The sequence below is a fragment of the Fundulus heteroclitus genome, unplaced genomic scaffold, assembly GCF_011125445.2.
Source record: "Fundulus heteroclitus isolate FHET01 unplaced genomic scaffold, MU-UCD_Fhet_4.1 scaffold_28, whole genome shotgun sequence".
Classification (NCBI taxonomy): Eukaryota; Metazoa; Chordata; class Actinopteri; order Cyprinodontiformes; family Fundulidae; genus Fundulus; species Fundulus heteroclitus.
The window spans coordinates 4,248,852-4,374,731 of NW_023396689.1; the positions used below are offsets into that span (position 1 = coordinate 4,248,852).

General features: G+C 42.2%; 6 protein-coding genes and 2 long non-coding RNA genes across 21 annotated transcripts; 6 read left to right on the top strand and 2 right to left on the bottom strand.

Annotated features, from left to right (window-relative positions):
• The first annotated feature begins 270 nt into the window (after positions 1 to 270).
• On the top strand, positions 271 to 4,733 carry ndufc1 (NADH:ubiquinone oxidoreductase subunit C1). Its single transcript, XM_012855754.3, has 4 exons — positions 271 to 411; positions 3,138 to 3,241; positions 4,445 to 4,520; positions 4,630 to 4,733. Exons 1-3 carry the CDS (start codon positions 366 to 368, stop codon positions 4,502 to 4,504), a joined length of 210 nt encoding a protein of 69 aa, XP_012711208.1. The 5' UTR covers positions 271 to 365; the 3' UTR covers positions 4,505 to 4,520; positions 4,630 to 4,733.
• Positions 4,734 to 8,482: 3,749 nt separating this feature from the next.
• On the top strand, positions 8,483 to 10,086 carry LOC118559390 (putative nuclease HARBI1). Its single transcript, XM_036130105.1, has 4 exons — positions 8,483 to 9,065; positions 9,177 to 9,289; positions 9,371 to 9,482; positions 9,583 to 10,086. The coding sequence occupies exons 1-4, from the start codon at positions 8,915 to 8,917 to the stop codon at positions 9,957 to 9,959; spliced, it is 753 nt and encodes a 250-aa protein (XP_035985998.1). The 5' UTR covers positions 8,483 to 8,914; the 3' UTR covers positions 9,960 to 10,086.
• Positions 10,087 to 15,357: 5,271 nt separating this feature from the next.
• Positions 15,358 to 32,208, top strand: si:ch211-235e9.8 (uncharacterized protein LOC100002196 homolog). 5 transcript variants are annotated; one of them, XM_036130096.1, is made up of 9 exons: positions 15,358 to 15,593; positions 17,535 to 17,635; positions 17,750 to 17,855; positions 19,764 to 19,781; positions 26,532 to 26,780; positions 28,747 to 29,780; positions 29,859 to 30,086; positions 30,661 to 30,707; positions 30,897 to 32,208. In XM_036130096.1, exons 1-8 carry the CDS (start codon positions 15,518 to 15,520, stop codon positions 30,694 to 30,696), a joined length of 1,848 nt encoding a protein of 615 aa, XP_035985989.1. In that variant the 5' UTR covers positions 15,358 to 15,517; the 3' UTR covers positions 30,697 to 30,707; positions 30,897 to 32,208. The 5 variants fall into 5 exon arrangements, with proteins under 5 accessions (XP_035985989.1, XP_021168090.2, XP_021168091.2 ...); XM_021312415.2 differs by having other exon boundaries at positions 28,747 to 30,086; XM_021312416.2 differs by having other exon boundaries at positions 28,747 to 30,086; positions 30,902 to 32,208.
• A 7,948-nt stretch (positions 32,209 to 40,156) lies between these two features.
• On the top strand, positions 40,157 to 51,387 carry elf2a (E74-like factor 2a (ets domain transcription factor)). The gene is made up of 9 exons (XM_012855747.3): positions 40,157 to 40,505; positions 41,709 to 41,792; positions 44,468 to 44,714; positions 45,090 to 45,197; positions 46,228 to 46,344; positions 48,602 to 48,685; positions 48,765 to 48,957; positions 49,213 to 49,473; positions 49,944 to 51,387. The coding sequence occupies exons 2-9, from the start codon at positions 41,718 to 41,720 to the stop codon at positions 50,497 to 50,499; spliced, it is 1,641 nt and encodes a 546-aa protein (XP_012711201.2). The 5' UTR covers positions 40,157 to 40,505; positions 41,709 to 41,717; the 3' UTR covers positions 50,500 to 51,387.
• Positions 51,388 to 55,753: 4,366 nt separating this feature from the next.
• Positions 55,754 to 68,614, bottom strand: nocta (nocturnin a). 7 transcript variants are annotated; one of them, XM_021312421.1, is made up of 4 exons: positions 63,812 to 63,926; positions 63,391 to 63,614; positions 56,946 to 57,212; positions 55,754 to 56,870 (listed from the first exon to the last, which is right to left on the bottom strand). In XM_021312421.1, exons 2-4 carry the CDS (start codon positions 63,569 to 63,571, stop codon positions 56,008 to 56,010), a joined length of 1,311 nt encoding a protein of 436 aa, XP_021168096.1. In that variant the 5' UTR covers positions 63,572 to 63,614; positions 63,812 to 63,926; the 3' UTR covers positions 55,754 to 56,007. The 7 variants fall into 7 exon arrangements, with proteins under 7 accessions (XP_021168096.1, XP_021168099.1, XP_021168098.1 ...); XM_021312424.2 differs by lacking the exons at positions 63,391 to 63,614; positions 63,812 to 63,926 and adding an exon at positions 68,515 to 68,614; XM_021312423.1 differs by lacking the exon at positions 63,391 to 63,614 and having other exon boundaries at positions 63,812 to 63,930.
• A 23,042-nt stretch (positions 68,615 to 91,656) lies between these two features.
• On the top strand, positions 91,657 to 94,042 carry LOC118559380. The gene is made up of 2 exons (XR_004928808.1): positions 91,657 to 91,698; positions 93,158 to 94,042. It is a non-coding gene; the product is annotated as an uncharacterized LOC118559380 (long non-coding RNA).
• A 182-nt stretch (positions 94,043 to 94,224) lies between these two features.
• On the bottom strand, positions 94,225 to 97,038 carry LOC118559379. Its single transcript, XR_004928807.1, has 3 exons — positions 96,997 to 97,038; positions 94,966 to 95,326; positions 94,225 to 94,873 (listed from the first exon to the last, which is right to left on the bottom strand). It is a non-coding gene; the product is annotated as an uncharacterized LOC118559379 (long non-coding RNA).
• A 15,911-nt stretch (positions 97,039 to 112,949) lies between these two features.
• Positions 112,950 to 120,833, top strand: LOC118559378. 4 transcript variants are annotated; one of them, XM_036130067.1, is made up of 12 exons: positions 112,950 to 113,292; positions 114,039 to 114,056; positions 114,170 to 114,300; positions 114,420 to 114,540; positions 115,349 to 115,515; positions 116,383 to 116,536; positions 116,636 to 116,719; positions 117,231 to 117,401; positions 118,318 to 118,380; positions 119,014 to 119,076; positions 120,414 to 120,479; positions 120,569 to 120,833. In XM_036130067.1, the coding sequence occupies exons 1-12, from the start codon at positions 113,169 to 113,171 to the stop codon at positions 120,730 to 120,732; spliced, it is 1,326 nt and encodes a 441-aa protein (XP_035985960.1). In that variant the 5' UTR covers positions 112,950 to 113,168; the 3' UTR covers positions 120,733 to 120,833. The 4 variants fall into 4 exon arrangements, with proteins under 4 accessions (XP_035985960.1, XP_035985959.1, XP_035985961.1 ...); XM_036130066.1 differs by lacking the exon at positions 112,950 to 113,292 and having other exon boundaries at positions 113,391 to 114,056; XM_036130068.1 differs by lacking the exon at positions 112,950 to 113,292 and having other exon boundaries at positions 113,391 to 114,056; positions 115,349 to 115,434.
• Positions 120,834 to 125,880: the final 5,047 nt, after the last annotated feature.

A 125,880-nucleotide genomic window follows, 5' to 3' on the forward strand; every position in this document is an offset into this window, starting at 1 on the left:
TTTCCCTACTCTTAAAGATGAACTCTGCCTTTTCAAAAGACCTCTTGGAAAGATGCAAAAAAAAAAATAAGGCAAAAAAATAAAATAAAAATTGTACAGGATAATAGGAGAAAATGTTTGAAAAATGTAGATTCATTGTTCTTAAATGTTTTTTTAAGATTTTTTGATAAGAGCTTCAGTCGTTGTGCTTGTCAATGTTCGATATGTTCAATAAAAATACAAAAACAATCAAACATAAACATAAGAAAAATAAGTTGTTCGACTTTTTGGTGCTCTGCGGGTCAGTCCTTCCTCTCCGTCCAGACCGTGTAATCAAACACAGAAAGACTGAGACCATCAGCACCTAGGCAGCTGTTTCTGCTAAAATGACTCTCAGTCGCCTGTTTTCCCGGGCTGTCCACATTAACAGAGGTGAGTGGGTGAAAACGTGAATATTTAACAACGGGGGTTTAATGTGGCTCATAGGAACTAAAACTCCGCGTTTGTTTGGAAGCCTGACCTTAGCTTAGCATTAGCATTAGCACATCATTGCCTTATGGGGGATTTCTGTCCTTTTCACCGTAAAGATGAAGGTTTGGTGGTGACTTCGGTGCATGTGGTGTAGCTTGGTGAACCCCTGGATCACGAAGAGCATGTTCTGCTGTTTCAGTGGAACAATGACAGTGGTTTTATTTAAACACTAGATAGCAGAGGCAGTCATGCTGCTGGCTTAGGACCAGATGATTTGAGCTACAGCATCTGGCTCTGTTGTTATCAGTGAAGTGGAACTGGACAGATTATAATGGAAAGGAGCTTTTAAGAAGACTTGTTTGGAGCTATAGAAACAAACTGAATTGAAATGAAATCTAAAACTTATCTTATAAAATAAGCAATTAATTGGCAATATCAGCTTTTTGATATTTAACAGTGGAAGCAGAAGCAAAATACAAGAGGTACAAAAATAAATTAACTAATATATTGAGGTCTTGTAAGAGGGAATACTACAATAAATTGCTGGAAGGAAATAAAAACAATATTAAAGGTATATGGACTATCTTAAACAGCATTGTGAGAAAGGAGTCAAAGGGAATAAAATTACCGGAATATTTTACTGAAAAGGACAAAATTATAAAGGATATGACTGACGTTGCAAATGGTTTTAATAGGTTCTTTGTCAATGTTGGACCTGAGCTTGCGTCAAAAATATCAGAGACAAATACATCTGTCTGCGAAGACATGGGGGAAAGGAACCCATACACAATCTTTCTGGGTGCAGTGACTGAGACTGATGTTAGAGAAATAATACAAAACTGCAAAAATAAAACCTCTGCTGACTGGATGGAAATAGATATGAAGACTGTTAAGATTGTTATGGAAGAAATTATTAAACCACTAACCTACATTTGTAACCTGTCCTTTCAAACAGGTACATTTCCAGACAAAATGAAAATAGCCAAAGTTATTCCACTGTTCAAAACCGGAAACAGACACCATTTTACAAACTATAGGCCAGTTTCTTTACTCCCTCAATTTTCCAAAATAATTGAAAAACTATTTACCACTAAACTAGATATCTTTATGGAAAAACACAACATATACACTGACAATCAATATGGATTTAGGTCAAACAGATCAACATCCCATGCACTACTACAACTCATGGAGGAAATCACAGATTGCTTTGACGATAAAAAACTGGCAGTTGGGGTTTTTATTGATTTAAAAAAGGCTTTTGATACCATTGACCACAACATATTGCTGACTAAACTAGAAAGGTATGGGATAAGGGGAGTTGGGTTGGATTGGATAAGAAGCTACTTAGGAAATAGACAGCAATTTGTTCAAATAGGGGAACATAAATCAGAGCTCTTGGAAATTACACGTGGAGTACCACAGGGTTCAGTGCTGGGCCCTAAACTATTTATCATTTATATAAATGACATCTGTAAAGTTTCAAGGGCACTGTCATTGATTTTATTTGCAGATGACACAAATGTATTTTGTTCGGGCGAAAGTTTACCGCAGATCTTGGAGCTAATTACAACATAAATGAATAAATTTAAAATTTGGTTTGACAAAAATAAATTATCTCTTAATTTGGACAAAACAAAGTTTATTATATTTGGAAGAAAGAATTCTGAGATTAATGGAAACATTTCAATTGATAATAAAGAAATCAAAAAAGTGAAAGAAATAAAGTTTCTTGGTGTGATTTTAGACCACAAGATCTGCTGGAAACCACATGTAAGCTATGTGAAAAATAAGCTTGCTAAATGCTGTGCTATTCTTAGTAAGGCGAGTCATATATTGAACCCAAAATCACTAAAAATGCTTTATTTTTCATTGTTTTTGCCATATTTGATTTACTGTGTTGAAGTTTGGGGCAACATCTATAAGAGCACATTACAATCCTTATGTACACTACAAAAAAGAGCAATAAGAATAATATGCAAAGTAGGATTTAGAGAGCACACCAATCGATTATTTTTAAAGCTATATACATTAAAATTCACAGACCTGGTAAAATTTAAGACAGCGCAAGTAATGTATAAAGTAAAAAACAAACTCGTGGCTAAAAATATAAATGAATTGTTTCAAGAACGAGATAAAAAAATATAACTTTAGAGGAGATGCAGTATTCAGAACGAAGACGGTACGAACAACGATGAAAAGAATGACTATATCAAGTAGTGGAGTGAAGTTATGGAATAGTTTACAGCCGTGTTTAAAGCAGAGTGTGAACATAAATTTGTTTAAGAGAAGGTACAAAAAATTACTTTTGGATAAATATGTAGACGAGGAAAGATAAAAAACAGGTAGATTAATATGGAAGAGTGAATGTAACTAGTTAAATGAGCAACTTAGGTCACTTGAATCACTAGGGATGGGAAACTTAAAAGTTTATACTTCGTCCCATTCCTTTTCGAACAATTTATTATGGTTTATGTATTCATTGTGTTGTGTTGTATTTACACATTTTATATTGTTTTGTTGTTCGAATAAACTGAACTGAACTGAACTGAACTGAACCTGCTTCCACCAGCACATCAAAATGGAGTGTTTTTAAATCAACTCCTTGTTCAAGGCAGCGTCAACGATTACTTCTGTTTACTACTGTTTAATGGGAGCGTTTATTGTCCGAGTGTGTTTTCTTTCAGCTGGTTCCAGATCAGCTTTCACCAGCTCCAAGCCGGACACAGCCAACCCCAACTGGCTGCGAGTGGGTCTTGCATTTGGAACTTCAGCTCTCCTTTGGGGCCTGGTGAGCAGATCTGTTCCTGCGCTAGGGCTGTGTTCCCACTGCAGAACTTGATACTCAAATCTGATTTTTTTTTTTTTTTTTTTTTTTTGTCTGTCTGTATCTGACTCCAGTCTGAACTGTTTTTAGTTTCAAACTGACCCGCCTGTGCAGGAGAACAATAAGTTAACGTCCAGCAAACATGAAAGAAATAGGTTTACTGGTTTAAAGCGTCCCAACGGAAGATACTTATTGCTTCAGTGGGTGCTGAGGGAGAAACGCTTGGATAAAAACAGAGTGAAACTCGGCGGCGGCCGGGTGGTTAGGAAACAGGGCGGTTGCATCCTGGAGAGGTTGCTAGGTTCCTGGTTTGACTCTTTGTGTCCCTGAGCAAGACCCTTCGCCCCAGAACGCTCCCCGGGTGCTGCACATTGGCAGGCCACTGCTCCCTGAGGGATGGGTTAGATGCAGAGGATCAATTTCATTGGAATGGATGTGGAATGGATGTTGCAGTGACAGTAAAGATGATTATTTTGGGTAAACAGAGGTGTGTTCGGATGCAGAGGCGGAGTCCGGAAATTAATGTCGATGTCAATTTTTAGTATAATAAATGTCAGCATTCTCCACAAGGCAGGGCACTTGTTGCGATTGAAATCCATATTGGTTGTTCCCACTGGAGACACATTCCAAAAGACCAGATACTAGTTGGATTCAGGGCCGCATACGGAAGTGGCTCTAATCTGACCTGAAAAAAATCACATATGGGCCAGATCTGAGCAGTCCCACTGGTTCTGAAAGGCCTCACCTGCTCACTGGACCCCAGAGAAATCTGATTTGGACCACATTTGCCTGCAGTGGGAACAACGTCTATGAGACGCTAAGCTTGTGGTCCAAGCTTAGGCTGTTCATTGAGACAGGTTTTAGTTATACACAGAAAACCCTGGATGACAGACAAACGACTGTCATCATGAACACAGGTGGGCTTAATGCAGAGGAAAATATCTCACAACTTCCTGGATGCATTATAAATGTTAAATGTGTTCTTTAATGATTACCTCCACTGGTCCACAGTACTCACTGCATGCATACAAAAAAGAGAGGAAAGAATAATACCATTTGTTCATGGAAGGGAGGGAAGGGAGTATATAGTGAAGACGAGTGTTGCTCGGGGACCGTTACCCAGCTGGTCATGTGACTGACATCAAGCTTTGTGTCTTCCATCCGCAGCTTTTCAAACAGCACAGCACGGATGTCCACGAGTACAAAGTGAGGAATGGCCTTCAATGACCTAAACCGATGGCAGGTGAGTATCTGCTGGTGTGAAGGTGGGGGTGTTGATGTGACTTTATTCTAGTGGGAGGATCTGGACGCGTTGAGGTGAACCATGATGTGTTTTTGCCCGTCTCTTACAGGAGGCGACTGGGTCCTCTCTGCTGGACACACCTGCTTCTACTTGTCTCCTGCATTCGTCTGCCTGAACTGTGTAAAATAAAATAAATGTCACGTTAACTGTTGAGTCCTGCCTACCTTGTGTTGGTACAGAACACTTAATGAGGGAAAGGTTCTTCGCAGAAATCACAAACAAAAACATCAACAATGCTGGCGCTTTTATTCACCACAGTTGACTCGCAACCCTTTCTAGTATTGTTCCGCCGGTGCGCCACTCCACCAGGCCCTGCAATGAATTTGCAACTTCTTTGCAGAGAAAATAAAAAAAAATCAGAGGTTTAATCTGCACATCTGTAAAGTAACAAAACAGCCGGCCTTTGCCAGTGGTTTGCAGGTATCTCAAAGACCTTAATTCCACAATTATGACAGCTTCAGTTCCTCTGAGAAGGCTGTCTACAGGGTTCAGATGGGTGTTTATGGGAAGATCTGATCATTCTAGGATAGCATTGTTAAGGTCAGACACTGATGTTGGATGCGAAGACCTGGCTCTCTCTCCATGCTAATTTATCCCAAAAGTGTGTAATGAGGTCAGGGTCAGGACTCTGTGCAGGCCAGTCATGTTCCTCCTCAGCAGACTCACTCTCATGAATTTATGGAACTTGATTTCTTCACTGGAGCACAGACATGTTGAAACAGGAAGGGGCCAATCTCAAAATGTTCCCACACAGGTGTGGGCAATAAATTATCAAAAAGGTTTTGGAATGGTGAAATACAACGTTTTCCCTGGCAGTACCCTGGCAACAACCAACCCATAATGGTCCACTGGATTGCCAGAGAGGCAGAATGTCACTGCAGAGAACACTTCTCTGCTGATTTTGTTTTGGGATGACATTGTCTTACACCACTACATCTAACACATGATGAACAGTGACCTACACAATTATTCATTTAGGTGAGATATGGTATTCTTGGAATACATTTTTTTTTTATTGTGAAGCTAACAACAAATTGGACAAAATAGAAAACTTCAGTGTGCATAACTGTTCCCCCACCTGAAGTCAGTACTTTGCAGAGTCAGCTTTTCCAGCAATTCCAGCTGCAAGTGTCTGGGTCAGTCTCTGAGCTCACCACATCTGGCCTCTGGGACCTCTGCCCATTCCTCAAGGCTAAACCACTCCAGCTCCTTCATGTTGGATGGTTTTTAACTTGGGAATCGTGATCTTCAAGAGTAACCATAGATTCTCAATTGGATTGAGGTCTGGACTTTGACTAGGCCCTTCCAACATAATTAGGTGTTTCTCCTTAAACCACTCGAGTGTTGCTATAGCAGTCTGCTTCAGGTCATTGTCCTGCTGAAAGACGAACCTCTGTCCCAGTCTCAGAACACAGGCAGAATGACACAGGTTCTTCCCCAGAATATCCCTGTACTGGCAGAAACAGAAAAACACAGCCTCAGTCATTGACACAGTTGTCAACGGCTTGAGTCCAAACCTGTACACCGTTACGTCATTCCCCTACACCCATTTCCTGTCTGGCAACTGAAATAAAGATTAGAGCCACAAAAATCCCATTATCTGGTACAAATCCATTGTTCCCTCGACTCAGACCACTTTGCCATACCCTGTTGCTAAAAAGCATCCCCACAGCATGATGCTGCCACCACCATGTTTCACTGTGGGATGGTGTTCTTGAGGTGATGGGTTGGCGACTATGCTGGCCTCGACAAGCACTTGGCTGATATCTATTAATAACTAATCAGATAAATTAGACTGCCTCGGGGGAAACAAAATAGTCACATGAATAAAATCACCCACACATAAAACTGGTGAACATGACAGCCACAATTCCTCTCCGGTTAGTCTCTTGAGCACTAAAAAAAGCTTTGATGCCACGGACAGCCTAGATCCAGTTCACCACTTAACTATGAAGATTGGGTTACTATGACCTCCTCTCTAAACTAAAAAAAGAAAAGAGACAATGTCCCTAAGACAATTGAAACAGTTGAAACCACTGAAACTACACACAAAAAATATGTTTGGTTAGCCCAACACCAAGAAATGACTTTACCACCTGACAGATAAAGCCTGTCAATATGCTCTCCTTCATCTGTGTGGTCACTATGTGCTGTCGTCCGTAAAGTTACACAGTCAAAAAAATGAACAGCAATATTTTGGGTCATTTACCCTGTCATAAGAGAAAAAAGGAGCCTTTTTCCAGGTCATATTTTCAAGATGTCAGTTATACAATTATAAATTTCACAGTTCCAAACTAAATAATTAATTAGCAGACCAAATATTTAGTTTACAAACTAAATGTTTAGAGTGCTAATTAATTATTTAGTTAGCAAGCTAAATATTTATTTTCCAAACTAAATGTTTAATTTCCAAATTAGATTTTTATTTTTCAAATTAAATGTTTAAGCTCACAAGGCTGACAGGGTTGGAAAGTAACAGCGCACTCCCCTGCCTCTGCTTCTACTACTCTTAACGGCAACCAGCCTGTGGCCAACTCCTCAGCAAGGAAAGTCGCTATTGGCTGTCCTAAAAAGTCGCTAGAAGTTATTAGATGATGTCATCACATAATTTGCATATTATTCATGTATTTGTGATCCAGGCAGTAGGAAAGAGAAGCTTTTGACAAAACAAAGTCATTAAAAACATGTTTGGAACAACAAATGAATCTTATGAAGTAAGTTGTGAATTTTTATACAATCCCTGAATCGACACTGTACACTTCAAATTTGACCAAAATGACAGTTATCAGAGGCACACAGTGAAAGAGACAAATAAGTGAAGCTGTGTGTGAGTCAAATTCAGGGAATTATTTCAGTGCAACAGTTTCAGAGAAAAATTGACCAGATTAAAAGTTATATACATCCTATTTATATCCCGCTTTGTAATCCATGGCAGAATCACCGGCTGGTTTAGCACCAGCGTTATACTTTTGCAATGGGAAAATGAAGCAGAGTGGGTCTCCTCCCTGCTCTCTTTGCTCTGACTGCAGGCAGGGCTTTAAGGATGAGGCAGCTGCCTGTTAACCTTGTTGAGCCAGATGAATTTCCTTCCGCTTAGCTCCGCCTAGCTTCACTCACATCCCCCCGGCGATGTGCCGGGGGGATTTACCCCCCCTCTGTTTGTGACGTCCCCCCCCCTCTGGTCATTCATGTTTTATCCCTGGGGGGGATACATTCTCTCTTCCCCCCACCCCATGCTCACTGTATTTTCACCCAAGCAAACTCTCTCTCCTTCGCCGCTGCAGCCGTGTTGCTTTTTTTTTTTTTTTTTAAATACATGTTCAAATTCTGCATATGCTTGCATAAGCACATCCAGTTCTGCTGGTGAGAAATATGCACACCTTTTTTTGTCTGACGCTGTTGCCATGGTGACTCGTAATATCTGCGCTCCATTGATAATGGCTTTTTATAGTTGTGGTGCACACGCTTAACTCAGAGTCAGTCAACTCAGAGTTGATTGAACTAACTCATTTCAGCTGTTCTGAAACCCAAAACTCAGAGTTTCCCATCTCAGGCTAAGTCAACTCAGAGTTCAAGTTTTAACTCAGAGTTGGTTGAACCTCCTTATTGAAACAGGCCCCTGGAGTCACTAAACAGTTGCTAAACAGTTCTCTTTTAGGGTATTAAGCTCCTGCCCAGTTGCAAGCAAAGTGTAAGACTGGAATGACCAGGGGCCTGTTTCAGAAAGGAGGTTAAGTGAAAACTCTGAGTATGTTAACCCTGAAATGAGGGAAACTCTGGGTTTTTTGTTTCAGAAAGAGAGGTAAGTTAAACCTGAGAAAGCAGAGTAAGTCAAGCCCGTTTCTGAAAGAGAGGTAACTTATACTCAGAGTCAGTTACCATGGCAATTTACTCTGTGAACCTAACCTGGTCGGGAGCAGGTTTTCTTCAGAAAACCCAGAGTTTATTTTGCTCTCCTCCCCTTTTTTAAAGAGGAAGTGGAGCACACCTAAACACCACATTGATTCTTTGGGGACATATTCATTGCGCACATTTCAGTCACGCAGAGCGCATCAAAGGGAAAAAAATGGCATGTCCTTTTATGGATGATCCTGTTGACGAAGAAGCTGTATTACTTCGTAGGGAGTTACATTTACGTCGGGAAAGGATTTTGAGGCCCAGAGTGGAATTTTTGTCATATCCCTATCCATTTTTATTTGAGCGTTACCGTTTTTCTTTACAGTCAATAAGATACATCCATAATCTCATCCATCCTTACATCAGAAACATCAACCATCGTGGCCGTGCTCTTACATCCGAGCAGATTCTTTGCGTTGCCTTACGTTTCTTTGCGAATGGAAGTTTTTGAACATATTAGTAAGGCTACTGTTTGCAGAGCGGTAAGGAAAGTGTGCCTCGCTCTTAAGCGCTTTCTGAGAATTTTTGTATTGTTTCCTGGGCACAAACCAGTGAGAGTCATCAAAGAGGAGTTTCACAGGATTGCAGGTCAGTGGTGTATAAATCAGTTTAAATGAGGCTAACCTGATAAATTACATTCAGTTAAGAATATCTTGCTGCGACCCCTGGAAGTGACCTAACAATTGGAATTCCCTTTAGGATTTCCGAATGTGGTTGGATGCATTGATGGCACACATATTCCGATCATTGCACCTTCTGAAAATGAAGCGGACTATGTGAACAGGAGATCCATCCACAGTATTAATGTGCAGGTACACTGACAGCCTACTGTTTCTAATGGTCAAAGACTACAACACAATACTGTAACATCTCTCATTCTTTGCACTGTCAAGATCATATGTGATGCTGCACATATAATTACAAATGTGGAGGCCAAGTGGCCTGGCTCTGTTCATGACTCAAGAATCTATCGGGAGTCAACCCTGAGCAACAGACTGGAAAGGGGTAAGTAAATGTATATCCTATACACATATTTCAATGTATGCACTAAACACTTACAGGGGAATTTCTATGCAGCTCTAAAGCAATGTGAACTTTCTTACAGGAGAGATTGATGGCTTTCTGCTGGAAGATAGGGGTTACCCATGCCGACCAAATCTTATGGCCCCTTACCCAGAACCTGAACCAGGCCCACAGCAGCGCTTCAATGTGGCACACTGCAGGACGAGAGCCCGGGTGGAGATGACCATAGGCCTGTTGAAAGCACGTTTCCAGTGCCTACGTCACCTCAGGGTAACCCCTGAAAGGGCCTGCGATATTATTGTGGCATGTCTTGTTCTCCATAATATTGCCATAATTAGAGGGGAGCAACACCCTGCCCTACAGTTACAAGGCCCTGAGGAAGACCCCATCAACCCTGCAGATTTCCGGGATGGAAGGGTAGTCCGGGATATGATATGCCGCAATGTCTTCTCAGATTAATACACATGATATCCACCACCACAAAAAAAAAAAAAATGAATAAACACAAAATCACAGCAATTTATGGTGTTCTTTATTTCATACAAATGCAACCACAAAATAAAATTAATAAACAAAATCACAGCAATTTATACGGTGTTCTTCATTTGCTAAAAAAAAAAAAGAAAAAGAAAAAAAAAACATTTAAAAATAGTTTCAATACTTCCTAGAATTCACCTGTGACCATACACTCACCTCTAGCTTTAGTTTCAGAATGTCGATTTCCAGATCTGCCTTTTGGATCTGGCGGTCCAAGTATACAAGTTCTTTGCTGTTTTTTTCTATCTTTTTAATAAGAAGAAGTCTGTATAACTCCTTAACTGGCAACTGAAAATACATTAGATTAGAGTTACATCATGAATGTAGTCTAAAATTCAGAATGAAACTGTGGCATTTACTGTAAATCACTGAACTGTGTCCATCTGTGCACCAGAAGTTGATGGACCTTCCTCCTGCTGTTCTTCCACACTCTGGGGGGTAGAGATAAGAATGACCATTTATAGATATAAACTTGGATTCTATAGGCTACTCCACATATAAATGTGAATGTGTAGATTGTTTGATGTGTAGACATATAATATTAAAATTACCTCTGTAGGCCTGTCTGTGGCAGCAGAAACGGTTTCTTCATCCCCATCATCCTGTGAAGATGAGCATTTCATAGAGTACACTTTATAATACCATTTGTCATAATTGATGGTGTATGGAGTAGGCTACTGACAACTGTATGGGGTACTGTTGGGACAGGAGGCTCCAAGAGGCAGATATTACCATCCAAATCTGTTGGGACCAACAAAAAAACCCAATCCAAAGTAATATAAATGGAAATATCACATTTAGTCTATATAAAAAAACTAACACTGTAGGTAGACCTCTTACATTTTATGAAGGCACTTAAATCTTCTGGAGTGACTGGCTCTGATGAAGTCCCCCCAGGAAGTCCCTCAGCCATCGGCCTTCCAGCATTTAGGCTCAGGGCCATCTCTTCTGCATTTGTCAGGGGTGGTGGTGCAGGTCCTCCCCCTGTTTTATGAGCCTCTGCCTTCTTTCTGTTGGCTGAGTAGAAGTCAAATGAGAATGAACATTTAGACCTATTTCAAAAATGCTGCTGCACTGCTAGACACTGAATGCCATTTAGTCATTTAATATGTCAAATTTTTGTAAAGCCAGGTAGCTACTCTACTCCAATGATGTGCTCAAGGCTTACCTGCTTGAAGTATGTTTTTATATTTCATTTTCAGCTGCTGCCATGTTCTTTTGATGCCTGCAGGATTGCACCTATCCATGAAAATCAAATTAGGTTTAATAAAATACTGTTCTTCCAGTTTCACCTCTGATATTATAACAGTTGGGCAAGTTACTCTAAAATAGTTCTTAATTGCTAACTACAAATGTTATCTTCAACAAGTCTAATTAGATTAATGTAATAATTACTGTCTCTAGAAAGTATTGGTCTACTTACTAATTTGTTTTACTTACTTATTAATTACTTTCTAAATCCCAAATCAACCTCAACCACTTGAACAATACAAGGAGAGACAAGAAACTGCACTTCTAATGCTTTCAAATAAACAATATTCAATTGCATGAATTAATCTTAAATTGACCAAAGTGTGTAACTAGAGGGAGAAAGTTAAATTAAAAATATACCTTTTAAAATTTGATATTAAATCCACTATTATTTTATAGTCTTTAATTTAATTACAGTATTTAGATGACTTAGTAACTTAATTCATTACACCCAACACTGTATAAAAGTAATTAAAATGTAAACTTACGCATTGACTCGAGCAGCTATTTTCACCCAAGTTAACTCTCTCCTTCGCTGCTGCAGCCGTGTTGCTTTTTTTTTTTTAAATACATGTTCAAATTCTGCATATGCTTGCATAAGCACATCCAGTTCTGCTGGTGAGAAATATGCAGACCTTTTTTTGTCTGACGCTGTTGCCATGTTGACTCGTAATATCTGTGCTCCATTGATAATGGCTTTTTATAGTTGTGGTGCACGCGCTTTACTCAGAGTCAGTCAAATCAGAGTTGATTGAACTAACTCATTTCAGCTGTTCTGAAACCCAAAACTCAGAGTTTCCCATCTCAGGATAAGTCAACTCAGAGTTCAAGTTTTAACTCAGAGTTGGTTGAACCTCCTTATTGAAACAGGCCCCTGAAAATTTAAAACCCTTTTCCAGGCTTAAACTGTATGAATATGGATATAAACAGCAAGCAAAAACATTGTTTTCGGTGTGAAAGCTCAGAATTAGATGTGTGAAAGAGAGAGTGAAATAACGAACAATAAAACTTATGACTTTATTGAAATGTAAAATTTTTATTAATGCCTAATACCATGTCTATCTTTGTTTAAGAGGCAAAAAAATATATTGGCATGGTATTTATTTACAAATTTATTTACACATTGTGTAAACATCAGGGAATCATGATTAGTCGTTTAGCCATTATAGTCCAGAGTTTAACATTTGGCACTAAGATGCCTTCGTTCCAGTTCTCAAAAGTGCTTGAAAAATAACAAAATAAAAATATTTTTGTACAAGCATGTATTTTATTAGTGTCATTTATTGCAAAATTGCATATTAAAATGCCAAACAGGCTATTACACTTTCAGAAATAAAAGGAAAAAACATGCAATTAATTTGCAATTAATCTCGAGTTACCCATCGACACTATGTGATTAATCGATTTAAATTAAAAATTTTAATCGTTTGATAGCCTTAATATAAATAGATGTCTTGTGTCCTTCACGTTTGTTAATGGAATTTTTTGTTGTCTGTTTTTAAAGAGTATTAATAAGTTTTCTGCTCGAAGCGGTTAAAGTAAACTAATACCCACTCCCAAAGTATTTTGTCATATTTCGGCCCGAAAAATCAACAGAAAAGGTCAAGAGTAGATGACGGGACAAACAGCAATGGTAATGTTACAGGACAAACTTTGGTGGATGATGAAGATTTGCAGGCAGCGTCACAAGACAAGAAGCAGCAGCAGCAGCCGATTTCTCCACCCTCCCACCCAGGACAGGTTACATGCTGTCTCGAACCAGACAGCATGCAGGCCACATTATCTTGTTATGTTCATTTATAAAACACTTGAAATGTTCCCCCCTCTGGTTTTTTTGCAAATCACACATTGCTCACATCCATCTGGGACCTCTTCCATAGAGAGTGATTTCTTCAATCAATTTTATTATCCAGCCAATCAGGATGCAGGGCTGGAATTTCATAGATGTGACATAGTGGAGAGGCGACCGCGAGACTGTTTTGATTCAGACAACAATAGTGGCTCTCATCGAGGAAGCAAGCGTTAACATTGATGATGCTATTTCTTCCATGTTGTGCAATCTACCTAATATTGTTTCATTAAAAAAACATCAGAGAACGGCTCTGAAGGCTTTTGTTGGCTGTTCTGTTTTGTTTTTTCCTGCGTTGCTCTAATCAGCGTCATGGGTTGGCTTTGATGTGAGTGGTTGGCCATTCCTATGGATCTGTTCCAGATGGATGAGTGGAGCTAGGCGGAGCGAAATTCATTTGGCTAGGGTCAGGTTAGCTGTCTGTACCTGTGAGACAACATTTGGGGAAGTGGGAGGGACTCAAGGCAGCTCTCTCTGCTGCCTCTGGACAGTAACTGCAGAGTGATTGGTACTTTCAGAAGTAGTCAATAAAAGTCACCAAAAACACAGAAGAAAAGTTGTTAGATTTGCCACTTAAATGGTAAATGGTAAATGGACTGAACTTATATAGCGCTTTTCCAGTCATGCTGACCACCCAAAGCACTGTACACTATAGCCACATTCACCCAGTCGCTCTCACTAACGCGCACACATTTATACACCGAGACGCAGCTCGTTGTTGCTTCCATGGAAAAAAGTCACTACGGGGGTCTGAAAAGTCACTAAGTATATAGTGACAAAATCGCTACGTTGGCAACGCTTCAACCACCTACCAGAATAGCTGTTGTGGTGCTCAAGAATTGTGACGCACTACGAGAAAAGGAGGAACAAGTCTAAAATGATAAACCTTTAATTTCTGAGAAAATTGTGATTTTTGTTTTATTGTAAAATGTGCTGGCAGCAGTTATAAAGAAACCCCTCAATGCTTTAAACAACCCTTTTGGAGGTTTTAAAACAGTAAACTTTGTGTTTAAACTCGGCCTGTTTTCAGCTTAAAATCCATTTAACCAGGAGCTGCATGTTAGGGAGGGGAAACCCACGACTCATTTGTATAACACCTTTGTTTGGCTCTGTGCAGACTTGATGTTTTTCTTTTTCTTTTTTTCTTTTTACCCTTCAGGCATGATTTATAGGTTGAAGATAATAAAATTATATCTCAGTTTGACCCAATCTGTTATTGTAGTCCTTAATATTGATCTTCAGTTCCTCTGGACTTCCTCTGGAAAAACCTTCTCATTTCTCCTCGCCTGGTGGTCAATCACTGAAAAGAGGTGTGTTCACTCAAAACTCCTCTCGATTTGACCTTACTCCTCAGCAGAGCTGGAGGAACCAGAGCTGGCCCTGAAAAAACTGCTCCTGAGACACTCGAAAGTGAGCGGAGCCGTGGGGTGCGTGGCCAATACGGGTCAATGGAGCTGGGATATCAGAAGCAGTTGCCAGCACAAGAAGACATGGCAGCAAAATGGAGAAGAGATGTAACTTTTGCTGTGAATGCTACGGGAGAAGAAAGGAGAACTTTGCACTTTCTCCAGAGATCATGTACGACGTACGGATGGATTCTTTAGCTGCGGAAAGACATGAAGGCCATGTTTGAGAAAAATCTATTATGTCTCATATTGAAATGTAATCTGTGTATTTTCTTTCCATTTTTAATATCCAAACATAAAGATCAGTTTGTCATTTGTTTTTCAATCAAACACAAAACATAAAAAATATATCTTTATCCTGTTTGAACCGTAGGCTTAGTTTAAAAGTACGAAATGGAAAAAATTGGCCACAACACTCAATGTACCAACATTCAAACAGTCATAGCTCCTTTCTACTCTTCTTTATTTATTTCCACATGTTTGACATCATTAGAACGCTCATAGATTTCACTCTTTCAGGAAGACTTTCCAGGGAGACTTGTTCCTGGGACTGGTTTTGCCGTGGCCTGTCACATTTGGTTCTCATTCATACAACAACGCTGAAATTGGGGACAGTAACTGTATAAACGTGTACCTCTGTGAGGATTAATGAGCAATGTCACTGAAGCAGTTTTCTCCGCCACTTCTGCAGTTAGGCCTCTTTACATAATTTTTTTTTAAATAAATAAATACACCTCCAGCTGAATCCTCCGCTCCCAGTTTGAAAGCACCCGTCATACAGCAGTACGTGTCATTACTGTCCCGTCATACATCGGTGCTGCAGTTTCTTCCTCTGCAGCAACACTCCACAGTGGGCAGGTTTGGTCTCCACCCCCTTGGCTGCACGTTTCCGAAGCTGCACCACGCTGTGCTCTGCCTCCACTCAGCATTTGCTCTAGCTGCAGCGTTCCCGCCGTGGCCTTCGGTGAGCAGCGATGTTTTCCTGCAGAGCGGTCTGGCAGAGGTGTGGGCCTCTGGCTCGGAGAGCAGCTTACAGGCTGCCCCTGGAAGGTGAGTGTGTTGAGAGCTGCTGTGGAGGTCTGCCTGCCGTCCACAGGGTGTCTGTGATGTAACGGCTGCTGTCTCTGTCGTTATGGCCGCGAGAGGACACCCTGTCCTCGCGTGGATGTCTCTGCATGGCTGAAATCAATGAAGGTCAGAGTGGGGGTTTGCTTTAGCTTTGACTGTCGCTGTCAACCATTTAAAATACTCTGCTGCTGTGGAATGTTGCCCGAGAACATTTAGTGTCTCCCAGCATGACATGATGGCGATATTTGGAATTTCCACTGCTTGTGGTGAACGCTAGAACGCGGGAATGTTTAGCGCAGCGCATAAAGTCAGTGTTTTAGCAGCTTTTCAGCCAGCAGCAACCTTGGCCCCTTAAGGGACACGCTGGGGCCTCTGCTGCAGGCCAGTGTCATCTCCTGGGCCCGTGTGACCGCCGTGTCAGTGCGCGGCCGGCCTCCTCCACTATGACCTTCAGGAATCTGTGGGTAAACGTGGAAACATGGTTGCCGCTGTCAGTCACGTGGTGCGCGCGTGTGACAGCGGTCAAAACTAGAGAGATGAGGCACGAGCCGGAGTCGAGCAGCTTTGAGCTACCACCGCTACAGGAAGGTCAGCGCGTGACCTCAGCTCTACCCTGACACCAGCCACGGTACAGCCGCCAGCGTCATGACGTGTTCACGGTGCCCCCGCCCTCTGGTGGGCCTGGGTTCAACAACTGCAGCTTCTGCTTGACAGCTCACATCCAATCAAAACCCTAGAACAAGAACCACAGTTGCTGTCGTTCTTAAAGCACTACAGCAGGTAGACGAATTAAACGGACACAGGTAAACTGCTCAGTGAGTAAAGTCACCCTGGGCTTCAGCTCACGCTGTCCATTAAGAGCGGCGGATACTCAGTTGGATCCTTCCTCCTACCTTTCTAGACCTGAGCCGATTAGGGAGTATAAATAACAGGGTTGGGAGGTCAGCTGCCAGCACACAGGATTAGTTCTGGATGGCTGACTGGACAGGACCCTGTTCTAAAGATCTGGGCTTCTACTGCCGCGGAAGGTTAATGTTTTGACAGCGGTTGCCCCCACAGAGCACATGCAGTCAGTTTCTGTGTGGTGTACCTTTTGTGCAATACCTACACACTGTAAAAGGTTAATATGTTCACCTTCCAAGGAGTCTTCAGTGTAATAGTTGTCATTTTTCTACCTTTTCAGGTTCTCTCTTTGGTAATAACGTTGTTAAGTAGCGTAGGGCTGGAATGGGAGTCCTGAGAATAAATGCACTGTTGGAGAAACACAGGAGTGAATAAAGCTGGTCCCTCTGCTCTCACGGAGGAAAGATGATAAGTCAGGTTTACTCTCAATGATAGAAAACTGAGAAACCAAATTGGAAAGAATAATAAAAAAAATACTTGTTTAATTTTCTGGAATGAAATAAATATCCTGTTTTGCACAACTGGTTGTTTGGCGTTTCCAGCCGAGAGGTGCTGACTGTTAGGTTTAAAACCCCCGGAGATGATTTAGTTTATTTTTGTCTGAATAATTCCACCAGGAGAGTAAAATGCTATCAGCCTAAACATGAAGCTGGTTAACTGCCGCGTCCTGACATTGCTTCACAAGCCGATGAAAACGAAAGCTTTGGGAGGAAAAGGCCTGATGTGTTAGCAGAGCCCTGTAAGGGGCTTTGGCACAAATCCGTTTCACATTAACAGAGCTGAAGCTTCCTGCTTGTCTGCACATTATTCCTGCCCTGCTGGAGCCCTGCTCAGTAGTGACGTCAGCAGAAGCCTGACTCATCATGGCCGGGGCTGCATGCTGCTGACTTGGCAGTTTGGGAGAAGCCGTTTTCCTGGAGCCTTCTACAACACAAGCTCAAAGTGACGCAGTGTGATCGAAGCACCACCCGTGGATTGCTGGTGGGCGCCTCCTAACACGCCTCCTCTCCTGCCTTCCAGGTGTGCAGCGGCGGGCCATGTCGTCAGTCCCTGGCGGGTCTGGGGAGAACATCCTGTACACCGTGCTGTGCAGTGGAGCTCTGGTTGGGGCCCTGTCATACGTAAGTGATCTGGTTTCCATCTGCTCTCAAAAAAAGTATCAGTGCAAGTTTATCCAAAAACATAAATGCTGTGTGTGTGTGTTTTGAACACTGAGATGTTCTCCCGTTCTCCAGGCATATGTGACTGTGACCTCAGATCATGAGAGGTTCAACGAGCGCATCAGTGAAATTAGAGCCAGACCCAAGACGGAGTGGACGCCTAAACCCTGGCCACCTAAAGGCAAGTCCTGTCTGAGTGGACCTTAGCTGCTTTTGGAGTCCCGCTGAAACGATAGTAATTGGTGCAGTTTCATCCTGGGTTTATCTCAAAGAACGTTAATAATCAGATTTACGTGAATGCAGTAAAACCCTTGGTGCCGGAAACCTGAGACCTGCCAAACCCTCTGATGGTTAAAGCAGGTGACTGAAGGCTGCCAAGCCCACCTTGGATCGTTCCTGTTAAACATAGTGCGTGATTTGCGTAGAAGTGGATGTTGTTGGGATGCATTCAGTGAGAGCAGCAGGAGCAGCGTGAGCGGGCAGCGTCTGCTCCGCTGGTGGGTAGGCGAGCGCTCAGAAACCTGGCTGGGCCCCTGGTCTAGGAGGCTGCAGCAGGCCTCGGCCTCTATTCTACAGCTCAGATAAACCAAGCTGGGTCTGCAGTCTCTGCTCCGACTGTCTACCGGTACTATGGGATGTACAGGGTCTAAAACTTCAGCGTCAACGTCTGTGTTCACACCAACCTTTAGACCCCGCTAACGGGGAAGGCGCACTGTCTTTCCCGTGGTTTCACCCTGAGTGAAGCTGTTTTCAGTCAGTCTGCACCTCGCTGTACCTGCGGCTCCTGCAGGTATTTGTTAGGAAACGGGATGCACAGATATTGAAATCTGGGCCGATATTAAGATTGCTGTAATGTCCAATAAGTAATATTTAGCATTTATATTTCCCACCCTTTCAACAGCATGACTATATCGCCCACACCGCTGACATTTCATCTCTGCTTCAGTAAAACACCCCCCAGGTCTCTGCGCTGCATCACTGTCACCGCCCAAATAAAGAACTGAAAGAAGGGCTCAGTTGTTAGTAAAATATTGCATCTCTGTGAGGTAAAAACCTTATTTTTTTACTGACTGGGCTGTACCCTGGCTCTCTGATTTTCCTTTTCAGTCCTGTTGAAGTGCTTCATTCCTTTCAACTAATCTTGCCATGCCAACCCATCTGTGGCCAGACGCAGCCCCAGCGGCCTGTTTATAGATTCAGCTGGCTGACTACCAACAGCCCGTGTCTGGTGTTGTAGATGGACCCGATTAGGCTGTTTGATCCCAGCTGACGAGTGGAACTGCTGACATATAGCATCGTGGCTGCACAGCGCGGCCAGTAAAGCGTGACGGAAGCCAAGCCCCGATGTAAACGGCGTAGAGCTGCTGTCAGGTACAGCTGGACACAGGTCCAGATCCGTGTGGACCTGGAGTGTAGCGGAGGATCAGCTTCAAAACCGAGAAAACTGCTTAGAAGGCTGGCTCTGAGTCAGGATTTGTCAGCACGGTCGATGTGTGTGTGATTATTTACTGGACGTTTGCTGGTGAGAAGACGGCAACAGTTGCTGCAGATCTGTGATCTCCTGCTATAGGATAGAGTTCATCTTCCACATCATGTCAATACTTTTATTTACGTTTCGTTTATGAGACCTGACAGCAGGAAAAGTGGCATTGGACATCAAGATCGCTTTTAGAATGCAGCAGAACCAAACACATAAAATAAACAGGTAGAAAATGGAGGTTAAATAACAAATATTATTGGAAATAAGATTCACTGAAGTAAAATCCAAGTTCTAAACATGTTTGTAAAAATGTCAAAACTGTCAGCCACCCTTAGGTCATCAGGAAAGGGAAGGGCAGGAATAACAAGTTTGACTAGAACCTTTTATTACTTGTTTAAAGCAGGAGAACCCATCCTAGAATGCTGCAGAGGTTCCCATCACACAGTGTCTGTGTGCTGGAGCATGTCTGCTGGCTCAGGCGTGTCAAACCGCCCTGCCAGGCTCAGCTCTAAGGAGGTTTAAATCAAAGCTTTTCCTTCGGTTTAACTGTGGAAAATAAAAACCCACAGAGATGAAACGCTAACTTCCTGTTTGTTTGTTTTCTTGCAGGCGGCGATGCGGATGAGGGTGAGTAGTGTCAGTGCCTGAGAGCTCTCCAGGCTGCTCTCTCAGACCCAGCTTGAATTAGATCTGCTGTAAACACGTTAACCACCCTGCTGCTGGAACAAATAATCCCTCTGATCTGACTCCTGCTGACCAGACCCCTCACAGGGAAAAGGCGCACCAAGCTGACTTGTTCTGCATAATGGAGCCTAGTTCTAGTTCCAAATGAAGAAAGCAGTAGGACAGAGAAGATCTCTTACATTTTGTACATTATTCAGGGTAAGAAATGACCCCAGTTATCATTGGTGAATGTGTGCGTAAACAGGGTCCCAAATCCTGTCCTCCATCCAAAACACCTGGGCCCGTATTCACAAAGATTCCTAAGACTAAAAGTAACTCTTACTGACGTCGTTTTAGGAAAAATCCTTTTGTTAGGATTTTACCCCAGTAAGATAAGTTATTCACAAAGCATCTTAGGCCTAAGAGAGCTTCTAAAGTGACATAATGTTAGGAGTAGAGAGGAGGATTTTTAGTGAGTGTCTGAAGCAGGAAGATGGTGGAAACAGAGAGCTGATTGGCTGATCCACCACCTGAACAGTGGAGGAAATGAGCACATAAACCTCTTTAACAATCATACAATTATAATATTTATATAAGGTAAACTTTACGATAGGGTAAAATTTATTAGTTTCAGATCCTCAAGTTAAAGGCGGCTCTACCTAACATAATTTTATTTAGAGTAAATGAGAAAAATGTTGGATAATCATCAATAAAAAGTGGAAAGATTTACAAAAAATATATGAAAGAGGTGAGAAAGTATTTTCTGTATTGTATGATGATGTCAGTAGCCTAAATGGTGATCTAAAAGTTTGCTCCCTGCTTTTGATTGCTGTACGCAGCGCTTCCCTTTCCAGGCTGGTGCGTCAATGCACCAAGGCGCACAGAGAAAAAGCTGCATTGATCTGCAGCAGACTTGGAATGGCAACACCACTCCATGTCTGCCTATTGGCACCGTGATCCAGGGACCAGTTTAACTTTCAACACATAAATTTCTGCAGTCTTGTTGCTCAGTCGCTCTCAGCAACTATGTGAATGAAGACAGAAGACCTAGGAAGAACGTTTTAGGCTAAGAAAGGAGCTCTGAGAGGACTCTGACAATCTTTGTGAATACGGCTCTGGTTCAAAACGATGCCTTCTTCACAGGCTTTTGCAGAACTAAATGAGTCGATGAGGATGGAGCCATTTGATTCAGGAGTGTTGAAGCAGGGACACATGTAGATGCTGCAGAACCATGGTTGTTGAAGCTAAATGCCAGCAGACTTCTGTGGCTGTTTTCACAGCCAGCCATGGTGTCTGCTTTGTATCTCAGAGAGCATTTGGAGGGTAATGAAACGATGGGTCTGGCTGATCTTGATGAGGTGGGAGCGCAGTTCAGCATCAGCAGGGAGCTGGGCTCACACAGGCTTCCACTGTTTTAACAAATGATGTTGCGCCATGCTAGATTTCCTCCCCTGTCTCAGCTTTTTTAATTTTCCTGAAGGCAAGTTGTGTTGCACATATAAAGGTTCAGCCCACAGGTCAGACTGGCCTTGCTTCCCTTGCATCACCATCTGTTGTTTTCTGATCAGCTCGGAGCACGCATTGGACCGGTGAAAAGGTTTAACAATAGGTTGCTTAAGAGTGAAGTCATTACTTAGTTAGACTAAAGGACATCTTTAAAGATGCAATCCTGGTCTAAAGTCAAATGTCCTTTTCATTTCCAAGGTTACTAGGACCATGATAATGTTGAACAATGTTGTCTCTAAAATTCATCTCAGTTGAATAAAAGGCATGTTTCAGCGGTTGAAGTAAACCTGGAACAGGTTTCATGTTTCAGCAGACGGTAATGGATGGATTCCCACTTAAAGGTCTACCCTGTCCACGAGGAACCCCTGTAAAGTCCTCAGTGGCTAATCATGAGCCAGATGGTTCCACAGCTGAAAGTGGATCCATTTTTGACCGAAGAAACCAAAATAAGTACCTTTGGTCCCGATGCCAAATAAATCTTAGAATTTATAGTCGTAGTTCACATGTTTAAACCTGTTTAGTAGGAAGGAAACAAAATCTGTATCACAAAAAGGTTGTTTATGGTTTTTCTTCTTCCATGTATGCCTTAGTGTGTAAAGCCAGATAAGGAACATAATGAGGGTGCAACAGAAATAAACCAGGAGCAAGCATGACACCAGTGGATGTGGCTCACAAACTAAACAGCGTGCACTAACAACTGTCTTACAGTCCAGGCTTTAGTGATGCACTAATGCAACACGCCCCCGATTTCCACCTAACCTTCCTCTGTTGTCTGCATTCATACGGTTTCCGGGTAAGAAGAAGAGGTTAACACCCCCCGTATGGCATCACCAGAGCTAGCGGGCACTGTCTGTGTTCCACCTGTGTTCGTGCTGCCACCCAGCTACAGTGGTTGAACAGATGTTGTGTGAACATAGCTGTTTAAAAGCAGAACATCCTCCTTCAGACTCTAACACTTTGTGTCTCTACTCTTTCAGCATAATGCTTAAAGCTAAGGTCCTGTGTGGCCGCATGGATGTTCGTCTAGAACTGGATGTGAACAGGAAAACAAAATCCCTCTCCTCTTCCTCCTCCTCCTCCTCCTTTTCTCCTCTCCCATAAAGAACTTCGGGACGTTCTCTAAAGGATCTGCCTGAGGAACTTTGAGAGCTTTTTCTGGACTGTCTTATTGTTAACACCTCTGTGGTTGTGGGAAGCATGTTGTATTAAATGTTGTTGAGAGCCACCCAGACGAACACATGTGCATGCCCTGCGGTAGGTGACAGCATTTCTGTTACAGAGCGCATTATTTTCGTTGATGTCATCTCTTGAAATGACTACGTTGAACTGTTCGCCTCTAAGTAAAGCCAGCAGACTGACATGTCCAGACCTTTCCTCTGTTGCTCAGCAGACCCATAGCTGTTATCACACGCCGTCATCACTGAAGGGTTAAGCCTGCTGTGTCCCACACTTTTCTGTACTTTGTGATCTAATGTGCAGCAAGTGATGGAAGGATCCCTCATTTACAAATTAAAGACACACAACCTACCTGGGCTGTCTCACTGCTGTCTCAATGTGCTTTCACAGTTCCAGATAACCCTAACTTGTTAATTTGATGGTAAGAACCAACTTTCCACTTGACCCTTTCTATCCTGCACTTGATCCCACTCCCTGCCCGGCCCTTCTGATTTACCCCTCCCCTCCCTGTCTTGACCTCCTTCCCATCCTGAGTGTGCATGCAGCCTGTCTGTCCTGGGCATGACTTCATCTCTTTACCATTTGAGTTCTAGGAGACGAGGCAGGTCTTTTAGATATCAACAAGTAGAGTTTCAGGAGCAGGGGAAAGAAACGCTGCAGCTGTCTGTAGATGTGCTGCTCTGGCATAACATTACTAAAGGAAAGTGCTTTATTTGTCATTCTACATACAAGGTACATACAACAAAGCCAGGAACGGTTAAATGATTCTCCTCATCATGGCACCTAGTAGTGGCTGGGATTGTCCTTGAAGTTGCCTTGTTAAAAGCTGAAGGAATGGGAAAGTGTAAGGATTGAGCGTGTTCTCAACTGCAGCTCTGGTGGGGTGTTCTTAGTCGTTGGTCGGTGTCCATCAGAAGTGGTCCAAAGAAGGAACAGTAGTGAGCTGGTGGCGGGGTCACAACAGCAGACCACACCTGACTGCTGTGGCGTCTTCATCTGAATAACGCTACAATTGTTCAAGACAAGTTGGAGGATTTGACACTTGGCTTCCATATTCCTGAGATCCCAACCCGGTGGGGAACCCATGAGATGTGCTGGATAAATAGGTCTAAATCCCACCTTGAATCTCATAGAACTTAAGAGTCTTGGTACCAGAAGCTACAGCACAACTTTGGGGGTCTGCTGAGCCCATACCTTCATGGGTCTGGGCTGTTTTGGCAGCAACAGTGGGACCAACTGGTTATCATGCAGGTTGTCATAATGTTTTTCCCGATCAGAGTTTGCCCATCATACTGGGATTTACCCTTTAGACCTCACTGGTGTACACCAATCAGTCATACCGTTCTGGGTCCACACCTTGGTATCCCTTCCTGCTTTGCTTCCAAGCCAGATCTAGCGAGACGAGGTCTGTAGAACCGTGAAGGACTGCTGTGATTTGACCATCATTAAGGCTATGTTCACACTGCAGGGAAATGCAACCCAATTTTTTTATATGTGATACTAATTCAGATATGTAATGGATATTTTTTAAACCGTCTGCAGTCTAAAGGGTCATGTCACAGTTTATCCGTCTTTCACGTTACTCTCCTGACTCAAACTACACATCACATCCACACACAGCAGCAGCAGTTAGCGCTCCATAACAGACTATTGTTGATAGCTCTGCTGCTTTCTTCTTACCTTCATCTCACTATGATGTGGTCTTAATATTCTCGGCTCCCATCGCTCAACAGCTTTTTAATGACGAGCTGCTCTGTGACATCTCCATGTGTGCATGCTGGTCGCTTTGCGGTCTTGAGCCGTTCAGACAGAAGTCTGATGGCGCCCCCATTTAATAGTAGTAGGAACGGCCATGTAAAAAAAAAAAAGAATTAGATTTCGGCAAAAATTCTAAATCCAAACCTGACACTGGGACACATTGGGTGCTGGTATATTGGATCAGCCAGAACAGGCCAGTGTTCACTCCTAACATCCACGTGGTTCTTCTGTTCTGTCCCAGCTCTGGTGGGAGCTACAGCTGTGGAGATGATTAATCTCCTTCCTCCTGTGTTGCTTACATTCTTAACACCTACTTCCTACACAGTAACATCAAGGATGGGTAGTTTGCTCAGAACATTATCAATCCCATTCACTGCCAGGTGCCATTACAATAATATTTGTTGGTCCTTCACCTGCCGGAGATCATGTCATGGCTGATCAGTGTGAATCTGGTGAGTGTGGGTTTTAAAATGGCTCAACACGGACAAGATGGGCAGATTACAGTAAAGGGTGTATTGTGATGTCTAAAAACTAAAACAAATCTTGGTTGCCAGTGATTTGGTTGGACAGTCAAACAGATGAAAGACGTGCTATTTTGAACGTTCATCAATTCTTTTCTTTCCTTCTGCAGAAAGCCATCCTTTTCATTGCTTTCAATGGTGTTTAAAGCAGTGCTTCCTAAATTCCTGCTCTGATCACCTCTTTGGGCTGATTAACGCCAGTTGCTGCTCAAGTTTGCATCCAAATTGGTTTGACATGAAATGAGTCATCATTAATCAGTTAATGTCCCATTTGTTGCAACTGTGTTAATACGGTACCTGTTTTATAACACTCATCAGCAGCACACATAGCTGTATTAGGCATGGGGCATGTTCAAATCTGGACTGAAATTGAGATGTCTGGGAGTGTCCTAAAATGAGTTTATACTGGAGAGACATTCATAAAACCTTAAACTTTGTTTTTAGAATTGAAGTACAGTTTAACTTTGACTTGGTTGATGCTGCAGTGAGACAAATTTGTTCACATTTGGAATAACTGGATAAACTCTCTAAACCTAATTAGAGACTCTGTCATGAATATTAATGTTTGTTTTGTAAGCCTCCTAGGTATGACGTACATAGTTTATATGTTCACTACTTGGAGTCGTCAAGACACCATGAAACACCCTAGGAGTATTTGCAGGCAATGGGGAAAACTAGGAAAGAATGTTTTATCTGATTGTGCAGGGATTAAACAGCAAATAAACACCTTTGTAGAGTTTAAAAATGGTCATAGGTGATGAGATTGGAAAGATGTTTGTAATATGGAATATATAATTTTATCTAAATCTGTAATTTTTCAACAACAAAAAGAACTACAGATGTCAGACATTCTGGTAGCAGTTATCAGACTTTCCTGTCTCTCCACTTTGCAAAACTGCATAAAAGATCTTTTAAAGTCCCTCTAATGAGATGCCAAGAGAGACGACTCCTATGTTAACTGTATTTGAAGTGCAGTGGGCGGGCGTGCTCCGATGATGCAGGGGTAGTGTGCATGACCCATGTACGGAGGCTTTTGTCCTTGGCGCAGCTGACCCTGGTTCGATTACAGACTCCCCCTCTCTCAAACCCCCTTTCCCTGTGAGTCTACCTTGTAAAAATGAGCCACTAGTGCCACAAAAACCTGAAAAACAATATATAAAGTGCAGTGGACAAGCTATGAGCTTAATTTCTGCAAAGCAGCAGAATGCAGGCTGGCTGTCAGCTCCTTTACAGACCGTCTGACTAACCAGCTTTCACTTGTGTTGAGCTATAAAAAGAAAAGGCTGATACTGTGCGTAGCAGGTGCTTACTCTCTATTTTTTAATTCCACTAAACTGTAGGAATATCATACCAGCCCATGCCGCCTTTCTGTACATTCAGTAGTAATAGACCAGCTCCAAGTCTCAGACACAGTTATTTTCTGAGACTGAAGCTGGAAAGTTTGGGAAACACTGATTTTAAACCAGTCTGAGGAAATCACCCAGTCATAGTATCTTTGTAAACTTCAAATTTTCCTGTATTTCAGCCAAACTGATTCTAAACAAATGTGGAATCTGTGCAAGACAAATGGGTCCAATGATGGCAAATTCAATTAGGTCCAAGTTGTATAAAAACAGTCCCACCTTATAGTAAGCTTTGTATCCAGTTACATTCTGGTCTAACTTAGTCTCTTAGATTCCTCAGATATGTGAATTCAGGAGTGCTCCACTAGTCAATGGAGGCGTCTAAGCATCTGTTTCTCTGTGCGCTGCAGACGGAGAGGCTAAAGCTGGGGAAGAGGAGGCTGCTGCTGCTGAAGCAGAGACCATCGTGGAGGAAGCGGCCGAGGTGGTCGCCGAGGCTGCTGCGGCCGTCGCCGAGGCCGCAGAGGCCGTCGCCGAAGTGGCACAGGAAGTGGAGGCAGCTGCAGAGGAAGTGACCAAAGTGGCCGAGGCAGTGGAAGAGGCTGCTCAGGCTGTGGCAGAACCTGCCGCGGTCGGTGCAGAGGAGACCCAAAGCGATGGTACGAGCTCTTAATCTGAGGAAGCCCGAGGTTCCACACATTAACTACAGGGAGACATGTACACCACCACACACCTGATTAGGACCCCCCTGACATCAGTACTGGTTTAACATCACAGGGAGCAGTAAGGCCAGTCCCAGTCCGTAGAACCACTCAAGGCTAGCTGCTTCTCCTCAGGTGTCTGGGCTCATCTCTTATTGCACCCTGTCTCCTGTTATTGAGAAAGTGTATATTTTCTTTTTTATTTATTGGAGCGGCTGTGAACGGGCAGCGGTTGCTGAAAGTGACTTGAACTCTTTGGTGTGTGCGGTGTAGACTGTCTGATTTTGTTCAGGTTCTTACCTTGTCGTGCACCGTCATAAACAACAAGCTCTCTGAAGTACATCTGCACTTTTCCACGTGGCCGTGAGCTCTCATGCAATGCTCATTTGCAGTTATGGGTGAAATAAATGTGATCACTCAACAACTACAAACCTTATTCATCCACATTAACCCTCATCAGGCATGCAGGCCCCAATTTCTAACCAGAATCCCATCTTTAACTGTTAAGGTTACATCTTGGCTTTTAATGGTGTAAAACCAGCAACATGTTAAGACTAGATGCTCCAATATTATTGGTACCATTTTGTTGTAAAGCCCCTAATGCCATACAGATTTGACCAAGCTGTTTTTCTTTACTCTAAGCTTCTGTAATGTTGACCTGCTGTTCTGAGTATCACAGAGTACGTGTATGTATGTTTCTCTCTTACTGTGGTACACATGTGTCCTAATGCAAAGCTATGTTCCAACTCTGTAACGGCTGCGCTGTGCTCTTCTCTAAAAGTGTCAAATTGTCAAGAGAAATGTTAGCGTCACAAATGCTGTGAAGAATTCATAATTCATTCTTAGTTTACAAGGCAAATCAAATCAAATGTGATCATATTTTTATTTTGCTTATAACTGGACAATGAGCACTGTGAACAGGTATTATTTCATGAGGTCCTACAATAAAGCTTTTGTTAAACTAAGATATTTACTGCCGTCCTTGATTTGTCTGAATCGGTGTTTCTCCTCCAGATCAGCACTGGGACCATCCAGTATTTATACATGAAACCAGATATTTCCGTACATTGGATAAAAGGGACATGACCATGTTTTTTCTCACCGCCGTTAACTTTTGTTGTTATAGATTAATTTGGATTACAAACTTTATTTATATTTTCTAAAATTCAGAATTATGACACATTTTTTCAGCTTTTAATGTTTATTACTATAAATTCAAATTTTACACACATCTCTTTAGTATTTGGTAGAATTGCTTACAAGATGTTTGGTGCAATGTTTGCTCGGCCCATTGCTCTAGACAGAATGGCTGTAGCTGGGTCAAGTTTGTACTCACCCCACCAAAAAACAATAACTTTGTTTTCAAAAAGGTAGTTTCTAACCCATTTTGCAGAATGCTTTTGGGTCATAATTTTAACATAATGGGCTCCTTGCTTTCAGTTTTAACGTAAATACACATGGCATTTAGGCCATATGTTGCATGATGGTTATTGCATGAAACAAAGACTGAACCAAGTCTTTTTTTAGGATGCACAAATACTTTCAATTTGGAGCATTTGGGTTAACTCCTAAGTTTGTGTAGCGTTTCCCTGGATAATTGTACGCATTTTCCGTGTAAAAGTAACTAATTATAAGTCTAAAATTTGTTTTATACTTACTTATTACAAATCACTGTTTGCAACAATTGATTGGTGTATTCCTTTACCAACACACTTTTTTATGTCTAATTTTAGTCCTCCTAATCCCCGTTTTCACCGTTAACATTAAAACTGCATGTAGTTGCTATCTGGTCCATAAACGATCATGAGTCACTGGAAGAGCTTCACAAATTATGTTATCTACATTACCACTTCAACTTGTGTGTTAAATGTGGGGAAATTCTTGAGCAGTTGTGACGTTTAGATGGATCGATTTTGTGTTGCAGTGCCGCTGGCAGCTGCCTCTGCATTAGAGCTACTGAAGAAAGACGAAGAAAAGGATGACTCTGCACCCACCGAACAAGAGCCTCCGCTATCAGTAGTTGAAAAGGAGACCCCTGCTGTTGCAGAGGTTTCAGATGGAAGTACTTTAGGCATGGCTGTGCCCATTATTGAGGAGAATGTTTCACCAGTGGAGGATGGAAAGCCTTCTGAAACAGAAGTAGCACCAACCAAGCAGTCCCCTGCGCCCGCTGATGTATTGTCAGAAGAGCCCCCAGCCTTTTTACAACTTGCACCTGTTGTTGAGAAACTCTCGGTACAGGTACCATTAGTTGAAGAGGCTACAGCACCAGTAGACATTAAGCCAGTTGAAGAAGGCCCTGCACCAATTCAGGAGGTTTCTTTACCAATAGAGGCTGCACCTGTTGCTGATGAGCCCCTAGCACCAGCAGAGGTTGCCAAGGAGGCCCCTGCACCAACAGAGGTAGAGATAGTTGTTGAGGAGCCCCCTGCACCAGTAGATGCAGCACCAGCTGTTGAGGAGCCCCCTGCACCTGCAGAGGCTTCAGCGCTTGTCGAAGAGGCCCCTGCACCTGTAGAGGTTGCAGCCGTTGTCGAAGAGGCCCCTGCACCGGTAGAGGTTGCAGCCGTTGTCGAAGAGGCCCCTGCAACTGCAGAGGTTGCAGCCGTTGTCGAAGATGCCCCTGCGGAGGTTGCAGCTGTTGTCGAAGAGGCCCCTGCAGAGGTTGCAGCCATTGTCGAAGAAGCCGCTGCACCTGCAGAGGTTGCAGCCATTGTCGAAGAAGCCGCTGCACCTGCAGAGGTTGCACCAGTTGTCGAAGAGGCCCCTGCACCTGCAGAGGTTGCACCAGTTGTCGAAGAGGCCCCTGCACCTGCAGAGGTTGCAGCCATTGGCGAAGAGGCTGCTGCACCTGCAGAGGTTGCAGCCATTGCCGAAGAGGCCCCTGCACCTGCAGAAGTTGCACCAGTTGTCAAAGAGGCCCCTGCACCTGCAGAGGTTGCAGCAGTTGTCGAAGAGGCCGCTGCACTGGCAGAGGTTGCAGCAGTTGTCAAAGAGGCCGCTGCACCTGCAGAGGTTGCAGACATTGTCGAAGAGGCACCTGTAGCGGTTGCAGCCGTTGTCGAAGAGGACCCTGCACCTGCAGAGGTTGCAGCAGTCATGCAGGAAACTCCAGCACTAGTAGACAAGACAAGCAAAGAATACATTGTTGTTGTCCTGGAAGGAACGCCTAAAGAAGAGAAAAGGCCCAAGGTCCTAGGAGTTGGTCCCATGACTGGTAGAATCATTCTGGATCCAGAAGATGACAGTAACCCTGCCTCTGAGGTAACTTAAATTTTTAAGATTTTAAGTAGAACTTAAATGTAAGGATTATGACTAGAAAATAGTGATGCACCACGCAGTCAGCAAGAGATCAAAATTGGCTAAATATTTCCAACCTTCTGTAACCAGCTTTCAGATGCAGCTCAGATACTGGAAAATCCAATATCTTTCACTGCTCATTAAATACCTCAAAACCAAAAACTCTGGTTTCTCTCAATGTAAAGCACAACAACCAGTTTTGTTTGGTGGAATTTTTACATTTTCTAAAAATATGATTCTGCTGAGAGACACTTTTTTTACACAAATGGAGATAATCTTTTAAATCTTTAATTCTCAACTAGATTTAAACTATTACACCTATCAATAAACCTGCCAGTCAGCCAAATTAACACAAAAAAATCAAAACCCCAAAATTAATATGAGACTGTAAAAGCCTGACCGGTGCATCTCTACAAGAAAATGTTATATTTTCAAGTGCTTATAAAATTCTAAAAATAGTTCCTTTTTTTTTTTTTACCAAGCATGTGGTTGGATCTAAAATCAAAATTAACATGGCTCTTTAAACTTTGCTATTCAGGGTAGGCGACGTCTTCTTAGGATGCAAATGCAGTAGTATCAACAAAGGTATTGAGCCTTTAATTGTTTGGGTTATGTTAGATTAGGCAATGAACACGATGTGCTTCTAGGTAAAACATAGATCCTCCCTCATGTCTATATTTGTGTACTTTCCAACTAGAGATGTAGACCAAGAGAAATTAATTGGGAGGTTGAACCGTCTATACAACACTGACATGTTGCTTTGATCTGTTGCAGTAAAGCTCTCCTAAACGAAGATTGTCCTCCAGTAGACGAGGGAGGATGTGCCTTTCTCCTACACCTTTCTTCATCCTTCAGCTCTGCAACAGGAGTCCTAGGTTACACATTACTGACGCATTACAGTGTTTCAAAGGTTGCTTCATTGAGCCGACACAGCCCGTTACTTTGAATCTGCACTTGTATGTGAGCCCGGTCAGCCACCGACGGCTGGTTTTTATTGTCAGGGACATTTCCTGTTTCTTCTGTGAACTACAATCTGTTTACACCTTTTGACTAAACTGAGCTTTTCAGCCATCCCAAAGTTTTACTGTTACACTTTAACAAGCACTCCAGTGGAATATATTGATATTGTGCATTTCCTCCAAACACTGCCACCACAGTATTGACGCTCGAAGCGAGGGGCATCCAGATCCACCAGCACTGTTACCGCAACCATCCTCAGGAATCACTGGGGATTCTGGTGGACTTTATCTGTTGAGGAATAAACCTGTGATCCCAAGGGGCTCACCTACTACCTCACCTTTTAATTCATGGTTTAATTCTAAGATCACCCCAAAGACCTTTGTGCAATCCTAGTAGTGTTTCGTTTCTTGGCCTGCAACACAGCAGCTAAACCACTATCTTCACATGAGTTACTCTAAGTGTTGTTTAAAAACACTCCTAGCAGATTTATGACAGAGCTGCAAACTCCTTCCCCCACTCTGTTTTCACATCATTAAAACCACCGACTAAAAAGGAAACTAGTAAGGGAACTGGATCTGCATAAAGCAATCAGCATTATCTCTGTTTTGAACCTCTACATTCAGTGTATGCAAAGTTTTGTGATGTGTAGCTCTCATCAGTGGATCAAATGGGGAATTAAAGCAGCATCCTGTTCTTTCACCCTTTGTGTTTGTGTTTCTGTTCTTTCTTTTCTGGTTTTCTCTCATCTGACCTTTTACTGAAGTGGAACTTAAAGGCTTGTAGCATGTACAATCAGGTGACATGGTGTATGTTAAGGGGGAGGTGTCTTAATGTGGCATGAAGTTTAAGCATGTCTGAAGGAAGGTCTTCCGTGTGAAGAGCTTGGACGGCTCTGTTGTGGTTTTCTCTTCCTTTGGATTTTCTCACCTGGTTGTGAATTCCTCTCTGTCTAGGCTCACCTTGGATCTGACGCTAAACTGTTAGAATAGCTGCTTCTAAATAGGAACGGCTACACTGTCCTCCTGCTCTCTGATTTCTGTATTAGAAATGGCTAAATAGCTGCCATAAAATAGCAAATACTGTGAAACATTACTTCTGTTTTGCAAAATAAAGAATTTGAAAACAAGTTCCTTTCCTCCTTTGTTCTTAATATTTCTTAACAGTGTATGCCACTAAACCTAATTTGACAAAAGTTCAGTATTTATTCACCACACTTTTTGGGTGGTGTGTTCACTCAACAAATCCTTTGTAAATTTTAAGCTATACCAGTGGCATTTTATTGAATTCATTATAGAAATCCTAAAGAAAAGAAAAAAAAAACGAAATGTCTCCTGGAAAAAAATAAAATTTTACCTCTTCTTAGTCAGCAAAGGTTCTTCTTAAGAGAAACTGTAAGAGATTTCAGAAGGTATCACACCAACCTGCTTTGTTTTCTGTTGCATTATGACAAATTAGAAGGCATGTATGCCGATGAGGCAGATCATTTAGGGCAGGAACATTGTCCTGTTACAGAGGCCACCGCCATGGGGTTCTACTCTTTCTATAAAGTCTTCAGCACTGCTTAGGGAGGTGATATGTCCATCTATCCATCCATTTTCTGTCACGCTTATTCCTGTTGGGAATGCGACGGGTGCTGGTGCCTATCTCCAGCATTCAATGGGCGAGAGGCCGTGTACACCCTGGACAGGTCACCAGTCTGTCACAGGACAACGGAGGTGATATGTGTCACAGTAAAATCCACATGGATGATAGGACTGAAGGTTTTCCCAAACCATCACCCCTTGTACTTGCCATTCACACTGGTGCCATTTCTGTTACAGGTACTGAACCAACCCGCATCAGGCCACGTGAGGTAAAGGAAAACCAGCCCACCTGCTTTCAGTTCTCTATGGAATAGTTTGGATGCTTGTGTGCCCATTGTCCATGGGCCATTATTGACACTTTTCTGTGGATCCATACACTACAAAACAATGATGTCCTGAGTATTCTGACTCCTTTCTATCAGAATCAGCATGAATTATTTGAACTACAGTAGCTTGTTTGTTGAACTGGGCCACAGAGAACAGCCTTTTTTACTCAGGTTCCCCAAAACTCCTTCCTTCAACCACTTTTGATACATACAGACCGCTGAAGACCTGGAATACCCCACAAGAGCTGTGGTTCCAGAGATGCTGTGACCCAGTTGTCAATCCTTCACATTTAGACCCTCTGCAGTCTCAATCAAATCCTGATGCAGCCTGATTTTCTTGTTTTTATCACATCCATTTAAGGACAAATCTTCACATGCTGCCTAATATCTCCAACCCACTAACAAATGCCAGAGAAACATGGGTCATACATTTTATTCCAGGCCTAGTTATAATAAAGTGCAGTCAAATTCTAATATCATGTGATAAAGCCTTATTTATCTAGGGAAGTCGCTTGCATGTGACAGCAGCAGAAATGCTGAAACGCCCTTTCAACAGAATTAAACATTCAGCCAAGCCTGTCTTGATGTGAGCGACCATCTGCCTCAAACGGGTGAGGCTTTGAGAAGATCCAGCAAACACACAACAGGACAGAAGCACATCTTTCTATAGGAAGGAAAAACTGAGCGGTAACGTTTGTGGCTTCCAATAAGAGAAAAACAGCTGGATAGAGAAGCACTGAGCTAGTAGGACAAGATGGGATGAAAAACAGTACATCAGTCAGTACCAGCAGTGGGTCTGACTCCTTCAGTGGCTTTGTCCAAGAAACAGACAAGGCTAAACAAAATCACATGGCCAAGTATCAAAGTTAAAGGCAGCAATAGCTCATGCAGCTGAAAGGAGACTTGGCTAATTACAGAAACATAGACCAGTGATTCTTCTATGGAGAGATTAGAGAGAGCAGAAGTGGTGGCCACTTCTTCCTGAGGAGGCGCTCACCAGCGCCTCTTCTTCCTGAGGACACTGAGGAAAAATCAGCTATCCTCGACTATCCTGGTGAACTTCTACCGCTGTGCAATAGAAAGCATCCTGACCAACTGTGCAACAGTGTGGTATGGGAGCTGTACTTTTGCAGAGCGCAAGGGCATGTGGGCCCGGGACAACTCCCCTCCCCTCTCGTACATGGCTCAGTGGCTCCAGCCAATCAGCACGCAGGCTCAGCGGCAAGCCAATCAGCTCCTTCTACACTCAACACACAAACAACCGCGCTGCTGCTGCTCAGACGCAGGAGCGAAAAAAACATGAAGAGGGAAAGTAGTGCCGTTTGGATATATTTTAATACCATAAATGAAATCAAGCTGTATGTTTTGTAAAAAGCCGGTTAAATTCAGTGGAAACACAACAAATGTATCTAAGCACGGGAAAAACCATGAGCAAGAAAATGTCGAGCGACAGAAACGGAGAGAGGAGACGAAACTTCTCTCATTGCCCCGACAGACCCAGACCCACAGACTGACGTCACTGACTGAGGCGTTTCAGTCCTCCAGAGAACGTCCAGGTAGATAATTCAATTCAATTCAATTTTATTTATATAGCGCCAAATCATGAAACATGTCATCTCAATTCAATTCAATTCAATTCAATTTTATTTATATAGCGCCAAATCATGAAACATGTCATCTCAAGGCACTTTACAAAGTCAAGTTCAATCATATTATACAGATTTGGTCAGATTATACAGATTGGTCAAAAATGTCCTATATAAGGAAACCAGTTGATTGCATCAAAGTCCCGACAAGCAGCATTCACTCCTGGGGAAGCGTAGAGCCACAGGAAGAGTCATCTGCATTGTCCATGGTTTTGCTGCAATCCCTCATACTGAGCAAGCATGAAGCGACAGTGGGAAGAAAAACCACCCATTAACGGGAAGGAAAAACCTCCGGCAGAACCGGGCTCAGTATGAACGGTCATCTACCTCGACCGACTGGGGGTTACAGAAGACAGAACAGAGACACAACAAGAGAAACAAAAAAGCACAGAAGCACACATTGATCTAGTAATCTGTTCTACATTAGATGGAAGTAGCGGGTGAGCCGTCTTCTCTGGATGATGTCACAGTTAACAGAACGCCAGACCAGGTGTACCTACTATGAAGAAAAAGAGAGAGAGCAAAAGTTAAAAGCTGAAATTACGACAGTCATTTCAATGTAATACAATGCAAAACTGGAGAACAGTGGACTGAAGAACAGTAGAAATCAGTAGAGTGAGAAAATTAGACCCTGATGTCCTCCAGCAGCCTAGGCCTATCACAGCACAACTATAGAGATAGCTCAGGGTATGAGCCACTCTAACTATAAGCTTTGTCAAAAAGGAAAGTTTTAACATTAGTCTTAAAAATAGATAGGGTGTCTGACTCACGGACCAAAACTGGGAGTTGGTTCCACAGGAGAGGAGCCTGATAGCTAAAGGATCTGCCTCCCATTCTACTTTTAGAGACTCTAGGAACCACCAGCAGACCTGCAGTCTGAGAGCGAAGTGCTCTGTTAGGAACATACGGGGTAATCAGAGCTCTGATATATGATGGAGCTTGATTATTAAGGGCTTTATACGTTAGAAGGAGAATTTTAAATTCTATTCTTGATTTAACAGGAAGCCAATGAAGGGAAGCTAAAATTGGAGAAATATGATCCCTCTTGTTGATTTTCATCAGAACTCTTGCCGCAGCATTTTGAATCAGCTGAAGACTTCGAACTGCATTTTGTGGACTTCCTGATAGTAAAGAATTACAATAGTCCAGCCTTGAAGTAACAAATGCATGGACTAGTTTTTCAGCATCACTCCTGGACAGAATGTTTCTAATTTTGGCGATATTCCGGAGGTGAAAAAAGGAAACTCTGGAAACCTGTTTAATATGGGATTTAAATGACATGTCTTGGTCAAAAATAACACCAAGATTTTTTACTTTATTACCAGAGGCCAAGTTAATGCCATCCAGATTAAGGGATTGATTAAGAACTTTATTTTTTGAAGACTCTGGCCCAAAGATTACAACTTCTGTCTTGTCAGAATTTAAATGCAGGAAATTTAAAGTCATCCAGCTTTTGATGTCATCAAGACATGACTGCAGTTGAAGTAACTGATTGGATTCATCAGGATTTATGGATAAATATAGCTGAGTGTCATCAGCATAACAGTGGAAATTAATCCCATGCTGTCTGATCATTTTGCCAATCGGAAGCATATATATAGTAAATAGAATTGGTCCAAGGACTGAACCCTGTGGTACTCCACAAGTGACCCTAGAGTTTGAGGAAGATTTATTATTAACATGAACAAACTGGAATCTGTCCGACAGATAAGATTTAAACCAGCCTAATGCTTTTCCCTTAATCCCTACAGTATGCTCAAGTCTTTGTAGGAGAATATTGTGATCAACTGTATCAAATGCAGCACTGAGATCTAACAGGACAAGTATAGACACAAGTCCATTATCTGAGGCCATGAGAATATCATTGGTGACCTTCACCAGAGCTGTTTCAGTGCTATGATGAGCTCTGAAGCCTGACTGAAACTCCTCAAGTAGGTCATTACTTTGTAAATGTTCACATAGTTGATTAGCAACTACTTTCTCAAGGCACTTTACAAAATCAAGTTCAATCATATTATACAGATTGGGTCAGATTATACAGATTGGTCAAAAATGTCCTATATAAGGAAACCAGTTGATTGCATCAAAGTCCCGACAAGCAGCATTCACTCCTGGGGAACCGTAGAGCCACAGGGAGAGTCGTCTGCATTGTACATGGCTTTGCTGCAATCCCTCATACTGAGCAAGCATGAAGCGATAGTGGGAAGAAAAACCTCCGGCAGAACCGGGCTCAGTATGAACGGTCATCTGCCTCGACCGACTGGGGTTACGGAAGACAGAGCAGAGACACAACAAGAGAGACAAAAAAGCACAGAAGCACACATTGATCTAGTAATCTGTTCTACATTAGATGGTAGTAGCGGGTGAGCCGTCTTCTCAGGATGATGTCACAGTTAACAGAACGCCAGACCAGGTGTACCTACTATGAAGAAAATGAGAGAGAGCAAAAAGTTAAAAGCTGAAATGACGACAGTCATTTCAATGTAATACAATGCAAAACTGGAGAACAGTAGACTGAAGAACAGTAGAAATCAGTAGAGTGAGAAAATTAGACCCTGATGTCCTCCAGCAGCCTAGGCCTATCACAGCACAACTATAGAGATAGCTCAGGGTATGAGCCACTCTAACTATAAGCTTTGTCAAAAAGGAAAGTTTTAACATTAGTCTTAAAAATAGATAGGGTGTCTGCCTCACGGACCAAAACTGGGAGTTGGTTCCACAGGAGAGGAGCCTGATAGCTAAAGGATCTGCCTCCCATTCTACTTTTAGAGACTCTAGGAACCACCAGCAGACCTGCAGTCTGAGAGCGAAGTGCTCTGTTAGGAACATAAGGGGTAATCAGAGCTCTGATATATGATGGAGCTTGATTATTAAGGGCTTTATACGTTAGAAGAAGAATTTTAAATTCTATTCTTGATTTAACAGGAAGCCAGTGAAGGGAAGCTAAAATTGGATAAATATGATCCCTCTTGTTGATTTTCATCAGAACTCTTGCTGCAGCATTTTGGATCAGCTGAAGACGTTGAACTGCATTTTGTGGACTTCCTGATAGTAAAGAATTACAATAGTCCAGCCTTGAAGTAACAAATGCATGGACTAGTTTTTCAGCATCACTCCTGGACAGAATGTTTCTAATTTTGGCGATATTCCGGAGGTGAAAAAAGGAAACTCTGGAAACCTGTTTAATATGGGATTTAAATGACATGTCTTGGTCGAAAACAACACCAAGATTTTTAACTTTATTACCAGAGGCCAAGTTAATGCCATCCAGATTAAGTGATTGATTAAGAACTTTATTTTTTGAAGACTCTGGCCCAAAGATTACAACTTCTGTCTTGTCAGAATTTAAATGCAGGAAATTTAAATTCATCCAGCTTTTGATGTCATCAAGACATGACTGCAGTCGAAGTAACTGATTGGATTCATCAGGATTAATGGATAAATATAGCTGAGTGTCATCAGCATAACAGTGGAAATTAATCCCATGCTGTCTGATAATTTTGCCAATCGGAAGCATATATATAGTAAATAGAATTGGTCCAAGGACTGATCCCTGTGGTACTCCACAAGTGACCCTAGAGTTTGAGGAAGATTTATTATTAACATGAACAAACTGGAATCTGTCCGACAGATAAGATTTAAACCAGCCTAATGCTTTTCCCTTAATCCCTACAGTATGCTCAAGTCTTTGTAGGAGAATATTGTGATCAACTGTATCAAATGCAGCACTGAGATCTAACAGGACAAGTATAGACACAAGTCCATTATCTGAGGCCATGAGAATATCATTGGTGACCTTCACCAGAGCTGTTTCAGTGCTATGATGACCTCTGAAGCCTGACTGAAACTCCTCAAGTAGGTCATTACTTTGTAAATGTTCACATAGTTGATTAGCAACTACTTTCTCAAGAATTTTAGATAAGAAAAGAAGATTAGATATAGGTCTGTAATTTACTAACTCATCTTGATCAAGAGATGGTTTCTTAAGTAAAGGTTTAATAACAGCTACTTTAAAAGCCTGTGGTACATATCCATTTACCAAGGATAGATTAATCATGTCTAAAATAGGACCACTGATCAGAGGGAATACCTCCTTAAACAACTTGGTTGGGATTGGGTCTAACATACAGGTAGAAGGTTTAGATAAAGCTAAAATTTTAGATAGTTCAGAAAGCTCTACTGCTTTTAAACAGTTCAGACACTGCGCAGGTTCTAAGGATTCCTCCAATGCTGCCTCACTTACTGAGGACGAGGTAATCATGTTTGGGAGGATGCCAATTATTTTATTTTTAATGGAATCAATTTTATTTATGAAGAATCCCATACAATCATTACTGCTAAGAGCTAAGGGAATGGATGGATCAACAGAGCTGTGGCTCTGGGTAAGTTTGGCAACTGTACTGAAGATAAATCTAGGATTATTCTTATTCTCCACTGAAGAGTGGTCATCTTCAGTAGCAGTTCATGTTAACTTTCAAAGTAGATATTATATATCGTATGTTACTGGAGCCCACACAGAAAATGTAATTAAGACTTTGAAAGAACCCAGTACATATATCCTTTTAAAAAGTGTTATTTAAGATAAGAACATTAGCTAATTCTTTATTTATCCCACGACGGGGAAAATTATAGGATTAAAGCAACAAGCAGGTGCACACAACACAGAGAAAATTACATAAGGTTTGAAAGATATAAGAGGTGGATTAGGAAAAAAAACACTATGAATATTACATTATTATTATTGTTATTATTATTTAATTACAATAATAAAATAAAAATCACAAAACCCGAAAGGTCAACAGTTTCATGATACATCAAACTTAGGGACTAGCTAATATACAGCAGGTCAAAAAAGGCCATATTTTGGTTGCAGTGCTTGCTGTTCTCTTATGAAGAAAAGATCAACTAGTGCACTAAAGTCAATAGATGGGTTGAAAATATAAAATACAGAGATCTCCAGGGCATGAAGTATACTATTACGTTGACTTTTTTTTTTTGGTGTGTGTGTGTGTGTGTGTGGTGGCGGGAGGTGTAGGGGGGGGGGGGGGGGGGGGCAAAAAGACTGCGTGGTCCAGGGCCCTAGCAAAGCTGTCAGTTGGCCTGCTAGGAACCATCAGTAGACCTGCAGTCTGAGAATGAAGTGCTCTGTTAGGAATACATGAAGTAATCAGATCTCTATCATGATTTTTATTAGTCAAATATTTAGAGATAGAATAAATGTAAATTCTGCTGTGGATTTGACTTGAGACGTGTCTTTCACCTCAGACCTCTCGTTGCTACAGTTACAGAAACCCTTTATGGGCTTACACCATAACCTACCTGAACCTGCTTAGTACCTGTTCTTCCTCTACTTTCTATAAAAAAAAACAACAACTTGATATGGACACAACTATCCTTTTATGTACAAGTTTATTATGGAAGCGTTCTTACCCCATAAACAACGCTTCTATTTGCCGTAAAATAAAGCGTTCTCCGTTTCTCTCCACCAGATGGCGCTTTCGCTACTGGCCAACTCCAGAGCGCTTCTCCGCGTCGGTTCGCCTGACGTCAAGGCGGCCTCTGCTTTGACCCGTTGGATCGTTTGTAGCAGAGAGAGGCGGCACACCGGAAAGCTAACGACGAACAGACCTCCATCGGCAATACAAGCCCAACTTCGAGGCCTGTGTGCCATATCAACCTGTAGATAAAATCTCCGGGACGCTGATAGGTGCTTGCGTGGGACTTAGGCGACGACGAGGTCTTGGAAATACCCGCAGAGGCGGGCGAAGGGAGCGTTTCGTTCCCGTCAAGTCGGCTAACAGGAGCTATCCTGGGGCCTAGCTGCCGCTAGCAGTGGAGCTCACTTCCCGCAAGCAAAAGCAACACAAGGTAAGGGAAGGAAGCCCTCAGCAGCAGTATATTGGTCTTAACCCCCACCGTTTCTGCGGCCATTAATCGAATAGTCTGGAAGTTTCAGTTCTTCAAAGTAGTGGCAGTGTTTTAGTAGCTAACTAGCTGTTAGCTGTTTGGAGCTGGGCATAAACCCTTCTACCAATCATAGCAAGGCTCGGAGGGTGTTTCGGTGGTGCGTGTTACCGCACAAATGGGTGTTATTGTACGTTTAAAAGCTGAACGCTTTACTTGAAGTCCTCTCCGAGCGGCAGTAAGCGAGCAGGGCTGGTTCCTGAGCGGCAGGCGGAGCTCTAGGAGCTCAGATCCCGCTCAGAAAGTAAACACCAGCTGCTGGCGGAGAGCCGGCCACCGTTCCCGGGCAGCCAGCAGGACATGCTTGTTTTGGGTTCCCGCGGAGCTGCGTGTGTTCCCGGTTACGCTGAGAGGATGCAGCCCTGCTGGAGAACAGCGCAGGCTCTCCCTGCGTTTGACACAGACCTCCAGCTGCGACCAGCGCCGCCACTGTTTACGCGCCTCCCACTGAGCGCCGCTGCACGGCTGCAGATGGTGGGGATCATGGCGCTGATGGCCGCGGAGGTCCAGAGCAGGTAACGCCAGGAGGCTGGAGGGCTTCAGACCGCTGCAAACACGTTTCCTGCATGTTGTTTGGAGCAAGACAAGAAGACGGGTCCAGCAGCCGATCACCTGGATTGCTTTTGTTCTGTCGTGTTTTTTTTCTCCTACGGATTATGACGGGTTATGCTAATGTGTGTGGCGTTGGAGCAGTGATGACTGAAGCCGTTTGAGGGACACCACGCTGTGATGCCAGCTGTTCCAGTCTTTAGGCTATGAACTCCCAGTAGCCGGGCCATGCTCCTGGACACGCCCCCTCGGTTATGAGCTGAGTGTGGAGTTCTGAAAATGCGTCCACAGGCCTTCCCCTGGTCGCTACGATGAATGCCCGGATGACTCTGATCTGGCTGCTGGTGTAGATGAGGTGGCGGTCGGCATTAGCCTAGGCCGTTCTGGGTCCGTGTGATGCTGTGCTCTCACATCAGGGCAGGCCAGATGGCCCCCTGGGCGTCCACACGACCGCCTCCCTTGCTTACCAGCAGACTTCCAGAGCCCTCGGCTGTGTGTAGTGGCACTCCCTGTCCTCTTCCTCCTGAGCTGCTGCATGCTCTTCTTTCTTTTTCTCAGGAATGAGTGATGAACTCTGTGGTGGTGTCAGACGGAGGAGGAAACATAGTGGAGTATGTGACTGTGGTTGAAGAGTCCCAGCAGGTAAGCTATTTACGTTCATCATTGAAAGCATGGGTGGCCAACCAAAGCACACTCAGTATTACACCCACTAGCCACGTTTTAGAAGTTGGTTGTTGTTATTGTTTCCTGTGTGGCGCTAATATCCAAGTGAACACAAACCCCTCCTCCTGTTTTTGGTCCCTATCGCCCAGCCCTAGCTGTCAGTGTATTGGGTTTAATGAAGAAAAAAATAATGGCTTGACTGAATTAAAGCTAACGCTTCCAGAAAGGATATTAACACGTATACTTGTGTTACTGGTGTGTGTTACCAAACAAAGAAGTGACACTTAAAAGATCTATTTCTCTAAACCGGGGCTGAATTGTTCCCTACTTAAGGAAGGTAAAGTCAACTTTGTCGTTTTGCTATTAATCATATTTTTCCTCTTAACCAGAAAGAACCCCGTGCCTTACAAACCAGTAGACCTGCAGTGTGGAATGGTGCTGAGTATTTTCTTTGGTATTGAGCTTGACGTGTTAGCATGGTGGTAACCCTAGTCTGAAGGCCAAACTGGTCCTAACCCAGGCTTCATTAACTAGTCAAAGTTGGAGCATTTCCACACATCCAGTGCAGCTGAGGAGACCCACTGATCAGGTGCTTACAGATTCACTCCTATACACATATACCCATCATTAGCTTTGGCTGCCATTAAATACATCTATATTAAATAATACTGCATATTGTTCAGTGATGGTATCAAGTCGTTGGCTTATCGGCTGGTTTTGCTGTTTTATGCATCTCTCTGCAGGTGTAGAAGCAGACTCCGAGGATGTTGTCTTGCTTTACTCTCCTCTATTTTGTTTCACCTTTTCTCCCTCTTAACATTTTGTCTCATCTTTTTCTCTTCTTTTTTTCCTCTTCTACCTTTCCGTTTCTGTTTCCATTGAACATAAAATATTCCCAGCATAAAATCTAATAAAGCTTTTTGCATATATAAATCAAGCGGAGCACTATGAGGGAAGCAGTAATGCTCCACTTGTGAAAGTAAATCTGTTGGGCTCTTTCTGGCATTAAGTCTGACATCCGCAACACTACTGACCTCAGCCTTTTTAAAACAAAGTTTAAGACCCACTTTTTTAAATTAGCATTTAATTCTGACCTGTGTTATACGGTGTCTTAGGTGTTCCTCCTTCTGTATGCTCCTTTCTATACATTTCTGGAAGGCTTTTAACGTCCAGCAGCTGTACCACTACAGCACCTTTTCATTGTATCTGTATGTTTTGTATGTCTTATGTATTGTTTTATGGCTCTATTGTAAAGCACTTTGGGTACCGTTCGGCGATTGTAAAGGGCTAAACAAATAAACTGAATGATTGATTAAGACAACAATTCCTAAGACTACACTGCCAGACAGGGTAAAAAATAAAACCACCAATCGGTGATGCTAACCAGAAAAAAGCCTTCAGTTTTTTTGGGGGCATAAAGACTGGAGCACCGGAGGAAGGTGATGGGATCCAAGTCCAGATCCACCTTGTTCCAGGCTAATGAGCACTTCGGGGTGAGAGGAGGTGTTGCTCTGACCAGCTTGTGGAGGCAGTCTGGTAGGAGCAACAGCCTGAGCTAGCTGCAGTGGTTCAGGGCCAGGCTCAGCAACCATATGAGCCCAGAGAACGAGGTCCGTGGACTACCTGCATAAACTGGATGACCTGGTTCCTCTACCCATCAGGGAAACGATGGCACCCTGATTCATGGGGCTTAAATCCTGCTAGAACGGTTCTGGGAGCGTGAGACGCACATGGATCAGCCACCACAGGGTCCAGACCGTAACCCCACTGAGAATCTTTAGGATTCTCCAGTGGTCCGACTCTCCTATCATCCCTACAAGTTCCTGACCTGCCTCCTGATGGACTTAAATGCTGGGAAGGTGCTGATTAGAAGAGTGGTCCAGTATAGAGCCAGCAGGACGGCAGATGGGCCGTGGGAGGGTGGATAGGGAGGGAGCTTTACCCAGAAGTATCGCTTCCATCCCTCGGGTTCTGGGGGAGTCGGCAGCAAACTTGTTCTCCAAGTTCTTGTTTTTAACCTCTGTTCAGGTTGCACGTTGTGCTCTAAATCCACCCAGTAGATCAAAGGGCCAAACTGAGTGTGACATCCATGCGAGTCAGGCCGTCAGATGGAGTGCCTGCTGGTGTTGCACCTACGGGCTTCATTCAGCAGGTTCATCTGGACGACAGGCGTTCTGTTTCCACACCAGCTTCCCCCTCTGAGCTACGATGATTACTGCTCACTGAGCCTTTAGTAAGGTTGTGTGTGAGCCTCCTGGTCAGATGGCTCCAGACCCTGGGAGCAGGTCTTCTCTGCATCCCTCTGAAGGCGTGGCGTAGCACACCGCTCCGTCCTCAGCTCCAGCATCCCTGCTCACTCTAATGGCCCCACCACTTAGACACGGGCGTCTTTGGAGCAGCCTGAGCGCCTGGAGACACGCAGGACCTACACGGATGGCTCTTTGGTGCCAAGGGTCCAGGAAGATGTTTGCGTTGAGAGCTTTTCTCTTTGGCAGCAGGCAGCGCCGAGAGGAAGGAAACGCTGATCCCAGATTAGCCACAGCAGCTCCACAATCAACAGCCCGTGTCTGAGTCACAGTTTGTGTCAGGCCTGCTACCAGAGCAGACCCCAGTGGTCGGCACTTACATCACTGCATGTCCACTTTGTGCTACAGGTTCCCGAGGAGGAGGAGGAGGAGGTCGTCCAGCAGGACGGAGAGGCCGTGATCATGGTAGAGGAGGAGGAGGAGGAGGTGGTGCTGCAGGAAGAGGAGGGCTCCCCAGCCGTCATCGTGGAGGAGGTGCCCAGTGCCCAGGTGGAGGAGTGCTACTCGGCCCAGGTCCTGGTGTACGATGACGGCACGTACTTGATGCAGGACGTGGCCGAGGAGCAAGAGGTGGTGACGGAGGTGGTTGAATCTGGTGAGCGCCGAGTCTTTACGCGGTCTGAGGGAAGCGCTGCTGAGCTGTTGAATGAAGAAGTGGGGAAAGTGCAGATTCTACACAAGGGAGCAAATTCATGGGAGACTGTTGGTTTAGGGCGCCCTCTGCTGGCAGGAACGAAGCGCCGTCATTTTGTTACAGGAAACAGGAAGGGAGGCACAGACTGCCTCGGCAGACCTCAAACCAGGAAGTAAACATTGCAAAATAGCGGCTCGGCAGCGCTTCGCTTTCTGTATTCAGCTGTTGTCACTGCAAACAGGATCAGGAGACGGGTTTTTGATGGGCCAGGTGTGATCTGCCGGTGTCCTTACTGCGCTGCTGCGGTTCTGACCAGTTCTTTGTTGTGTTCCTCAGTGGAGATGTCAAGCCACGACATGGTCTGTTTTGACAAGACGTTTGAGGCGGCTGAAGCTCTGCTCCACATGGAGTCTCCTGGTGGCCTTCACAGCGAACGCAGCACAGGTAAACGCAGCGATGAGGCCGGGACCCGAGAGTGGCAGCAGCTTTCTCTGACAGGGGCTGCTGTTCATTTAGAGCAGTGATTGAACTTCCTGCCAGCTTTTTGCATTCCATCAAGAACTGTAGGCATGAGAACAGTACCTGGCAATAAAATAAGAACAAGGTTTTATCCATTATTAAGAAGTGATAACATTTCAGGCATCTACTATCTGAAAGGAAGCTTTTCCCCAGAGGACAAGGTCGAAGTGGTACCTCCTTAGCCATTGGGTTTGTGATCTTCTCTAGGTGAACTGGGCTGCCTGGAGTCCTGGTCCGCTAAGTAAATGTGCTTTTTGTTTAGTTTTTGCTCTCCTAATGTGTTCTTGCTTGTTGTGTGTAAACTTTGTGGACTCTGCTGCAAATTATTTATCCCTCAGGGACAATCAACTATTCCAATCCAATAACAAAGGTAAAGGCAGGTTTTAAGATTCAGTAAAGGAGAGCAGACTGGGGGCCGCCATTATTTTGTTACCTTTACCAGACAGTGGAGTCAAGTTGATTTGCATAATGTTTTCGCCTTGTACCCAAACATAAACAGGGCTGTGCATCAACAGAGTGTTGTCCCTGTGGTTCGTAATGTGCTGCTGGGCTGAATGGAACCATGTGTTTAGTCTGGAGCAGATCTGGAAAGTGAATCTCAGCCATGATGTCTGTTTGCTTCCTCTCTCAGCTTGTGTTGAAACACCTTATCTAAATAACAGGATTAGTAATTACCTAAATAAATGGCTCAACACAGAACAAAATTAATTGTTTTTACTGTATTGCTACCTGAGAACCGACTGGAGAACCTGAGGGAAGAAGCAGCATCATGAATGTCAGGGAGAAGAACGTTGTGGAGACGGTTAAGGCCAGAGTTGGGTTCCTACATAGCGTCCCCTAATAGAGTACCTTCATAATGTGCTTATATGTCCTTGCTTCTGTTTAAAGAATAATTGACCTTTCAAGCCTAGCGTTCTAATGGCTGCTCATGGAAATGGGTGCTGTCTCCATTCAGCTGAGGACGTGATGATGGAGACCGTGGTGGAAGTGTCTACAGAATGTGGCCCTCTGGAGGAGGACCCCTTCCCCATCCCTCCTGACTGTGAACCTGCTGCCAAGAAGAAGAGGGGAGGTCAGTCTTCCTAGAGTCCGTTTGGCCAGAACGGGTCACACATTTACTGCTTAAATGTTCTGGAGGCTTTGTTTCAGCAAAGTAGCCTTTTTTAAAGTTTCCTCCGGATCAGACTTTCTGACTGCATTTGAAATAGAACTGAGTTTGTCAGACAGAACAAAGGGTTCTTTTTGCTCCAATGAAATGTTTCCCTGAGAGCTGAAAACTTGCTTCAGTTTATGGCCAGAAAAATGAGAAGAGCCTGAAACTGTTTCTGGTAAGGAATGAATCAACGTTGATTTGTACTTAAAATGAGTGAAATCAAACACGGCTCAGCTGCACGATTAGAGCGTCATTACTTAACGTGTTGGAGGAAGCTGACCTGTTTCCACTAGTCTAGGGTGATTGCTCAAGTGGCCTTAGTCTTGTTGATGTTGATGCGCAGAGGCTTCTGTGGGCACCAGCCAACAGTCCACGATGACGTCATTGTACTCCAGATCCCACCCCTCAGAGACACAGCCCACATGGCCCAGTCATTGAAGGACTTCTGGAGCCGTTGCATCTGAAGTCCAAGGTGTGGAGGGTGAAGAGGGAAGGCGAGAGGACAGGTTCCTGAGGAGCTCCTGTGCTGCAGAGTGCCACACCTGACACACTGTAGTCTGTCTGGAGGTGGGCCATGCAGGGAGAAAACTGTCCTTTTCCCTGGTCCTGGAGCTTCCCCCTCACCACTGAAGGCTGGATGCTGTTGAAAGCCCTGGAGAAGTCAGAAAACATGACAGATGAGTTCTCGTGAGTTCTCCCAGGAATGTCCAGGGGTCAGAAGGTCCCTTTGAAGCATGCAAATGACCCTGTCCTCCATCCTTGCGCCATACATGAATCAAATGTCTCCAGTTCTGAGGTCGTCAGGGCTCAAGGTGCTTTGGTATGATCCTCTCCATCGTCTTCATAGGGTGGGAGATGGGGGCGACTAGGCTGAAGTGGTTCGGCCCCTTGGGTGCACAGTTTAGGTAACAGGAACCAAGCAGGCCTCCATGGGGTTGGTAGCTTCTCCAGACTGAGGCTGATGTTAAAGATTTACAGCAGTACATCGCCAGGCTGCTCTGCAGAGTACCAGGACCATAGCAACGCTTGTGTGGAGAACTCGGTGCCTACCAGGAGGTCTTAACACCAGTTCTGGCTTCAGCTGTCCATGTGTTCACATATCCCTTGATTGGCAGTTTGCTCATGTACTATGAGTAAGTAGTCTGAGTGGAGGGTGACCAGAGTGGCCGGAGGGGGGCTGTATGCATCTACTATGTTTGCAAACACCAACCCCAGTCCAAAGTGTACAACGGGAGGACCTTGAAAGCAACACAAAATATGTACAGGTCTGGCCGTCCGAAGCAGACGTTTCCCTAAAAGTCACAGTTAGACATGCAGCAGGTTGTTGTTGCTGTTCTAAAACTGCATTTCATGTACAATCAGAGCAAAGATGTAACTAGAAGTAACCTTTGATGAAGGCCAGACTAAAGTTGGCCAGAAAGACGTAGAAAAAGACTTCTGGGAAAACGTTCTTTGTCTGATGAGTCTAGACCTCATTGAATTGAACAGCAAAGCAGGGGACCTGATTTTCCTTGACTAATCACAGCAAGTACAGGACTTCTAAGAACCCCGTACCAGTTGGAAGCATGGAGGTAAGCTAAGCTAAGCTCAGCTAAACAGATAATACCAATCACAGCAAATGAACCACTGAACCACCGCTTTTCATACTATTGGCAAAATAAACCAGGATATCATCAGCGAAACGATGAAATCAAACATTAGCTTTCCTGAATATGGAGGCCAAAATAGATGGGAGATTATTTGATAAAAGAATAGAAAGCTTAAGCAGAATTGGACCTTGCAACACAATGAGTTAAAAAACAAGCTAATCAGAATCAGGTGTTCTAACTTTTTGTGAAAAAGGGTTCATTTTTGGTGTTTAGGTACAGTTAAACCACTTTCTCTTCCACAATTAAACTTTGATATGTGAATTGAGAAAAGAACTGAATGTTTAATAGCGTCTTCGGTTTTTCTCATGACCGCTGTTAGCAGTAGCTCGGTCCATCTAAAGGTCACCTGACTGCTTAACTTTTCACTGGAGAACGGTAAACAGCTGCTTTGGTTCTAGTGAACGACAGACGCTTGCATCCAAGCACCGTGCTAACAACGATCCGGACATGATTCAGACCACAGAGCCTAACAGCGGCCAGATGAGGGGCTACTTAAATCAGAGCTGCTGTCTCTGTGTTGCATGCAGGCGGTCGGAAACCCAAAGCACAGCAGCCTGCTTCCAACGGCTCCTACGACCTGGGGATCAAGAAGAGGCCGAGGGAAGGCAAAGGTTGGTTCCAGCCTGCCATCTCGCGCCTGCAGGAACCTCTTTCGTCCCCCAGAGTTCTCATGCTGTTTGTGCTCGCCAGGAAACACCACGTATCTGTGGGAGTTCCTGCTGGAGCTGCTGCAGGATAAAAACACCTGTCCTAGATACATCAAGTGGATGCAGAGAGAGAAGGGCATCTTCAAGCTGGTCGACTCCAAGGCCGTGTCCAGACTGTGGGGCAAGCACAAGAACAAGCCAGACATGAACTACGAGACCATGGGCCGGGCCCTCAGGTCAGCTTCTGTTCTTCACTCTGACACAACGTCACTTATGAGTAGCTGGTGCAAACTTAAATTTATATATATATATATATATATATATATATATATATATATATATATATATATATATATATATATATATATATATATATATATATATATATATATATATATATATATAATTTATTTATTATTTTTTTTAATAATCCTTTCCTCCCTTTTTGCAGCCCCTACATCATGCTAATGCAGCTTTGACTCTGTGCGCAGGTATTACTACCAGCGAGGCATCCTCGCTAAGGTTGAGGGTCAACGCCTTGCCTACCAGTTTAAAGAGATGCCCAAAAACATCCGCGTGATCGACGATGAGGAGGTGGGCATAGACATGAAGGTGGAGGACACTGAGGTCATTGTGTCTGGCCAGCACCTGGCTCACCAGCAGAGCCCTGCCAGCCTAAGCACCAGCTCCCCTGCCAGCACCCAGCCCCAGCAAACCTACGTCACCGTGATCCCCAGCAACGCTGCCACCAGGTCTGAGAAACAGCTTCCTCTTTAGCCTTTCCTGAGCTGCTGGCTGGTACTGATGGGACTTTAGGGTTTGGCTCTTTAACCTGACGCAGGAATTGAACTCCTATTGCTATCATTGTTTAACTAGCATAGTTTAGATCTCTGGTCAGCAGGGCGGTGGTTCTGATTCTGGTGTCGTGGTACCGTGGTCCAATAGCAGTAGTTGTGAGTTCATGAAGGGGGTGCGGGGAGTCTCTCGGGGCAAATCCAGACCGGTCCAACGAGCCTTTCAGCTCCCCTCGCGATCGTCTGGCTGGGTTCCAGTGGCAGTCCTTGTTCAGAGCAGCTCGTGGTTTATTTCTAGGTGGAATGGCTGCTATGAAGTGAATTCACTCTGTTGGTTCTCAGGACGATGATAGAAATTGACGTGACTCAGATTTGAAATGAAAGCCACGAGAGCCTGAACCCTGACATCTTCCATTTCTCTGCCGCAGGCCCATCCGAGCCATGCCAGTGGTCATGACCAACTCTCTGGGTCAGATGACGCTGAACTCCCCCATCTTCACCACCACCACCGGGGTCCCAGTGACTGTAGCTAAGGCCTCGACCAGCGCTCCGCCCAAACTGGTGATCCAGGCGCTGCCAACCGTGCTGCCTGCCGGCTCCAAGGCAGGAGAGAAGATCACCATCATCACCATCCCAGCCAACCAGCTGGCAACGCTCATGCAGACTCACCCCACAGGCCAGGTGACGCAGATCATCCAGGCCAAACCCGTCGCCACGCAGCTGTCGCACACCGCCATCAAACCGGTCCAGCTAGCTCCGGGCCGAACCGCTCCGCAGCTCATCTTGGCCAAACCGGCTGCGGTTGCCCAGGCTCTACCGCAGCTCTCTGTACAGGTGAGCCAGCCTCACTCCGCCCCGCCCAGCACACCCACCCAGCATCCCCACCCTGCCTGCGGTCAGCCTGGATCAGCACAATCAGAGGCCGTGGAGCCTCCACCCCTCCCAAGCCCAGCAGCAGCAGAAGAAGAAGCAGCATCATCCTGAAAGCCTGGGCTGAGGGGGAGCGCCACCAGCAGGTGGCCTGCAGAAAGTGACTGTGGACACTGCTCAGGAAGTGAAGGACACATCCCCCCTGCCCAGTCTCAGATGGGAGCTGCTTCCTGATTGGCTCTCATAGTGCTGCCAAAGGCCCACACAGGATCAAAGGGACTGTTATGTGAACACACACACACTCACACATGCACACATAACTCAGCGCTCAAACAACATGGGCAGCCTTAGATTGTAAATGGAAATGTGTCTTTTTGTAATCAAACCTAATATAAAGCCTGAAAAGACTTTGTTGTACACAGAAATGTAAAAACAGCCTTTTTGATACTCTGCAGTTACGTGTCGATCCAAATGTAGTTAAAATGTTCTGGTCGAGTCTTCTGGATCGCCTCCAGAGTTCCCCGTCAGTCCCACAGACTGTAGGAGACGCGAACGTTGCTGCCGGTTCCTCTGAGTGACAAACTGAGAACACTATGCAAAGCATCACGGAGAGGTTTATTTCACTCTGAACACAGTTACAGAGCACAGTCAAAAAAGGTGCAGAAACTCAGCAGGAAAAGAGGAACATTTCCACATTATTTTGCAGCCAGTTTCTGCCCCCTGATGGCCATGTAAAGGAACACAGTTGCGGCCCTTTAGGGAGCGTCGAGGCTATGTCCGTCTTCTGCAGCCTTTGGTTTCTCCTCAGCACTGTCAGTCTCCCAATGCTTCTTTTTTTACTGTTCCTTAAAAGGGAATCAATAGGATGGCTGCATCCATGTTAATAAACTAAATAAGCCACACATTTGAAGCATAATATACTATTTTTTTCTTGTACTATCAGTGTATTGAAGTAGATTTTACTGAAATATGTATTATAAAAAATACAAATGTGAATTAAAACTGTGTGAATTTTTATTCAGCCATGTAGAAATGGGTTCACGGTATTTAGCTTTGGGGATGTACAGGAGATTAGGTGAAAAGATGAAGGATCTTTGACCTGTAGGTCAACTCAGCAGCTTAGAATATCACAGAAAAAATTATTTATATCAGTAATTCTCTTCACAGGGTAGAATTTGCCTATTATATAGATTCATTAACACACATAGATATTTATAGGATTCATTTTTGTTTTTGGTATGAAAAAACAAAAATGAGTGTGTAAAAAGATTGGAATGTTACATCAGAAAAAGGAAATCAGCCGTAGCGTGACCAACCCAATCACATACCTGACAGCTGCCCAACAGGCAGTCACTGACACTTTTCATGAGGAGAGTGAATCATGAAATCAAGAGGTCACTGCTAAAGAAGTTCCCGCTCAGTGTGTGTACAAGCATTGTGGAAAGTTGAGTGTAAGGAAAACCCTGTCCTTAACCAGAGAATAACCAAAGTCCTCTATTCAGATGAAACTAAGGTTTGCATTTCATTTTGAAACCAAACTCCCAGAGTCTGGTAGAAGAGTGGAGAGGCAGAGAATCCACGTTGCTTGAAGTTCAGTGGGAAGTTTCCACAGTGATGATATGGGGTGCCATGTCACCTGTTGGTTGGCCTCTGCTGCATACACAAAATCTTAACAAACCTTCGTGTTCATTTTTGACCAGAACATGTCATTTAAATCCCATATTAAACAGGTTTCCAGGGTTTCATTTTGTCACCTCCAGAATATTGTCAAAATTAGAAATATTCTGTCCAGGAGTGATGCTTAAAAACTAGTCCATGCATTTGTTACTTCAAGACTGGACTATTGGAATTCTTTACTATCAGGAAGTCATTAAATGCTGTTTGAAGCCTTCAGCTGCAGCGAGAGTTCTGATGAAAATCAAGTAGAGGGATCTGATTTCTCCAGTTTTAGCTTCCCTTCACTGGCTTCCTGTTAAATCAAGAACAGAATTTAAAATTCTCCTTCTCAGGTATAAAGCCCTTAATAATCAAGCTCCATCATATATCAGAGCTCTGATTACCTCTTATGTTCCTAACAGAGCACTTCGCTCTCAGACTGCAGGTCTGCTGGTGGTTCCTGGAGTCTCTAAAACCAGAATGGGAGGCAGATCCTTTAGCTATCAGGCTCCTCTCCTGTGGAACCAACTCCCAGTTTTGGTCCGTGAGGCAGACACCGTGTCAACATTTAAGACTTAAAAATCTAAATCTTAAAACTTGCCATTTTGACAAAGATTATAGTTAAAGTGGCTTAGGTTATCCTAAGCTAACTCAATAGTTATGCTGTTATAGGCTTAGGCTGCTGGAGGACACCAGGGTCTATTTTTCTCACTCTGCTGAGTTCTCCTATTCTCCATTCTGCATTGTTTGTTATTATTTCAGCTTTTAACTTTTTGTTCTGTCATTTTTTTTCTTCATAGTAGGTACACCTAGTTTGGCGTTCTGTTAGCTGTGACATCATCCAGGGGAGGCAGATCATCCACTATTACCAAATAACATAGGAAGGATTCCTGGACCAATTTATGCTTCTGTGCTTTTTGTGTCTCTGCTCTGTCATCTCTAAACCCCAGTCAGTCGAGGCAGATGACCATTCACACTGAGACTGGTCCTGCTGGAGGTTTTCCTTCCTGTTAAAGGGGAGTTTTCCTCTCCACTGTTGCTTCACATGCTTGCTCAGTATGAGGGATTGCTGCAAAGCCATGGACAATGCAGACGACTGTCCACTGTTGCTTTATGATCTTTCAAGAGGAGTGAATGCTGCTTGTCAGACTGAATGCAATCTGCTGGGTTTCCTTAGACAGGAAACTTTTTGACCAATCTGCCTGGAGGATATGATTGAATTTGACGTTGTAAAGTGCCTTGAGATGTCGTGTTGTGAATTGCCACTATATAAATAAAATTTAGTTGAATTGGTTCTGCTCCACTGGGTTTGCAGAAGTCCACAGTCAACACAGCCATTTGCCAGAACATTTTGGAGCACTTCATGCTCCCTTCTGCTGACAAGCTTTATGGAGATGCTGATTTATTCCACCAAGCTTTATTGGCCAGTGAACTGGTACCACATAAACCCCAAGCAGAGATTGGTTGTGGGCTGCTGTCAAGACGAAGATGAGAGACACTGGAACCAACAATACAGAGAAGCTGAAGGCTGCTCTCGAAGCAACCCAGGCTTTCTGAAAAGCTCAGCAAAGCCACCCTGATGCAGGAGGTCATAACAGACCAAGTAGTACAGGACCTTTCCAAGCAACGATGCTGAGATAATCAGCAGAACTTTCTCTGGGGAACCAGCAGTGCAACAGCTTAACTTTCCAAGTCTTCACATGTGCATATTTATTAGAAACATGTCAAGTGACGTCACCAGATGTCTGATCTAGTGCAGAAGAAAACGCTGAATTCAACTAGACATTGATCAAGATGTGTGGACTTGGGTCAAACTGAGCGAGTCGGAACTCAGTACATCGCTGATCCCACGGCTGCCAGGTAGCAGCACAATAATCAGAGATGGTTCAAGAAGGTACTCGTTGTACTCATCTATTGCTGGTTCTCCAGCAGGTAGACAACATTTTTATTTATTTTTTTAATCTAGTCAAAAAAATCCTGTTAAATGTTTTTACCTCAGTCCGCTCATTACGTTCTCAGGTTGCTTGCTGTAGGATTATGTTCTTTTCTAAAGCCTCCAGCATTTCCTATAAATCTGTATCAGTAATCTGAGATTAGATCAATGTAATAAAAAGGAGTATCCACTGAAGCTGTTATGTCCTGAGATTCCTCCATAAAGGGAGCAGCTGTGGAACTAGAAAAGGGTTGTAAATTATTCCGAACTAGTAATGCAGCCACACACTGAGGGGTTTAACGTGATCAAAGTCTTTATTTTCACAGGCATTGTTAGGTAGTTAAAGGGACAGAAAGCTGTTGAATAAATGAATTCATGATTTAATACTTGGCATTATGACTCAATCTGGACCGTGACTTGATCCAACGGTTCTATCAGTGGTGAATTTTATGAAGTCTGTATTTTCAGCTTCCAACGTTTCTGCTAGTCGGGCTTTGCCGGACGTCTTCCCCGGAGAACCTCTGGGCTGATCTTTGCTCTGACCGCATCCATCAGCTGATGCATTCCAGGCTGAATGAGAAGCTGTCCACCTGATGTGGAGCTGCATGTAACGCCTCTCCCTCAGGAGACGGGCTGGACCTGCAGCAGCATCTGCTGCTCTAATGCAGATCAGGGATGCCCTGGTTTCGGCCAATCAAAGAGGGCACAGTTGCTTCTCTTCAACCCTCTGCTGGAGCCTTTGCTTGTCCTCTCTCTGCTATACTGACGGTTGACCTCATGGCGTTAACTCCTGTTCTGCATTTCCTTCGGTTCCTGATGGGTTGGCTTGACCTCAACTGTACGCTTCGGAACTTGCTTCAGATCTTCCCTCTGGCTACCCAGAACAGCCAGTTTGCTCTCAGAGCTTTCCTTTAGAAACACAGAATATAAGGTTTGTTTCTCCTAGACAGATTCTGTCTCTGATCAACCAACAAGGCAGGTCAGAAAGGATCGGCTCATTTTCTGGATCTGGAAACAGAAAGTATGTGGTTCGTCTTTCATTGTCCATTTATCCATCAACCCTTTTACTTATTTTCCAACCCCCCAGATCTGCAGTGAAACATAACTGATGTAGAGTAATTTAATCTATAGCCCCAGCTTTAGGGATATGCAATTTTGTCAAAAATCAAAATTCAACCAGAATTGTTGATAAACAAGGAGTATTTAAATTAAACTGATTTTATCAATCAGAATATTCTTATTTAAGAGAAGAGCTTGTTGAGCTGGACATCAATCCTTGTTGAACCTAAAGTGAAACCACCAAACAAGTCTGTGTATTAAACAGTTTGACCCGGACTTAAAGCTGGGGAGATTCTGGTAAAAACAGTATGATTATATAAACTCTGAAACAAATAATAAAATGAGATTATCTCACTGCTGCAACTCTCTTCCCTTCCATGTGGAGCAAACCCACTTTAAACATCTTACCGACGCCTAAAGGACGCGCCTGATCCATTAATTGTTACATAGCTAAAAACTGCAGACCTCTGGGTGTTGGAAATTACGTTTTTGAAAATTATTGCAATTATATTGCAAATGTGATTAATCATGCAGGCCTATCCAGCATGGATGTAAATGTGAATATTTAGAATGCAAATGACCAGCATGTCCTTGTTCCAATGAACACGACAGTTTAGAGTCAGTTTTAAATGGAAAACAATGTTTTCTAAAGCTGCAGGTCTCAGGCAGTGAAGGTTTAGGAAAGCACCAGTAATGATAAGAAAAGTCATCAGGACAACATTTAGAGTAAAAAGAGTCTCTTTATTTCCAACAGTAATTGAACATTAATCAGGAAGTGCTGCCTTGGTAAGAACTCCAGCATGGCTGGCCATAAATAATTGTCCTGATGCGACGTCAGGAAATGAAACCTGGGCTCCAGGTAGACGGCGCTGAGCCACTCAGTCCAGTTTCTCTCCTCCTCAGGCGTGTTCCTGTCGCTGTCAGGGGAAAAGGGCTTTACATTGGTCCTGGATAGCATGTGGTAGCCCTGCTGTCTACAGTAGCCTGTGAGGCTCCTCCCTGAAGCTGACGTCGCAGAGCAGCGACAGATGGTCGGAGGGGTAGTGGTATGAGGGGAGGCGGTCCGGTCCGATCTGCTCCTCGCTGGGAATGTCCAGCAGGGCCTCCACGCTCAGAGCGTCGTGGCTGTACCAGATGTAGTCCAGCGTGCTGCAGCTCTCTCCGGTGGGCCGGATCTTCCAGGTGGTGTAGGCGGGCTCCGTTTGGCCGTCGCAGCTCAGCAGCTTGTACGCCGAGCTCAGACCTAAGGGGGAGGAGCTAAAGCGACGGTAAACGTCCTCAGAGGGCTCTGCGTTAAAGTCCCCGCACACCACTAGAGGGACGGCCCCTAGCACCGCCCGCGTCGGGCCTCCGCTGTGGGACGTGATGCTCTGGAGGCTCTGCAGCAGGTCAGCACCCTGGGCACTCCTCAGCCTCTCCCAGCCGCTGCGAGCTTTCAGGTGTGTGACTGCAACACACAGCCAGCGGCCCGTCACCCGGCAATGCAGCGTCTGCGCGATGGCCACCTGGTTGGTGGGCAGCATCATGGCGGACAGCCGCAGGTGGGCCGTGGCGTGGAGGCTGAAGCGCGAGCGGCGGTAGAAGAGGGCGCAGCCGTCGGGGCCGTTGTTGTGCTCCACATCCAAACAGGGCGACCAGGGCTTGGGCAGGAAGCTGCCGTGGTAACCTAGGCGGGCCATGATTGGCTGGAAGGTGTCGTAGTAGTGGTCCACCTCCTGCAGACACAGGATGTCAGGGCGGTAGGAGAGGATCTCCTCCAGGATCTGGTATTTCCTTTCCGGCCAGCTGAGAGCTTCTAGCGGACAGCGGACGAAGCCATCCTTCCCTTCGCCAAGAGCTGCAGACACACACATCAGCGTTAAAACCCGCCAGCACTGACCCAACACCGAGCGGCGCTGTCCGATGTCTTTACCTTGAGCCAGGATGTTCCACTGCATGATCCGAACGACTGGGTTGTGCTTATGGCTGCAGGCGGCCCCGAGCCTGGGATAGACCAGGTCCCTGTGAGGCCGGGCCGGACGCCTCTGCAGCACCTGCTGGCACTCTCTGAGCAGCTGGTCTGGGTCTACCTCCGCTGGGTCCTGCTCTGAGTCCTGGTCTGGGCTCTCCTTGGTGTATGGGTCAGGCTGGGCCATGGTACCAAACAGCCTGCTGCTACTGCCGCTGCCCATTGGACAAACTGGAGGAAAGGAGAGCACACAGAGGGTCGTGGGTCAGTCACCTGAAGCTACACAGGGATTTCATCTACAGAGGCGCCACACGGAACCAGCAGGGGATCAGGGTCCATTCCAGCTGCTCTGGCCCTTAAAGGAATTCCACCACACCGGTCCTACAGCGCTTCAGGTTTTGGTTCTGAACCGGAGCTTTTAACAAAGGCTAAACCCCAGTGGGGCTGTTGGAGTTCATGGAGCGAACCACCGGCTCTGCGGTACCAGATCCAAATGCGGCGACCTGCTTCTGTGTCAGTGAGACAGCTAAATTTACACTCCACAATGGAGGAGAGTCGCCCATTCACACCTGAATTCTGTCATGAATGGACCAGGCCTGCTGCTCCCAGAGAGCATGATGGTTCCCAGTCAGCTGGCTCCAAAACGTGACACAGGGCAGAACACACAGCATGGTTTTCCAAGGGAGAACAAATGCACAACAGCAGGGAACCCAGACCCACTAGACTTACCGGGTCAGGACGCAACCGGGGGTTAACAGCTACGCCGAGGTGCACAAGGTGTCAGGAAGCTAAGAGGGAACGCTGACTCGACATCCCCGCTAGCTCTTACACTACAGAGCATTGAGAACATGTCTAAGCTACTCAGTAAGCAGCTTCTCTGAACTAGCTACCAGTAAGAAAGTGGCTCACCCATGCCCTCCATCGTCGGTCAGATCACCATCCACACAGCAGCAAGCCCCCCACGTCGTCTCCGTCCTTCCCTTCCCCCCCCCCCCCCCCCGGCTGTTACCGTCTCTGCTCTGACTCAGCTTAGTCTCATCCGCCGCCCGGTGCCACGCTGACCTCTGGGAGACGCAGTAAGCTAGGCTCAGACCCACCGCTACACAGCTTCTTTATGGTGAAGAGCAGCGAGCATGCTGGGAACCAATGATTGGTGTTTCTAACCACATGTTAGCAGCCAGCCAATCAGCTGTGAGAGGCTGCTCAGACGGGATCACGTGATCTCATCAACACCTCTGTCTGGGAGATCCAGCCCTGGAACCGGCTGCAGCAGCCGCTCTGGAGCCGAGATGTAGAGCGGGCCTGCTGGACCGAGCCGGCCGTGTTTTACACCCCAGCAAAAGATCCGGGACTGGAAAACAAAGAGCCGGGCTGCTGGGTTCTGAGAGCTGTTCGTCTGAAGGTCACTTAAAGCCAGCCAGTGCAGACGACCCGACCGTGTGCCACAGAAGTAGTCACCTGGAAGTCCATTTGTAGACAAATTTGGGCCTGATGCATTCTGCAAATATGTTCTCGTCCGTTCCCACGCGGACAGACAGAACCAAACCCCTGACCACGGTACCAACATGGTTCAGCTCATTTGCTGTTGGGATCAGGATGAGCCCCAGAGGTGCTCTGTGACAGACCCCCATGTGGGACAGATGTTCTGGTAGCCCAGAGGGTCCAACCAGCTGAAAGCTCCCAGTGTGGAAACAGACTCCTGAGCTCTAAGGAACACATCCATCATCATCATTATTTAAAAAAACAACAACACACGTTTCATTCTGAACACAGAACCAGAACAAATGACTTCAGTATGGTCCAAAGAACAAATGGACTGAACCGGCCCTTTCTATTGGACTCAGAAGAGGCCCATACGATTATCCTGACAGTCTAACGATGGCAGATATGTGCTGCAGATTTCTGGGGCTGATGTGTTTTTTTTCTTCCTCCATTTTCCTGGTAAAAATGACACATGGTAACAGATGTTACTGTGTTACTAAACGAGTCACAGCCAGAAAAGAGGCGAGAAACACAGACGTTTTATGTAAAGCTAGATGTTCGCGTAGTGACGCACCGGACATGAGTCACCATGGGAACGACAGCTCACCAGCTGGAGATCAGACGTGGCGTTAAGACAGGAACAGACACCGCGGTCCCCTCCTGCTCACAGCGAGACACTTTCAAAGTGGGCCGTTAGAACTACATGGGAGGGTGAAAACTTATCGTTGTTGGCACCCAGCCGCTCTCTGCCAGGAAGGGAGCGCTTCACGTGACATCACGGCTGCTGAATGCCTAATGCAGGGGTCAGCAACCTTTACCACCCACAGAGCCATTTCTGCCCTCATTCCAGCTAAACATTTTGTCTAGAGCCACAAAAGTCACATTTCTTTGAAACAACACCTTGTTTTTATAGTATACTATAGGAAATTTGTTTACATTTTTTTTAAATTAAACATCAACAGTTTTATTATTTAACCAACAGTATTTTTACGTTTGGGTTTAATGCATTTTCTTCAATTGGACATTTGATATTTATAGCAAATGGACATCAAACGATGAAAAAGCAAGTCGTTTGAAACCTACTGACAAAATGATACTACATTTATCTATAGTAAAATATTCTAAACACCATTAGTTTCTTTCTTTCTGGAAATATTATGCATATATTGCAGAACTAAATGCATCCTAAAGCTAGCAATTTTAAATTACCTTTACATTTAGAAACATTGACCAATCTTTTCTCCCTGCATTTTTGGTCTAGTTTTTAAGAGCCAAAGCTGAAGGTGTAAAGAGCCACATGCGGCCCTGGAGCCACAGGCTGCGGATCCCTGCGCTAATGGGTCGGTCAACGACAATACCGGAAACAAACAAAGGCAAACATTGGCCGATAATATCAGTCCACTCACACGAAAGCTACAGGTTCACCGTCTTTGCCCAAGCACACTGGTGTGGTGGGGAAAAGGTGGAATCGAACTCACAACTCCCGACGGATCCACCACCAGCAGCACAAAACAGAAGTTCTAAGCGATACGTATGCCGTCCTCATCCCAGTCGCGCCCAGGTCCAGTCAGGGTGTCCCCAGCCTCCGGTGCTCCTGTGAGCTGCAGCACCCACACACACACACACACACACACACACACACACACACACACACACACACACACACACACACACACACACACACACACACAGCCTTGTTCTCCCTCATGCAGGCAGGCACGTGCACGGAGCGGGCCGAGGAGGCAGCCAATGAGAGGCCCGGTCAGCCAGCAAGTCAGCCTGAACGCTGGGAGAGTGAGAGACCTGGCAGAACTCGGCACATTGGGGGGGAAACGCTCCCAGTGACGTGTTCGGTCCCAATAGGCTACAGCGCAGGGTCCGGTTCCCACCGTGGGCTCCGGAACACGGAGAGAAGGTCTACAGTCATCTCAGGCTGGATGCCAGCGCTGGCATGGAGCCAGCTGTCATTTTCAGTTCTAGGGAGCCACATTTGGAACCAACCCAGAACCTTCCAACACACCAAGCTGCCAATACTTCTCTGTCTCTAACAACAAGGAGTGTGCTTTCCCTTCTAGAATACAACCGACAACCTCCCGCCACCATTCTCGGCTTATTTGATGTTTTAGGACAGCACATTTTGGTCCAATCAGATCCTAGCGGTGCAGACAGGAACAGCCCCGTGTCACATGGTGAGCTGTAGAAGAATGAGAACCCACAGGAGCAGAACTCAGTAGCACCAATCACATGCCCTCTAACCCAATTACCGGGAACACTAACTGGATCCATGTGCCCAGAATGACCCCCCCCCCCCCACACACACACACACACACACACACACGTGACACAATCACAAGGCTATCTGTACACAGAGGTGCTGACGGTCCCAACAGAACCATCAGCTCCAATCCGAGCTGAAACCTCCACTACCGAGGAGCCGGAGAACTGTGATAGAACCTGGTAGAACCTGACAGAATGATGGATAACGTTGTAATGGCGTTGACCCGTTTCTAGAGTGTGGCCAGGAGAACCATCCTGCTGGAAGGCGCAGACCAGCCGCTAGATTAGCGTGTTAACGGACCACTGTAACTGGTCAGGAACCACGGTACCTCATGTTAAGGTCACAACACAAACGAGCCAGAACCAAGCCTGCCAAGTTGAAGCAGGAGGAAACCAACAGTAAGGGTTCCATACATGACCCGCTGCTTCATGAGGTCTTTGAATGCACCAACCTGAATGCTCTATGCATATTTTCCCGGTACACTGCTGAGTTTAGCGCTTCAACAGCGTCAGGCCAACTCCACAGACCAGAACAGGAGCTCAGGCGGACCGGAACGATCCATTTCCCCTGGTGTAAATCTGGACTTAGTCTTTGCTTCTGGTCGAGCCCGTCAAAGCAGAAGTGCCAGCAGAGATCAACGTGAAATAGCTGAACAAAGTCCAGATAGAAAAACTAAAGATATTCTTTTAGAACTCCACTTTCCCGCAGCTTTGGAGCTTCAGTGTGTTCCTTCTGGAAGCAACTAGTTGGACTTCCACATATTCTGACTGGTTACGGCTGATATGACTAGAGCATCAGGGGGATGTTTCCTGAAAGATTAGAAAATTAGCATGACAAAATAAATAAAAAATAAAATTCAGTCCCAGATCTGATTAAAGCGGAGGCATTTCTGCCCACAAAGTGTGAACTGGAGCACGGTGACGTCTGAACGGTGAGACCCGGGAGAACTGGATGAACCACTTGGAACCGGTGCATTTATAGGCCAGCAGCATGAGTCACTGCTACTGAGAAAACAGACGTGTACCAGATGGATGACAGTTGGGCCCAAAATGATTCACACCACTGGAAAACTCAGACGGCGTGAATAAAATGGCAGAAGCTGGGTTTTTATCACTGCAGGATGTGAAACTGAAAGAAAGGTGAGCGGCTTTAAGCGTTCTCACAGAGTGGGGCCAGATGCTGAATAACGGTTCAGGCATCAGAGCAAGAACAGCGCAGGTAGCCCTTCTACTGTATCACGGCTTTGACACCAGGTCAGGAGAACTTTCTATGGCTGTCTGCCGCGGCCTCGAAAAGTCTCAGGGAACAGGTCAAAGGTCAAGGAATTGTACAGGCGGCAGGGGTCTTCTGAGGACCCCAGAGAAGCTCAGGCTGGCTGAGGGCGCTGATAGTAGAAGTACAGGACTGTCTCAGAAAATTAGAATATTGTGATAAAGTTCTTTATTTTCTGTAATGCAATTAAAAAACATGAAATGTCATACATTCTGGATTAATTACAAATCAACTGAAATATCGCAAGCCTTTTATTGTTTTAATATCGCTGATTATGGCGTACAGCTGAAGAAAACTCAAAAATCCTATCTCAAAATATTAGAATTTTTCCTCACTCAGTACTTGGTTGGGAATCCTTTTGCACAGATTACTGCATCAATGCGGCGTGGCATGGAGGCAATCAGCCTGTGGCATTGCTGAGGATGATTCAATAGCGGCCTTTAGCTCATTTGCATTGTTGGGTCTGGTGTCTTTCAGCTTCTTCTTGACAATACCCCACAAATTCTCGATGGGGTTCAGGTCAGGGGAATTGGCAGGCCAATCAAGGACAGTAATGCCATGGTCAGTACACCAGTTACTGTGAGAATCTTATGTCGTCTCTTAACCACTACCATACTGTACTTGTGATTTAGTTTACTGAACCAAGCTGAGTGTTTTTCAAGGCTCAGGAAACCCTGCAGTGTTTCGAGTTAATTAGACAATTCAAGTGATTAGTTGAATAGCCTACTAGTATACTTTTTCACATATTCTAATATTTTGAGATAGGATTTTTGAGTTTTTTTCAGCTGTACGCCATAATCAGCGATATTAAAACAATAAAAGGCTTGCAATATTTCAGTTGATTTGTAATGAATCCAGAATGTATGACATTTCAAGTTTTTTAATTGCATTACAGAAAATAAAGAACTTTATCACAATATTCTAATTTTCTGAGACAGTCCTGTATATGTGTGCACTGGGTCACACAACAGATGGGCCCCTTCGCTTTCCTCGTTACTGCATCACAGCACCTGGCTGGTTCTGCTACAGGATGACACGAATCTAGTCAAATATTACTCTAAAAATATTTACATAGAGGTTATTAACACCCTGCTGCTCCTGGGTGACCCCGGTGTTTCTCTGTGGGGCCGGTATTCCTGCCAGGGGCCTCGCCTTTAAGCTCCAGCTATTTGAAATGAATCAGGCAAACTGATTAAAGTCTGCTTCTCGGCTCTAATCAGGAAACGTGGCCGTAAGCGCTCCTTTTAAGGAAGTGGCCTCCCGCTACCGGTCCAGACCTTTGACAGACACTGGTTGGCATGGTAACGGGCCAGGAACCGCTGAGCTGAGCATGTCCTGACACGGTGCCAGATGTTACTGAAGAACAGAGAGCGGTACCTGGTGCCGACACGGTGCTGGCTGCCCCACGCGGCTTCAGCTGGCCGCAGGTCCCCCCGGGGCCCCCTCCTCCAGGCCCGGCGTGACAGCAGCGGGGTCCTGGCGTCCGGCCGGTCTGTCCCTCCAGCGACGAAACACAAATCTGGCTAAACAAAGCGGAACAACGACGAGCTGAATTCATCCCGAACCGAGTCCAGGAAGCCGTCTTCTGTCTGGTTTCTATCCTAAAACAGAGCAAAACTAAGACTAGCTACCGTCCCCTACACGAGGCTCCTTCTCTCCGTCGCAAGCAGAAAGCCGGCCGGTGAGTTACATATTTTTTTCCGAGTTACGGAACGCCGGTTTCGGACTGAGGGGGAACCCGCCTGATGGGTTAGTCCACTCCGCCTTGTGAAGAGCACATAATTACTACCAAACTCACCATTTGCATACGGGGGGATACTAGCGTGTTAAACATTTAACACAACGAGCTGTCCGTCGTGACTAATGGCTAAAACCGTGAACTGAGAGGCGCGCATTCACCTGTTCCCCCCCTCCCCCCCCTCTGCTGCTGCTGCTGTGGTTCGGTCCGCTCTGACATTTGTAACATTGAGCGGAAACTGGTGGAAAAAAGGGCGTTGCTTTTCTAGAGTTCAGCCAATCAGCGTTTTGGAGTTTTCCAAGAAGAACATGACGAATGTTGACGTCAGCAGCGGCCGTCTGCTCTGCCTGCCCTCGGGGTTCTCCGCGTCGGATAATTGATTTTTGTCAAACTTTCTCACTTTCTGTAAAGTTCAGGGCAACTCCCCTGCTTTCATACTGAGCACTCTGCTACACCACAAGATGAACCAGAACAATTTTACTCTTTCGTGTAGAAATAGAGCCAGAGTTTGTTGCGATATTGCTGCAGGTGGTTGTTTGGACTTGGGTCATGGTCAAACTCCTGTCCGGAAGCCGTTATGTAACCGGACCACAGATCAGTGGGGTCAGAGGTCCAGGCAGAGTCTGTGTTGGCTATCCAGCCACTCTCCTAAGGCTGTGTGCCTTTTCCATCTCGGACGTCATCGGTGTATGCATGTAAACCAGACATGCATCATAACATTAGCGAATAGAAGAAGAAAACAGAACAGTGGGTTTCAAAATAGAGTTCTACATAAAATACCTGATGTTTCACAAGCTTTTATTGTTCTGTCCTCGTTTCCATTAGCAGCATAAAAAAACTCTGCAGTGTTGAGCCGATCATGATGAGGGGAAGAATATTTTCAACATTAATGATTTGGCAAGTTGCTCGCTCGGATGATGAAAGCAAATACCACAGAGGAGACATATCCCAATAGGCCAAGAGAACAAATGGCCATCTTTAAGTGAAAGGGTTCTGAGGCCTTTCCACCGGTCTGACGTTCTGTTCTGGTCCATCAGACTTCTTCGACTAAAGGAAAGGCTGGTTTATGGAGGTACGGGTTCCAGCAGGGAAACCCAGACCCTCTCCTCAGTCCCAAGGTGTTCCAAGCCAGAGTGTACATGTTCTCCAGGAAGTCTGTTCAAGAGGCAGGTGATCCTCACAGGGGGCACATGGGGCTTAAACCTCCTGGGGCAAAGTCAAGCTCAACATGAGACAGCACTAAAGCATGGAGCCTTCACCTGGCAGGGACAGCAATATAATTTTATAATCTGCCTCTACAAAGTTACCCAACTTTCTGCTGCAGAAATGCCAACATGGCCACTATGAAAGAAAAAAAAAAAGAACAGACGACAACAGCATAACAGACCCATCATAGTTCTGCTGACACAATTAAAACTGGGTTTAGGATAGAACTATTAAAAAGACAGAACAACAAGGTTGTTTGCAAGGGTTGCCAGGATTTTTACTGTTCTCAGCAGAAATTGTCCACAGAATGTATCGTATCCACTTCCTGGAAACTACATGTAAATTTAATCTAAATGCTGCAGTTTTTAATTTAAACTTTGTCCTGGGAAGAAAGCTGTGAGGACACTTCTCAACAATAACTAAGTCAGTAGCCTGAGTCAGGACCTTTTCAAACTTTAGTGTTTTTTTGTTTTTTTTTACCGTTGTTTGTGTGAGTGAGTGAGTGTGTGAATGCATGTTTCCACCTCCATCCGCCTTTCCTTAAATGTTCTATAGCAGACAGTTCCTACATAAATGACTGTCAGCCCAACACAGCACAATGTGTTTATGTGCTTCCATCTGGCGGACGTCTAGTTATGCTGCACAATTCGGTAGTTTGAGAGTAAAAGCAACAAATACTGGATATTTCTAGGCGCTTTTGGATTTTTAACCAAACCATCTTTTTCTTCTGCTCATAACCTTTTGCTATTTACCAAAACGTGCGTCCCTAACTTTGATTTTACAACTTACAAAGAAACAAAAGTGACCAAATCGAGCTTTTGAAAGAAACCTCAAAAAACCTCACTGGGTTCTTATTTTATTTTCATAAACCCAAACAGGACTGACAATAACCAAATAGCTGAGCGTTGCCTTTAATGTTCCTCCCTGTTACCCGGCGGTCATTAAAGTAAGCATCATATCACAGGTGAAATTACAGAAGCCCTTTGTAAACAGTTCCATGTACTCACTCGTCACCACTTTTAGAACTGCACTTTAAAGCATAAAATAACAAATTGTATTTAGCTGATTTACAGAAATGAATGTTCAGTATAACTAGAGTCACAGTATCAAGGACAGGAAATGTAATTGTCAGTGGGTTTTAAATTTTACTGTAAAAATGAAGACACGGTCTTGAATGTCACAGTTAGTGATATTTAAACATGTCACAGTCGGGATTGTTTTTTCCACAGTGGCAGCTTAGAACAACTCATTTGTGGGATTTCCTTTGTTTCTTCCAGCTGCTCCTTCAGAGATCATCACAGTGGATCATCTGCCTCCATCCCACCCTGTCCCCTGGATGCTCCTCTGTCACACTATTCCTCTGTTTAGCTTCCTTCTCTCCATAAATGAACAGTCTCTGTGCTCCCCCAGCAGCTTCAGATTTAATATCCATTGTCGAATACAGAAGTCACCCCTGATAGTTCTTTATGTCTTCTCCTCATGGTTCTTCTGCTCTCTGCATTTTTTGGCGTAGCTGACCCCAGGTGTTTAAACTCGTCTCCCTAAAGTTCTTTCAGGTTTTGCAGCTTCATTGTTCCACCCATCTCTGTCATCCATACAGATGATATTAGGATAATGCTACAAGAGTTTTCTTTAAAATATCGGGTTCATGCAGTTGGAATTGAAGCTGGGAAGTTTTAACCAAACATCGGATCAAATATTGCCACATTATTCTTTACTGGTCACTTTTTTAATGCATTTGTTTAATTTAAATAAAAAGTTTTAAATCCAAAAATAAAACAGTTCTGTGTTCCAAGGAAGGACATAACAAGGGGTTGGATAGTAAAGTGATGGAGTGTAAAAATACAAATTTTGGTTAATTTCTGTGAGGTGGACTGTGCTTATATGTTATGTCATGCAAAGGATTGTGGGATTCCTTATAGCTTCTTAGCACCTAAGTAAGTAAGTAAGTAAGTAAGTAAGTAAGTAAGTAAAATTTATTTATATAGCAATTTTTTCAGATAAAAATCACAAAGTCCTTCACAGTAAAATACAAATACAAAAAACAATATACAGCAATATTTAAACAGCATTATAAAACAAAATGGAAAACATACAAACAAAACCATAAAATCCACATGTCTAATAAAAGCCTGCTTGAATAGCAGCGTCTTTAGTTGCTTTTTAAAAGAAGCAATAGAGTTCAAACAACGTAAAGAAAAAGGCAAAACATTCCACAGCCTCGGAGCCACTGCCTGGAATGAGCGATCCCCTCTAGTTTTAAAATAAGTGCGTGGGACCACTAACAGTGATTTGCCCAATGACCTCAAACTATGGGTCGGAGTATGGAGCTGTATCACCTCAGAAATGTAGGGAGGAGCTAGACCATGCTAACCTGACCCTAGCCAGATTGATATCGCTCCGCCTAGCTTCACTCACATCCATCTGGGACCCCCCCCCCCATAGAGAGTGATTTCTCCAACCAATTTTATTGTCCAGCCAATCAGGACGCAGGGCTGGAGTTTCATAGATGTGACGTAGAGGAGAAGCGACCGTGAGACTGTTTTTATTTAGACAATGGCGGCTCGCATCGAGGAAGCAAGCGTTAACATTGATGCTGCTATTTCTTCCGCGTTGTCCAATCTACCTAATATTGTTTTATTAAAAGAACATCAGAGAACGGCTCTGAAAGGCTTTTGTTAGTGGAAACAATGTTTTCGCCCTTCTCCCGACCGAATTTGGCAAGTTTTGTTTTCTGGGGGTGCCCGTGGCGGACGCCGCGCCCTTGGCGGACGGGATCGACTCCGACCTGTGGCGCTTTGCCGCCTTTCTTCCCCCCTCTTCCTGTCAGCTCACTGTCAATAAAATGGGTGCCACTAGAGCCGCAAACTTCACTAACTTCACTAAAAAAAAAAAAGATTGTTTTTTTCCTGCGTCGCTCTTATCAGCGTCACGAGTTGGCTTCGGTGTGAATGGTTGAAATAGCACGTCGATAAAGATGACAGACAAGTGGCTTATCCAATCATATGCAAGAATTATTGATAAGGCCCAGACTTCAAAAAAGGCAATTCCTATGGATCAGTCCCAGATGGATGTGAGTGGAGCTAGGCAGAGCGAAATAGATCTGGCTAGGGTCAGGTTAAGACCATGCAGGGCTCTAAAAGTAAGGACAATTTTGAACTGGATTCTATACTGGACCGGTAACCAGTGCAAAGCTGCCAATACTGGGGTAATGTGTTCTCTTTTGTTTATGTGAGTTAAAAGCCTTGCAGCAGAGTTCTGGACAACCTGAAGACGGTTTAGCTCCTTCTTGCTCAAAGATGTAAAAAGACTAGTGCAATAGTCCAAACGTGAGGAGATAAAAGCATGAATAATCATTTCCAACTCACCCTTTGACACCAATGGTCTTAATTTGGAGATATTTTAGTTCACAAGAGCTTGTTCGCTTCCTATCACCTGTAAGGGATAGAAAGCAAACAGGCTAATTTTCCTACCCGCTTCGTTACTGACTGCACTATCTGACATCACTTATCATGGCGAACGCTGCCGAACTTCTGCTTTGGCTAAAGAGTCCTTACCTATTAGTCCATGGCTGCATCAGGATTTGACTCACATCAGTCCTGTGTGTGTGAGTTAAGGGCTGTCTGAAATCGGCACAGCAGTCCAAAGCTCCTTTCTTCCCCATGATACAGTTCTTACTGTTGACCTCATGAAAGGTCAAGGAACAGGATTCTAGGAGCTATAATTAGAACATTTCGGATGCAGCCACTGAGCTTCTCCAAGCAGGTGCTCTCAAGGATGTCTGGTGTCACAGCCCTCTCACCGCGCCACGCTATGCAGTGCCTGCTGGAGAAGAACGGCTCTAGGCAGGGGGGGGGATTCACAAAAATATTTATGGGGTGGCAAGAGAGGGGCAAGAATCTTTCAGGGGTGGCAACATTGTTATGGTTAGTTTTGTACAGACTCAAATGCAGACTCAGACTCAGGATGTAAAAATATATAATAATTTATTTTAACATAAGGTGCTTCCAAAAGGGAAGGAATACAAAGGGGTGCAAGACTCACCAGTTAACTTGCATAGGGATGATCACAAGGCAAGACTCTCAAGTTTGCAAACTTGGACTTGGAACAAAGGCAAAAACTCTCCAGTAACTTGCAAACTCGGAACAAACGGCTAAAACTCTCTAGTTAACTTGTGCATATTTTCGGCTGTGGTTTTGGCAGGTAGGCAGGCAGGCAGGCAGGCAGGTAGAGTGGTCTGAGTGGCATACAACTACTCCAAACCGAGATCAAAGGGAACAAACTGGCGCCTGCTATCTGGTTCCAGGGGTTTATATACTGCCAGGTTGATTTCAGGATTGCCAGCAGCTGCGCCACAAAACCAGGAAGGAGCCACCCCTCAGCCACACCCACTAGCACTGCTTTAGATCACAACAGAACCCCCCCCCCTCAAAGTGCGCCTCCTGTCGTATGGCTAGGGCGATCAGGATGGAGCTGGTAGAAGTCATCTAGGATGGACCGGTCTAGAATGAAGGAGCGGGGTATCCACGGCCACTCCTTGGGACCATAACCCTCCCAGTCCACGAGGTACTGGAAACCGTGTCCACGCCGGTGTACCTCCATAATCCTCTTTACAGTAAAAACCGTGACGCCATCGACAACACTGGGGGTGTGGGTGTTTCAGCCAGAGGGCTTAAGGGAGAACTTGAGACAGGCTTGAGCAGAGACACGTGGAACACAGGATGCACTTTGAGAGCTGCGGGCAACTTAAGACGAACAGCCGATGAATTGATGACCTTCTCCACTTCGTATGGTCCTACGTAGTGAGACAACAGTTTACGGAACTCGACTTGAAGGGGTAAGTCCCGCAACGATAACCAAACCTTTATACCAGCTGTGTAAAGAGGAGCAGGAATCCTTCACCTTTCCGCACCCAGTCTCATGCGATCACCTGCTTTCATTAGCGATGAACGAGTCTCCTTCCAGATCTCCCGACATCGGGAGATGTTGGCCTGGACCGAGGGAACCGCCACTTCCATCTCCTGTTCCGAAAACAGTGGAGGCTGATAGCTAAACATCACGAGAAACGGTGACCTTTCCGTCGCAGAACTGGGGAGAGAGTTGCAGGCATATTCGACCCATGGCAGGTAAGATGACCAATCCAGAGGGTTCATTGCCGACACACAGCGTAGCACCGCTTCCGAGCTTTGGTTAGCTCTTTCCGTCTGGCCGTTACTCTGGGGATGGTAACCAGACATCATACTAACAGTAGCCCCCACCGAGGGACAAAAAGCTTTCCAAACCATGGATGAAAACTGGGGTCTGCGATCTGACATTATGTCCACTGTTAATTAATGAATACGGAAGACATGCTGCACCATCAGATCTGCGGTCTCCGTAGCTGACGGCAGCTTCTCGAGGGCGACAAAATGAACTGCTTTAGAAAAACAATCGACAATCGTTGAAACAAAAGTTTTACCTGCCGAGCACGGAAGTCCAGTCAAGAAGTCCAACGCGATGTGGGACCAAGGCTTGCTGGGGACCAGGAGACGGCACAGAAGACCCGTGGTAGAGCAATGTGATGCCTTGCCCCTGGCGCACACTGAACAGGCCGAAACGTAGGTCTTGGTGTCGGATGATATGGAAGGCCACCAGAAGCGTTGGATGAATGACAGAGTTATCGAAAATCCAGGATGGCAGTTAAGTATAGAGTCATGACCCCACTGCAGGACTCGGGAATGTAAATCCACAGGGACAAACAGACGACCCTCCGGAACTCCATCAGGGACAGTCTGGTTGGCAAGGGCAGCCTTAACTGCAGTTTCCACATCCCATGTGGCAGCATCAATAATACATGATGTAGGAAGAATGGTGCCAACCTCAGTAGCGACCTCCTCTGACTGGAACTGGCGGGACAGGGAGGCAGGTTTAGTATTCTTTGATCCAGGTCTGTAAGTAAGCGTGAAGTTAAATCTTCCCCAAAACAGGGACCACCTAGCCTGACGAGAGTTAAATCTCTTAAAGGTTCTCAGGTACACTGCAAAAACAGAACTAAAAATTGTCAGGATCCTCTGAGCTGTGGACTTGTTTCTGTTTATTGGCCTCACCTGTTGATCCCCTGATTAGCACCTGTATTTAAGTTCCTCTGTTTGTTTTTCCCGTTGTCGGGTCATTCTGTGTTCACCCTCTGCGTCCTCCTGTGTTCTCCCCGTGCTGCCTGAGGTCTTGTAAGTTTAGTTTCATTAAAATATTTTTGTTTAACCCCATGCGCCTGCCTCTGCCTCGTTGCCGCCTAGGTCCTCGCCTCCACAATCCTGACAGAAATGACCCGACCAAGAGAGGGCCAGGCAACGGGGCTAAAAGGAATCGGGCTGTGTAATCAGCTCTGGAGACAGCCCCTTGTGCAGCTGCCTCCTAGCCGCTCCGGGGCTCCTCCTGTCTGCCACCGCTCTGGCCAGCCCGATCCCTGGGACTCAATCGGGAGGACGCTCTCCTCCCACCATGAGCAGCTTCGGTCGCTTGGGGAAGCAGTTCAGACCACCCAGGATCTGCTGCGAGGGCTGTCGGGCCGGATCGGTCAGCTGACGGTTGCTGTCCTCGCCCGCCAGCAGAATCGCCCTTCCGCGGCGCTGCCCAGCGCACCCGGACCGCCGCTGCCCAGCGCACCCGAGCCGTCCGAGGTCTCCAGCGCACCCGAGCCGTCCGAGGTCTCCAGCGCACCCGAGCCGTCCGAGGTCTCCAGCGCACCCGAGCCGTCCGAGGTCTCCAGCGCACCCGAGCCGTCCGAGGTCTCCAGCGCACCCGAGCCGTCCGAGGTCTCCAGCGCACCCGAACCGCCATCCGAGGCCTCCACTGTACCTAAGCTTCCTGATTTTCCCAGCGTTCTGGAGACCTGTGATCTTTCCAGTGCTCACGGGTCCTGCCGCTGGTCTCTAGGGTTTCAGCGGCTGCCTGAGCTGCAGCTTTGTCTCCGGGGTCTCCTGCAGCGGCGCCCGCCGCTGGCTCTGCTTTTCCGCCGCCGTTTCCGCCGCCGGGGTCGTCCACCTCGACGTCCACCTCTGGCTCTAAAGTCGAGCAAGTTATTGGTGTCTGGTTTTTTTTTTTTCTCGTCCTTCCGAAGGGCCTCTCCCCCCGCCCTGGCTGGATTTTCTTTTTTGGACTGGACATTGGTGGGCGTCTGGAATCCGCCCTTAAGAGGGGGGTAATGTCAGGATCCTCTGAGCTGTGGACTTGTTTCTGTTTATTGGCCTCACCTGTTGATCCCCTGATTAGCACCTGTATTTAAGTTCCTCTGTTTGTTTTTCCCGTTGTCGGGTCATTCTGTGTTCACCCTCTGCGTCCTCCTGTGTTCTCCCCGTGCTGCCTGAGGTCTTGTAAGTTTAGTTTCATTAAAATATTTTTGTTTAACCCCATGCGCCTGCCTCTGCCTCGTTGCCGCCTAGGTCCTCGCCTCCACAATCCTGACAAAAATAAGTAAAATTTTCTTTAAATGAGTGTATTTGTCCTTGATTTGAGTAGATAAATAAGATGATTTGCCAATAGAATAAGATTTTTCCACTTAAAATAGGAACAATTCATCTCCATCATCCTATTTCAAGTGCAGGATGTCTAATTATCTTATTTTAGGGGTACAAACACTCATTCCATTGGCAGATAATCTTATTTACTGGCTCAAATCAAGGATGAATAGATTAACTTTAAGAACATTTTACTTGTTTTTAGACCCGTCTTTGCAGTGTAAGACAGATTCTTATGGTCGGCAAACACAACAAAAGGCTCCACAGTACCTTCCAGCCAGTGCCTCCATTCTTGAAATGCCATTGCCACAGCCAAAAGTTCTCGGCCCCTTACATCATAATTCCTTTTCGTGGTAGTGAGCCTGGAAAAAAAAAAAGGCACATGGACGTAATTTACCTTCTCCAGATGTCTATTGAGAGAGTACAGCATCCACACCAGAATCTGATGCATCAACCTCCACCACAAATGGAGTCTTGGGATCTGGATGCACCAAAACAATTTAGTTAAAACCAAGTGTCATTTACATAAAATACTTAAATAAGGAGCTTGTTAAATTGAAGTTCTCCTCCCTCAGACACTTCACATAAAATGTTTTTAAAACCCCACAACTGCATAAAATCCTCCATGTTCTGCGTGGCTCTGTGGAAGTGAAACTCCAGCCTAATCCTGGCTTTAACGTTGCACTTCCACAGAGCCACAGCATCAAGGTGAGGTCCTCCCTGCAGTCTGTCTCTACGGGACAAATAAATTGTGATCTTTGCCTCACTAATTAAAAAGTTTAAAAGTCTAGCCTTTGGCTTATTTTATTTTGACACACTCCTTCAATAAATAAAGAAGTAGTAAAAACGTGCCAAAAAGACTATATAACAAACCAACAAAACATGCTCCACCGTCTCCTCTTGATAACAAAAATCACAACCTCCTGTTGGATGTTTTCTCATTTTAAATAGATTTCCATTTAACCCTGTGTGTCCGAAACGTAATCTGGATATATTTGTTTCCTCTTTTCTACTCCTTCCTGTTATCCTCATTTCACCAACTTTCCTTTGAATACTATAAAGCCACCTTCCAGTTCTATCCTCTTCCCACAGCTTCTGCCATCTTTCCTTAACCTTTTGTTTAACAATAGATTTAATTTCTTCCTTACTAAATGGTACCACTATATCAATATTAATATTTTTATAGCTTGTTTTGGATATTTATCTGCTAACTCATTTCCTTTTACTCCTATATGAGATGGTATCCATGTAAAAATAACTAATAAACCCATTGCCTGAATTCTATACCTTAATAACTGAATCTCTAATAAAAGGTCTGATCTACTAGTAGAATGATTATTTTTAATAAATATAATGATGAACTTGAATCAGAACAAATTATACTTCTCAGAGGACGAACTTCCTCAATCCATTCTAAGGCTAAAATGATTCCCATTATTTCTCCTGTATAAACTGACACTCCATCAGAAATTCTTTTACCTTTCTTAATATTGAATTCTGAAACAATAAATGACACCCCATTATTGCCATTTGAGTTTTTTGAAGCATCTGTAAAAACATGAATATATCCATAATAGTTATTGTCTAAATATGATTGTACTGAATTAGAATCTAAATAGTTTCCTTTTTTCCTTTTCTCCAACAAAGTTAAATCAACAACACTATTAGAAAATAAAGACGGATGAACTGGTGAAAGAGGGACTGTTTGGCTAATATTTACATACTCTAAATCAAATTCTTTTATAATATTTTCTATATCCCAACCAAAAGATTTTAAATTCTTTTTTCCCCTTTTCCCAACTAGGTTTTAAAATACCTTGACATGGATGATTTTCCTTATGTCCCTTTAAATGACACCAATAAGAAATCTTTAACTGTATTCTTCTAAGATGAAGTGGTAACTTTCCCATTTCTACCAGTAAAGCTGAAGTTGGAGTTGTTCTTATAGCTCCTGTTGTCAGGATTCTCTGTGCTGCTCTACTCTAACTCTATTCCACAGGTGTGTCTGGTTGGCTGAGGAGGCGTGGCCCAGACCTGCAGCTCGTTGCAGGCGGCTTCCTCTGGCTTCTTAAGCAGAGCGCTGACAGATGGAAGACGCCAGAGCCTTAACCAGTCGTGATTTTTGTGCTTGGATGCACTCACCCGTCTTGACGTCTCGTTCCGAAGAAACAGACCAGCAGAACCGCCTGCTCAGATTTTGCTCTGGCGCTCCCCTCATACTTCCTGGATGTTACCCAGCGAGGCCTGAGTTCCCCTCTCCCGGTTCCTGCTGGTTCTGCATTCACTCTGGTCAATCCATCTGTCAACCGTTGCCGACGAGGTTCGCTCAGGATCCCTCGCCAGTTACATCAGCCGCCCTCAGCCACCAGCCGCCTAACTCCAGCTGAGTAGAATCATAGAGTATTCCCGACGCTACTTCTTCCCGGTTAGGTCCGCCCGGCTAAATGACTCGCCAGCCTTGACGTTCTGACCCAGCCGACTCACCCGTAGTCCCGTCCTTAGATCTGCCTGTTTCTTAAAATAAACATCTTTAAACTGTGCTTTGCCTCCCGATCGTATCTGCATGTGGGCTCGTCACCTGAAAACCATGACAGAAGAAGGCTCTGGCCACCAAAGTCCAGCGGATACGTTCGGGCGGCAGTTAGCCGCACAGCAAGAGCAGATGCAGTCGCTAGGTTTAGCCGTAAATTCAACACAGGAGCAGCTTCATAGATTAGCCGCTCAGTTTAGCCAGCTCATGGACACAGTTACTTCCGCGATGACGTCGCCTGTCACTCAAAACATTAGCACCCCGCCTCCCGTCGCTCCGAGCACTGATAATCAGCTTTGGGCTCCGCCACTTGAGGGCGCGTCACCTAGTCCGGAGAAATTCTCTGGTGACCATGGGAGTTGCGGAGGTTTCCTTTTTCAGTGTAAACTGGTGTTTAACCGATCCCCCCAGACTTTCGCCTCAGATGAGGTTAAGATATCTTATGTATTACGACTCCTAACAGGTAAGGCACTTAGTTGGGCTGAGGCTCGATTCCCTGATTGTCAGTCATTCGGGGTTACTTTTCAGGAATTCGTTACCGAGTTTAAGACTATTTTTTCGCCCGAGTTAGATTCGGCTCACCAGTCTCGTCATCTCCTTTCGTTAAGACAGCGCGGTCGACGCGTATCTGACTTCTCAGTGGAGTTTCGTACGGTTGCCGCAGCGGCGGATTGGCAACCAAGACCGTTAAAGGCAGTATTTTTTCAGGCTCTTGATGAGTCCCTTAAGGATGAATTAGCCCGGGTGGAGGAACCCGGGGATTTTGAGGATTTTGTGGCGCTAGCCATCCGGTTGGATACCCGGCTACGTAGTCGGAGCCGAGTTAGACCGAACCAAGTCATGCGATCATCCACCTCTTCCACGCTCACCCATAGGGAACCGCGGTCCGCTCCATCACCTCCCGAACCCATGCAGTTGGGCCAGGTTGGTTTAACCAATAAGGAGCGTCAACAGCGCTTCGCGGGCAACTTATGTCTATACTGTGGAGGGGAAGGTCATTTCCTTAAGGATTGTCCGGTTCGGCCAAAAGATCCAGTCCACCGTTCGTAACGGGGAGAACGGTGGACGTTAATAGTTCTAGCCCCCGAGTAGTTACTAAGGCGCCTTCTCTTTCTCGCTTACATTTACCAGTGACGTTAATGTTTGATCAGGATACTTTCGATGTCTCGGCTCTAGTTGATTCCGGTTCGGACTTCAACCTAATTGACCAAACCGTAGTGGATCAGCTTCGTGTGCCGGTCGAACCTTTACCCGAGCCTCTCCGGGTGTCGTCCTTGGATGGGCAGAGTTTAACCTTAATCACCCATCGCACTCGACCTCTAGTAGTGATAGTTTCGGGTAACCACCGGGAACAACTTTCGTTTTTCGTGTTCCCTGTAAAGCGTTCACCCGTTGTTTTGGGTTTAGCCTGGTTAAGTGTCCACAGCCCGCAGTTTAACTGGGCCGAGTCCCGATTAGAATCTTGGTCTCCAGCTTGTCATTCTCGTTGCTTACAGTCCGCTCGCCCTGTATCTGTTACCCCTTCCCCTGAGACAGAATCTGGGGACGTTATTGACCTATCGCTAGTTCCGGAGGAATACCACGATCTTCAGAGAGTATTCAGTAAGACTCAGGCTTGTTCACTTCCCCCACATCGCCCTTACGATTGCGCTATTGACCTTTTGCCTGGGGCTCCACTACCGGTGAGTCGGCTCTACAACATCTCCAGGTCAGAACGTCAAGCGCTCGAGAAGTATATAGGGGAATCTCTAGCTACGGGGTTAATCCGTCCTTCATCCTCCCCATTGGGCGCCGGTTTTTTTTTTCGTTGGTAAGAAGGATGGAACCCTTCGACCCTGTATCGATTATCGAGGGCTTAACCAAATAACCGTTAAGAACAAGTATCCGCTCCCTCTATTATCCTCAGCCCTCGAACCAGTCCAGAATGCTAAGATCTTCACTAAACTTGATCTGCGCAACGCTTATCATTTGGTTCGGGTGAGACAGGGGGATGAGTGGAAGACGGCCTTTAAGACCCCGCTAGGTCACTTTGAATACTTAGTCATGCCTTTTGGTTTGTGCAATGCCCCGGCAGTTTTTCAAGCATTAGTGAACGATGTCCTTCGGGATTTTCTGAATGTTTTTGTTTTCGTCTATCTTGACGATATCCTGATTTACTCTCGTGACCTAGAACAACATAAACAACACGTCCGTCTTGTTCTCCAGCGATTATTAGAGAATCGCTTATTTGTTAAGGCCGAGAAGTGTGATTTTCACCAGTCTTCTGTTTCCTTTCTTGGTCTGATTTTAGAGGGCGGACAGGTGAAGTCTGATCCGGAAAAGATAAGGGCAGTGGTGGAATGGCCTGTTCCTGAGTCGCGCAAACAGCTCCAACGCTTTCTTGGTTTCGCTAACTTCTATCGGCGCTTTATCAGGAACTATAGTCAGGTAGCATCTCCTTTACATGCTCTCACTTCCCCCAAAGTACCTTATGTCTGGAGTCCAGAGGCCGAGGAGGCTTTCAGTAAACTTAAGGCCCGTTTTTCCCAGGCTCCCATACTAGTTCACCCCGACCCAGCCAAACAGTTTATCTTAGAGATCGATGCCTCTAATACCGGGGTGGGAGCGGTTTTGTCCCAACAGTCGGAGGTAGACTGTAAGTTGCACCCTTGTGCGTTCTTCTCCCGTCGTTTATCACCAGCAGAGCAGAACTATGATGTAGGTGATCGTGAGCTACTAGCTATTAAACTAGCGTTGGAGGAGTGGCGGCACTGGTTAGAGGGATCCGAGCAGCCCATCATAATATGGACAGATCACAAGAACCTCTCCTATCTGCAGTCAGCCCGTCGACTCAACTCTAGACAGGCCCGTTGGTCTTTGTTTTTCTCTCGATTCAACCTCACCATCACCTACAGACCCGGCTCCAGAAATGTCAAGCCTGATGCACTGTCCTGTCTGTTTACATCTTCTGAACAAGAGAGGGAGCCGGAACCGATTCTTCCTCCCACCTGTACGGTTGGAGCGCTGCATTGGGATCTGGAGGACAGAATCAGACAGGCCCAACTCTTAGACCCGGACCCAGGTACAGGGCCACCTGGGCTTAAGTACGTTCCCCAGTCTGTTCGTCCTGAGGTTCTACGTTGGAGTCATGACACGAAGTTTTCCGCCCATCCGGGCATTTTTAGAACCCAGTCCCAGGTCTCCCGGCGGTTCTGGTGGCCTTCATGGACTAAGGATGTTCGAGAATATGTTCTCGCCTGCCCCGTTTGCGCCCAGAATAAGTCTTCTACGCAGCCACCTTCCGGTTTGTTAAATCCTCTTCCCATCCCCAGACGTCCATGGTCCCACATAGCGATTGATTTCGTTACCGGTCTCCCCTTGTCCCAAGGTATGTCAACTATCTTGACGGTAGTTGATCGGTTTTCTAAGTCCTGTCATCTTATTCCCATCCGCAAATTACCCAACGCACTCCAGACAGCTCAGCTTCTTATCAGACATGTGTTCAGACTTCACGGCATCCCTGTTGATATCCTCTCTGACCGGGGTCCTCAGTTTATCTCCCAGGTCTGGCGGCACTTTTGCTCTGCTCTGGGTGCCCGTTATACACTCACCTCTGGATATCATCCTCAGACTAATGGCCAAACTGAACGCATGAACCAGCAACTAGAGACTACTCTTCGCTGCCTTACGTCATCTTCACCCTCCGACTGGAACAAGTTTTTGCCCTGGGTGGAGTATGCCCTTAATTCACACATCACCTCAGCTACTGGACGTTCACCTTTTGAGGTTGCTTTGGGATATCAGCCTCCACTTCTACCCACAGAGGAACTCAGGATTCCCTTCACCTCCGTAAACGACTACATTGCTCGCTGCCAGGACATCTGGAGATCAACCATCACTGCCCTCACTCGCACCGCAGAGCGGAGCAAGAGGTTTGCCGACCAGCACCGCCGACCAGCTCCTCAGTATCGCCCCGGTCAGAAGGTTTGGTTATCTTCCAGAGACGTTTTGTCCAATCCATCCGCTAAGAAGCTTGCTCCCCGGTTCACTGGTCCCTATGAGATAGAGACAGTGATTAACCCGAGCACTGTCCGTTTACGTTTGCCCCCTCACTCCCGAGTACACCCTACTTTTCATGTGTCCCAGATCAAGCCCGTTTTGGACAGCAACTTGTGCCCTCCTTCCGGACCCCCTCCACCCTCCCAGGACAGTCAGAACCCTCGGGTTCTCAGGGTTGTGGATGCCCGTCGGCGAGGTAGGGGTCACCAATACCTCGTCGACTGGGAGGGTTGTAGCTCTGAGGAGCGCTCGTGGGTTTCCGCAGCTACTATCTTGAATAAGGACTTGATTTCAGATTTTTGGGCTACTCAGCCCAGCACCTCTTCGTCTGGGCCGCCAGGAGGCGGCCGTTGAGGGGGGGGTAGTGTCAGGATTCTCTGTGCTGCTCTACTCTAACTCTATTCCACAGGTGTGTCTGGTTGGCTGAGGAGGCGTGGCCCAGACCTGCAGCTCGTTGCAGGCGGCTTCCTCTGGCTTCTTAAGCAGAGCGCTGACAGATGGAAGACGCCAGAGCCTTAACCAGTCGTGATTTTTGTGCTTGGATGCACTCACCCGTCTTGACGTCTCGTTCCGAAGAAACAGACCAGCAGAACCGCCTGCTCAGATTTTGCTCTGGCGCTCCCCTCATACTTCCTGGATGTTACCCAGCGAGGCCTGAGTTCCCCTCTCCCGGTTCCTGCTGGTTCTGCATTCACTCTGGTCAATCCATCTGTCAACCGTTGCCGACGAGGTTCGCTCAGGATCCCTCGCCAGTTACATCAGCCGCCCTCAGCCACCAGCCGCCTAACTCCAGCTGAGTAGAATCATAGAGTATTCCCGACGCTACTTCTTCCCGGTTAGGTCCGCCCGGCTAAATGACTCGCCAGCCTTGACGTTCTGACCCAGCCGACTCACCCGTAGTCCCGTCCTTAGATCTGCCTGTTTCTTAAAATAAACATCTTTAAACTGTGCTTTGCCTCCCGATCGTATCTGCATGTGGGCTCGTCACCTGAAAACCATGACACCTGTACATAACCTCAAGGCTTGATACTGAATATTATAAAAAATTTTGAGTAGTGTTTCTGATGCTGATCCAAAAGCTATACTTCCATAATCAAATACCGACCTTATTAAACCAGTATATATTGCTTTCAATGCTTTTCTCTCAGCACCCCACTCACTCCCCACCAAACACCTCATTACATTTAAAACTCTCTTACACTTATCCACTACTTTATGAATATGAATTTTCCACTTTTCATCTAACCATAAACCCAAAAACCTAAATTCCTTTACTCTCTCTAATTCATGATTATATATTTGTAATTTTAAATTTTCAGATACTTTCTTCCTCGTAAAAAATAGTCTTTGTTTTGTCTATAGAAATTTTAAATCCCCATTTAAAAGACCAATCTTCTATATTATTAATTGCTTCTTGTATCTTTTTAACAATGAAATTTAAAATTTTTCCCCTCTTCCAAATTGCTCCATCATCAGCAAATAAAGAAAACCCCATACCACTCTCCAAATTGTCAAACATATTAATCATAATAGAAAAAAAACAAAGGACTCGCTATACTTCCCTGTGGTGTACCATTTTCAACAAAAAACTTTTCTGACAAATGTTGTCCTATTCTTACTTGTATTGATCTATTTTGTAAAAAATATGCTATCCAATAAAACATTGATCCACTAATTCCCATTTTTTTCAATTTAATTAAAAAAACCCTCTTTCCACATCATGTCATAGGCTTTCTCTATATCAAAGAAAACAGCCACCACACTCTCCTTATTAACTTGCCCTTTTCTGATTTCATGTTCTAAACATAGAATAGGATCCATAGTACTTCTACCCTTTCTAAATCCACTTTGAAATGTTGATAAGTATCCCCTCTTCTCAATGAAATAACTCAATCTTTCATTTATCATTCTCTCCATTATTTTACATATATGTGAAGTTAAAGCAATAGGCCTGTAACTAGCTGGATTTGATCTCTCTTTACCTGGCTTTAATATTGGAACTATAATTGCTTCTTTCCATACCTTAGGTAAAAAAAACCACTTCCCATATCTTATTATAAAATTCCAACAACACCTTTTTAGATTCATCACTAAGCTTACTAACCATAATATAAGTAATATTATCTTTCCCTGGAGATGAATTTTTTGATTTCCTTAAAGCATTATTTAATTAAAATAAAGAAAAAGGACCATTTAATAAATCATTATATCTTATATTTTCTTCTAATAAATTAACATTCTCATTAATTGTACAAACTCTTCTACGTTTCTCTTCTGTACTTAAATTATTACAACTATGAACTTTAACAAATTTTTGAACCAACATGTTTGCCTTCTCCTCCTCAGTCACAGCAATAACATTTCCATCTTTCAGAACTGGATATCCATATTCATGTCTAATTCCATTCATTCGCTTTATCATTCCCCAAACTTTGGCAATTTTTGTTTCCCTAACTACCGAATTACAAAAATTTCCCCAATAAACCTTTTTTGCATTTTTCACAGTTCTTTTAACAAGAGCTTGTAACCTTTTATATTCGATAAAGTTCTGAAAATTCTGATTTCTCTTTAACAACCTAAAACCTTTATTTCTAGATTTAATCGCAACATCACATTCCTTTGTCCACCATGGCACAATTTTCTTCTTATATTTTCCTCTTTTCCTTTGTATTGTTTCACGTGCAGCACCTACAATGGCTTCACAAATAGAAAAATGTACCTTATCAATATCCAAATTTAAATTAACCTTTTGCATTTCCTTATCACTTAATATTTTATATTTTTCCCAATCAACATTTCCAAATATCCATCTTTCTATGCCTTCATTATCACTTTTTCCCACTTCTAAACCAATTTCAATAGGTATAGGATAATGGTCACTTCCTATAGTTGATGCTCTTAATATTTTCCAATTGCTAATTCCAGCAAGTTTTTCTGATACTAAAGTTAAATCTAACACAGATTCACATCCATTTCTAATATTAATCCTTGTCCCTTCTCCATTATTAAGGCAAACCAATTGATTTCTATCTATTATTTCTTCTACCACTTATCCATTAGCATAATTCCTATTACCCCACAAAGTACTAAAAGCATTAAAATCTCCACAACAAATTATCTTCCTTCCTATATTTTTAAACATTTCCTCCATTTCATCCGAATACAGTTTTTTGAACGGATTATAAAAATTAGTATTTTAATACTTTCTTTATTAATCAAATTTCCACAGCTAACCACCTAGTGTTGTTCCTTTCCCTAGAAATCTATACTGTATTCCTTTTTTTTATATAAATATTACACATCCTCCTCCACTTTCTTGCTCCCTATCTCTTCTAATACTATCATATCCTGCTATAACAAAATCTAACTCTGGTTTAAGCCATGTTTCTTGAACACAAATAATATCTGGTTTATTTTCCAGATAACTTAAATATCCTTTAAATTCTTGTCCATTTGCTAATAAACTTCTTGCATTCCATTGTAAAATAAACATTAAAGTCTTCCTCCACCTCGTTTTCCATCTATTTCAAGCCTTTTATTTATCAACTCCCAAGATAAATCTTTCACAGCCAAAAACTTTTCTCCACCTTTCACTATAATTTTGATCTTTTCAGTTTTCTGCTTCGCTTGATCAGTACAATTGATAACATATGCCATAAATAAGATTAATTTATCCATTGTGATTTCTGTTCCTGCCATTGTTCTTTGACTGAGCCCAGAACTTGGACTGGAAGACACTTGTTGACTTTTCTGAATTATTCTTTTTTCTTGAACACTTTTTGCTGCCTCTGCCTAAGTAATGTTTTTAACTGTTTCCAGTTGTTGTATTTCTGCTGCCCTTTTCCTTACTTCACAACCTCCATACGCTACATTATGCTGACCACCACAATTACAACATTTCAACTGTACATCCGCTCCACATTCCTCATATCGATGATCTCCACCACATTTTGCACATCTTTGCTTCCCTTTACACACTGCTGCAATGTGACCATACATTTGGCATTTGAAACAAAGGAGGAGGGATATAAGGCCTTACAGGAAAACTCATAAAACCAATCTTTACCTTATCAGGAAGAACACTACTATGAAACTCCAGAAGTACAGAGAAACTTTCTATTTTTTCCCCATCCACAGATTTGAACAATCTTTTCAATCTACACACTTCACCACCAGATATGTTTCTTTTAAGTTTGTCCAAATCTTCCTCAAGCGGAATACCAGTGATTACACCACGTGATACTCTATTTTCTCCAATAATTTTCCTTTCACTCACAACCTTTTTACAAATATTATCAATCTTCATGCTTTTATTCTTTTGGTCTTCAGATTTACATTTTATCAACATGTTTCCATCTCGCAATATTTTAACAAACTCCACCTCCCCTATTTTCTATTTTATTTCTCCAGAAACTGCTATCGGACTTAAATTTATGTTCTCATCTTCCTTCCTGAACTTAAGTATTACCTTGAATTCCTTATTTATCACTTTCCTCCTCACCACTCTGTTTTCTTCATCTGAACTACAATCTTCTAAACTTCTCTTACTAATTTGGCTAGCAGGCCCTCTAACATCTTTCAAACTTTTCTCCTTACCTCTACCTCTTCCTCTGTGTACCGGAATCCAATCATCAAAATCCATATCATCATCCTCACCATCCCCATCTACCTTGCTTGTCATCCCAATCCAGTCACACTCTAGTTTTGCCAACTAGAACACGCCGAAGTTAAAAATTCCCTTTTCTGCTGCTGTTGTTGTTCAAAAGTACGTTTTCAGATCGTTTGAGGCGAGAACATTATACTTTTAAGTTTTCTTTATGTGGCCTGTTTACAGAGTTAGTGCGTAATTAAAAAAAGTAGTGTGCATAATACCGCTGGTCATGATTTATTTGTTTTGTGTTTATCTGACTGACGTGTGTTGCTTTATTAACTCAATACTTGCTGGAATAAATTGTAAATGTCTCCCTAGGACAACAGCAGCATATAAAATAAATACATTCTATAAATGTTTTTCCTATCTAAATGAGTTTATTCTGAGTCAGGACACGGATAATTGAGAGGAGAAAGAGGGAAAGAAAATAATAGTAATAAAATATGAAAAAACAGACATTTATTTTATACAAATGTTTAATCTTTGGAAAAGAATGAAGGTGTAATATATTCAACAAATTATTAACAGTTATTAACATGGTTTAAAACTAAGAAATAACTCCTATTAAGATCTCATACAAATAGACAATGCTTATAAACTTACAATTAAAAATAGTTGGAATGGAAATTATTTAACGATTATTTAATGTATTTTCACAGGTGGTGAAAAAATGAAATGAAGCAGCATGTGAACATGACTACAACTGATCTACATTAGGTCAGGTGTAGTCATGTTCACTTAAACATGCAGCCAGCTGGAGCAGCTCCCTGTCTTCAGCCGCTGGATGGCGTCCTCCTCTGGATCAACCCCCTCATCCTCCACGTCTAGCTGGTCCCCTGCCTCTATACTAATACTGTGGAGGATGCAGCAGGCGGCGATTACTTTTGGGGCAAACGTCGGGCGGACCTCCAGCGCCCTTAAGAAGATGGAACGCCACCGTGTCTTCAGACCACCAAAGGCACGCTCAATAATGTTAATGAGCCTTGGCGTGGTGTCTGTTGTAGCGTGCCTCCACTTGACCTGTACCAAATATAAAATTAACTTGTAATTTAGGTAATATGCTGATATGTCTTAATGTTCTATTCAATTAATATAATCTATTAATCAATTGTGCCTCATTGTTGGCTCTATTTAAGGACAAGAAGGTAAGAGATCTTACTGGCAAGCTGTTTCCCTATAGAATGCACCGCAGGCCAGCCAGTAGAGGGTCAGCAGCACCTCTGTCTCCTGTGGCCATCCATGGACCTTCTGGATGGGCAGCAGCTGAAGGAGGAGGACGATGGTGGCCCTGTTTAGCCTGAAGGCTGGTTTCAGGTCCCCTTCATTAAAAAATATTTGGAGGATTGGCACAGAAGTGTTTATCCTCACATATTTTGTTTCTGTTTCTTCCTGTAAATAAAAAATGCCAAATGTTACCATCATTGTTTTTTTCAATTCTCATCTTTTCACACCATAAAACTATAACTGCTTAACATGCAGAAATTATAGTTCTCAAGAAAGAAAAGGTAAAATGTATAGTGTTGTCAAGTATAGTAAATGTAACAAATGGCTTCCCTTCTCTGGTATTTTTACCATTTCACTGAAAAATGAGCTGAACTAACTGCACATAATTTATAGATTAATCACTGTAAAGGTGGACAGACATCAAAATGTGGTTTTTTTCCCTTTCTTAATGATCAATGCTGTGAAGGTCTGTAGGTGCAATAAAGTAGCTTAACTTTACTGTCATACTGTTTCTAATGTTAAAATTGGATCTTCATTTTAATTATTTATAGAAAAATAGTCACAATTTCAACCTGATCACATTTTTACCATACTCAATGTCTTTTTAAAGATAAAAGTAGGAAATAGGCTGTCAATCTTAAAATGCCTACCAGTTGGCAATAGATGGGTGAGCAAAGCCTGCCTTCTAAGCCTCCTCTGCCGCATCAATCTTCTCCTTGCTCGGATTTGCCTCCTCAACTGCATCACCTCCTCTTCAGCCTGCTGGTAAAGCTGACCAACGACCGAAGCAACAGCAATATTGCTCGTATCGCTCATTTTGCTTTTACAAAGTGCTTATTTTTTTTAAAGAAGATTCAATCGCCTCTACAACTACAACAATTACAACTCCCAACAAAGAAATCCCCGCTATTGCTGGTTTTATATCCACAGTTCTGTATTTTTTTTTTAGATATTTTATTACACTTTTTAGAAAATAAGAAAAAAAAAACGTTTTCAATAAGATATGATGGTGTAGTGTATAAATAGTTTTGAACGTTAAAGAAATGCTCAAGAGCTGTGGGTGTGATGACGTCACGAGTATACTTCTGTTCCAATACACAATACGTGCTGCGTGCTCACGGTTTTTTTTTTATTGAAAGAATTATACAAACCACAAGGCAGCAAATCAGAAGGTGTTTCAATACAAAACAGAAATGAGAGGCATGGATGCAGAACAGCCACAAAAGGACAAAAAAAAAAAAAAGAATACATTGAAACCATTGAAAACAAGGCAGTTACGAACTACAAGACTGCTAACTTATGTTCTACAATAATGTTGAGAAGTTTTTTAGCAATAGGAGTCACCATTATTTTAAGGGCTTTTACATAGAGTAGAAACTCATTGAAAAAAGTACAAAATTTAGGAGGCATTTTCTTACATTTGGACTTATGTATGTATGACTTTCCAAGAATTATGATAGTATTTATCAGAAGGGATGTTTTTTTACAGTCCAAGATTAGACCAAAAATAATGTCTTTCTGACAAAAAAATCTCCAGCTGAGGAAAACTAGGTTGTAACCATATGAAAACATTTTGCCAAAAAGCATCAGAGAAATTACAGAGAAAAAATACATGGTCAGTAGATTCAATATCAGTATTGCAGAAGGAACAACAATTGGTTTCAAATCCAAAACGCTTATGTAAAAAGTCATTGGAGGGATATATATTATTGAACGTACGATAATGAATTTCTTTCGCTTTGGGGGGAATAGGAAATTTCAAAAACTGTGTTCTCAAACAGGGCACAATATCTTTAAGAAAGAATTCTAAGATAGAATTTTTGTAAGATTTAAATGGAAACAAGATACGAGTGAATAAGTAACGAATAGTTTTATTTTGAATTGGAGTCTCTCTGAAATCACAATCACCTATTAAGATTAGAGGAAGTTGAGGAAGGATAAGGTTAGTGGATGTTGATAAAACACTTCTAATCAAGATCAAAATAGAGTGTGGAATAGCTTTGGTAATAAGCTTGAATGTTTTCAGATTAGTAAAATTACCATATTTAGTACAGAAGTCATTAAATGCTAAAAGATGGCCACTATTATCTACAAGGTGAATTGGAGACCAAATACCATTATCTAACCAATCCTTATAAAATACAGACTTGTTTCTAATAGTAACATATCTATTATTCCAAATCGGGGTATTGTGTGGAGTAAAATTATGATTGTATAGAAGTTTCCAATATAAAAGGACTTGTTGGTGGAAGAGAGATAATTTGATGGGCAATTTTTGAATTAAGTAATCACATTTAAATAAGAAATCAATGCCTCCCAGCATCTTAAAGATTTGCCTGGGGATATGAAACCAGATGTTATTTGTGTTTAAAAGTGATTTTAACCAGTTCATTTTTAAAGTTCCATTCATGAACTCAAAATCAATGGCTTCTAACCCTCCATCTTCATATTTCTTAGATAATAAAGTCTTTTTAATATAATGTGTTTTTTTCCTCCAAATGTAGTTGAAATTAATTTGATTTATTCTTTTAATAGCTCTATTGGAGATCGCTAAAGAATATGCTGGAAAGATACATCTTGAGATACTTTCCATCTTAGTCAAAAAGACTCTACCTAGTAAACTAACATCACGCAGCTGCCACAAGCTGAGCTTAGATTGGCAATTATCTACTACTTTCCAAATATTTTCATTTTCTCTGTCAGCATAGTTTTTGGTTATAGTAATACCTAAATATTTCACAGTAGATTTTATGGGTATGCCATAAGCTTCTGTTAGGTGAAGTTGTGTTTGATGAATAGGCATCAATTCACATTTATTTAAATTGAGTTTCAACCCTGAAGCTTTAGAAAATATGTGAATTCTTTCCAGTATCTTTGGGACTTCTGATAACTGCTTCATACAGATGGTAGTATCGTCAGCTAGCTGGCTAATAAGTAAAGGCATACCAAGAGCATCTAAAGGAGCAATATTCGAATTTTTTATAAAAATTGAAAGCATTTCCACAGCAATTAAAAAAAGAAATGGGGAGACAACCTTGTTTCACTCCGCGTTCTATAGTAAAACGAGGCGAGGTACCGCCTGGTAAGGAGACAGAGCTGTTTGTGTCCTTATAAAGAGATTGAATAATATGTTGAAATTTGGGACCAAATCCTAAAAATTTTAAGCAGCTAAAGATAAACGTATGTTCAATGGAATCAAAAGCTTTATAGAAGTCGAGAAACAAAATAAAGCCATCATCTTTTATCAAATAGTTATAATCTAGGAGATCAAGTACTAAGCGAATATTATTGTGAATGGACCTTTTCTGGATAAAACCAGATTGGGATTCACTAATAATTTTATGCAAATTTGATTTCAGCCTGTTGTCATAAATCAGGGTAAGAATCTTGTAGTCAGTGTTTAGTAAAGTGATTGGTCTGAGATTATCAAGAATTCTATGGTCTTTACCAGATTTGGGGATTAATATAATTACTCCTTGTTTCATAGTTGGTGGGAAAGCCAAATTGTCCATCACTTCATTAACCATATTAAAAAAGGGTTCTCTTAAATGGTTCCAGAAATGTTTGTAAAAATTGGATGTAAGACAATCACACCCAGGAGATTTGTTCAAAGATAAACTGTTGACAGCTACATCCAACTCATTGATTGAGATATCAGCATCACACAAAACTGCAAACTCTTCATCAATGCGAGGTACAAGATTCAGGATGTGACTGAAAAAGAAAGAAGCATTATCAGAAGAATATGAAGAGGAGTAAAGATGGTTGTAGAAGGAGAAAACTTCTCTGGAAATCAAAATAGGATCAGTTATAATTTGGTCATGCACCTTCAAGACTTTAATAGAGTTTTTTTCCAGCCTTCTTTTCTCAAGCTGACCGAAATAAGAGGTACTTTTTTTCCCCTTGTTCGATCCATTTAGCACGAGATCTAATGTAGGCGCCTTTCGCCTTATGAGTATAAATTCCATCCAGCTTAGTCTGCAGATTTTGTAATATTCGTTTATCTTCTTCAGTAGGAGAAGTCTTACTGCAATAAGTGTTTATATCTTTAATTAAACTCATTTCAGAAAGCCTACCATTTTAACTTAACTTTTTTGCAAAGAAAATGCTAAATTTGCGTATTCTAAATTTTAAGAATTCCCATCTGGCGGAATGAGAAGATAAAGACAAATCTGACATTACCTCAGAGATCAGAGAAAGAATTCCACTTTCAAAGTCTTTGTTTTTAAGTAAGCTTGAATTAAATTTCCAATATCCTACTATACCTTTACGAATACCAGGATTCAAAGTCAATTTAATTACTGCGTGATCTGTCAGAGGAGCTGCTGACATGGAACATTCTGAAACAAAATTTCTCATGGAGGCGGAAATTAACCAAAAGTCTATTCTGGATTTGATTGTATCATTTGGCTTAAACAAAGAATATTGTTTCGTGTTTGGATATTTGAAGCGCCAGGGGTCTAGTAAGTCAAGAGGTCCACAGAATTCAGTAAGTGTGGAGTTGGAACTGTGTTGGAAACGAGAAGGATGTCTATCAAGTACTTCATCGTAAACCGTGTTGTAATCTCCTCCTACAATAACGTCTTCAGATGGATAGGAGAGCTTAAGAGCTTCAACATTCTCGGAGATTTCAGAGAGTAACAGTTTGTTTTGCCCAGGGGAGTTAAAACCATAGATATTCACTAAAAAAGTATGATGCCCGTTAAGATCTAAAACACATATAAGCCAGTGACCAGTCTTACTAAATTTAGAAGTAAGTAATTTCCCAGGTGAGTTATAGAAAAGAATTGCTAAACCTGCAGATTTAGTGGTGCCGTGATCAAAGATAATTTTATCCCCCCACTGATTAATCCAAAATTTTTCATCCTCTGGACAAGAATGAGTTTCTTGCAGTAAAAAAAAGTTGGCTCTTTCACCCTTACAAAACAAGAAAATAGCCTTTCTTTTGGTGATATCTCTTATGGCCCTAACATTGAGTGAAAAGCAAGAAAAGGAAACATTCATAACTGAGAAAACAAGAATTAACAACAATAGAAGAGAAATACAAAACTTGACAAATCGCACAAACGAAGCGATTGAAGAAGATTTATAATAGAAGAAATATTGACCCGTTTAAGTCAAAAAATAGAACTTTGACTTTCCAACCTAACTAACATGGTCAAACTATTGTGAATTTGTAACTTTCACATTCAAGACAAAACATAATGAAAAAGTCAACTAGGTAATCTTTTGTCCGTTTATATATCCAATTCCACCTCTGTAGTAAGCCCGCTTTCCTTCTGCTCTTGCTAGCTGGATCTTTGGCCACACTGCAGCGCGCGACTCCCTGTCAGCCTTGCAAAGATCTTCTATGAAGGCGATGCGCATCTCTTTGCAAACAGCCGAATCTTTGGTCATTCTCCACAGTACATCACGATGCATTCTTTGGGTAAACTGGACGATGACTTCCCTGGTTTGATTCTCCGTGTGTCTGCCAAGACGATGCACTGAATCCACAATGTGATTGATGTTTGAGGCCCAAGAGGGGGAAATCTTCACCAGAAGGTTCGTCACCACTTCACGGATATTTTCACCATCTTTCTCTTTCAAACCTCGAATTTTTTAATTCCATCGACACTTGTATCGCTCAAGCTCCAGGACACGTTCCAAAAGCTCTGTGTTATCTTTTTTAAAAGCAGCCACTTTTTTCTCTGTGGACAGGAGTCGCGTTTGGCAATCTTTAATCTCAGCAGCGTTGAATTCAACAGCTTTAGCGATGTTAGCCAGCATACCGGAGTTTTGTTGAAGTTGAGAGCCAAGTGTATGGGGCTAAAATAGTAGCTTTAACATTTGCAAATGTGTGTGGAGAGTTGTGTGTCTGTATCTCGATTTGTGCGTGTGCAGTGGGATTTGTAAATGTGTGAGAAGATTTGAGTGTCTGTACAACAATCTGCAAATGTGTAAAACTACTTGTGTGTAATCCGTTTTGCAAATGTGTAAAAAATCCACAAATCTGTATTCATATCTGCAAATGTGTACAGAGATTTTCAAATGTGTAAAAAATCCACAAACCTGTATTCAGATCTGCAAATGTGTACAGAGATTTGCAAATGTGTAAAAAATCCACAGATCTGTATTCAGATCTGCAAATGTGTACAGAGATTTGTAAATGTGTAAAAAATCCACAAATCTGTATTCAGATCTGCAAATGTGTACTGAGATTCGCAAATGTGTAGATCAATCTGTAAGCACACACAGAGACACTTGTGTCTGAAGTGTTTTTGCTTCAAGACCCAGAAATACAGACAAATCATTGGTTACAAGTCAAGCGGTTTTTCGGTTGGCTCTCTTTACACACGTGATTTTTGCTACTGTTCTGCCGCGTGAGATGCACAAATGCGTGGAAGGATTTGTATGCGTATCTTTTCGATTTGTGTCCCCTTGCGCAGACTCACAGGCTCAAAGGCTCACATACTGCCCTGAGCGCAGGCTCACAGGCACACAGGCTGCCTCTTCCGGCTGTGGGAGGTCACGTGACTTTCAAGGATTTTACCAAAGCGTTTTGTTTCCAGACGGCTGATAAGGCAACTTGTTAAAACTATATAACTTTCTCCCTTTAACGGCAAAGGTTTCTTGTTTTAATGAGAGACTTATCTTGCTAAAACCAGATAATTGTCTCATAACAACGCAACATACCCCGGCATCAGCTCGCGGGATATTTGAGTGTCATGGAGAAGAGGTGAGACGGAGGGGCGCCTTTTATTTATTTTTAAAAAGTCGTCATTTGTCGGAGGAATGTATTTCTGCACTGAGGAGTGACAAGGTAAGTCGTGCATATACAGCAAGTCCTCTACTTGAAATTTTATCAATTCGGCAGTTATTTATATTTAACAACTATGCTATGGAAACACAAGTTGCAGCCCTGTAGTACAGTCTCTGGCTCTGTTTACACAGTGAAAACAGGTTTGCGTTGCCTTTGTACTCTCCATTTACACACTACAAGGTTTAACTGTTGCTTAGGGGGGGCTTTCAGCTATAGCTGTGGGTTTATTTACAACAGTTTGCAGCCGAAACAGTTCTCCGCCAGCCGCTGTTTTCTTCTTCTGGGCAATTTGACCCGGAGCTTCAAAAATCACAGCACTACTAGTGGTGCGTCATGGGAATTACACCGTTTAAGTACTCTGTAAACAGGGCCTGTGACTGCTAATGTGTCTATGCCTTTATGTATTTGAATTAAATGTAATTAAAATAAATTTTAATTCGACACTCGTAAGGCTAATTAAAAGTATGTGTATTCTACACAATAAAAGTGAAGCTAGATAAAGCTACATTTATCCATATTTTATTGTGTCAAAACAAAGTGATGAATACAGAGCTTTCTAATGTGACTATTCACAAGCCAGTAAAGGACAGCTATTTATATCAGATCCATTAATAAACCCAGTCAACTACTGCTTTATGCTTTAATAAGGAGAAAAGCAAAAACTGATAATTGATTATTATTGCTGCAAATTCAAAAGTTAATATCAGAATTTATCAATAAAAGCACCTGGCAGCAAGGCACAACTGTTCTCAGTTTATTAGTTGTTGCATTTGTTTTTTCTGATGTCTTTTTAAACTTACTCAGAAAAGAAAACAAATCTTAATCAACAACATTGTTGCATTGTAGTCTAGGTTTGAGCAATTAAACATTGATCCAGTCTAACCTTTAATCACAATTTTAAACAGTAGCTATTCTCCTTCTGATGGGAATTTGATCTATTTTTTGCAGTTATTATTTATAGTTAACAACAACTATGCTATGGAAACACAAGTTGCAGCCCTGTAGTACAGTCTCTGGCTCCGTTTACACGGTGAAAACAGGTTTGCGTTGCCTTTGTACTCTCCATTTACACACTACAAGGTTTAACTGTTGCTTAGGGGGGGCTTTCAGCTATAGCTGTGGGTTTATTTACAACAGTTTGCAGCCGAAACCATAGACATAATATATGTCTGTGGCCGAAACAGTCCTCCGCCAGCCGCTGTTTTCTTCTTCTGGGCAATTTGACCCGGAGCTTCAAAAATCACAGCACTACTAGTGGTGCGTCATGGGAATTACAGTTCTTCATGGATGTTAATGAGATAGGCTGACAAAAAGATATAGAGATACGGATAAGCAGCTTAATTTTTTTTAAAACATGTCAATCATAAATTCTGCTGTAAAGATTAATAATCGTGTGCTTAAAAGAGTCTTTTTAGTTTATTTCTTTTTTATATTAACCATAATTTCATTGTGCTTGTAGACATATCAGCTATAGCAAGCATGGATGATGAGAGCTTGGTCATCTACATTCCCACCTATGCTGACAGAATTGCCCCCTGGAGATTTTGCTTCGAGTTCCAAGGGAAAGGTGAAAGAGGTGTCCTTCGACAGACATTGCTTGAAAAACTCTTTTCATGCAAATCTTCATGGAAAAAGTCCAATTTGATCTAAAATGTTTTTGGTTACAGGTAATACCACTATGTAATATATTTCAAAAGAAAGTTTACCATTTGACTCAAAATGGTCATGTTTTCAGGAACATATGGAAGTGAGCCACAATAGAGTCAGTTAGCTTTTGTTTTTGCTGACAAAGATATAGAGCAAAAATACTGATTAAAAAGATTACTCCAACAACATTGTGAAATACAAGTTTTGAAGTCAAATTATTGCTGTTGCTATAAAGCTTCTTTAAGGTAAAAATTCTGAAGCATGTGTTTAAACTGTACTGATTTTCCTTTTCTTTCCATAGGGCATTATTTTTCTTTTATATTCTTCAAAGTTGATTGTAAAATTGATAAATGCTTTGAGTGCAATAGTGCCCAGATTTCTAACAAAGACTTTTGTCTGTTGTATGTAAAAGGATTTTCTCATGTTCATTTTTGAGATCCATGTATTGATCTTTTTAATACTCATAGATCATGTTCTAGTTTGGTCATCTTCTGGAGGTAGAAAACTTCCTTTCAAAAGGATCTTTCAGAGCACTTGTTAAAGGTACTTTTAATGTATGTTCTTCTGTGAGTTGATGTAACATTGGAGTATAATGTTATGTTTCTAAGGAAAGAAGGAGTTGGTTTGATCACAAACCATAACACTTCATTTTGTAATGGGTTTTTACCAAAGATTCATTAAAGGTTTTCATATATCATTCGACCATATCGTCATTGTGAAACAGTACATAACTTGGGTCTCAGTGTTCAGTAACAGAGAACTATAAGTCTTGCTGTTATAAATATAAAAAGTATGTCTTGAATATGAGGAGCAGTGGAGGGGTTTACAGAACATGTCATTTAAACATTTTGTCCTACATGACAGATTACAAGGCAAGTGTGAAGTTAGATTTCTTGTTATTGTCCTAATATATGTAGCAGCATATATTTGCTGTCAAACACAACAAGAATCACAGAAAATATAAAACCTAGCAGCAAAATTCAAAAAGTTATGTACATCATGATGAAACCTTTAAGTACATGGGAATCGAAGAAAACAGAGGTCTGTTTTTTCCCCCTCCATCTGTATTTCTTTGACTGCCTGTCCTTTATGGGTTGTGGGGTCTGCAGCTGCCTAATTCTGATGTGTGGGAAAGTGACAGGTTCATTCTGGACAGGCTCACAAGGTCATTTGCTCCACAAACTCTTTTTTTACAAGAAAATATCACACGTGTCACAGGTTTGTGCGTATATAAGCTCTTAAAAATAAGCATAACTCAATTGTTTCATCATGTGTGGACGGTGCATGAAGAAAGTTCTCTGTCATCAGAAGGTATGATACTTCGAACTGTCTCATCACGTGTGAACGGTCCTCTGAAGACGTTGGACTGTGCAAGTTTCCGCCGCTTGCTCAGAAACCTGTTTGAGATTGTCTTGTTCACCAAAAAGCCGTGGAAGGGTATACATCATGTAGGACCGGCAACTTGGAGCAATAGTATCTCTAATCTTACGAATTATGTTCCATAAGTGAACCACTTTAAGAGTTCTTCCTGAAAGACAAGAAAATAAACAAGTTCTTAAAGTACATACTCCATATTTAAAAGCATATATCATAGTATTTATCTTTTACATTCAAACATACCTCAGTGATATTTAAACAGGTGAGCAGAATTGGCTGCTTATCCAAGAAGTCACCAGTAAAGTAATCTGTATTCTTCAGTTTTTGAAAAAGGTTCATCCAGTACTGTGCACAACGTTTCCTTAAGAAATCCCCCCAGCTGTTGATGTGCTGGCTGTGTGTGCTGGATCCCACAATGAAGTAGTTTTCAGGATAGCTGTCATCAAGACGCAAAAATCTTTGAATGTCTTTCATTGTACCATTCTCTGTCTCCATGTCGATATGAATTCTGGCTGTGGTACCCCCTCTGTTACTGCTGGAAGAAAATATCCAGCAGTAACTTTTGGACAGCACCATCCATGTATTCAGCTTTAGAGATGCCAACCTGTAAACACAGCAGAGATTTTGTTATCGTTCTTTCAAGTTTTTTATTTTAAACAAAAGGTAAAAATAACAATGTATTCTTTCTAAAAATTGAGCACGTTAGTTCTGCTAAATGTGAGAATCTAAATATTCCAAATTCAAAGTTTTCAAGTATTTAAATTTTGTGTCAGATCAAATGCACAGGCATTCTAAGATGCAAAAGAGAACATTCATGATTTTCTGGCTGTATTTTTAATGTAGCTATCTTAATCCTGGTCCTCCTACCTAAATGTTTTTGTTTATGGGAATTTTAAAAAGTACTTTTACAGAATTCCCATCAGAAGAAGAATAGCTACTGTTTAAAATTGTGATTAAAGGTTAGACTGGATCAATGTTTAATTGCTCAAACCTGCAGTCAAAGGCCCTGTTTACAGAGTACTTAAACGGTGTAATTCCCATGACGCACCACTAGTAGTGCTGTGATTTTTGAAGCTCCGGGTCAAATTGCCCAGAAGAAGAAAACAGCGGCTGGCGGAGGACTGTTTCGGCTGCAAACTGTTGTAAATAAACCCACAGCTATAGCTGAAAGCCCCCCCTAAGCAACAGTTAAACCTTGTAGTGTGTAAATGGAGAGTACAAAGGCAACGCAAACCTGTTTTCACCGTGTAAACGGAGCCAGAGACTGTACTACAGGGCTGCAACTTGTGTTTCCATAGCATAGTTGTTGTTAACTATAAATAATAACTGCAAAAAATAGATCAAATTCCCATCAGAAGGAGAATAGCTACTGTTTAAAATTGTGATTAAAGGTTAGACTGGATCAATGTTTAATTGCTCAAACCTAGACTACAATGCAACAATGTTGTTGATTAAGATTTGTTTTCTTTTCTGAGTAAGTTTAAAAAGACATCAGAAAAAACAAATGCAACAACTAATAAACTGAGAACAGTTGTGCCTTGCTGCCAGGTGCTTTTATTGATAAATTCTGATATTAACTTTTGAATTTGCAGCAATAATAATCAATTATCAGTTTTTGCTTTTCTCCTTATTAAAGCATAAAGCAGTAGTTGACTGGGTTTATTAATGGATCTGATATAAATAGCTGTCCTTTACTGGCTTGTGAATAGTCACATTAGAAAGCTCTGTATTCATCACTTTGTTTTGACACAATAAAATATGGATAAATGTAGCTTTATCTAGCCTCACTTTTATTGTGTAGAATACACATACTTTTAATTAGCCTTACGAGTGTCGAATTAAAATTTATTTTAATTACATTTAATTCAAATACATAAAGGCATAGACACATTAGCAGTCACAGGCCCTGTTTACAGAGTACTTAAACGGTGTAATTCCCATGACGCACCACTAGTAGTGCTGTGATTTTTGAAGCTCCGGGTCAAATTGCCCAGAAGAAGAAAACAGCGGCTGGCGGAGGACTGTTTCGGCTGCAAACTGTTGTAAATAAACCCACAGCTATAGCTGAAAGCCCCCCCTAAGCAACAGTTAAACCTTGTAGTGTGTAAATGGAGAGTACAAAGGCAACGCAAACCTGTTTTCACTGTGTAAACAGAGCCAGAGACTGTACTACAGGGCTGCAACTTGTGTTTCCATAGCATAGTTGTTAAATATAAATAACTGCCGAATTGATAAAATTTCAAGTAGAGGACTTGCTGTATATGCACGACTTACCTTGTCACTCCTCAGTGCAGAAATACATTCCTCCGACAAATGACGACTTTTTAAAAATAAATAAAAGGCGCCCCTCCGTCTCACCTCTTCTCCATGACACTCAAATATCCCGCGAGCTGATGCCGGGGTATGTTGCGTTGTTATGATGAGACAATTATCTGGTTTTAGCAAGATAAGTCTTTCATTAAAACAAGAAACCTTTGCCGTTAAAGGGAGAAAGTTATATAGTTTTAACAAGTTGCCTTATCAGCCGTCTGGAAACAAAACGCTTTGGTAAAATCCTTGAAAGTCACGTGACCTCCCACAGCCGGAAGAGGCAGCCTGTGTGCCTGTGAGCCTGCGCTCAGGGCAGTATGTGAGCCTTTGAGCCTGTGAGTCTGCGCAAGGGGACACAAATCGAAAAGATACGCATACAAATCCTTCCACGCATTTGTGCATCTCACGCGGCAGAACAGTAGCAAAAATCACGTGTGTAAAGAGAGCCAACCGAAAAACCGCTTGACTTGTAACCAATGATTTGTCTGTATTTCTGGGTCTTGAAGCAAAAACACTTCAGACACAAGTGTCTCTGTGTGTGCTTACAGATTGATCTACACATTTGCGAATCTCAGTACACATTTGCAGATCTGAATACAGATTTGTGGATTTTTTACACATTTACAAATCTCTGTACACATTTGCAGATCTGAATACAGATCTGTGGATTTTTTACACATTTGCAAATCTCTGTACACATTTGCAGATCTGAATACAGGTTTGTGGATTTTTTACACATTTGCAAATCTCTGTACACATTTGCAGATATGAATACAGATTTGTGGATTTTTTACACATTTGCAAAACGGATTACACACAAGTAGTTTTACACATTTGCAGATTGTTGTACAGACACTCAAATCTTCTCACACATTTACAAATCCCACTGCACACGCACAAATCGAGATACAGACACACAACTCTCCACACACATTTGCAAATGTTAAAGCTACTATTTTAGCCCCATACAAGTGTGTCAATTTTATCAATCAGCTGCTTTATCGCGTTAAGAACAGCACACATGTCATTTGAATCATCTGCTCTTAAGATAAGATAAGATAAGCTTTATTGATCTCACAGTGGAGAAATTCACTTGTCCCATCGGCTCAATAGTCAAAAGTCAGAAGAAGGTGTCAAAGTAGGTAAGTACAATCAGTTAGATACAGTTATACAGCTATATACAATATACAATTCTGTACACTCCTATGTATAAATATGTTATTGCACATATCTTATTATACAGTTTATACAGGACTATTGCACAGGCTTATTGCACAGTTTATACAGTTTATACAGGATTATTGCACAGGCTTAATGCACGGCTTATAGCACCTTGTTTAAATAGCTTATTGCACATAAGTTATTACAGTTATTGTTGCAGCTATAGTGCATGGTTGCAGTCGCTACTGTAATAGTTACACTTATAAAGCAGCGAGTATGATCAGGTAGCAGCAGGAATGAGTGACCTTTATAACATAATAACATAACACAATAATAATAATAAGACTCTTGAGTCTTTCTTCTTAACAACTGGTGGGGTTTTAGCGGGAGAAAATGGGTCTTTCCTTTTAGAGGTTCCGGCGGTGGCATCAGCTTTAGCAGCATAGTCGTGGTTAGCTAAAGCTAACTCCTCAGCACGAGAGGAGGAGAGAGGAAATTTTTTGGACGCCATAAGTCTTCTATCAGTTAGTTATTCTTACCGTCTTGCGATTAATGATTAAAGAAGTTCGGGTGTTGACTTGGCATTGGTTAGAAAGTAAAGAAGTGATGTAAATTAGGGCAAAAAAAACGGAGCTTACAGCTCTGGCTGCACCCGGTACGCCATCTTGCCGGAAGTCCGCGTGCTCGCGTTCTCGTCAAGTCCGATCTTCCTGTGTTCTTACCGAGAACAGACTTGACGAGAACGCGAGCATGGACTCGCGGGCCGTTTCTCAATTCACGAGAACGCGAGTCCGTACTCGCGTTCTCGTCAAGTCTGTTCTCGGTAAGAACACAGGAAGATCGGACTTGACGAGAACGCGAGCACGCAGCACGTATTGTGCATTGGAACAGAAGTATACTCGTGACGTCATCACACCCACAGCGCTTGAGCATTCCTTTAACGTTCAAAACTATAGACCCTTTTCACATGACGTCACTCAACTTCCGTTTTGAAGCGGAGCAGGGTATCTTTACTTCCGGCTACATGCTTTTACATAGAAAATTCGGGAGGTGAAGAGGTGTTTCACTGATAATCAGCGCGATTTCATAAGGTAAGACTGAGACCACAATGTGTCGCATTGACTATCTTTATTTTCCTTAGTATTGGTAGCAATCATTGCTGTTTATATAGATGCTTTGATCGGGACAGTAACATGTAGATTAAGCTAACATGCAGCAGCTTGTTAGCTTACCTTACCAAACTTTTACCTATCAGTAATCAGCGTGATTTCATTAGGTAAGACTGAGAGCACAATATTAAACGTGTCTTATTGACTATCTTTATTTTCCTTAGTATTGGTAGCGATCATTGCTGTTATAAAGATGCTTTGATTGGGACAGTAACATGAAGATCAAAGCTAACATGCAGTAGCTTGTTAGCTTACTTTACCTGTCATTAATCTGATGTAGATGTTATAAAATGATTACTGTAGCTTTGCTATTATAGAAATAAATCTTGTTCACTGAGTGAAAAAAGAGACATTTATCTGCTACATTGTTCCCTTTACTTGATTATGGTGACATGTTATATATATTTGCAGTCACTGAATTAAAAAGATCTTATTCCATTTGAATCTTTTTGTTCATTCCTAAAAAAAATTACCGTGGGTCTATTGGACAGTACTTCTGTTTCTGAATTTTCTGTGTATTATAATGAATTTTCTTCATAATATTATTTGCACTTATATTAATGCACTTTTTTTTAGTTTTTGTGCAAAATATTGTATATTTTAAGTAGAAGCCTGAAATTGTTTTTATTATACTGTATTAGTAATGACATGTGCTGCTGACCTCTTAGTCAGATCAACCTTTAAAAAAGAGATCTTAATCTCAATGGGAGTTTATCTGGTTAAATAAAGGTTTTAAAAAGTATTATAGTTAATCTATTTTTTTCTCCCCTTGTGTCCATCTTTCAGCAGCATCATATCCACCAAGCATGGCACAATCACAGAGAAACTGGTACTGCAGTGTCCCACAGTGTTCGAACAACAAAAAAAACTTTCCATATCTCAGTGTTCATGACTTCCCGGCTGATGCTGAGACTGGAGCCCGTTGGGTGACGGCAATAAGAAGAGACGAGGGGCCAAATTTTCGTGGCAGCACTTACGCCTGCAGTCAGCACTTCTCTTCCGAGGAGACCTACGTTTCTGCAAGTGGTCTTTAACAAATTAAACTCCATCTTTCTTTCTTAAAGATAATTGAGTTATAAGTTAATTTAGCTATTCCCAAGATAATTTCAGTGGCTCACCACGTAAAATTTTATTAGAGCTGTCAAAATCAATTTGTTAATGAAAGGAAATTAATCTGAGAAATTAATTAATTTCTGCACATACAAATGGTTTTTAAAAATACTCACCTGTACACTGATCGCACACTGTCTCTTTCTCCTGCATTGTTTACATTTCAATTGTTTACTGTTAAATCACTGCTGTAATTTACTGTAATTCTCAAGCTGTATGCAAACGGAATTTCGTTCTGTACGCACTCTGTGCATACATAATGACAAATAAAGTTGTCTAAGTCTAATTTGTCTATGGATGAACCCAGAACCACACACAAGGGATTTAAAATGAAAGTCTTTATTGAAGGTTTGATGGGATGGAGGGTGATGTAACCAGTGAGGTAGAACTGCACGGGAACAGGGTGATGGTGTTGGCAGGAGCTGACGGACCGGAGAGAGACTTCTTGGAACCAGGATCAGGCAGCAGGGTCCACACCTCGGCAGAGAATTGACAGTTCAGGGGAGAACCCACCAGAGCTCGGCAGCAGGCTCTTCTGTAAGGCAGAGGGGAACCGAAGCAAGGCAGCAGGATAAACAGGACAGGTAAAAGGTAAAATGGACAGAGCTGCTATGAAGTATCTATGTAATAAATAACTAAAATATATGAAGTGGGATGTCTGAAGTTTTTTTAAATCCATGTTTTTTTGGTCAGTTCCTGAAAAATAACAGTATAGGACACAAGGGGTTTGCCCCGACAGCAGCATAATCCATAAATACTATAATGAACTGATTATTAGTGTGCATGCAGTGTGCTTGCAACATTATTGACAGTGTCTTTCTCAGTCTATGATGTCCTAAACTATCACAGTTTTAACAGGAATGGGCAGAATTATTTTATTAATTGAGGTTCCAGATCTACTGACGAGACTGAGAAACACACTGAACCCACAGAGGAATTTTGAGGGATACTGCAAAAGTCTGCAACCTCAGTAAAATACTACACAAAAAAAAAAACGGGAGGGAATGAGGCTCCTCATTTTTATTCATAGAGCTGTGACCAAGTGGCCAACAGCATTGACACTGTTCCAAAACAAAGTAAGAAAAGGCTCAACATTATACATCAACTATATCCCTGGTGTGACTCATTGACTAAAAGCTGTGAAACAGAATAGCTGATATAGCAATAAAGCTAGCGTAGCAATATAATGGAGAAATAGAAAACTAATAAATGACAAAAGTCCTGTTGGTAGCATAGCTACCATTATCCTAGCATCTATGCTAACAACAGAGCTAAAAAGACAAAGCTCTTACCTTCATAATCGAAAAGGTACTGTTCCACAAAGAACTTGTCATCTTTGTCAAGTCTGGAGGCTGGTGTGGCCGAAAGCTTTTGTGCCAGTCTGTGCACGTCTCCCAAACGAAATTTGGGTAGATTGGTGAGGGACTGTGTGAATTCCCTATGTAAAAACACTGCTCGCGGAGAAAGCGGAAGTAAAGATACCCTGCTTCACCGCAGAACGGAAGTTGCATGACGTCACTGTGAAAAGGGTCTATTTATAGGCCGTTTCTCAATTCACGAGAACGCGAGTCCGGACTCGCGTTCTCGTCAAGTCTGTTCTCGGTAAGAACACAGGAAGATCGGACTTGACGAGAACGCGAGCACGCAGCACGTATTGTGCATTGGAACAGAAGTATACTCGTGACGTCATCACACCCACAGCGCTTGAGCATTCCTTTAACGTTCAAAACTATTTATACACTACACCATCATATCTTATTGAAAACGTTTTTTATTTAAATTAATTTCTAAAAAGTATAAAAAATATCTAAAATAATTACAGAACTGTGGGTATAAAACCAGCAATAGCGGGAATTTCTTTGGGAGTTGTAATTGTTGTAGTTGTAGAGGCGATTGAATCTTCTTTAAAAAAAATAAGCACTTTGTAGAAGCAAAATGAGCAATACGAGCAATATTGCTGTTGCTCTGGTCGTTGGTCAGCTTTACCAGCAGGCTGAAGAGGAGGTGATGCAGTTGAGGAGGAAAATCCGAGCAAGGAGAAAATTGATGCAGCAGAGGAGGCTCAGAAGGCAGGCTTTGCTCACCCATCTATTGCCAACTGGTAGGCATTTTAAGATTGACAGCCTATTTCCTACTTTTATCTTAAAAAAAAAAAAACATTGATGATGATATTAAAAACGTGATCAGGTTGAGATTGTGACTATTTTTCCTATATTAATAAAAATGAAGACCCAGTTTTAACATTAATAACAGTAGGGTTAAGCTACTTTATTGCACCTCCTGACCTTCACAGCATTGATCATTAAGGAAGGAAAAAAAAAACATTTTTATGTCTGTCCACCTTTACAGTGATTAATCTATAAATTATGTGCAGTTAGTTCAGCCCATTTTTTCAGTGAAATGGTAAAAATACCAGAGAAGGGAAGCCATTTGTTACATTTACTATACTTGACTCGTTTTACAACACTATACATTTTATCTTTTCTTTCTTGAGAACTATAATAATCTGCATGTTAAACAGGTATAGTTTTATGCATAGAAAACGTGACAAAAAACAATTAACATTTGGCATTTTTTATTTACAGGAAGAAACAGAAACAAAATATGTGAGGATAAACACCTCTGTGCCGATCCTCCAAATATTTTTTTAATGAAGGGGACCTGAAACCAGCCTTCAGGCTAAGAAGGGCCACCATCGTCCTCCTCCTTCAGCTACTATCCATCCAGAAGGTCCATGGATGGCCACAGGAGATAGAGGTGCTGGTGACCCTCTGCTGGCTGGTCTGTGGTGCATCCTATAGGGAAACAGCTTGCCAGTAAGATCTCTTACCTTCTTGTCCTTAAATAGAGCCAGCAATGACACACAATTGATACATAGATTATATCAATTGGATAGAAGATTAAGACAGATCAGCATATTACCTAAATTACAAGTTAATTTTATATTTGGTACAGGTCAAGTGGAGGCACGCTACAACAGACACCACGCCAAGGCTGATTAACATCATTGAGCGTGTCTTTGGTGGTCTGAAGACACGGTGGCGTTCCATCTTCTTCAGGGCGTTGGAGGTCTGCCTGACGTTTGCCCCAAAAGTAATCGCTGCCTGCTGCATCCTCCACAATATTAGTATAGCAGCAGGTGACCAGCTGGACGTGGAGGATGAGGAGGTCGACCCAGAGGAGGATGAGGAGGTTGACCCAGAAGACAGGGAGCTGCTCCAGCTGGCTGCATGTTTAAGTGAACATGAGTACACCTGACCTAACGTAGATCAGTTCTAGTCATGTTCACATGCTGCTTCATTTCATTTTTAACCACCTGGAAAAATACATAAAATAATGCGTAAATTAATTTCCATTCCAACTATTTTTAATTGTAAGTTTATAGGCATTGTCTGTTTGTATAAGATCTTAATGAGTTATTTCGTTGTTTTAAACCATGTTAGTAACTGTTAATAATTTGTTGAATATATTACACCTTCATTCTGTTCCAAAGATAAAACATTTGTATAAAATAAATGTCTGTTTTTTCATATACTATTATTACTATTATTTTCTTTCCCTCTTTCTCCTCTCAATTATTCGTGTCCTGACTCAGAAGAAACTCACTTAGATAGGAAAAACATTTATAGAATGTATGTATTTATTTATTTTACATGCTGCTGCCGTCCTAGGGAGACATTTACAATTTATTCCAGCAAGTATTGAGTTAATAAAGCAACACACGTCAGTCAGATAAACACAAAACAAATAAATCATAACCAGCGGTACTATGCACACTACTTTTTTTTAATTACGCACCAACTCTGTAAACAGGCCACATAGGGAAGCTTAAAAGTATAATATTCTCGCCTCAAACGATCTTAAAACGTACTTTTGAACAACAACAGTAGCAGAAAAGGGAATTTTTTTAACTTACCGCTGTGAGCTCTGTTTGCGCTGTCTCAAATCAAGCTGCGGCCGCGGTGCATTCTGGGCAAGCGGTCAGTCTGAAGAACGCACAAGTCTGCTCTGATGCATGCTCGATAAAGAGGGCGGGCGAGAACAACATCCGGGGAATTCGGCGCGTTCTCGATTTGGCGTTCTCAGCATTGGAACAGTGCTCGGGCTGAGGCTGATGACGTATCACGAGTACACGAGCACACGAGAACGCTCAAGAACGCATATTGAGAAACGGCCATACACTACACCATTAGCCTCGTGAGACCATCCTGATCTCGCGAGCTTTCAAGGTTTCACTCGCAGATCAGTCTGGCTACTCTCCGTTAAAGAAAATTTGGAGCCGTTCACCAAACGAACGTCCAATCAGCGTTGGCTTTGAGGCGAGTTGAGGTGTGACGCAACGGGAAGCGCGACAGTTCAGCCTAAAGAACATGGCGGCTTCAGCCGATGAATCTAGCGTTAGCGTGGCTATCGAGCAAGTTTTATCGGAATTACAGAGTATTTCTTTGCTGAGCTAACGAGCCTTTACCTGCAGCAGCAAGAGTAGCTTGGCTTGTGGTTGTGTTTTCGTCGTCGCTCGTAACAGAGCAACGACGAATCTGATTGGTTCATTTGGCCCGTCTGTCACCAACATAGGCCAATCAGCTAACCAGTATTTTCGCCCCTTCCCAAAATTACTTCAACGGAAGGTTTCCAGATGGATATGCGGAGCAAATCTATCTGGCGGAGTCAGGTAACTACACCATCATATCTTATTGAAAACGTTTTTTTTTAATTAATTTCTAAAAAGTATAAAAAATATCTAAAATAATTACAGAACTGTGGGTATAAAACCAGCAATAGCGGGAATTTCTTTGTTGGAGTTGTAATTGTTGTAGTTGCAGAGGCGATTGAATCTTCTTTAAAAATCAACACTTTGTAGAAGCAAAATGAGCGATACGAGCAATATTGCTGTTGCTTCGGTCGTTGGTCAGCTTTACCAGCAGGCTGAAGAGGAGGTGATGCAGCTGAGGAGGCAAATCCGAGCAAGGAGAAGATTGATGCAGCAGAGGAGGCTCAGAAGGCAGGCTTTGCTCACCCATCTATTGCCAACTGGTAGGCATTTTAAGATTGACAGCCTATTTCCTACTTTTATCTTTAGAAAGACATTGAGGATGGTATTAAAAACGAGATCAGGTTGAAATTGTGACTATTTTTCCTATATTAATAAAAATGAAGACCCAGTTTTAACATTAATAACAGTAGGGTTAAGCTACTTTATTGCACCTCCTGACCTTCACAGCATTGATCATTAAGAAAGGAAAAAAAAACACATTTTTATGTCTGTCCACCTTTACAGTGATTAATCTATAAATTATGTGCAGTTAGTTCAGCTCATTTTTCAGAGAAATGGTAAAAATACCAGAGAAGGGAAGCCATTTGTTACATTTACTATACATTTTACCTTTTCTTTCTTGAGAACTATAATTTCTGCATGTTAAGCAGTTATAGTTTGATGGTGTGAAAATGTGAGAATTGAAAAAAAAAACAATTATGGTAACATTTGGCATTTTTTATTTACAGGAAGAAACAGGAACAAAATATGTGAGGATAAATACCTCTGTGCCAATCCTCCAAATATTTTTTAATGAAGGGGACCTGAAACCAGCCTTCAGGCTAAACAGGGCCACCATCATCCTCCTCCTTCAGCTGCTGCCCATCCAGAAGGTCAATGGATGGCCACAGGAGATAGAGGTGCTGCTGACCCTCTACTGGCTGGCCTGTGGTGCATCCTATAGGGAAACAGCTTGCCAGTAAGATCTCTTACCTTCTTGTCCTTAAATAGAGCCAACAATGACACACAATTGATACATAGATTATATTAATTGATAGAAGATTAAGACATATCAGCATATTACCTAAATTACAAGTTAATTTTATATTTGGTACAGGTCAAGTGGAGGCACGCTACAACAGACACCACGCCAAGGCTGATAAACATCATTGAGCGTGCCTTTGGTGGTCTGAAGACACGGTGGCGTTCCATCTTCTTAAGGGCGTTGGAAGTCCGTCTGACGTTTGCCCCAAAAGTAATCGCCGCCTGCTGCATCCTCCACAATATTACTATAGAGGCAGAGATGTTGGATGAGGAGGTTGACCCAGAGGAGGACGAGGAGGTTGACCCAGAGGAGGATGACCATCCAGTGGCTGAAGACAGAATGCTGCTCCAGCTGGCTGCATGTTTAAGTGAACATGACTACACCTGACCTAATGTAGGTCAGTTGGAGTCATGTTCACATGCTGCTTCATTTCATTTTTTCACCACCTGTGAAAATACATTAAATAATCGTTAAATAATTTCCATTCCAACTATTTTTAATTGTAAGTTTATAAGCATTGTCTGTTTGTATAAGATCTTAATGAGTTATTTCTTTGTTTTAAACCATGTTAATAACTGTTAATAATTTGATGAATATACTAAACCTTCATTCTTTTCCAAAGATAAAACATTTGTATAAAATAAATGTCTGGTTTTTCATATACTATTATTACTATTGTTTTCTTTCCCTCTTTCTCCTCTCAATATTTCGTGTCCTGACTCAGAATAAACTCACTTAGAAAGGAAAAACATTTATAGAATGTATTTATTTATTTATTTTATATGCTGCTGTCGTCCTAGGCAGACATTTACAATTTATTCCAGCAAGTATTGAGTTAATAAAGCAACACACGTCAGTCAGATAAACACAAAACAAATAAATAAATCATAACCAGCGGTATTATGCACACTACTTTTTTAAATTACGTACTAACTCTGTAAACAGGCCACATAGGGAAGCTTAAAGTATAATGTTCTCGCCTCAAACGATCTTAAAACGTACTTTTGAACAACAACAGCAGCAGAAAAGAGATTTTTTTAACTTACCGCTGTGAGCTCTGTTTGCGCTGTCTCAAATCAAGCTGCGGCCGCGGTGCATTCTGGGCAAGCGGTCAGTCTGAAGAACGCACAAGTCTGCTCTGATGCATGCTCGATAAAGAGGGCGGGCGAGAACAACATCCGGGGAATTCGGCGCGTTCTCGATTTGGCGTTCTCAGCATTGGAACAGTGCTCGGGCTGAGGCTGATGACGTGTCACGAGCACACGAGCACACGAGAACGCTCAAGAACGCATATTGAGGCCGTTTCTCAATTCACGAGAACGCGAGTCCGTACTCGCGTTCTCGTCAAGTCTGTTCTCGGTAAGAACACAGGAAGATCGGACTTGACGAGAACGCGAGCACGCAGCACGTATTGTGCATTGGAACAGAAGTATACTCGTGACGTCATCACACCCACAGCGCTTGAGCATTCCTTTAACGTTCAAAACTATTTATACACTACACCATCATATCTTATTGAAAACGTTATTTTATTTAAATTAATTTCTAAAAAGTATAAAAAATATCTAAAATAATTACAGAACTGTGGGTATAAAACCAGCAATAGCGTGAATTTCTTTGTGGGGAGTTGTAATTGTTGTAATTGTAGAGGCGATTGAATCTTCTTTAAAAATCAGCACTTTGTAGAAGCAAAATGAGTGATACGAGCAATATTGCTGTTGCTTCGGTTGTTGGTCAGCTTTACCAGCAGGCTGAAGAGGAGGTGAAGCAGTTAAGGAGGAAAATCCGAGCAAGGAGAAGATTGATGCGGCAGAGGAGGCTCAGAAGGCAGGCTTTGCTCACCCATCTATTGCCAACTGGTAGGCATTTTAAGATTGACAGCCTATTTCCTACTTTTATCTTTAAAAATACATTGAGGATGGTATTAAAAACGTGATCAGGTTGAAATTGTGACTATTGTTCTATAAATAATTAAAATGAAGACCCAATTTTAACATTAGAAACAGTATAAAGTTAAGCTACTTTATTGCACCTACTGACCTTCACAGCATTGATCATTAAGAAAGGAAAAAACAAAAAACATTTTTATGTCTGTCCACCTTTACAGTGATTAATCTATAAATTATGTGCAGTTAGTTCAGCCCATTTTTTCAGTGAAATGGTAAAAATACCAGAGAAGGGAAGCCATTTGTTACATTTACTATACTTGACTAGTTTTACAACACTATACATTTTATCTTTTCTTTCTTGAGAACTATAATAATCTGCATGTTAAACAGGTATAGTTTTATGCATAGAAAACGTGACAAAAAACAATTAACATTTGGCATTTTTTATTTACAGGAAGAAACAGAAAAAAAATATGTGAGGATAAACACTTCTGTGCCAATCCTCCAAATATTTTTTTAATGAAGGGGACCTGAAACCAGCCTTCAGGCTAAACAGGGCCACCATCGTCCTCCTCCTTCAGCTGCTGCCCATCAGAAAGTCCATGGATGGCCACAGGAGATAGAGGTGCTGGTGACCCTCTGCTGGCTGGTCTGTGGTGCATCCTATAGGGAAACAGCTTGCCAGTAAGATCTCTTACCTTCTTGTCCTTAAATAGAGCTAGCAATGACACACAATTGATAGATGATATTAATTGGATAGAAGATTAAGACAGATCAGCATATTACCTAAATTACAAGTTAATTTTATATTTGGTACAGGTCAAGTGGAGGCACGCTACAACAGGCACCACGCCAAGGCTGATAAACATCATTGAGCGTGTCTTTGGTGGTCTGAAGACACGGTGGCGTTCCATCTTCTTCAGGGCGCTGGAGGTCCGCCTCACGTTTGCTGAAGACAGAATGCTGCTCCAGCTGGCTGCATGTTTAAGTGAACATGACTACACCTGACCTAATGTAGATCAGTTGTAGTCATGTTCACATGCTGCTTCATTTCTTTTGTTTTCACCACCTGGAAAAATACATAAAATAATGCGCAAATTAATTTCCATTCCACCAATTATTTTTAATTGTAAGTTTATAGGCATTGTCTGTTTGTATAAGATCTTAATGAGTTATTTCATTGTTTTAAACCATGTTAGTAACTGTTAATAATTTGTTGAATATATTACACCTTCATTCTGTTCCAAAGATAAAACATTTGTATAAAATAAATGTCAGTTTTTTCATATACTATTATTACTATTATTTTCTTTCCCTCTTTCTCCTCTCAATTATTCGTGTCATGACTCAGAAGAAACTCACTTAGATAGGAAAAACATTTATAGAATGTATTTATTTATTTATTTTATATGCTGCTGCCGTCCTAGGGAGACATTTACAATTTATTCCAGCAAGTATTGAGTTAATAAAGTAACACACGTCAGTCAGATAAACACAAAACAAATAAATCAGAACCAGCAGTATTATGCACACTACTTTTTTTAAATTACGCACTAACTCTGTAAACAGGCCACATAGGGAAGCTTAAAAGTATAATATTCTCGCCTCAAACGATCTTAAAACGTACTTTTGAACAACAACAGCAGCAGAAAAGGAAATTTTTAACTTACCGCTGTGAGCTCTGTTTGCGCCGTCTCGAATCAAGCTGCGGCCGCGGTGCATTCTGGGCAAGCGGTCAGTCTGAAGAACGCACAAGTCTGCTCTGATGCATGCTCGATAAAGAGGGCGGGCGAGAACAACATCCGGGGAATTCGGCGCGTTCTCGATTTGGCGTTCTCAGCATTGGAACAGTGCTCGGGCTGAGGCTGATGACGTGTCACGAGTACACGAGAACGCTCAAGAACGCATATTGAGAAACGGCCTGAGAAACGGCCGCGTTCTCGTGAATTGAGAAACGGCCATAGACTTCTTCTTCTGCTTCTATTGTGTTTTCATCCTGTGTGCATTACCGCCATCAACTGGACGGAGATGTAATTTAGAAATATATTTTCCTATATATCCTTATATCCAGTGTGCGATTTGCTAAATAACCAGAGGGGGGGATAATTTCAAAAGTTGTATTAATGAATCAAAGTTTTATTAATAATGGTTAGCTAGCAGGTGCTCTTTCAGGTAGCTACCTAGATCCAGTAGGTTAGACTTTTGTTTTTAAACTTGCGCCATCTACTGTCGGGACTCAGGAGTGGGTATTAATTTACTTTAAAGGTATACTATGCAACCGGGGTTGATTTTCCAGCGAGGCTCCCCCCAGAGGGCGAAAGTAAAAGTGCACTGTCATAAAGATGCTCAGCTGTTCTGGTTCCTCCGTCAAGCCAGGCGCGGTTGTTTTGAGCTTAGCAGACAGGCGAACGCAACGAAAAGTGGAAAAAACGGCAGTACAAACAATGAATAACACAGTGAAGGTATGAACATCAAGCTTCTTGCAGCGCTATCTTGGCGAGGCGGTCGCCGCCGCCTCGCCAAGCCGCGACCGCCGCCGCCTCGCCAGTTTTATTATTATTATTATTATTTTTTTTTTTATGTTGGCGAGACGCTACCGCCACCGCCTCGCCAAGCCGCAGCCGCCGCCGCCGCGGTAGCGTCTCGCCAACATAAAAAAAGATAATAATAATAATAATAATAATAATAATAATAATAAAACTCGATATGCTTGCATGTTTATTTGACCGGCTGAGCGGAGCGGAGCGGAGCGGAGCGGAGCGGGGGGGGAGACAAACTTTGCACCGCTGACCGGCTGCCGCTGACCGGCTGAGCGGAGCGGCGCGCATATCGAGTTAGTTTTATTTTTTTATTATTATTTTTTTGGAATGTCGGCGAGGCGGTAGCGTGAGGGAAACCCTACAATGTTACTAACAATCGCATCAGCAGAAACGCGAGGTCCGCGTCAGCCTTGCAGCCTTCTATGTTCACCCGTGTACGACTCCTCTCTCTGTCCAGAGCCCTTTTCCTCTTTCTTGCCTGCTCCAACATGGGCTTTCGCTGTTTTCTCGCTGGTTCCGCCATGATAACTGCACAAATATCGCCATTGCGCTACCAACGAGCACACCTTTCACTGCGGGCGTGTAGCAGTTCTCGCCGTAAAGCAAGACCGACTCTCGTGATGCACACCAGACTACTGAGCCTGTGACTGCGGGCCGACTGCTCCTGCAATTGCAAGTGCGGTATTTCCCCCACAGACCACCAGGGCGGCCGAGAAAACCTTAGTTCAACCTGAAATGACTCATTTAATCATCCAAAACGGTATGGAACATATTAGTTAACTGAAAAATGTTGCATAGTATGCCTTTAACCGCTTTGAGCAGAAAATGTAATAATACTCTTTAAATACAAACAACAAAATTAATTTACAAATGTGAAGGACACAAGACATGTATTAATATCAATTTTGAAAAATCCATCATATTCAGGGGTTAAAGCAAAAACAATCAATTTGACTAAAAATATTTTCTAGTCAGCCCATATATTCCCGGGCCGTGGACGTCATGCCACCTTAGTAACCTCATTTGCTCATTGTAACAAGTCCACTTTAACCAAATCTGACAGTTCCATTGACAATTCCTGTATCTCTCCACCTTCCAGCTTCAGAGCCTTGGCGCCATCCTGGACAGCCCTCTCCATAATCTCCTTCACTTTCCACATCCATAACATCACCTGGTTAACTTTCATATTTACAGCATCAAGTTCTTCCTTCACACTTTTGACAAACTGGTCCACTGTCCACTCACCTTTCCACTTTACAATTTCAAAACCCTCCATGGACTGCAGCTTATTCAAAAGACAGCAGCTTCATCATTACATCATCTTCTTCACACCTGTCACATTCAATATAAATCAATCCTATATACTCTGTGTCCCCACCTCTCGCTCATTGACTGCTGGAGATGGTCAACAGCCCCTCCACGACCTTCTTTGTTACAGAAAAGCGCAGGTGGAATAATATTTATGATCTTTTTTACTTTTTCCGAATCAGACCCAGTCAAACCGGGACATCGTTTCACATTCCGACCCTCCTTCTTCTTAAAAAAAAAAGCGCGTCATGCTAAATTAGCCGAGCTACAGCGTTACTCTTTCAGTTTTAAATAAAACATAACAGCAACAGACACATTTACCCACCCGCTTCGGATGGCTTCGGATGTTATCATCCCATAGAATGGCGATTATCAGTGGTTATCAGCCCCATTGAATAGCCTCAGTTGGTCCCTGCTCTGCCTGATATCAGGCTGTTATTAACCATTCTATCGGTGATAACAGCCGCTTGTCGCGAATAGAACCTTTTTTTTTTTTTTTTTTTTACCTTTTTTTAAAAACCTTTATTTATAATGTATCTGCGAATTTGAACAGGATATTAAGAATTTACTAAAAATTCAAAAGCCAAACGTATCATAAGATTTTAATTAGGTATTGTAATAATCGTTACAGTATTTAAAAACAACTCACTAAAATCTAAAACCGGAGTTTTTTTTTTCCTGTTTTGTTTATTTTTGTTCGCTTTTTTAAAGACTTATATTTCCAATATGCCTTTTATTTCTTTGGATTTTTTCCAATAATTCACTCAAAATAAATGCCAAAATTTAACATACTTGGTTAATTTTATTGGATCGTGTTCTCTCAATACATGCCGTGTTTTTTCTTCCGGTCGTGCAATTTCATATATATATATATATATATATATATATATATATATATATATATATATATATATATATATATATATATATATAATGAAATGAAAAGGTATATTCTAGAGTTATGGAGTTATGTAGTGTTATGAGTTGTCCAACCTCATAGCCTTCCACTAGGTGGCTGTATGTACATCCGAAGTTGCTTGCAATCCATTAATAATGATAAGAAGAAGTTAGGGTTGGCCCTAATCTTATTTTTAATTAAAAAAAATAAAAATACGGATGGATTTGCTCATATGATTATATGAAAATCTGTGTTTGTACCATATGAAAATGTTTAATATTTGTATTAGTAGTAATAATAATAAATTACGGATTGCAACCGACAAAAGATTAGAGAAGAAGAAGAAGCTTACGTCATTCGACGCGACACTTTCCACGGTCGGAGCTGGTGAGTAGACCCTGAATCTGTCAAATAAAAATGTAGTAAAAAACCTCAAAAGACCGAAGGTCTACATTTATAAATCTGCTGATGGTAGTTCTATGAGTTAATGTTAGCGAGTATGTGGCACAGCATGTGTTTGTACAGATTTAGACACGTTTTTACCACTATTTGGTAGAAAAAAGGCTACTAAAAGCCAGTCAGGTTCAAATGTAGCTGTCCTTCATACCTTTAATAACAATGTGCTAAAATTTTGTTTCATATATCTTAAAAAACGTATACTTTTCAGTATACTAGTTTATATCAGTATATTGATTTAATGTTAGGATTCTATCATACAGTTCATTACATTTCATCGTTTCCCACAGTGTATTATAAGCCCTGAGGCCATCATTCTTTATTTGTTGCCCCACCAGGCTAAGCATTGTTTATTTATTTAAGTCTTTGTAAAACGTTTGCATTTTCTATGACTTTATAGTTATTGTTCATGTATTAATCTTCCAATCTTTCAATAACACATAATTCTCAAAATGTAATTTCAAATTTCCCGTCAACTTTTAACATTTTTTATCTCAGAAACATGACCAGCTACAGGATGACTGACTGTCATAAAACTCAACCACCGGGCTTACCATGTTTTCTGGGGGATACCCTGCAAGCACAATGCATGCTAATATTTATTTATCACATACCAGAAAAAACAGCTACCTTCTGTTTATTCATAGTCATGGTTGTATTTTCTGTCTTTGTTTTAGGTTCAATGTCAAGAAGAGGTATGTGTAGCATCTCTTAAACATTGAGCTATACAGCAAGATCTAAGAAAATATGTGTTTGTCCTGAATATAATTTTTTTTATATGCTCTGCTTTTTTTCATTTCATGATAAGAGAGAACACATATCCCGGAGGAAGCGAAGGTCTTCCTCCAGAAAGCCTATAAAGAAGGGATGACCAGGGTGGGATCTCCACTGGTTGGAGCGGCATCCCAGGCCACTGGCTTGCCACCGTTTGTCATTGATGTATGTTTACCAAAGTTCTTTCTAGCCGTTCAATTTCAGAATTCAGAAGGCAAGATGCAATTTTACATAAAAATAAATTCAAGCTTCCTGTTTTGTAACAAGACTTTTATGTTTTTTAGAACTGGATTGGAAACTATAGAAGAAAAAAACCATCTTCTTCTCAACCTAAAAACAAGAAGTTATACACCAAGGACCTGTCTGGTTACAACCTGTTCTGCAGGGATCAGTTAAAGAACAAGGGTGAGAGAGGATTTACTGTAGCTGTTATGTTGACAAGCATTGTTGTGTGTATAGCTAGCCTGATCATTGCAATTCTCACTTACAGCACAGCCTTTGCTTTCTCCCCTTGACTCGGATTATCTCCCGCAGAAGTTGATAAGACTGCCAATTTTCTGTGCTGTTTTAGAATTGCAGTCCGCCTGTAGTTGTAGCAAAGTAAAGGAAGCCATTCAGTCTTTGTTGTCCTTCCAAATATGGAATTAACATGGACAGCTGCCTCGATGAGCTCAGGTCTTTTGTCTTTGTAGTGACAGATTTTATGTATTTATTTATTTTATTTATTTTTTTGCAGCGAATGCAATTTCAAGTAGAATTTTTGGCATTGAACTGGCACATGACATACGTCACAGACAAACATTAGCGATTGGGTAAAATTTAACACCTCTACAGAGGTGTTAAATGAGTGTCTCAATAGCCATAGCCCAGACCCTCTGGATGCTTCAATGTGTAGTACAATGGGTCATTTTTTTACCAGGCTATTCATAAACTTAATTTTTGGAAAAAGTATCTTGCCTTAGTTATTTTGTAGTTGTTTTTATAAGCCATCCTTACGAAACAAATCTGACTTGTATTGTCTAGTTTATCTTGTCAAATTACCTTTGTGAGATCTTGAGTACTTGATGAAACTTTTCCTATTTGCCATGTAATGTTACAGAGTTTCCTTAACGTTATCAAAATCTACACCCATTGAGTCGGGGTGAGCCATACGAGATCTGTACAATGTCAATGGATTGCTTGCTGTTTTTCTTTGTTTTGTTTTTCCTGCTAGGAAGCCTGAAAGATATTACGCAGAAATGGTCCACTTTGGCAGAAGAGCAGAAGAGGCAATATGCGGAGGAGGCAGCAGCTCTAAAAGTTCAGCGCACTTCAGATGACATGAGCCCAGATATGCGATGCCTGAAATTGAAGAAGCACCTAAAGCAGATGAAAATAGAGGTTTTCCATATATGCTAAGACCTTAAGAATGTTTTCAAGCCATTTAACTGTATATTGGAAATAGTGTTAGAAGTTAACCCTGTAATCATTGGGTTTCCAGTTTGAATGCCTACTACGTCTGTCTTAGTTGACATGCTTTGGCTGCTAGTGGTGCCAGTGCATGACAGCCTCACTTCTGTCAGACTGCCTGAAACCAGCTGTGGCTATAACCCTATTGGGTGGTGAGCTAATGCCCACCACCATCAGTGTGTAAATTACTTAATGTAGTGTAAAGTCCTTTCAGTTCCTCTAGACTGAGTGAAGCACTATACATTGCTCCACATGCCATTTATTATTTATCTGTGATAAGATACTTGCGCATGACATATTTAGTCTGTGCTTGCAGTTTACCCCACTTAACTGTTTCACATCATAAAAAAGTGTTTAATCATATAAGGTAATGGTAATAAAAAGAAAATACATTTTCATATAAAGATTTAATTTGATAACCAAAAAAAAAGGTGACACAATAATTTTCACTGTTAAAAATGGAATTAGTATTGCTAAGTTTTTGTATTATTTTGCTTATAAATTTATAAGGGCCACATAATTTTTAGGGAAACCATAGTGTTCTAATTGAAAATAAAAATTAAAAGACTACCTTGGATGTATTAATGTCATCTACCTTTTGTTAACATGTGTTATAGAAATATTGAATGTTTATATTACATGCCATATTTCTATGTTTTATTTTTTACTGTTTTGTGTTTTATTTCTTACTGACTTAAAATAATGAAAATTTTCTAGCTCAATAACTTTATTCCTATCCTTTGTAAAGTTATGTATATCTGCTGTTTTGAATGACTCTTCTTTTGATCTTTGTTGAAGGTTGCCAGTCTTGAGAAGCTTGGTGTAGAGACTGGTGTAATGATGTATGACCATCAAAAGCCTTTCTTAGAAGTCCTAGAAGTGAGCAGCAAAGGTGCTTCTTCGTTCTTCGACAGTACCGACGTACTGGACAACTTTGCACTGCATTTCAAAGGTTTTCACAAACTGACAGGGATACCTCAAACTTAAATAACAGCTTAGTGGACTTAATATTTACATGATATTTTCGCTCTTGTTTGCACTGTGTTTTAAGGAAAATCATCATCTACTTCTGCTGCAAAAGAACCGGTTGATCAAATGGTTAAGAAAGTGCAGGGGCTCTTCAACAGGAAATACAGTAAGAATACATTATCATACTCTAGTAATTTTCTAGTCATGGTCAATGTAATGGATTCATAATTTAACTTCATTGCAGTAATAAAGTTGGTATCTGCGTATATGTCGACATAATGGTCTGCAACACCTTGTCAATTAACCACGGGCCACATGTATGATTGTGCGTACTCACCAAAAAAGTTATATGCCATATTTGATGCACAAGTTGATATGTATAAAAATGAGCTTTGTGTGACAGTTTTTGTAAGCTTCACACTAATTTCAATATGTATTAATGGGTGGCAACAGAACGGATCAGCAGCTGCATTATCTTTTCCAGTAATTGGGATTTATAAAGGCAAGGTGCACAGGTCTTTGCATGTGCACGGCTGTATAAATTAGAATTTTTTGGTGCGTTGCACTTTTCTAAATAGTCAATTTGGAGCTCTGTATTACTAATCCACTTTTTTATCTTCAGCTTGACTGCAAATATGTACAACTTTTAAAATTTTTTTTTTTTTTTTTTTTTTTAGATGAAGCGGGAGGCAGAGGAAGGCTCCCGTACATCTCCATTCAAAATGAAAGCATAATTATCAACGCTTTTGGTCTACCTGATGGCATCACTCTCAAAAAACCATGCCACTATGGACGTAAACAGTTAGAAGTCATTTTAAATAATGCGACGAACATTTCCTTTAAAATTAGTAAGTGTTTGAGCATAAATGTTGATAGATTATATTTAAATGGAAGTGATCCGGTAAAAACGTACTTTGTAATCATGCAATGGGGTGGTCTGTTGTTGAGAGGTTATTTTCATAATTTTATGTTCTTATATTTAGTCATTCCTTTTGCACTGCTAGACTTTAATTTGAAGTATTTAAAGAGCAGAATCCAAAAGTAGCATATGTTTTGGGAAAAGCATTTGGTAAAGGATCCAAGGATCAGAGTCAAAGTCTGGAAGGCCGCATGAGTTCTGTAGTCTGTCTTTATACACTCGCTCAAACTGCTGCGCCCCATGAATTGTGCTATTCACTTAAGTTTATTGTTTAGCACTACTGTCATAATCACCTTAACATTTTGTCATACTCATCTAGTATAATGTAGTCAAACTTCTAAATAACTATACTTGCGTACTATAATGGCGTGTCTGCAATAGCTTCTGACAGACACACTTTTTGTCCTTTTAGAAATAAACGGACAAAAAAGTCTTTCTTTATTTGTAGTTGCTCCATTGTTTTGTACAAGACAATGTTTATTGTTTTTAACGTTGCATCTCCTCGGCTAGTATGGTCACATGAGTTGAAGGATAACAGACAAACGTTTACGAATACTTTCTATGGCAGGTAAAGTGGAAAACAAACAAAAACCATTTCTGTCTCAAATGTTTGCTGAAAGAACACGGATGATGGAAAGTAATACTTTAGCAGAAAGATCATCCATCCTCGTTTTTTTTTGTTTTTTCTTTTTGCTTTCAAACTTCTGAGCTGACGAAGGCATTATTGTGTTCCTCTGACAACAAAGAACATGTATTATAATTAATGTATTGACAGTGCAATAATTATTTTTATACAAACAAAATGCATGCAGCATTCACACTACTAATTTCAATTTTCTCTTCAGATGAAAAGACTGTTGAAGAATCAGTTGTAACATCTGACACTGGAGTGGTGATAACTGCAAATGGTATGTCTTCAGATTGAACTTTATAAACACAGTGTTTTTTTTCTCATAGTGAAGGTGGTTTGTATTCCTTATTACATTCTACTGGTGTTAAGTAGAAGATTATACCTATGACTTTCAAATACACTTATTGGAAGGACTGCATTCAGTATCCCTTTCCATGTAATAGGTTTTTTTTGGACTTGTTTTAATCATACAATTCCATTTGAAATTGTATATATGGTTTTTATATCAGATTTATATTAGAAATAAATCTCTTTCCCTGTGACAATTCTATTCAGTGTATCACAACATATACCTGCTTAGTTATTTGCAATTATGGTCTGTGATGGATTAGTTACTGTAAAAACTTTGCAGATGCCAACTTACAACGAGAAACGAAACAAATATACCCTGGAGTATGGGAAATTGTCCTTTCGTTCATTAAAATTAATAAAGTACAATGTTGTGTTGATTAATATTAGCCTTAAGAAAACCTTTAATCATTTACACTTCAAAATGTGTACCTGAGAAACACTGTTTAAGCCATGTCCTGGATACTTGTACTTCAAGTTTTGATATTGCATTTTATTGTACTCATATTGAAGATATGTTGGAAAAAAAATTTCAATAATTATATTTTATTCTTTGTATCAGACCCCGGGAGGACAATTAGGACACCAACTGTGGAAGACATTTTGAATGGAATGTGTGCAAATGGTAAGTTCGTGCATGTCTATCCTGAATGTCCTCCATTACAATGTTGTTATGTATGTTATGTGGGTATATTACAAAGTGCACTCCACCCTCGGTAACAAAATATGTCTGGTCTTCCTTAGGAAAATATGTATTCCGGATGATTTATAGGTTTTCAGATACAAAAAGTGTGGGGAGTCCAGCTTTGTCTTTAGGTCACTCTGACGTACAACCAGATATGTTTAAGAAATTATAAATATTCCAAACTTAGATAAATCACATACGCTTTGGGGTACGTGTATTGGGTGATCTTATTAGTGAGGATGTAACACCTTTCAAAATGTTCTATATGGCTATTATATATAGTCGGATTATAGCTGTACTGTCAATGTCTGCAAGATTCATCTCGGCATTGATATTGTGGTTGTACAAAAATTTATGTGTAATATAGTGCATGTGATGCGTTTCTCATGCTAAGACTGTTGAACAAATGTAGTTGTGACAATTAGCAAGTTGGCAAGTCTCACAACAGCTGATGTTCCCTCTGAACAATAGTCACATTCACAAATGCGGAATACAGAAATATTGTGAGCTTTTAAAAGTAATAGTTGCCGCTGGTCTCACAGCTGACATATTTCCGAATACTTTGCAACACTATGTTTGGTTATGTTTTATTGCTTATTCAAACCACTTGAGGTGGAGACCATCAGTCACACAACAAAACACAGAAAACTCTCATTCCCTATGTACATGAACCACATTTCCAGCTTTAATTACACATGCAAACATTAAAGAAATTATTAAATTAGATGTACCACAAAATACAGTAGTACAGAACTAAAGCATAGATGCTTATCTTGCATCACTTGTTTAACTTTAAGGAAGTAGAAGACATCTCAAATTACGGAACTAATGAATGAGCAGGCAATAATTTGTTTTCAACATAAAAAAAAATTGCAGAAATAATTACATACAAATCACATTAACCAATAGCTTAAACTAGGGGTTCCCAAAATTGTTCCTCAATGGCCAGCACCTTGCATTTCTTAGTTCTGTTCCTGGTTTAATGCAAGGCCTATGAATAGGTTGACATGATGAAAAGTTTGTAACTTCCACCGGTGAGAGAACTAAAACATGCAGGATGCCCATCCTCAGGGCCCTAATTTTGACGACAATGAATAAAAATAAAAAGTATTAATAACAAAACTGTTTCAATATGTTTAAATATGCTGTTTACACAGAACTGATAGTAACGCTTGAGTTCAACATATTCCCGTATAAAGTATAATATGTTAAACATTACTTGAAGGTGTGACCTACCTTGAGATCACATTGCAACTAAACTGTTAATTCTTCTTTAGATGAGCGGAGCGTAACAGAGCCTATGGGTTTGACGGAAGTGCTGTCAAGAGAACCGACTACACATGGTATGCATTTAAATAAATTAAGGCATTATGCTTCATTTATGTTTTTTAAACTACATTTGTCAATAAATGACTTATTTTTCTTTATTTAGATACTACGGATGTTTGCAACATCTGCCACTGTCTGTTCAGTGATGATAAAAAAAATGCCAAGAAGAAGTGGCGTGAGTGGCGACGTTGCAACACATGTGAGCAGTGGTCACACCTGGCATGTGGATTCAAGAAAAACTTGTGTCGTCATTGTCAGACCCCCTAGAAGTTGAGCCTTGTTATGTCTTTCAATGTTAGCATTTCCTGTAGTTTGTCTTAAACAATTGATAAATGTGCAATGTTCAATAAAAGCTTTTGTATTGAAAAGATATTCTGTCATGTGAGTGCTTTAAATAGTAACAAACATTTGGGTATCAAACGAACACATCAGTGAGCATGTTAGCTGAACTCATTACTATTGCAATTCAAAAATTTTCACATGGTAGCACAGAGAATGAGTAAGATCTTTCCTTTTAAATAAACAAATTGACCAGGTTAGAAGACGACACGTTCAGGTAAAGGCACTTTCTCCCTTCGCGAAATCGTTAGGACAGGCATGTTGATAGGACACAGCTGGAGAAGATCCCAGTGTGGGATGCAGTAGTTCCACAACATCACATGTTACTATTGGTTATCAATGGGTGACACGCCACGTGACCAGTTACAAACTTTTTGCCGCTTAATGAAAACTATTAATATGATTTGACATTAGGATTTCATTCTGTCTGATAATTTCAATTTATGACTGGAAAATCTGATTTAATTACTTTAATAGAATTTGCTACCCACTCAGACTGGTGAGGTTAATCATGACATCGCCCCGTGTGTCAATGATGGGGCGCAATCCATTTCAAACATTGAACGTGTGCCGCAACAATAAGGCTCCGTTACAATGATGGGGCGCATTCCATTTCAAACATTGGACGTTTGCCGCAACAATAAGGCTCCGTTTGTCAATGGTGGGGCGCATTCCATTTCAAACATTGAACGTGTGCCGCAACAATAAGGCTCCGTTACAATGATGGGGCGCATTCCATTTCAAACATTGGACGTTTGCCGCAACAATAAGGCTCCGTTTGTCAATGATGGGGCGCATTCCATTTCAAACATTGAACGTGTGCCGCAACAATAAGGCTCCGTTACAATGATGGGGCGCATTCCATTTCAAACATTGGACGTTTGCCGCAACAATAAGGCTCCGTTTGTCAATGGTGGGGCGCATTCCATTTCAAACATTGAACGTTTAATTGCGAGGCTGTTATAAAGTAATGTATATGGTCATTGAGAGTGTAATTGTAGTGTGTAGTGTATTAAACTATGATCAGGGCTTCACTTTTTTCCTCATATTTAGTTTAGCTGCACTATTACAGATAGTATGTGTTAACAAGGAGAAGCTGTATAGGAGTGATGCAAAAGAACCCTTTTCAGCAATGCCTCAAACAGAGCCGCTTGAGGTCTGCAAAAGCACATTTGGACGAGCCAGCTTCATTTTGGAATAAGGTCCTGTGGACTGAAGAAACAAAGATTGAGTTGTTTGGTCATAAAAAAGGCATTATGCATGGCGTGGAGAAAAAAAACAGCATTCCAAGAAAAACACTTGCTACCCACTGTAAAATTTGGTGGAGGTTCCATCATGCTTTGGGGCTGTGTGGCCAATGCTGGTACTGGGAATCTTGTTAAAGTTGAGGGTCACATGGATTAAACTCAATATCATTGAGATGACTCTTGTCATTTCAGCTTTTAACTTTTTGTTCTCTCTCTTTTTTCTTCATAGTAGGTACATCTGGTCTGACGTTCTGTTGACTGTGAAATCATCCAGGGAGGACAGATCACTGACTATTACCATCTAATGTAGAACAGATCACTGGATCAATGTGTGCTTCTGTGCTTTTTGTCTCTCTTGTTGTGTCTCTGCTCTGTCTTCTGTAACCCCAGTCGGTCGAGGCAGATGACCGTTCATACTGAGCCCGGTTCTGCTAGAGGTTTTTCCTTCCCGCTAACGGGTGTTTTTTCTTTCCACTGTCGCTTCATGCTTGCTCAGTATGAGGGATTGCAGCAAAGCGATGTACAATGCAGACGACTCTCCCTGTGGCTCTACGGTTCCCCAGGAGTGAATGCTGCTTGTCGGGACTTTGGTCAAAAATGTTCCTATTTAAGAAAACCAGTTGATTGCATCAATCTGTATAATCTGACCCAATCTGTATAATATGATTGAACTTAACTTTGTAAAGTGCCTTGAGATGACATGTTTCATGAATTGGCGCTATATAAATAAAATTGAATTGAAAAAATTGAATTGAATATCAACAGATTCTTGAGAATAATGTTCAAGAAGCTGATACGAAGTTGAAGTTATGCTGGGGATGGATATTTCAGCAAGACAATGATCCAAAACACCGCTCCAAATCTACTCAGGCATTCATGCAGAGGAACAATTGCAATGTTCTGGATGGCCATCCCAGTCCAGACCTGAATATCATTGAACATCTGGGATGATTTGAAGCGGGCTGTCCATGCTTGGCAACCATCACACTTAACTCAACTGGAATTGTTTTGTAAAGAGGAATGGTCAAAAATACCTTCATACAGGATCAAAGAACTCATTAAAAGCTACAGGAAGCAACTACAGGCTGTTATTTTTGCAAAAGGCAGATCTAATAAATATTAATGTCACTTTTCTGTTGCGGTGCCCATATTTTTGCACCGGTCAAATTTTCTGTCAATGCATACTGCACATTTTCTGTTAGTCCAATAAACCTCATTTCAATACTGAAATATTACTGTGTCCATTAGATACACTCCTGATCAAAATCTTAAGACCAGTCAAAAAATTGCAAGAATTTGCATTTTGCACTATTGGATCTTAAGAAGGTTCTAAGTAGAGCTTCACAATGTTAAAAGGACAAATCAGTGCAAGAGACAAGAACATTTGAGCAGGGAATTGTCTGAAAACTGCATTTATACTCAAACATGATTTTTTCAGCTGATCAAAAGTTTAAGACCATAGCTCAAAAAAACCCGAAAACCCCCCAAAACAGAAATCAAAATGTCAAAAAAAAGGACTCAGTAATGAGTAGCTCCACCATTCTTGTTGATGACTTCAAACAATCGTTTAGGCATGCTCGATGCCAGTGTTTCCAGGAGGCTAGTGGGAACGTTGCTCCAAGTGTTGAAGATGGCTTCACGAAGGGCATCCATTGTCTGGAACTGATGTCCATTTTTGTAAACTTCCCTTGCCATCCATCCCCAAATGTTCTCAATTGGGTTTAGATCCGGGGAACATGCAGGATGGTCCAAAAGAGTGATGTTATTCTCTTGGAAGAACTCCTTTGTCAGGCGGGCATTGTGAACTGCAGCATTGTCCTGTTGAAAAGCCCAATCATTACCACACAGACGAGGGCCCTCAGTCATGAGGGATGCCCGCTGCAACATCTCCACATAGCCAGCTGCTGTTTGACGCTCCTGCACAACCTGAAGCTCCATTGTTCCATTGAAGGAAAACGCACCCCAAATCATGATGGCGCCCCCACCACTGTGCCGTGTAGAAAACATCTCAGGTGGGATCTCCCTGTCATGCCAGTAACGTTGGAAGCCAACGTTGGAAGGTTTTCGGGTTTTTTTGAGCTATGGTCTTAAACTTTTGATCAGCTGAAAAAATCATGTTTGAGTATAAATGCAGTTTTCAGACAATTCCCTGCTCAAATGTTCTTGTCTCTTGCACTGATTTGTCCTTTTAACATTGTGAAGCTCTACTTAGAACCTTCTTAAGATTCAGTGTGGCAAAATGCTAATTCTTGCAAATTTTTGACTGGTCTTAAGATTTTGATCAGGAGTGTATATCAAACTGAAGTAGCTTTTGCAAACACCCAAATATTTATATATAAAAATGATTAAGATTAATAGGGGTGCCCAAACTTTTTCATATGACTGTATGTTGCCGCTTTCTCAGGTAGGTTACAAACAGTTATGTCATACCTAGGTGGGCCCCATAAGGGAAAAAAGAGGGCAGACAGTATAGGTCCCAAAATGGTTTGTCACCATTTTCCATAGTGGCCCATATATTTTTTTTATGTAAGCAGAGACAAATCACATAAGACTACATGTCAGAATTTTCTGACATACAGTTGATGTTATTCAGACTCTGTCTTTATATTCCTGCCTGATCCGTCCCGCTGTGTGCTTAAATTTTAATGTAATATCTGGTGTGAAGGACGTCAATATGCGCGTTGCCCTCCTGAAAAAACGCAAACATCAACACTAATATTAACTGCTCTACTTTTAAACAACCAGGAATGTACATGTCCTTACAGTTGCAAAACTAAATGCTAATCTAACAGTGAGATAATTCTCACTAGTCTGTGCAGCCATATGAGTGGTGGAGCAGTGGAAGGAGCGCTTAGACAGCAAACACTCAACCTGGATGCTGGTGTGAGGGGTCTCCTAAAAAAGTAGTAATCATCCAACTGCAGATGATACATTATGGTGCTGCTGGCATTCTTACTAAAATCAGGAAGGTAAATCAAATCAACCAGTTTGTAAGCCCCTACACAGGCTCCAAATAGTCCATATTGTAAGTTTTGAAATCTGTCTGAAATATCACAGAAACACTGACATAGCTCTTAATGAATTTTTAATACAGAGTAGTGCCCTTCAAAATAATGTTATTCTTGGATAACAGTCAAATATTTCTCAAATATGAACATCACAAAATTTTTGTCCACTACGTTTTAGTTATTTTGTTGTTGTGCTCAAATTTAAAGATATTATGTAAAGCACATTATCCAGCATCTCAAAATTAAGAGTTAAAATCAAACTGTAAATGAATTTTAGTCATTAACAATGTCATCCTGAACAAGAACATTAATAAATGTGAAAAAAAGAGTACAAAGCTGTAATGAGTAAAACTAAAATGCCCTTGATTATATATAGCTTGACTTGAAAAACAGATATGTCTCAACAATATCAAAAGCAATAAACTGAGATGTTAGAAAAAAAAAGCTTATATGACAATCAACAAACAATGAACTTTTTATACTGGAATATGTGCTCTTCACATAGGACAGTAAGTGGCCATAAATCATAAAGATGATTCACAATCTATGCTGTTCTCTCCTTCCTCAACATTGTCGTCATCATCCCCTTCATCCTCTCCATCGTCAATGCTTTCATCATAGTCTATGTAATGTAGATCTGGAGACATAAGTGCTTGAGAATAAGAGTTAAACTCTGGTAAGTGATGATTTGGAGGAGGGGCACCAACTTCGATAAACCTCTTGAACATGTTCATTGCACTGTACATTTTCTTTTCTAACATGATAATGTTTTGATGAAGTACAGCTTTTGAACCAGGATCTGCAGTATCATTTATAGCTGA

Bases quoted from the DNA above. Each gene is read 5' to 3' on its own strand.
- ndufc1 (XM_012855754.3), top strand. From the start codon at position 366: ATGACTCTCAGTCGCCTGTTTTCCCGGGCTGTCCACATTAACAGAG. The intron at 412-3,137 runs GTGAGTGGGTGA...GTTTTCTTTCAG, and splicing joins GGCTGTCCACATTAACAGAG to CTGGTTCCAGATCAGCTTTC. The intron at 3,242-4,444 runs GTGAGCAGATCT...TTCCATCCGCAG, and splicing joins CAGCTCTCCTTTGGGGCCTG to CTTTTCAAACAGCACAGCAC.
- LOC118559390 (XM_036130105.1), top strand. From the start codon at position 8,915: ATGGAAGTTTTTGAACATATTAGTAAGGCTACTGTTTGCAGAGCGGTA. The intron at 9,066-9,176 runs GTCAGTGGTGTA...AATTCCCTTTAG, and splicing joins GGAGTTTCACAGGATTGCAG to GATTTCCGAATGTGGTTGGA. The intron at 9,290-9,370 runs GTACACTGACAG...TGCACTGTCAAG, and splicing joins TCCACAGTATTAATGTGCAG to ATCATATGTGATGCTGCACA.
- si:ch211-235e9.8 (XM_021312415.2), top strand. From the start codon at position 15,518: ATGTTTTCCTGCAGAGCGGTCTGGCAGAGGTGTGGGCCTCTGGCTCGG. The intron at 15,594-17,534 runs GTGAGTGTGTTG...CCTGCCTTCCAG, and splicing joins TTACAGGCTGCCCCTGGAAG to GTGTGCAGCGGCGGGCCATG. The intron at 30,087-30,660 runs GTAACTTAAATT...TTTGCTATTCAG, and splicing joins ACAGTAACCCTGCCTCTGAG to GGTAGGCGACGTCTTCTTAG.
- elf2a (XM_012855747.3), top strand. From the start codon at position 41,718: ATGAACTCTGTGGTGGTGTCAGACGGAGGAGGAAACATAGTGGAGTAT. The intron at 41,793-44,467 runs GTAAGCTATTTA...TTTGTGCTACAG, and splicing joins TGGTTGAAGAGTCCCAGCAG to GTTCCCGAGGAGGAGGAGGA. The intron at 45,198-46,227 runs GTAAACGCAGCG...GTCTCCATTCAG, and splicing joins TCACAGCGAACGCAGCACAG to CTGAGGACGTGATGATGGAG.
- nocta (XM_021312421.1), bottom strand. From the start codon at position 63,571: ATGAATTCAGCTCGTCGTTGTTCCGCTTTGTTTAGCCAGATTTGTGTT. The intron at 57,213-63,390 runs GTACCGCTCTCT...CCTTTCCTCCAG, and splicing joins CAGCACCGTGTCGGCACCAG to TTTGTCCAATGGGCAGCGGC. The intron at 56,871-56,945 runs GTAAAGACATCG...GTGTGTCTGCAG, and splicing joins GTGGAACATCCTGGCTCAAG to CTCTTGGCGAAGGGAAGGAT.
- LOC118559378 (XM_036130066.1), top strand. From the start codon at position 113,864: ATGACCAGCTACAGGATGACTGACTGTCATAAAACTCAACCACCGGGC. The intron at 114,057-114,169 runs GTATGTGTAGCA...TTTCATGATAAG, and splicing joins AGGTTCAATGTCAAGAAGAG to AGAGAACACATATCCCGGAG. The intron at 117,402-118,317 runs GTAAGTGTTTGA...TTTTCTCTTCAG, and splicing joins GAACATTTCCTTTAAAATTA to ATGAAAAGACTGTTGAAGAA.